This window comes from Clinocottus analis, unplaced genomic scaffold, assembly GCF_023055335.1.
Source record: "Clinocottus analis isolate CAN_PGR_092001 unplaced genomic scaffold, fCliAna1.0.p SCAF_19, whole genome shotgun sequence".
In the NCBI taxonomy this organism is placed as follows: Eukaryota; Metazoa; Chordata; class Actinopteri; order Perciformes; family Cottidae; genus Clinocottus; species Clinocottus analis.
Genome location: NW_027175920.1, coordinates 10,766,953 through 10,885,127, shown reverse-complemented (window position 1 = coordinate 10,885,127; position 118,175 = coordinate 10,766,953). Strand labels below are relative to the sequence as shown.

The 118,175-nt window shown below is 44.1% G+C and overlaps 11 protein-coding genes and 1 non-coding gene across 34 annotated transcripts; 5 read left to right on the top strand and 7 right to left on the bottom strand.

Annotated features, from left to right (window-relative positions):
- Positions 1 to 791: 791 nt before the first annotated feature.
- On the top strand, positions 792 to 2,179 carry hbae5 (hemoglobin, alpha embryonic 5). Its single transcript, XM_068583190.1, has 3 exons — positions 792 to 910; positions 1,524 to 1,731; positions 1,969 to 2,179. Exons 1-3 carry the CDS (start codon positions 816 to 818, stop codon positions 2,095 to 2,097), a joined length of 432 nt encoding a protein of 143 aa, XP_068439291.1. The 5' UTR covers positions 792 to 815; the 3' UTR covers positions 2,098 to 2,179.
- Positions 1,295 to 1,388, bottom strand: trnai-uau (transfer RNA isoleucine (anticodon UAU)). The gene is made up of 2 exons: positions 1,351 to 1,388; positions 1,295 to 1,330 (listed from the first exon to the last, which is right to left on the bottom strand). It is a non-coding gene; the product is annotated as a tRNA-Ile (tRNA).
- Positions 2,180 to 2,508: 329 nt separating the features above from the next.
- Positions 2,509 to 4,217, bottom strand: LOC137789594 (aquaporin-8-like). The gene is made up of 5 exons (XM_068583310.1): positions 3,958 to 4,217; positions 3,713 to 3,839; positions 3,358 to 3,572; positions 2,641 to 2,775; positions 2,509 to 2,554 (listed from the first exon to the last, which is right to left on the bottom strand). The coding sequence occupies exons 1-5, from the start codon at positions 4,215 to 4,217 to the stop codon at positions 2,509 to 2,511; spliced, it is 783 nt and encodes a 260-aa protein (XP_068439411.1).
- A 2,319-nt stretch (positions 4,218 to 6,536) lies between these two features.
- On the bottom strand, positions 6,537 to 9,697 carry aqp8a.1 (aquaporin 8a, tandem duplicate 1). The gene is made up of 5 exons (XM_068583336.1): positions 9,432 to 9,697; positions 9,131 to 9,257; positions 7,985 to 8,193; positions 7,011 to 7,145; positions 6,537 to 6,579 (listed from the first exon to the last, which is right to left on the bottom strand). Exons 1-5 carry the CDS (start codon positions 9,695 to 9,697, stop codon positions 6,537 to 6,539), a joined length of 780 nt encoding a protein of 259 aa, XP_068439437.1.
- Positions 9,698 to 13,048: 3,351 nt separating this feature from the next.
- On the bottom strand, positions 13,049 to 18,214 carry lcmt1 (leucine carboxyl methyltransferase 1). Its single transcript, XM_068583372.1, has 11 exons — positions 17,816 to 18,214; positions 17,350 to 17,441; positions 16,697 to 16,818; positions 16,433 to 16,509; positions 15,852 to 15,913; positions 15,610 to 15,712; positions 14,865 to 14,985; positions 14,584 to 14,685; positions 14,377 to 14,468; positions 13,763 to 13,860; positions 13,049 to 13,606 (listed from the first exon to the last, which is right to left on the bottom strand). Exons 1-11 carry the CDS (start codon positions 17,899 to 17,901, stop codon positions 13,584 to 13,586), a joined length of 978 nt encoding a protein of 325 aa, XP_068439473.1. The 5' UTR covers positions 17,902 to 18,214; the 3' UTR covers positions 13,049 to 13,583.
- Positions 18,215 to 19,882: 1,668 nt separating this feature from the next.
- arhgap17a (Rho GTPase activating protein 17a) lies at positions 19,883 to 44,164 on the top strand. 7 transcript variants are annotated; one of them, XM_068582922.1, is made up of 22 exons: positions 19,884 to 20,394; positions 26,471 to 26,510; positions 29,878 to 29,982; positions 30,205 to 30,237; positions 30,710 to 30,786; positions 31,422 to 31,533; positions 32,129 to 32,205; positions 32,397 to 32,514; positions 33,097 to 33,165; positions 33,370 to 33,451; positions 34,495 to 34,622; positions 36,094 to 36,205; positions 36,562 to 36,643; positions 36,802 to 36,882; positions 36,970 to 37,083; positions 37,255 to 37,346; positions 37,948 to 38,095; positions 38,432 to 38,695; positions 39,433 to 39,569; positions 39,757 to 40,290; positions 40,402 to 40,423; positions 42,041 to 42,129. In XM_068582922.1, exons 1-21 carry the CDS (start codon positions 20,342 to 20,344, stop codon positions 40,404 to 40,406), a joined length of 2,463 nt encoding a protein of 820 aa, XP_068439023.1. In that variant the 5' UTR covers positions 19,884 to 20,341; the 3' UTR covers positions 40,407 to 40,423; positions 42,041 to 42,129. The 7 variants fall into 7 exon arrangements, 5 of the variants coding, with proteins under 5 accessions (XP_068439024.1, XP_068439023.1, XP_068439025.1 ...); XR_011077838.1 differs by lacking the exon at positions 40,402 to 40,423 and adding an exon at positions 43,798 to 44,164 and having other exon boundaries at positions 19,885 to 20,394; positions 42,041 to 42,416; XR_011077837.1 differs by lacking the exon at positions 40,402 to 40,423 and adding an exon at positions 43,798 to 44,164 and having other exon boundaries at positions 19,885 to 20,394; positions 42,041 to 42,977.
- Positions 44,165 to 44,293: 129 nt separating this feature from the next.
- grid2ipb (glutamate receptor, ionotropic, delta 2 (Grid2) interacting protein, b) lies at positions 44,294 to 82,267 on the bottom strand. Of its 10 annotated transcripts, XM_068582911.1 has the most exons (28): positions 81,372 to 82,267; positions 79,105 to 79,203; positions 77,522 to 77,697; positions 74,197 to 74,450; positions 73,777 to 74,106; positions 73,066 to 73,220; positions 64,827 to 65,105; positions 62,861 to 62,946; positions 60,537 to 60,606; positions 58,629 to 58,781; positions 58,272 to 58,427; positions 57,276 to 57,427; positions 56,887 to 57,021; positions 56,034 to 56,119; positions 55,589 to 55,739; positions 54,760 to 55,061; positions 54,489 to 54,533; positions 53,212 to 53,985; positions 52,653 to 52,805; positions 52,228 to 52,315; positions 51,589 to 51,678; positions 48,511 to 48,707; positions 48,271 to 48,426; positions 48,097 to 48,183; positions 47,857 to 47,986; positions 47,462 to 47,580; positions 46,645 to 46,809; positions 44,294 to 45,987 (listed from the first exon to the last, which is right to left on the bottom strand). In XM_068582911.1, exons 4-28 carry the CDS (start codon positions 74,440 to 74,442, stop codon positions 45,916 to 45,918), a joined length of 4,377 nt encoding a protein of 1,458 aa, XP_068439012.1. In that variant the 5' UTR covers positions 74,443 to 74,450; positions 77,522 to 77,697; positions 79,105 to 79,203; positions 81,372 to 82,267; the 3' UTR covers positions 44,294 to 45,915. The 10 variants fall into 10 exon arrangements, 9 of the variants coding, with proteins under 9 accessions (XP_068439012.1, XP_068439011.1, XP_068439015.1 ...); XM_068582910.1 differs by lacking the exons at positions 79,105 to 79,203; positions 81,372 to 82,267 and adding an exon at positions 78,510 to 78,734; XM_068582914.1 differs by lacking the exons at positions 79,105 to 79,203; positions 81,372 to 82,267 and adding an exon at positions 78,510 to 78,734 and having other exon boundaries at positions 51,589 to 51,666.
- On the top strand, positions 78,177 to 80,804 carry zdhhc4 (zinc finger DHHC-type palmitoyltransferase 4). 6 transcript variants are annotated; one of them, XM_068582929.1, is made up of 7 exons: positions 78,177 to 78,543; positions 78,627 to 78,712; positions 78,842 to 78,915; positions 79,129 to 79,223; positions 79,809 to 79,934; positions 80,045 to 80,289; positions 80,388 to 80,804. In XM_068582929.1, the coding sequence occupies exons 4-7, from the start codon at positions 79,133 to 79,135 to the stop codon at positions 80,685 to 80,687; spliced, it is 762 nt and encodes a 253-aa protein (XP_068439030.1). In that variant the 5' UTR covers positions 78,177 to 78,543; positions 78,627 to 78,712; positions 78,842 to 78,915; positions 79,129 to 79,132; the 3' UTR covers positions 80,688 to 80,804. The 6 variants fall into 6 exon arrangements, with proteins under 6 accessions (XP_068439030.1, XP_068439029.1, XP_068439027.1 ...); XM_068582927.1 differs by having other exon boundaries at positions 78,188 to 78,224; positions 78,576 to 78,712; positions 79,045 to 79,223; XM_068582931.1 differs by having other exon boundaries at positions 78,513 to 78,543; positions 79,045 to 79,223.
- Positions 81,407 to 84,206, top strand: pgp (phosphoglycolate phosphatase). Its single transcript, XM_068582932.1, has 2 exons — positions 81,407 to 82,269; positions 83,130 to 84,206. Exons 1-2 carry the CDS (start codon positions 81,675 to 81,677, stop codon positions 83,453 to 83,455), a joined length of 921 nt encoding a protein of 306 aa, XP_068439033.1. The 5' UTR covers positions 81,407 to 81,674; the 3' UTR covers positions 83,456 to 84,206.
- A 576-nt stretch (positions 84,207 to 84,782) lies between these two features.
- On the top strand, positions 84,783 to 88,101 carry bricd5 (BRICHOS domain containing 5). The gene is made up of 6 exons (XM_068583912.1): positions 84,783 to 84,836; positions 85,127 to 85,264; positions 85,343 to 85,492; positions 85,585 to 85,692; positions 86,969 to 87,119; positions 88,007 to 88,101. Exons 1-6 carry the CDS (start codon positions 84,783 to 84,785, stop codon positions 88,099 to 88,101), a joined length of 696 nt encoding a protein of 231 aa, XP_068440013.1.
- A 497-nt stretch (positions 88,102 to 88,598) lies between these two features.
- Positions 88,599 to 92,033, bottom strand: mlst8 (MTOR associated protein, LST8 homolog (S. cerevisiae)). Its single transcript, XM_068583464.1, has 9 exons — positions 92,001 to 92,033; positions 91,522 to 91,693; positions 91,156 to 91,207; positions 90,890 to 91,052; positions 90,724 to 90,799; positions 90,418 to 90,570; positions 90,184 to 90,308; positions 89,931 to 90,094; positions 88,599 to 89,298 (listed from the first exon to the last, which is right to left on the bottom strand). The coding sequence occupies exons 2-9, from the start codon at positions 91,648 to 91,650 to the stop codon at positions 89,180 to 89,182; spliced, it is 981 nt and encodes a 326-aa protein (XP_068439565.1). The 5' UTR covers positions 91,651 to 91,693; positions 92,001 to 92,033; the 3' UTR covers positions 88,599 to 89,179.
- Positions 92,034 to 92,721: 688 nt separating this feature from the next.
- On the bottom strand, positions 92,722 to 98,195 carry meiob (meiosis specific with OB-fold). 3 transcript variants are annotated; one of them, XM_068583611.1, is made up of 14 exons: positions 98,086 to 98,195; positions 97,652 to 97,765; positions 97,422 to 97,479; positions 97,106 to 97,237; positions 96,612 to 96,684; positions 96,229 to 96,424; positions 94,932 to 95,032; positions 94,656 to 94,708; positions 94,373 to 94,468; positions 94,120 to 94,212; positions 93,688 to 93,829; positions 93,307 to 93,493; positions 93,057 to 93,143; positions 92,722 to 92,971 (listed from the first exon to the last, which is right to left on the bottom strand). In XM_068583611.1, exons 2-14 carry the CDS (start codon positions 97,706 to 97,708, stop codon positions 92,858 to 92,860), a joined length of 1,389 nt encoding a protein of 462 aa, XP_068439712.1. In that variant the 5' UTR covers positions 97,709 to 97,765; positions 98,086 to 98,195; the 3' UTR covers positions 92,722 to 92,857. The 3 variants fall into 3 exon arrangements, with proteins under 3 accessions (XP_068439712.1, XP_068439713.1, XP_068439714.1); XM_068583612.1 differs by having other exon boundaries at positions 98,124 to 98,195; XM_068583613.1 differs by lacking the exon at positions 98,086 to 98,195 and adding an exon at positions 97,866 to 97,975.
- Positions 98,196 to 118,175: the final 19,980 nt, after the last annotated feature.

The window sequence follows — 118,175 nt, the reverse complement described above, 5'->3', positions numbered from 1 at the left end:
GGTGAAAAGCGTCATGAGCGCAGTTTCCTACATGGAGTACATTCATGCAGCCTAAATGCCGAATTAAAAAGAGAATTAAATCCCGTCTGAATCTTATACGGTTGCTCTTGTAATCCTGTATTTATTTGTTAGGAAATCATTAATCAAGTTCACGTGGCATGCCGAAATGAACTCAGCGGTTGTGTTTTTTGAACAAATACAGAATGCACGCATGCGCGCTCACTACGAGTTAAATGCTCAAAATGCACTTCATGACGTAATCGTGTCAATTATTGTTTAGAACCATTTAATCTTTTTGTGTGTGTACAGATTAAATTTATACTTAGATTTATACTTTATACTGAAAATCATCACATGCCAAAAATGTATCTTTTCGTCTCTGAAATGCTTCAGGCCGCAGCAAATGAGCAAATTCAAATGTCTGGACTGGTTGATTGAAGAGGGAAATAAGTATTATATATCTTTTATAAAAATGAGAGCAACTCACTTCATATTTTATTCAGATCCAGTTTATGGATATTCACTTTACGTCGCTCACTGAGGAGTAAATGCACGTCATGACTCCTGTGACCTGAAACGCCCTGCAGACAACATGTTGGCACTTTTGCAACTAAATGTGTTTACAAACTGACGCCCACGGTGCAACCAGCTGATACCTCTCGGGCTGGCATGGGGCCAGCGAGGTTATCAGAGGAGGAGGAAGGGTCCGATATGCGTCAGGGGGACGCGGCTTGGCATCAGTGGCCATGGGTGTGTCTCTCCAGGCGACTGCATTTAAGTAGAGGTCCAAACGAGAAAGAGAGAACGAACCAACCATGAGTCTGAATGATAAAGACAAGACTGTCGTCAAGGCCCTTTGGGGCAAAATCTCCAAGTCTGCGGATGCTATTGGGGCTGACGCTCTGGGCAGGTAAGTGTCGCGTTTGACCATATATCTCGAGTTTATGCTGGAGGAACTCTGATAATGTGCTTTTTGTTCATTTCTGCAGCCGACGCTGCAATATACTATAGTATTGAGATGTATTTGTTCAGCGTTACACATGGACTTAATTTACAATTGTTTATTCTGCCATCCACAGATCCTGTCCCATTGCGTATATATATATGGACATTTTGTCGGTTTTCATTCAGATAGTTTAGTTCCTTGTGTTTCCTACTGTGAAAAGATAAAAGTCAAAATCGTCAGACATTGAAAGAAACTGGCTCTATCTGAATGTAACGCAAGGTTATTTGGTACAAAGTGACTCATCAGTGGCACCAGTATAGACCAATAATTATCATACCCTTAAAGTTTTGCTCCAGGTGAGGCTCGAACTCACAACCTCGGCATTACTCGGCTGAGTACTGTCATATAAGTACCGCGCGCTGACCGATTGCGCCACTGGAGCCTGTATATTCATACAGATACAATCCATGTCATGAGATATAGAGTTTAGCAAGTTCAATTTCATTTGCATGTTTTGCGCTGAAATGCGCCAGCTCGTAGACGAGCCCACCATTTAACGTCCTCTCCTCCTCCACAGGATGCTCATCGTCTACCCGCAGACCAAGACCTACTTCTCCCACTGGCCCGACCTGAGTCCCAACTCTGCTTCCGTTAAGAACCACGGAAAGAATGTGATGGGGGGAGTCGCTTTGGCTGTGTCCAAGATTGATGACCTGACTGCTGGCCTGCTGGACCTCAGCGAGCAGCACGCCTTCCAGCTGAGAGTGGACCCGGCCAACTTCAAGGTAACACGGGGGGCACTGACATCATGATAGAAGATTTACGCGGAGATTGCCTTCTCCTGGTTCTTTTCACGTTATACAGAGGTTAGGATGACTTGTGCGCACTTTTACGCACGGGTGGAGCTTTACGCATGAATTACGCATTTTTAGTCTAGGCTAGACCTATTTTTATTTTTTATTTTTTTACTATTAAGATGTATTTTTCACTGTATTTATAATAGTTTATTCTGCCATCCACAGATCCTGTCCCACTGCCTGCTCGTGGTTCTCGCCACCATGTTCCCAAAGGACTTTACCCCCGAGGCGCACGTCTCCATGGACAAGTTCCTGTGCGCCGTGTCCCTGGCTCTGGCAGAGAAGTACCGCTAAGCTGCAGACAGTGTGGAATGCGGTCCGCCACGACCATGTAACTCATGGTGACACAAATATGGAATAAACTGCATATCCAAAATTGATTCTACTGTGTTTTGTTATGTCTCCTGAAATGTGTTTTCACTTCATACATGCGGCATAGAACGTCTCCAGACATTTTTACTCATTTTTATGGACAGCGGAAAGAATGAACAGACACGTTTTGTTCTTTATTTCATATTGAGGAAAAAAAAATGCACAACTTGACATGGAAGACAATAAAAGTACAGCATCAAAGTGACGGCATGTCGTTATGGCATGAGTCGAGAGGATCCTGGCATAGCGAGAGAGACAATGTTTACAGGTTTATTGTCACCTGCAAGGCTATAAACACACACACACACACACACACACACACAATAGAGGCTCTTATGATTTCATAACGACTCGTATTTTATCATCACCCAGAATGAGCCTGAAACGACAAGAGGGGACAATGTGTGAGTCTTTATGCAATATTACTTATTCATCTAGTTATTTCAGTCCTAGCTGTTCTCTCACCTGAGCAACGCAGCGGCCACCAGCCCTCCCCCAATGGGACCCACCCAGTAAACCCAGTGGTAGACCCAGTAGTTGGTCATCACGGCTGGACCGAAAGCCCGAGCAGGGTTCAGACACGTCCCTGACACGTCACCCCTGCACCACGACGACAAGAAGAAGAACAAAGTTGGATAGTGGAGATACTGTAGTTTAAATGGTCACACCATTTAACACCTCTAGTGATAAAATTATTGATATATAATAAATGTAAAAAAAAAACATTTGCACTTGTATTTTAAAACAATTAATTCCATTTCCTGTCAGCATAGATTAAAGTATTATAAATAGTATAAATAATGATTTCAACATATTTTGTCCACAATTTTATTTAAAATAATGGAAAACAATTTAATTACATAAAAAAGGCCTTTCAAATAAAAATAAATACACATAATTGTTTTTGATTAAAAAAAATAGGACCACAAATGAGACATTAAACCCTATAGCCCCCCCCCCCCTCACTTTCTGCTGCTGGGAGACTACTTGCAGGAGGGTAGTGCACCCTAGCTCACTAGCAGCCTAGCACCCTAGCTGGCACCCTCTGAACATTTGAATCATGCAAGTTAAAGTAGCAACAGAGGGAGGAGTGACCTTCAGATCAAATCCCACCGTAACATTTAACACGGTGCAAAATATAACAGTTGGCACGCAGCACGGCCCCTCTGCCCTTTATCTCACCCTGCCAGGACGTTGATGATGACAGTGCAGCCCACCAGGAACGGAGCCAGCGGGGTTTTGGTCTTGCTGTTGACTGCCACCAGCAGCACCACCATGGTGATCAAGCAGGTCATGGCCACCTCCCCGAAGAGGGCTCCGCTCAGCTGGCTCTCTGACTTGAGGATATCGAACGCTGCCCCGGTGGCGTTTAAGTAGCGCTCTGTCGGAGTCATCATCTATATATATATATAAAAAAAAGGTATTATCTAGGATTTTATAAATTGGATTGCAAATGCTTAAGTGTGTGCAAAAAAAGAGCCCAAAGCAGCATCCTTTCAGAATATTGTGCAATTTGATTAGATCACTTTCAACTGACCTTAGCCATTCCAGCTCCCAGCACTCCTCCGATCAGCTGACTGGCCAGGTAGGGTCCCACCATCATCAGCTTCATGCCGCCACACAGGTAGATGGCAATGGTGAAGGGAGGGTTGAAGTGGGAGCCACTGGAGGAGGAAAAGCAGCAGAGAAATGTCAAGCTCAGATGGGAATCATTTTCTTTTTTCCCCTATCCCTTCCACTCAAAATGCCTGCACCTGACTGTACTTGACCTTACACTTTTACCTGATGTTATCCATGACCGCCACCATCACCGCCACAGCCAGTCCGTGCACCAGGGCCGGCTGCAGCCGACCGGCCGCCGACACGTTCTCGATGACGGACACGCAGCCGATGAAGACGAAGAACATGGTGCCCACCATCTCGGCCAGGCAGGGCTGGAACAGGGTCTCGTATTTGTTGGGGGGTTTGGGCGTGGGGGCCTTCTGGCCCTTCTCCATGAGAGTGAAGTCTGTGTCTTCCAGTTCCATTTTCTCAACTCCCATGGCTGCTTTGTTTGAGTTCTGCCTCTTCTTTCCAAGGAGGATTGTCACAGATACTCTGCCGCTCCAGCACACCTTGACCAAAAGCCTGCAGACGAATTCAGAGAGCACACTCCGGTTTATATATATTCACCTCCAGCAGCTGGTACACTGAACTGTTGCATCATGGGGGTCATAAAACATCAAAGCTGAGGGCTATACTATACTAAATTCATTGAATCAATACAATCCCCGCCCAAGTAAGTCCTTTGACACCTCGCCAGGTGGAGTCAGGCGAAGTCAGGCAAGGTGATCCAGTCCTCTAAGGAGTCCTCAGAGTCACCTTTTGGAAAAGAGGTCACCAGGTTCGAAACAGAACTCAAGCCGTTGGAGCTCGACCTCAGCCAGTGGGTTGAGATTAAGACCATTTTTTTGTTCCCAGGGCGTAAAATCCCGTCTGATACTTACGCACGAGAACCCTCCTGCTTCTGTGCGACATGCACCAGGATGTCAGGTAACACAATGTGGACACGAAGCCGCATCAGACAGAGGAAATGCTCCCAGAGGCGGTGGCATAGAATCAACAGGGTAGGTTTGACACATGACTAATGTCCCAATGTTACATTGGTGATGTTTCTGACCGTACTTATCTTCCGTTTCACCGAGTTTACCTGATTATTTGAAGCCCAATTACAATGTTTTTCTGAAACTTCACCCGTTTTGTTCAAATTCACAGCGTTCACCACAGGTTGCATGCGACCCCGGCGCATTGGAAAGTGACCCTAAAGGGTTCCACAAAGCGTCAGCATGTGGCCAGTTGGATTGGGAACGTGTTGCATCATTACTGTACGTTGCTACAAGTGAGCATAATATAACATTAGCCTATATCGATAAAAGAGCACATGAGTGAGTGTTTTGTGCAAATTACACTCCTCACCTATAAAAATGACCTGAGATCATATCAGGTTACATCCATGTGATACTCAAGTCACTGCACATTTACTAAGTACATTTCATAGTACTTAAGTAGCTTGACTGACTATCTCGAACATGCACTCCTCTATAGGGAAGCATTGTTCTCATATACTGCAGGAATGCACACTGTGGTCATTTTCCTGCAGAATTACTACTTTGATTGTGTCTACTTTAAGTTAATGAGAATACATGAGTGCTTCTACTTTACTTTAACATTTTGAATGCAGGACTTTTACCTGTAAGGTAGTATTTTCACGTGTTGTACAGGTACTAGTACACGAGTACAGAGACTAGTACCACATACAGAGGATGAGGATACACAATGGCGATGTCACCAGATGTCAACCTGGCAAGCCAGATTGATATCTATATTCATATTTTCAAAGTAAATCCCCTTCTTTTGAATCATTTCCAAAATAAAGTTTCTCATAGTTCTCGGGCAGAAACTTTAAAGCAAAACGCTTTGTCAAAATTCACTCCAGCTCAACCGACTACAACAGTGAATACTGGCACCAGCATTAATAACCTTATAATATAACATGTATCACATAAAACTATCCCTAGATGAATTATCCTGCATGTTACTTTCATACTTCGTACATTTGGGCTATTAACACTTTTAAAGCTTTTGCATGCAGGACTTTTACTTACAATGTGTAATGAGTACTTTATGATCTGCTACTTGTACTTAAGTAAAGTATCTGAATACTTATTCCACACCAGAGAAGAGAATGTTGTGATACTGTGTTCATCCCCTTGGAGGCCTTTTTAGTAGTATTCATATATCACAGAACTATTATAAGTTGTGTTTGTCCGTATATTATTTTCATAATCTTTGCATCACTACTTATACATATATACAGTTTCTATGTGTGAATGCTCTGGTTCTGCACCTGCACAATAAGCACAGCGCTGACAATCTAAGGACACCAATTTATGATGCTAATCTAGTGACCTGACCTTGGACCATCTTTTCCGTAATAAAGCTATCAAGGCAGCGTTTTCCATTCAGGACTTTGACCCAAACACTGAGAACAAAAAGACTGTTAATAGATAACAGAAAGTGTGATCATTTGCATGAAATTGAATCCATGAAATGTATTAGCAAGTGTCTCTGGACGTCGTCCAGCAGCCATCGAGCATAAAGTCCATGTACCTATCATACCATCAAACTTTATTGAATCTGGAAATACAAACATTTCATTTAGTAGGTGCCAACAATCGTCACCGCTTCAAGGGCGATCATATTCACACACATTTTGCCAACAAATTAAGATATTACAGTCTAATTATATGAACATTTAAATGCAAACGTTGTCATCCAGTCAGTCGGGATGTCCTCTCGCTCCTCTTTGATGGACGACGCGTTCACTTCAACACAACGCGGGTCTTCTTGTCGCCCAACAGCAACCTGCAAACGAGTGAATGACACTGAGCAAATATATAAAAAATATGCAAAACAACATAATGCAATCGATTACTTTGAGCCTGGGGCTCTTCTACATATTTGACTCATTGTCCCACTATCTTTGCATGGTCAAGAAGTTAGATAATAGCTTGAGTGAAATAAAACAGACAAGTAGGTCAGACTCTCATGACACTGAAGCTCACTGGGAGGAGGGAGGTTGCTACTGTTATCAACTCAATACTGGGAAAAATCCACCGTCATTAGATAGTCACCAATGCATCGTGACGCACTGATAAAAAAAGCATTGTTCCGTAGCGCCCACTAGTGGTCAACAAGGTAACAGTCCCAAGTGCGTACACCCAACGGATACTCGAATAAAGCATGGCCAATGGAAACAGTTGAAAAACTACCACCGTGCTCTCGACTGTAAATACCTGACGAAGCTGACGGTGAGCAGCGCGCCACAAGTGGGTCCGACCCAGTAGACCCAGTGATGGCTCCAGTGGTTTGCGGCCACCGCTGGGCCGAAGGCCCGGGCGGGGTTCATGCAGGCGCCAGACAGCATCCCCCTGAGACAACAGCCAGCAGGACAACACGTCACTCAGCTGGTGGCCAGAGGGAGGCTGCACAATCGTAAGCTTTCCATTTAGGAAGTTAGCTCAGCCACAGAGACAGGTGAAAAAGAAGTAATGCAATACTTTAACAATCGAAAGATCTGCCCCAGGATATGTTATTTTGCAGATTAAAATGTTGAAATAAAATAGCAGGGTTGCATTAAAATCCCTGGGTGTTTTATTTCATTAGATTAAACATGAATCTGCTCCAGGTGATAACCAGAACACGTGATGAACCTTGTCATCCATCTAATCAATCATAACAATAAATACATGTGTGTTGGAAGGTTCGGGCAGAAAATATGAGACACTGAGGTCATGTCATCTGTATCTTTCTATTTTACATTTTATTCATTTTTTTCTATGCAGAATTCAGTCCTTTCAGACAAGGTATATTTTAAATTATAAACATTTAGGCCAACAATATAGATATTGTTGTGTTACTCCCCCATAATTTGATCATGGCATCTTGTAAAATGTAGGGAAATAAAACATTAACTCTCTTTATGGGTCCGCTATTCCCTCGAAAGTCTCCTGGAGATAAAGACGTGTCGTGTATCAAGTCTTAAAAGACATAAACTCTGTTTTAGTTGGCTGTATGAGCAGTTATTGATTTCTAGAGGAGTAAGAACTGCGTTATATAAATACAACTTGCAGACACAGCTAGATAAATAAATAAAATAGAAGTAACATATTAGTCATGTCCTTCGTATTTAAACAATTGGGATCTGGAACACTGACAGCTGGCATAATGCTATTAATTAATAATGAATAATGCTGTCGGAGTCTCTCACCCTGCAAATATGTTGGCCGTCACAGTGAGGCCGATGCAGAGAGGAACCCCCGGGGACCGGGTCTGCTTGTTGACGGCCCCCATGCACACCACGGTGGTGAGGAACAGGGTCATGGTCGCCTCGGCCACGGTGGTTTGAACCTGATCTTTACCGACGACGCTGAAGGCTCCTCCCAGGGAATTAGCAAACACGTCAGAGGGGAACATTGCCTGAGAGGAGATCACAGTTTCATATCGATCAGCCAATGCACCATGAGCTTGTAAGGTTTTCATTTCTTTCCATCTTTTTTTTTTTTTTTCAACCCAACACAGCAAGCAAAACCGAGTGTTTCCAGGATTAAATATTAATGGTTTTGTTTATTTGCATTATCACCACCTTTCTGCACTAATATGCAAAATGAATTGTCCATTGTCATTGTTATATATATATATTGTTCAATATATATATATATATATATATATATATATATATATATATATATATATATATATATATATATATATATATATATATATATATATGTATATATATGTATATATATACATATGGGTATGTATATATATATATATTATATATACATATTAGTTTAATGTTGATGCTTTTCTAATGTCTTTATATATATATATATATACATATATATATATATATATATATATATATATATATATATATATATATATATATATATATATATATATATATGCATATAATATGTACATGTATGACGAGAGCGAAATGTAACCAGAGTTAAATTCCATGTATGTGTACACACACATGGCTAATAAAGCTGACTGATTATGTAAAAGTACAAATTAAGATATAAAGAGAAGTAAAAATATGTACTAACAAAGTCAAACTTAAACTTGAAATTACATTGTGTTTTTTTACTTTGTATTCCTGTCAGGATTTAAATCCTTTAACTGCATACATTTTATTAGACAAGAATGTTGATTAAGTCCACATTTTTAATATTATATTTCAACATTTTTAAACAATAGTTCCCTATTATCTAATATTTTAACTAATACCTTTGACGTAAGTGAAACATTCGACTATGTGAGTTCAAGTTGTGACATGAGCATTATTACATTTAGTTTGTGTATTCTTTTCTTGGCAGTTTGACTTTCCCAGTTGTTTTCCTCTCACCTTGGTCAAACCAGCACCGGCCATGCCGCCACACATCTGAGCCAGCACATACGGCAGCAGCAGGGGAAGCCCCATCCCTCCACACAGGTAGACGCTCAGGGACACCACGGGGTTAAAGTGGCCCCCACTGCAGTACACACCACAGCTTCACTCTCAAACAGTGTCGCAGACTGAAAACGTCAACTCAGACCATATACATATTCATATATAAATGCACTTTTAGGAGGCATTTAAAACATTTCTGATCAAATATTCAGCCATCTCAAAAAGCAAGCATGATCCAGCATTGAACAGCCTTTACCTAATTGGCCCCAACACCACGATGAGCACTCCCAGCGCCAGTCCGTGTGCCACGGCCGGCTGGATGACAGCGCCCGCTCCCGGGTTCCCAATGACAGAGGCACACCCCACAAACACAAACAGGCAGGTCCCAAACAGCTCCGCCAGGCAGGGCTGCACATACTGCTCAAAGATGCATCTCTTCTTGCTGGTGTCGCCTCTCGCGGCTGCCGACTCCCCCGCCTCAGACACCGCGAAGACTTCTGTCTTTAGTTCTGTCCCCGACATTGTGGCTTGAGAAATAACCGAGCGCTTCTGCCTCGTGCCACTTGTTCCACTGCCGGACCACAGCCGGGTGGTCTGGCGAGTGCACGCTTATGTATGTGAGGTCTTCTCAAGATGATCTATTGAGGACATACGCAGGTCCCCATTTATTTCCCCTCCGATGCCCCACCTTCCTGCAATTGTTTATACTCCCAAGACGGCTGGCAATCAGGAGAAGCTCATAAAATGATAGGAATGGTGTTATTGAGAGATAAGAGTGAGGGGTGTCAACGCACACACACTTGTTGTGAAACAGTTGTTTTGTTGAGGTGGTATCACATCTTTTCATTTTCTATCAATACAACAATTGTGATACATGTGTGGAGGGTTTAGACGTTGTAAAAGTATCACTATTTATGAAGTAGTAGAACAGTATGAGCATACAGATTACTGCTTACTGCTGCATTAATGTACATGACGCTTACAACACAATCCACTGCATAGTACTCGCATGACTGAACACACAAACATGCTAATCATAGTGATATCAGATTGTTCCTCCCGCAGCAGATAAACAAGTTAATAAAATAAGTATATGTAGTAAAAGGGTTGAAAAAAGACAAGAGCAACATTGGATCCAATAAAATGCCACAGTCTGACGTCTCAACTTGACCATCACGCATCAAACATAATCCATCATAAACTAATGTAATGTCCTCTTTGCTGTTTGAAAACCAGGCTCAAGAATAGAAAACATTTCACGAGCGAATGTAAATAAACTAATGTTTACATTTTATTAAATTCCTTGCAGCTTCTAACTACTTCCTTTTATAAAAAAAAAATTGTATGGACAATTGATTCATACATTAAACCAAAATGGCACACAAAAACAAGAAAAGGACATCTAAAAAACGTCAAGCTTTCAGCATTATCACACACAGGCCCAAGCCCAAGTGGCTCCATTATAGAGGCGGTAACTCTGCGCCTGTGTGTGGGACAAACTCTTGAATGTACTCATTGTGATCGCCTCTTATTTGCGACATGTATTGGTAACCAACCAACGTATTTTCACCCTGATTACGTCGGTGTTTGACGTATTACAAATGCGTCTGTGATCAACGTATTACAAATATGTTGATGATACGCACATACGTTGCTTATACACGCATTTTAGTTTTCATTGTTTATTACAAATACGTTTATAATTGCGTGCTTGTGTTATTGTTTTCTTGCTTCCCTGCTGGATTTAAGCGTGTTTGAATTTCTAAACTTTGCAGAGGAAAAGAAAAGGGCGGAGCGAAGTCGGTAACGGGGCCGGTCTGAAGACCCGTTGGCTTCGGGCGCGAGGTTGATGATGTGCCGGTAACGGCCCGGCGGAGGAAAAGAAAACGGCGGTGTTAACATATTAAAACATTTATGTATGACCTGTACAGTTAATAATCAACATATTTGTAATACGTTGATCACAGACGCATTTGTAATACGTCAAACACGGACGTAATCAGGGTGAAAATACGTTCCTATGGTCATTGAAGGTGCAGTTTAGTTCTGGGGGAACGTAACGTGCAGCAGACAGGCTTGTGGTAACACAGGACGCTCATCAAATCTCTTTCTGCTGATGTCGGGACTTTCTGCACCCGAACGGCTCCTTAAAGGGGGCTCAGCTTGGTGGAGAATACGCGCTTCCTCTTTCCAAATGTCTCCCTCCACACATCTTCTCCTGTTGTTGATTTTGGCACCGGCACGTGTAAAGCATGTCCAACAGCGGAGCAGTTTCACCCTCGAAAACGCCAACTGTGACAGACCTGAGGAAACAGAGCATGACCTGTTGCTTCAATTCCTTTAAATGATCACCAGGCAGTCAAACTGAGAGGATGGGTGGAAATATGAAAGTCCTAACACATATTAGTAACACAAAGTAAATACGATAACGGACCGCATGGCGTCACAGTGGGTGCAGATGACCCTGGAGCTGTGAGAGTTTCATATTTTATGAGGTTTATGATCGAGCTATGGGGCACATATGCTTGGTGGCTTGTTTTTAATGCAAAATAGCAAACATCAGGTCATCACAGCATCACATTCAATAATATTTTACAGACATCCTGTCATATTATCATTGCATCTTTCATTTTATTGAAACTTAATCTATCTCAATCTTAATTTAGAGAGCCTTGATCTCAACCCAATTCTTACACAGCCAGACTATTCAAAATCCATCTACTCCTGAATCATTACACAGTAATACAAAACATACAGTCACCCTCCTTTGAATAGTTACACATCTTTCATTGTAATATCCCTTGATGATTATGGTTTATTATTTAATAATTATCACTAATTATCATAACTCATATATTTTAATGTACGCATTAAACAATTCTTTATTATACATGTGCAGGTCTAATATATACACCCCGAACTATTACAATTCTACAACACCCAACAATATACAAGCAGTAGTTATTAAGGGTCACTAGTAAAGTTAAGGGAAGAGGACAGGTCAGTCATTTTTATTTTGATAGTTTTTAGTTGAATTGTGTGTTATGTAGACTTACTAGTCTTTTGGTTGTTAATTTAAGTAGTTCCTTGGCTCTGTATATTTGCAATGAGCTCACTTCCTCTTCAGTGCCGCTCTTCACAATTGCCAGTAGATGTTGCTAAAGGACATAAAATAAACCAATACACTGATTCCAATACACTTCCCGCTGAAATATGCAGCTATGCACATATGCACCTCCCTAACGTGGGTCTGTACAGGAGAGCTGCTACGATACCAAATGCATGACTGCAGGACTACCTCAGAAACGGGTCTGGAGAATATCTTGAGCGTCTGGTTTCTTTGACCACCACCTTTCTTGCTAGTCCAGCTTTACTAGAAATAACATTCACAACAACTCCCATTGGCCACCGATTTATTTTTGTTTGACTGACCTTCATGTCTCCTTCTTTGAGATTGGGGTTTCAGTGCTTGCCACTTCTGACGTTGCTGTAGCGCGCCCAAATATTCTTGCTGCCACCGAGCCCAAGATGTCTCTGCCAAAGCTTGTACCCTCCTCCACTGGTCCTAGAGCAAATCTCCTTTTGAGAACTTACTATCTAAACAAGCAGATGTGTCCGTTTTCTGTGTCAGCAACATGAACAGGGTTAGAAGGAAGGTCAGTGGATCCTGGGATTCACAATGGCACTGACAACTCTGCCATACAGGGGATGAGCACTTCATGAGTGAGTTTCAAAGGTCCAAGTGGAGGAGCAACTAGAATTCACCTTGAGACTCTCATCAAGTGCTCCCAAGCTTCGCCCATAGGAGAGGCGTGTTGAGGGTTAAAAACTCAGTCACATTTTTGTTGTGGGGACATGGAAATGAACCAGAAGTTTCAATACAATGCATTTATTGCAGCTTCAAAACTAGTTCCACAACATGCATGTATGCATGTTTTGTAAGAAAACGAGCCTGGATGTACAATTGATTCATAAATTAAACCAAAACGGCACACTAAAACAAGAAAGAGACATCTGAAAACCTCATGCTTTCATCCTTATCGAACACTGGTGAGCAGATTTTGAAATACGATTTTTGTTTGAGCACATAGACAAAAATGTCTGTAAGCAAATGAATGAACACCAACTGGATCCATTGTTCAGCGCCAGTGTGTGGGACAAACACTTAAATGTACTCATTGTGATCACCTCTTATTTGCAACATGTATTGGTAACACAGGACGCTCATCAAATCGCTTTCTGCTGATGTCGGGACTTTCTGCACCGGAACGGCTCCTTAAAGGGGGCTCAGCTTGGTGGAGAATACGCGCTTCCTCTTTCCAAATGTCTCCCTCCACACATCTTCTGCTGTTGTTGATTTTGGCACCGGCACGTGTAAAGCATGTCCAACAGCGGAGCAGTTTCACCCTCAAAACGCCAACCGTGACAGACCTGAGGAAACAGAGCATGACCTGTTGCTTCAATTCCTTTAAATGATCACCAGGCAGTCAAACTGAGAGGATGGGTGGAAATATGAAAGTCCTAACACATATTAGTAACACAAAGTAAATACGATAACGGACAGCATGGCGTCATAGTGTGCAGTACCCAGATTGAGTTTGTCCTTGGTGGCCCAGCAGATGCTGTAGTGCTGAAGCAGTTGTTGCAAAAGCTCCCGCTCATCCAGGAACTCCAGACTCTCAATTCTATAAGAAATGAAAGAATTATTTCACTATCGGCTCAAGAACGTGAGCTTCCCAATCAGCGACATTCATGGCGACAAGGCCGAGATATCCTGACTTTTAGCTTCTTTGGTTTAATCTCCAAAAACCTGGATGCCACGCGTCCCATAAGGCAACACAGTGATATGTTTCGTTGGACCCATGGCCACTTCTTTCAAACACCAGACCCCGAGTAAATAACGCAGGTTTTCAGTAAAAAAAAAAAAAGAAAAGAAAAATGTCCCCAAGCCAAAGCTGAGAAAACATCTGATGAGCACAATGTGTTCTGGCGACTGTGGACCTGCTCCTTAAATAGATATTAAGGGCTTCTTAACAAACACACTATTCGGTTTCAGGTGATGATAATGAAAACACAGTTATGAATACCCTAAACTCTACACAACGGCCTTTTGGAAGTGTACATCGGGCAAATACCGTCGGTTTTAGACAACTGGATTTACCAAAGCGTACTAAGTACGACTTGCTGGGTGCCTGCATTACCTTCTCATGTCCTCCTGGGGCAGCATACTGTAGACCGTAATCATGTCCAGGGCATCAGCATGCTCCCAGCCCGTCTTCAGAAACCGCTCCTTCTGCAGCCAACGCACATTAAAACTCATTGCTAATTGTTTGAATAATTCTCTTAAAATAAACTTTCTTTTCTGCGTCTTTGGTTGTGAAATATTGGGCTAAAGTGCTGGAGGCTACCTGAGAGTCCAGAGACTGACAGGCCTCCACTCCTGCCAGGGTGCACTGGCGGCGCTGCAGGTTCTCGATCATCACCTGGCCAAATCGATCGCTCATGTTCACCTGGACACACAGATCATGTTGAGAGGTTACATTATTCAAGGTAAGTTTGAGCACTGCTTCCGTCTATATGAATATCTTTTATATGAACAGATAAACCCAGATATCGGCATCGAGTGTTACCAGAAGAAAACCAATGTATTCTTCTACAGTGCCTGGATGAAGTCATTTCTCTCGTTTACCTGTTCGTAGTTGATGAACATGGCGGTGTGGAAGGTTTCCGCTGCCCAGTGAACTACGTTGGAGGACTGCGAGGGCGTCATGTAGACCAGCACACACTCCGACAGGAGCAATGTAGGTAGTCTGGGAGCGAGAAGAGTCGTAAGCTTTACCACACCAACGTGACAGGAGAGCACACAAAGCGATTGTCCCTCTGTTATCTGGATCCAGATATGCATCAAAGTAAACATGATTTACTGTTTTTCATTACAATGAAACTGTAATTCAACCCATCAGCCAGTCAGCCTTCAAACCAATAAGATATCTTGTCTGTTATCCTTCGTAAAATCTTTCATATATTCAGAAGATTATTGCATTTTCGCTTCAACTTTTAGTGTCGGAAGGCCGAACACAAACATCCAACTATAAAAACTAAAGTGTTTATTCACGTTCACATCTGGAAACTCCCTGATTGAGAGAGCATCGCTTTCAGTCAGACTTCCTTAGATAAATAGAGGTAACAATGTGGAAGTTACGAGCTGGGGCCACAGAAAACACCTCACGTAGAAGGAAGCACGTCTGTGCAACCAAACTCCTGAGAAACAGACGTGTGGCTCGGTCTACTGCTAAAAAGATACTCTGCTCCACCTTCAAGCAGTTAAGAATCAGGTGGCTTGAAAAGATAAGTGCTTTGCTGGAATATTGTTTGTAAACACAACATCTGCGGCATCACATACGACAATGAAAGCAAAACACATCTTCACATACTCTGGATTAAGCTGGAACTTCTTCAGTTTCTCATCCAAACCACAGATGTCTCTGAGGTCGGCCCCAATGATACAGAAGCGATCCGAGTCGAGGCTGTGGGCATCTGTGCAAACAAAACCCAACCACGCACTGTGAAGGAGTCGGAAAATGTACAAAACAGATGCACAGAAAGATGTTTCTGAGCTAATCTGCATACGGTACATTAGATATGTTATGTCATGACTGTGACCTTTGCTCATTACCTAGCAGTAAAGAATCTGTTGAGTGCGTTTCGATGATGGGTTTGGACAGCGGCGGTTTTGTCCTAGTCAAAGAAAAGTGTTTATATTAATAATATTGTTCAGCTTCCATGACAGTAAATGTGATAATATTGCATTTACTGCAGTATACAAGATGTTTATGACTTACCTATTCATAGACAAACACTTACAAAGAGCTTAGTGTGAATACTGAGTTATCATTTACACATAGTAGATGTATATATGTGTATATTACAGTATAAACATGCTGCCACTGATCCTTTGAATTCTTGCTGTAAATGCAGCTTTGTCTCCCTCTACAGACCTCGGCCCCAAATTACAATACTAAAGCCATCTTCATACATTTGTACTTCATAATGTACTTCCTTACAATGCCAGTTACACTAACGACCTAAAGCTTGCGTTCCCACATTGCATAATATATAACTAAAATAACCAGATCTTCTGATCTATAAAAGGGAAGCTTGTGGCTCATGGTTCATGTATAACATACAATATGGAGATACAACTGAACTATAACAATAATAGTTATGATACATAACATAATTGCATGGTTGTCTTACTTGATATTGTGTATTTTCCTGGCCACAACTGTTGGAAAGTCAACTTCAAAGAACTTCCGTGGCATGAGGTTTTTATCCTATAAAACACACACACAAACATACACACACACACACACACACACACACACACACACACACACACACACACACACACACACACACACACACACACACACAGTCAAATCAAACGGGATCAAAAGCCACGTCAGAATGGTGGCTCACACGTAGTCGAGAGCCCTGGCCGCGAGCTGCAATGTTGCAAACCTTAAGTCGCCAAAACGTGGTGTCCAGTCCGGCCCCCAGGTTGATTACTTGGCAGTCACACTTTGTTTTCCTTATGAACGCATCAAGGAGATGGTCAACTCCTTGAACACGGGCATAGTAACCTGTCAAGATAAGAGGGCAGTAAAATCAGCAACTGTGTGAATGCTCTCCTTGACGCGTCTGAACCCGACCAGATGTCCTCCTGCAGGCTGGAGGAGCATCCACGCAGTTATCTGCGTGGGAAATGACCACCAGGAGCCCAATGATGAACAGTGGGATGACACAGTGGGATACTTTACGTACAAAAAGACAATCCTCAGGCCATTTCTGCAATGTAGTGCTGAAAATACAATCACAGATACACGTCTTTGGAAATATTTGGACTGTATGAGTGAGAGAATTTACTGCTGACGACTCAAAGAATAAGTGGTGATCGCTGTTAGACGTCACCACGACTCAATGCACTGCACACAGTCTTTCAACTCGAATGAGAAACTTGGTGCAGATTATTTCACCTCATGTTCTGCCAATCCTGCAACTTGTACTGCAGTTTATGAATGTTCTAATTTGCACCTCATGATTCCCTTCGCTGAGAAGGCTTAAGAGTCTTTTTTGATTAAAGATAAACATGTGAAAGAGGCTGCATCACTTACCTCTGTTGATTTCAGGTGCCTTCCGCTCCCCTACAGATCTCACAAAGTTTTGGATATAGGGATCCTTCCAGTAACCTTTACTGGTAGCAAACCTGGAATATGAGTTATACATGTAATGATGAGGTGACATCCATGATTATATAGTCTGTTTAAATTCTAATAAAACGTTTTTTATTTATATAACCAATATGAAGCCAACAAATCAACCAGCTCTACAGATCTATGCAGTTTTCTGCTCTATTTTCGTTTTTTTCTGATACAGTTTGTCTAAACTATTCTCCAAGGAGAACATGTGACGAGTCGAGACAACTAGCAAAGCACAGTTTAAATGAAAACCAGTGTTTTTCAGCACCACCATGTTGCTGTGTGTGTGTGCTACGGTCCGTTATTGAGCATGACAGGACACAACAACACACACACACACACACGATGACCTGAACGTCGCTGCAGCGCTCCCTGCCGTTACCTTTTGCAAATGGTCGCGTCGTCACAGGTCGCCCTCACCGCTTCATCGGCGGTGTCCGTGTCCGTGAAGGGTCGCCGAGCTGCCATAGATGATCCCTGTGGTCACGTTTTGTTGTCCACATTAAAACTCGTCTGCGCCGCGTCACCTCGTCCACCTGCTCTCCTCCGGCGGGCTCCAACCAGCTCCAACCAGCTACCGGGCTGACTCAATGGTGACCCGTGAGAGTGTCTCACGACACGGGGAAGGAGACGGAGGACGCCGTGAGCTGCTCGAGGACTCGTGTGGAGGAAACAAACCCCGGAAAGGATGGAAACGAGCTCAATTTGACGTCGGAGCGATATTTTGCTGGCTAATAACAACGCGCCGCTCGAAACGCGGGAACACTTCCGACGACATGGGAATTACTTCCGGTTTGCATTTTTTCAGATTAAAAGCATCACTGCGCCGCAGCGGTTGTCATTGTGCACACGAATAAATTTAACCCACAACTACACCCAGCAGTATGTTTTTATATGTTCACATTGTGTGTCTAAATGATGAGCCGATGTCACCTTCTCCAATTGTTGTCTTTACTTTGTGTTGCACTGATTCTCGTCTTTTGGTAGACAGATAATAAAGAATGTCATTAAACTTACCAATAAACAAACAGGTGGTTGATTGATTCTGCTAAATAGACAACAATCTACAATATTGAAATATGCACCTGAATATAATGGACTAGAAAACCACTTTCATCTGTATTATTTTTAAGACGGCAGTGAAGTAAAGAAAAAAGAAAGGTCATGTGACAGGACATCCATCAAGTCCCATGTGAAATATGGAATTCAAAGTCATTCAGTCTCATTTCCTTACAAATTGTGTGTGGAAATCCTGCCAATACAAAGCCAGCCCCATGGACACCTTGTGTCACTCAGAAAATCAAGAATGTCTTTGTGGCATCTCAGGAATGTTGTGAGAATCCCTCAGAGAACCTGATGCAGCATGCAAGGAGTCACACGAAAGAGAGAGGAACTTGTGGGAATAACAGCTGTATTAAAAATAATAGCTTCATTAAAAATCCATGGGAAGAAACCATACAGCTGAAAAGCCTGCGGCGGAGAATTTTGGAAGACCTCAGTTCTGAACAGTGACATGCAAAATCTTATATACAGGCATATACAAAACACACGTGTGCTTCATGGACTGTTGCACATCATGGATGTACTCAAAACAAGTGTCTTAAATATTTATAAATAGCTTTCTATCAGGAAGTTGGCAACCAGTTAAAGAAAATCATCCATCTAAGGATCTATATCTTCGATCTTACAGAAGCATATAGTGCATTTGGCCTCTGCCTGTCTGAGTCCTTTTACTGCTATCAGTTACTTGAGTTGCATGCCATTAAGGGCCAGTACAGCCTTATTGCCTCAGCAAAAAGGATGTGGGTTTCTTCTAATACTAGTTTCACGTAAAACGTATGTTTTTATATATATATATATATATATATATATATATATATATATATATATATATATATATATATATATATATATATATATATAAAATAAAGGTAGGTATGAAGAAAAGTAGGTATTGCTGGAAAATGTATCAAAACATTTCTTTCAAATATAATATGAACCCAAATCTTAAAGAGCCGTACTTTTTATGCAAACAGTGCAATCATGCAGTGTGATGTGGCCTTACAAACATGTGATAAGTCAATGCACAATACACGTTATACTCTGGAGCATCCTCCTCTGTATGAGCGCTGCAGAAAAACTATTTTATGAATACATTTGCATGTAAAAGCCGTATTCTTTCTCATAGCTGCACTTTTGTTCATGTTTGTTATTGTGTAGTCCAATTATTCTTATTTTTGCTCCATCTGCGGAGCGGGTTTCCCACGTCAGTGTCCAGGGGGAGGTGGTGCTGTCTGGCAGAGGCTGCGGTACTTCCTGCTCCCTCGATCCCGTGTGTGTGTGTGTGTGTGTGTGTGTGTGTGTGTGTGTGTGTGTGTGTGTGTGTGTGTGTGTGTGTGTATGTGTGTGTGTGTGTGTGTGTGTGCGCGCGCGCGCTGGCAGTGAAGAGGTGAGCCGCTGCTGCTCAGTCCGCTCTGCTCTGGGAGAAAAACGGCCGACGGATTATCCAGCTCCGTGACGTTAGCTCGCCGGCTAACGGGTCAAGGGAAAGTGACCGAGGACGAGCCATGCAGAGCCGCCTCCGGAGCCAGTGAAAGTTGCCGCGGGACTGCTTTCATGCACGGAAACACGCGGAGGAGGAGGAGGAGGTTTCTCGGATCATGCCGTCGCCCCAACGGGAACTTTTCTCTCGATTTTTCCACTTGGGGAAAGGCTAGCTCGGCGGCTAGCGAGGCTACGAACTCTTTTTAATTGGCTTTGGGCTCAATGGCTCCTGCTCGTTTCTTCTGTCACGGCGGCAGCTCGCAGCGTTGACGCGGGGGACGAGGCCCTGTGAACTTCATGAGCAGCCGCAGCCCGGCTTTTCAACTCGCGACGTCGGCGGACGAGACTGGCGAGGCACGCGACCATGAAGAAGCAGTTCAATCGGATGAAACAGCTCGCCAATCAAACAGTTGGCAGGCAAGTATTGAAGTTCACGAGCGACACACTTTCTTTAGGGTTTTTCTCACCTGAGGCTCGTCGGTTTTTAATTGAACGTTTTAACATGACTCGTCACTAACTTTCTGCGTAGTTGTGGTGTTTAAAAGAAATAGCGAATCTACTATGTGTGGACAGACTGAGAGGACAGGCTTTCCTGAATGAATGAGTTGCTTTTTTTAATGGGTGACAACCAGCCTCCGGGATTTGACTGTGGATTAAAGTGTAGATGTGTGAATGCTCTCCTTGACGCGTCTGAACCCGACCAGATGTCCTCCTGCAGGCTGGAGGAGCATCCACGCAGTTATCTGCGTGGGAAATGACCACCAGGAGCCCAATGATGAAACCCGTGTTGGACCAGCCCCCTTCTTTCATTACAAGGTTTTACTCTGCTGTCAACATGTGTGTAGAGTACACGAAATGTCTGTTTAATTGATGAAAACACACAGTAGGGCATGTAGCCAAGGGTGGAAATGCAACACATAGTTTTCATATCTGAGAGTTCCCTACACCATCAACAGACAACTGTGACGTTAGGCATTTTTGCACAAGCCTTTTTAAAAATGTGAATTGTATGGTGATTAAGTTAGTTGTGTAATACATGCACACATGACATTACGCTACATCTGGAAAGATGTTAGTCTTCCAAAAGGCCGAACATCGTCAGTTATTGGGATTACACTGATTTAGGTTTTTAAAGCAGATATCATCTGATAACGGGCACCAGACTGTGACAGTACATTACTGGTACGTCCAGACCTTCGCTGCCCAGTACATCTCTGGTCATGCGTGCAGCTGAGTTCAGACATCGACGAAGGGGAAAAGATGTTACAGGACTAATATGCTGCTGCAGCAGGAGAGGAGCTGCTATGTACTTTCCACCACAAGGACATCTTTCTCTCTGCACTGATAAAGTGGCAGGACGAGCCTCCATTTGTGAAACACTAGACGCTCAGCTTCAACCAGACATCAAAGTTAAAACATATAAAATAGATGAATGCGTATAAGTGGTAGATAAGTGTCTGTCTGCCTCCGCTCCGAGTGTTCTCCCCAATCTGAAACTTGTAACACACCGCAGTGTCTCGGCTGTTAAGTGAATTAATCCTCTGAAGAAGAGAGTAACAATGAGAAAGCCTTCTGCAGCAGCGTTGGCTCTTGTTAACTAGTGCCACTATGCTGTGATGACACACAGGGTCCCTCTGTAACTGGATCTCTGTGGACAGGAGGGGAGTGAGGCCAGAGGATGCTCTCATGATGTGTGTGTGTGTGTGTGTGTGTGTGTGTGTGTGTGTGTGTGTGTGTGTGTGTGTGTGTGTGTGTGTGTGTGTGTGTGTGTGTGTGTGTGTTTGGGAGGGGGGGGGCAGCCAACAGTGTTTGGCACCTCAGGCGGATAGCAGGTGCACCCGAGTAGTGGATGGTTCCAGATAAAGCTACTGACAGGCTGTACACAATAATGTGTCATCAGTAAGTGGGCAGAGGCAGCGGTGCCACATCGATCGTAGTTTCCACATTTGAAAGCTTGAAATATTTCCCTGGAACATCAGTTGCCTTTTTTAAAGGTAACCTTTTTGTTTTGTGATGCTTTTCCTGCATTTATTATCATCCTAAAGGAACTCATTCTCACGCTGCTGGAATGAAATAAACTACCAGGGAGAAGAGGAAAAAAAAAAGAGGCACAGCATTTGCTTTGTAGAAAAGTCTACCTTCATTTATTAAAACACAATGTTTTGGCTAATTTTCCTTCATCAGAGCGACAAACATTTTGAAAAAACTTTTCTGCTTCTTTGGGGCGCAGCTGGAATACTCATAACTTCCTCACTGCAGTGTACCGGCAGTAAATTCAAACTGGAGAGAGTGTAATGCAGAAAACAGACATTTGTATATGTGTGTGTGCATGTGTGTGCGCACTGGTTGGTTGCTCTTTTGTATACACAAGTAGGGTCGTGCTCTCGTATACATGCCCTTCAGAATGAGTGACCTGTTGACGTTTGGATCAGGGGAAAGCGAGCGCCCTCTGCTTTGTCCATTAACTTTGGTCCCTGCTCGTGCATCTGCGTCTGAAAAAGTTTGGATCGCAAAGGCCCTCGGCCGCTGCCCCCTGGGTTCCTGTGATTGTGCAAAGCAGAACACTGTGTCCAGCAAGCAGCCGCTCTGAGGAAGTCTCTCCTTCTTCTTCTTGCAAACAGGAAACTGCCTCCCAGAGACATGCAAGTGTTTTCTAGAGAACAGGAGAGAGCTATCTGGGGAGATTGATGTGGAGACTGGAGAGAGAGAAACTGAGGTGCAGGGGAAAGCAGCATGTGACTCATGCCAGCGAACACAACAAGGATTGTAATGTCTGTGTGGAAGCATATTTTAGTTTGCTATCTTTGAACTCTCTGGCTCCACACATGCATGTTTGCTGCAGGTTAACGTGTGTGCGTGTAAATCTGTGCATATATATATTCATAGGGCACCGTGGGACTATCGCCACTACCTTTATGTTCAAGAGTTTGCATTTTCTCCGTTTTGCTTGTGATAATGACGTCACCCTGGACTGTCGGGGAATAGACGAGCTTCATGTGGCTGAGGATGCAGTTTGACTATCCCCCGTTCACATGGTGTTTACCACAGAGGAGCGTGGACAGAGGATAATGGTAAGGGAACAGTATCGAGAAAGAAGTGGCCTTTTAAATCTGTTGGACCCGAGCCATACGAGGTCAGCTCAGGGTCCTCCTAGATGATGTCCAACCTGGTTCTGTCCGACGGTAACAAAAACTGCCTCACAGAACAGGCCCTGTTCAGAGCGACAGTAGCCTTGCGTGAATAAAAAGGCTGTTTCATAGGCCTTTAAACACATCAAAGTGTTTAACTGAACTTGCATCATCGTTGACATAATCTGGGTTGACAGGTTGTTAACGTCATGAACTCCTCCAGCAAAATGTCCCTCTTGAAAAAAACAAGGAGAGGTGACACCGGGCATTCTTCTCGTGTCTCACCTGGGAGGACCTCGGTGACAACGAGGTGTGTCAGGTGCCCTGTGTGGCACGTCAATGGCATGTATTTTAATGTAATCATGTTAATCACAGCAACTCAAAAGGAAGGTTGTACGAGAGGACGGTGTTGAGGAACATCTTTTAGAAAGTCATTAGCCGTCAAAAATGTGAAAAATTCAGATTCAACTTCAGATTTGCTGCTTTTCTTCTTTCTCTTATGTGACAGTAAACTAAATATATTTTAAGCTCTGGACAAAACAAGCCATTTTTTGAGGCGTGTTGTGGAAATTGCCATTAACTTTTGAAACACTTCTCCTTCATTAGTGGTGACAACATAGTGCCAGGAAGGAAGCACCCTGCGTTGTCATGATGGGCAGCTTCAGCTCTGAGCTGCTTCATCTTCACACCACGACGCCCATGATGAAGGTCCCTCGGCGTGCATCCCTGTGCTTTGCTCGCTCTCGTCTAACGTTGGCTCGACGGCTCGCATAATCAGCCACATTGCGTAGGTTGCATGAGCCGAGTCAGCTCCTTTCATCTGCGGCCAGTATCCATTACCTTCTGCCTCAAGCTGCCAACTGTTGCAGCCGTTGGAGGCAGACCCTCCCTGCTCCTCAGCCGCTGATTGCGTTGAGCGGCCGCTAACAGCCGCTCCATTGTGCTGACGGCTGCAGTGTTCGCTTACTCCCCTGCCACTAATGGCAGGTCGCCATGGTTACCAGTGCGACGCAGCGGCCCCGGCTGTGCAGCGAGGCGCTCGTGTTGTGAAGGAGTCACATGCGGCGCTCGCTGACACACTTTCTCTAAAGGGCGGCTGCTTCGGCGAGGCACGGCGGGGTCAGCTCTGTTCGCTGCGGGTCAGCTGATGTCGGCAAAACAATTGTTTTGTTTGTTGTTGCTCGTCCTCACGGCCTCTTTTTTTTTTTTTTGCCCCCGTGACACAGTGCTTTTTGTCGGGGTCGGTCCACACAAGTGTTGCTTTTATTATGCTATAAGTGTCTTTGCGTGGGTCCTGATTATTCCATTTTAATCAGTTAAATGCAGTAATTGCAAAGGGCACGAAAACAGCCACCAGTTTATCCTGCAGAGCTGAATTCAGAGGGAAAATGTCATTGATCCGAGTTGCATTTCATGTCGTAGTCTGACAAAATCCTCCCAGACACACCTTCAGCTAGCACCTCGATAACCAAGGCTATGGGGGAAGTCACGCTCCTCGTCCATCAGTCTGCTTGATGAATACGCTGGTTTTAAAGACAGGACCACATAAAGAGCTCTTCAGCTCGTCGACAACACCAGAACATGGATTCCATATTGTGGCTTTACAGTCACGCCGTGCGTGTGCACATTGCAGTGTGTGTTTGTGTGTGCGCACGTCTCACTACTTTTGTTTTTCTGCAGCTAGCTGGATGTTTTTTCCTGTAGGTCTCTGTGCGTTATTAGGTCCTCAATCACTCACTGGCTTGGCTATAACTCTGCTCCAAAAAAAAAAAAAAAAGTATTTCCATTCATCCCCAGCTTCTAGATTAATCTGGTTTGGCACTTCTGGGAGTCTTTAAACCCCCCTCCATAACCAAGATCTCTGTATTTGTATTTCTTTCCTTCGATCCCCCAAACTATCATCCCTTCTCTGTCCGTCTCTTTCTGGTTCTCTCTGCCTGTGAGCTGTAATTGAAAGCAGCTGTGACGAGGTTACTATAGTTCAGAGAGCAGTTTTTGGAGGAGGGCCCAGGCTGCGTGAAGAGCGCCAGTCACCCAAAATGTAGGCACGCCACCGTATACACGTCACGTCGGTCAGAAGGCTGAACTTTACACTCGGAAAAGTTTACACGTTGGTTTGACACAACAATACACACACACAGTATTCATTTTGCGTCACAGTAAATGCAGAAAGTTTATTTTGTACACAAATGAATGTAATTATCTCGGGGAACACTTGATTTCCTCTCGGGGTAATTGCAAAAAATCACACACATAATTCAGTTTTAATTAAACACTTTTGTCGGATGTCGCGCACGTCTTATACGTCACCGTGACTCGTGTTTGGGAAATTATCCTGAACCACCATGAACACCATTTTTAAATCGTTGTTTTTCTACATGATTTAAAAATAAGCTGAGGAAGCCATTTTTAGGGCTGCACCGAGATACTAGACGAAGCAGATGGGTTTAGGAGAGATGTGTTGACCAAGATTAGAGGAAGTCTCCACATTAATACCATAGAAAATCACTTTCAGTTATATTCCTTAAGATATGGCTCGTTGTCAGCTCTTCATGCGTGCTTCATGTCACACTGGCAGAAGTCCTGAGTTGTAGTATCAGAGTTTGCATCAATAGAGTAAAAGTTGGATCGGTGCACCAATCCTCTGATGGAACAGGCCGATATAATAAGTGTTTGGCCTCTCGCCAATCGCATGATTGACGTCGTTGGGTGTTTTGGCTTTCTAATCCGTATTAAAGTATTTGTCTGCAATCTAAGCATTACTTATTTTTTTTTGCTAAATTGAGTCTCAAGTAAACAAGCTTGACCCACTTGACTGCAGTGCAGAAGCCGTCAGCCACTGTGTGAATGTGTTGATAAGCAGTGTGAGCTTAGCCTGTGTTTCCCAGCCTTCTCCTTTTAAGTGAATAATCTTTCTGACCTCTTCAGGTCCAACTATTAGTTTGCTATTAATAGGCTCAGGCAGAGCAGAGCTGCATGACACGCTGAGCTTTGGCTTAAAGGAATGAAAACGCTCCCGTGTGATTGAGCAAAACTAAGTTTTTTTTTGCGTTTTGTAATGTGTGCGATCTGATATAATTCCTGCGTGCCACAGTTCATGACTTGGTCTGCTCTGTATCCGTGCAGTCGGAAGAGAGGCATGTTTTTTTTCGCCTCCAGCCTGTGACATTGGTTGGGCCATGGCAACAAACTACAGAGACCCACCCATTCTTGGATGCCCATTTCAATACTGGAACCAATGCGTGGAAACCAGTCTTTAAGGGAGTGGTGGCATTTGTCTAGCAGATATTATCACAGTGACTGCACACGATGTTGATGTACAAGTACTAATCTGTGTGCTCTCTGTTGTCTTTTCTCACCCACAGAGCGGAGAAAACAGAAGTCCTCAGTGATGACCTCCTCCAGGTAAATCATTAATGTGGCTGCAGAGCTCTGACCAGCTCTTAACACGGCAATGGCGTCAGTCACTGTCCACGGATCAGTTTGTTTCAAAAATACCTCCCTAAGTATTTCTATAGATGTTGAATGAAATGATTGAAAAAGGACAACTGACTTTGTTGTGTGCTCCGGCAATTTTAAGCTGTTAGACTTTTCTTCCTTCCCAGGAAACTCTGCTGAAACTGTGCATTGAGTTGATTTATCGCGATATTGCAATATAAGCTGTATTGAATGAACAACACCAGCCAAAGCAGTGAGCACCTCTGGTGCCAAGCAACATTTAGACTCCATTTATTTGGCAGGAAAGAGTCTTATTGAAGCTTAATGAGCAGCTGGACAATGTGCTGACCAAGGCTGAAACTATGCAAGTTTCCATGCAAGCCAAACAGCAGCTGATACCACTTATTAGAGCCTCCTCTCTGCTAATCAGTGGGTGCAGCACTCGGTTGAAATTAAGACACGCAAGCTCTGGGATTGCTGACACATGGTTGCCACAAACACGTCTGTCGTAACAATAAGGGCTCGACGAGCTGCACTGAGATCAGTGACGCTGTGTTTTTATACATCCATCTCGTTCGAGGCAGACAGCTGGTTGGAACAAAACATTGGCTGCTCGGCAAAGACATTCCAGGGATGAGGACAGTCTGTGTTTGACGGGGAGGTGTCTGAGATGTTAAAACAAACTGTATTAATCCCTGAGAACAGCAAAGGACACAATGCCTGACACCCTTTGTTGTTGTTGTTCTCCCCAGCTGGTGCATGAACATACAAGATGTTTAATACCTTATTTTGTCTCTTTGAGTCAGCATGAGTTGTGTAATGCAAGTGGACGAGCGATCAGCGAGGACCCGGGATGCTACTAATAGGACTACTATTATGACTGACCATAGACTTTCATTGTTCCTCAAAGACACAATCGTTCTGTTTCTGTCTGGAAGTCTGTGAGACTCTTTGCAGTCGGCTTCACAGGAACTGATAAAGGAAAAAGGGAGGAAGGGATGGAGCGTTGGAAATCACTCGACCCCTTTATTCTCAGGATGACTTTGTCGCTCGTCGCACTTAAAACAAACACTCGGTTCGTCTTCATCCTGGCATATTTGTGCAGTGTTTGTATGCAAACTATCGACTTATTATACTTCCAGTTTGAATCTGTTGTGCTCACCCTCGCTCAGCCGCCAGCCTTCTACTTCTAAAACACTTTTTGCTTTTACCACTGTGCTCTTTTTTTTAATAACTTCCATCTGTAAAGTCTTGTGAAACCAAAATGATTCAGTCTGTCTCTTCGTTGGATCCCATGTACATCTCCAGTGTGAGTCCTTATTCTGAGCTCCTGCGTCTCAAGACTGTTTTTGCATCAGGTCCCTCAGGGTGCCAAAGAGCCACCCAGCGTTCTTGGGTCAGCTGTCCGGTGGCAACCAGCTGTTGTTATCACTGTCATATATCCCGCCGTACAAACAATGGGTATTTATTTGTTTGGCACTGCATGATTCCGCACTTACTGCGTCATGTTGTGTTATTTTTGTTCATTCTGCACTTGTCCAGACATGTTAACATCCTCTCTTAGAAACCAATAAACAAACGGAGGCAAACAGACGGACTGTTTGTGAGACTCCGTCTGTCTCCTCCCTGTCTTTCCAACTTGGTGTTGGGATTCCCTGCTCTATGACGCATCACGGGATTGACCAAGTGTTGACCTCATCACATAGCGGGAGGGAAGAAACACACCCTGCCGCCTTCCCGGGGGACTTCTTGACTCCTCCGCATATTCCATTTTTTTGGACTGTACGGTGTTGTGTGTCTAACCCCATTTTTTTATTACAATAAGAGAAAGAAGAATACTCCCAGTGCCATGTAACCCAAACATTCCCAGTACACCCACACGGGAACTTTGTCTCACTTAGAGCACAAGGAGGGGAATCCCCTGCTTGTTTTGTACCAGGTACAAACTGGGCTGAGTCTTAAGAAGTGTTCCCAGGCCTCCAGCTTATTGAAGTGTGTGTGTGCTTGCGTGTCTACTCGTGTGTTTGGCAAGTTTATATTTGACCCAGCTGTGTTGGGAATGCCGGGAGGGGAGAAGGTGGAGGGAGGAGGGGGGGACCATGGGTCGGGAATGACGTAAGAGCGCGAACACAGAGGGGAAAGGAGGGGACGGGGGCAGCAGCGTTCAGAAGGCCGATTATCGGCCGCTGAATTCCTGACATCTCACTGCCTTCTGTTTATGCAACACGATTGTCTGGTATTTGGTCGATCCTCCCAGTGCATTTCATCTCCCTCCATTTCTGATCATTTTGCCCTCTGGACCTCCATGTTCCCATTTATATTTGGAACATTGTTTGTCCCAACTCTTTAGTACATGTTTGTCCCTTTTTGAGCCACTTGTGGACTCCTCCTTTCTCCTGCCCGTTTAGCTTTCTAATCTTAAAATTAATTTAAAATTGCACCTCAAGACACACCTGTTCGGGTTGGAAGCGCCGCATGCAACATGCTATTGACTTTCTCACAAGCGCTGCCAACTGAAACCAGTTCTTTGCCCCGTCAGACTTCTAAGTAGACTTGAACGCTAACTTGCAATCATCACTTCTATTCATGGGCTAGTGACAGCCAGCCTAATGTTGACACTGACTGTCCCAGTCAGACACCTGGCATGACGAGGACAGTGAACAGTCACCCTGCAGAGTTTAAGTCGGCCTCTGTCCTTAAGCCTGAATGGCTGCGGCTCTCATCAATGACAGTATTATATCTCGTCAGGCTAAAAGCACAGAGTGGATCTGTGTAGTTCGGCGAGCAGACAGGAGACCGCCTGTGCAATCCAAAAGGACTTTTAAAACCCAAAGAGCTGCTGGTTCGCGGTCACTGACCAGTGGCCGTTGCTGCAGAGACACTTCCGATGAGTCATGTGTTGCAAAGATAACATTCCAGCATTGTTCAGCGGGGACAGGCCTCATCAATCATGCATGCACTTTGACCCCCGACTCCCACAAATCAAACGTCTGCAAGGAACTGGACCTCATCAGCCATCAACACAGACACAGTGTCATGACGCTTCATAGAGACACAGTGTGTTTATAGAGACTGTGTGTTTTGTGTACTTTTACTGGAACACAAACAGCGGGGGGTAGTTTGTCGATTCATCAGAATAGATGAAATTTAGCTTTTTTTACAAAGCTAAATGTCTACCACCAAATGCTTCACTTTTAACAACACAAACGCTTCACATGTCCTGCGTAGTTCATAAATTGTTGCACCCCGCTGTGGGAAGGGCGAGCATGACGTCGTACGACACGTGGAGACGTCTGCTAAAGATCCGCTCTCGCATCTCTTGTCTTCTGCACAGATTGAGCGGCGCATGGAGTTGGTGCGCGTGGTGTCCCACAACACACACAAGAGGATGGTGTCGTGTCTGCAGGGGCACATCGGCGCAGATGCAGAGAAGAGACATGTGAGACATCAAACTTGTTCCAATGAAACATTTGTCGCCTTTTTTAACAAAACAACAAACCAGATCATTCCACTGTCCCAGGATGATTAATGACTTTATTTTGTTATGTCGCCTCCCGCACAATTTATGAGATGTTTTCATTCAAAGTGTCCGTAGTTGGCCTCCGGTCCATGATTTCTCTTTTGTGTTCTCTACCCCACACCACCCAAAAACGCACTTCAGTCCGTACCACGCCTCTATACAGGAAATGGTCAGGTAAACATAGATTACTTCTTCCACCTCTCTGGTTCTCAGCGCCACTCGCTCCGTTTCCCATTCAGACATCTGTCATCTTTACTCACTATGCATGACACTTTTGCCTTTTGGGATTCTCTGGTTAAGAAAACAGGATGTTGCCCACTTACAGAAGTGCAACTGTAAAAAAAAAAAGAAAAAGAAACAAGCTCCAGTGTTGTCGTTTGATAGATGTCTCACTTCCCTAGTTGGTGTCTTAAATCCCTTTAACACCTGTATTTTCCTCCTGTGCTCTGAAAGCTCTCTTCCTCTTCCTGGCTGCATTTACAGCTCAATGGAAAGTCCTTGATGAATTTTCCATTGGCTTTAACGTCAAATACCGACGCTACTGTATAGGATTGGGTACCCTTTGTTATTTGTTATATTTAGTAGTGTAGTGGTTTGTGTCTCAATGGAGGTCTAAGTCTAGTCTGCATCTGTCCCTCTTCCACAGAAAAAGCTCCCTCTCACTGCACTCTCCCAGGCGATGGTGGAAGGCGGGAACCAATTGGGAGAAGACTCCTTGATAGGGTGAGTTTGCGATTGAATGACAGGCCAGATATACTATTGCTCCTCCTCGGCAACTGTTTGTAACGGAGCAGATGCACCCCAGAGCGTGTGAACTATGAGGCCACGCATCCAGGGAGCGCAACCTTCCCAGTTTTTTTTAGTTTTTTTTTAGCAGTTTCCTTATACGAGCTTCAGATCATTCATCGTAACTGAGAGCGACGCACCAAACGGGAGCAGACAGTTTTTGTAGTTGAGGATCTAGAAAGTGAATATGTCCCAAATCTACACCGCAGCCTTGTCTGTGTGGAAGTAATGAGGAAGGGAAAGTACATCAGGTGGTCTGTCAGCCTAGACTCTGTTGTTCTTTTTGTATTTCAAGCCTGAGGGATTTTACTCCTGAGTATAAAACTGTGATTCGTGACCGCAGAAGAGCTGTCACTCAGACACTGTGCTCCAGGATCTGGGCAGATGGAAATGATGACGATTACCGACTTGGAACAGAGGACGAGCTGGAGCAGATTGTCATCCTTCTGCGATAATTACTCTGGATGTCACATCGTCGCCTAATAGTAATGGTGTGACAATTAGGCATAAAAATGACTCGGCTGCGACTTCAACACTCTTCTCTGTCTTTGTGCTGAAATGTGTGTTCACAGGAAGATGATGGAAGAGTGTGGCGAGGCGGAGAATCGCCTGGCATCAGAACTGATGCAACATGAGCTGCAGATAGAGAAGGACGTTCTGGATCCTCTCAGCCAGCTCGCAGAGGTGAGACACCTCACACCTTCTGGACATGACTCAAGTTAAATATTAGATTCTTAATATATATGAATTCTCTCTTAGCTCTAGGCTTGTTTTTAGGTGCAGACACACACACTTTTGCATGAATGCGATATGGTGAGGTTGGAGAAGGAGAAGTGAAAACACAACTGATTCTCATCCTGATGAAATGAGGACGTCCGTCATTACAGACTGTGGTTTTCCAAACGTTAACTGTTGGCGATTATGTGTATGTTTGTACCCGTAAACCAAGCGTTTTGGGTTGTTTGTTGTACACCTGCACCTGCTACAGCTGTTTGGTTTGGAGCGACCAACACCTCCATTTACAGTTGTCTTGGTTTAGTAACTGTCTGCCATTTAAGTGTAAACATTAATTGTTATCACTTACTCAACAAACTGAGATGAGAGTAAATGCCCCGACAGTTGGAATCAACCTTTACAAACTTGCAAAGTATCTCCATTATTTACCATTAGAAGGCTTTTAAGGAGAGAAAATCGAATGACAATCACGATTGTCAGATATTTGTCATTCTAACTTCTTCGGCTCATCCAACCTTGTAATTGTTGTGCATGTGTTTTGTAGTTGGACATTCCCAACATCCTGAAGCAGAGGAAACAGCTGGCCAAATTGGTGCTGGACTATGATTCTGCCAGAGCAAGGTTTGTCCACCTCCAGCTCGCTGTCTGTCATCAAGTTGTCTGCATTGATCTTTGATGTTGTGTCAGCTGATGCATCCGGACCAGACTTAAAGGAAACTGGTGAACACAGCGTCAGTTTTTAAAGTCTTAAAAACTACGTCAGGTCAGTCTCATTCACATTTTCCAATGTTCCTTTGTCCTTCCAAACTCAGATGGTTGCAGGCAACCAAGTCGATAATCTCAGGAACAAACACTCAAGCACTGACGGCCAAGGCTGACCTACTCAAGGAGGAAATGGATGAGGCCATGAACAAAGTGGAGCTTTGCAAGGTAACCAGCACGAGTAAAGATGAGCCGTGGGTCTTTAGAAGGAAACCGTATTAGAGTCTTGTCTATCAATATATCAATACGAGAGTGCGTCTATGGAGTTAAAGCAACTGGGATGAGACAAACAGATGTGTAAACTGGGGAAACGGAGGACCACAGCAACCACTGCGCTTCCTGAGACCCTCGGGCCCTCTGACCCAGTTTGCCGACGCACACACTGAAAATGCCCCGTCAGCGTGCGCGTGCTCTCGCATCTATTGAACTAAATCCGCGCTGGGCTTCAGTGTGTAGAGGCTGCGTGATGCGTCAGGCTCTCTATCCAGGAAGCGCAGAGCCGTGTGTTTCCCCCTGCAAAAGTTTCCCCTCCCGGTCTCATTGAGTCCTGCCAACAGCAGCAGGATTTATGACTCACGTAGTGCACAGAGCAGCGGCTTAGCTGACCACTGACGTCTGCCCTTGCACCATTTGAAATGACATGACACCATTGACTGTTGTTGTTATTGTGAAGCACATTGTGACTTTATTAAGATGATGTCTTTCATCTTTTTAGTGTTTCACGTTTAAATGTATTCTTTCTTTCTTCAGGATCAACTCGCTGCAGACATGTACAGTTTCTTCTCAAAAGAAGGGGACTATGCCTGCTACTTTGTAACAGTGAGTACACAGCAAGCCCAAAGACGTGTGTGTGAGTTTTTTTGTGAGAGACAGCTCACAGCTGCGGAGTGACTGGGGATCGCACAGACTTGGCACAGACATTTTTATTCACTTTGCTGTCGTGTCTTTCACTGCTCGTCTCATTCGACTCATCCCCCTCCCCCCGCCCTCCTCCTCCCTCCCCTGTGGTTTCTGTTTGTGTAGCTCTTAGAAGCTCAAGCTGATTACCACAGAAAGTCTCTCACCGTCCTGGAGAATGTCCTGCCAACCATCCAGGCTCAGCAAGGTATGATACATGCAAACACGCCGTCATGCAGACACGAGCTTTGAACTCAAAATCAATGCGGCCTTGCAAAAACTAAAAGACCTACAAGGAGGCTCTGTGCAGTTCATAATGTGAAAGCTCCAAGCGCATTTCCATGAGAAGGCACCTTTTTCCAGACTACTCATGTTTCTGCTTTGGTCCCTGTGTCGTTTAATATCCCTTTAACCTTTTCCTGTTGGGCACAGGAGAAATGTGAGAAGCTTGCTCAAAGGTGAGCTGCAAAGTAAAGTGGTTGCTCAGAGCAGAGCCCCGCTCCTATTCACCCTTCACATCGGCTGGGGAAATGCAACCAGCTACTGTGCCTTTTTGATTACGTCACTGGTCTGTTCTAATGTCCAGAAGCTCATTGTTCAAGATCACAAGTGAGGCCCAGATTTGAAAGAATAGCCTTTTGTTTTCTCCGCTCTCAAAAAAATAATCTAATTTTCCATTTTACAAACATGTCTCTCTTTTTTTGGTGTGTGTGTGTGTGTGTGTGTTTTTTCTGCAGCCGTGACGATGGTCTTATACAAGGGATGTTTTTTTTGTTTCTGTGTTAAACACAACTGGTCTAAACCAAACGAGCCTGGTCTCCCAGCATGTGGCAATGACTCACACACACACGCTCACACACACACACACACCCCAACCACTTCTGCCATCACACCCACCTGGGTTTTGCAAGCTCTCCTCCCTGTTCACGCTCACATTAGCGCACATACACACACGCCTGCACACAAAGAGAGGATTGAACAGTCCCTCCCGCTGACGAGGAGCATGTGGTTATTATTTGACGGCGCCCTGTGTACTGGTTGGGAACTGGCCTGAGGCAGACGGTTTGACCCAGAAATCTGCCATCCAGACAGCAACAAGTCCTAGGCCAGTGCTGATTTTAAGAAATGTTTTTTTTTAATGTTGCATATCGGTGCACTAGATGATATAATAACTTTGCAACAGCAGAATTAATGCTAATTAATTAACAGCGTCTCTTCACTGCCACTCGTAAGTTCTCTCTTTCTATTTAGACTCGTGGACAGAGAAGCCTGCTTTCGGCACCGGGCTGGAGGAACACCTGAAAAGGAGTGGGAGGGAGATCGCTCTGCCAATAGAGGCCTGCATCATGATGCTTCTAGAGACGGGCATGAAGGAAGAGGTAAAGCAGAGAGATGATCCTGGAACAGGATGAGGAAGCCTGCCCTGTTCTGCCCTTATGCTTCAGTATGGATGGACAGATGCAAGCACTGCTCATCCTCCTCTGTTAGACGTGTGCGACAAGAGACTGGAAAAGTGAAAAGAAGTGGATCGGTCATGTGAAGGGTTAGGAGCAGCATGGGCTCTAAGGGTCAGGATGCTTCTGGACTAAATAGCTTAATTCCTGATTTCATTATTATACATTTTTTCTTGCCACATCTTCAAGTAGCTCATTGTTTTGGGTTTTATGGTCCATATATTCACTCAGTTGAATATGAGTCTCCATCACTCTTACCGAGTCTGTTTCCAACAGTCAGCGGCTCTCAGCCAGCCAGCTCTGATAAACGCTCTGCATCTTCCCTAACAAAATAAATAACAAAAGCTGCTTGGAAACGCAGGGTCTGGTCAGACTATTTCACTCAGAAGTTGGAGAGGAGGAGGAGACGAAAACAGAACTCAAAGGAAAGTGTATTTTGGACTTGGATGGATCAGCTAGTCAGAGACGCAACATCTGTTTGCTAACACCTTATACAACATAACACGCTGTGGGTCCTCTGCCCCTGAGTAGCCAAAAAGTGCTGAATGCAAATTAATGGATATATTACGGTCAGATATATTTTATCAATAGACAATCATCTTTTAGAGCTTCTTCTCTAACGTCAAGCCAGTTCCCTGTACTGAGGTTTTGTTTGCTTAACTGACATCGCCGTCATTTTGTTTTCCTTCGCCTGCCGTGTCAGTAAAATAAAAGTGCTGGCGTAGCTCATTAAAACTCACATGGAGCTGTGGCTGTGATTAGCGGCTCCGCTGGTCATTGACATAATTGAAACCAAGCTTTAAACTTGTTTGTTGAACATCTTTCGACACAAGGAAAAAGGCTGATGGCCGAACCATAAACAAGCTGTCAGCCGCGATGCTGCAGTGAAGATTCATGATATGGTTGTGATGTCCCTCCCCGATACAAATTTAGACTACAGTAGAATCTACTCGTGTCCTGTTTATGAATCAGATTCCTTTTTTTTGGCGTGTGTGCATGTCTGTGCGGGAAAAAAAAAAGGAAAGAAAAGAGCGACGGTGTGCGAGTTTCAACTGCAAAGCACATTACTTGTCGACCTACATTCATTCCCTGGTGAGTCCAGTCTGTGTCACGCTGGTGTGACGCCGGCCTTTTGTTTAAGTGTCAAAGTAAAGAGCTGTGCTGCGAGTGGCGGGTGTGTTTGTTCGCCTGCTTGAAGGTTTCATTAACTGCAGCTGGCAGGGAGAGTTTGTCGTGGATTTATAGGGACAGTCTCTGTAAATGTGTGTGAGGAAAGTCGGTGCGTAGGTTTCAGAGAAAGCACAGGGTGTCCCGTGTGTGTGTGCACACTGAAGGCCTACTTGTGTCTTTGTTACTTACCCTGGTTTATTTGTCTTTGTGTGTGTTTGTGTGTCAGGGTCTGCTCAGAATCGCAGCAGGTGCGTCCAAGCTAAAGAAGCTGAAAGCGGCGCTGGACTGTTCCACGTCACAACTGGAGGAGTTTTACTCGGACCCCCACGCTGTCGCTGGTACGTCCCAAACCATCATGGTTAAATTCATCGATTCCTGGTTTATTACTTGGACCAATTCATTTATATTTTGTTGAAATCCAGAAACAAGTAAGGTTGTACACTACGGGAAGTTCAAACTTATTTGAATGTCGGTATTTAGTTCTGTTTTCGTGTCATCTACAAGTCACTTTCTCAAACCTGCCACTTCATTTTTAATAGTGTTGGATTTCCCGGTGAAGATGTCAGAACTATATTTAATAATGAACTGAATGTATTTCACTGATCATTTTAAAAGCTATAATGAAACTTCTCCCGTCCTGTTTGCTTGGAAAAGAGGCCTAAATATTAAATCTCTATCTGCGGTCGTGTTTCAGGAGCTCTGAAGTCCTACCTGAGGGAGCTCCCTGAACCTCTCATGACGTACCAGCTTTATGACGAATGGATCCAGGCCTCCAGGCAAGGCTCATAACATTATCACTGTGACTGTCATGTGTCGATACTGGATGGCTCGATCACTGCACAGCAATGAGAAACGATAGGATGATTATTTTGGGACATTTAGCCCCCCGGACTGACCTAATAATGTGCCCTGCTTCCATTTTCTATCTCTCCAGCGTGTCAGACCCGGACAAGAGGCTCCAGGCGCTTTGGGTCGTATGTGATAAGCTACCAAAGAACAATAAAACCAACCTGAGGTTAGTCGTTTAAAGGCCATGATGGCAAGGCTATAATGTCATATTGGTTGTATGAGACGACGTTTACAGCTGTGTGTTTCCCTGCAGGTATCTGGTGAAGTTTCTAGCCAAACTGGCTCAGGACAGCGAGGTGAACAAAATGACTCCGAGCAACATCGCCATCGTCTTGGGACCCAACCTGATGTGGGCCAAGACTGAGGGGTGAGAGGGGATTATGTGTTACCGTGTAAGAAAAAGGAAATGTATGAACCTCTGAGAGGCACGGCCCCGGTCCAGAGTGGTGAAGAGGAGAGCCGGTTAATTTAGCTGATTCCAGCCCTCCATTATGCTAGAAAGCATCTAATTTCTGCTCATCTGTACGTGTGCCTCCAGGAGTCTGGCTGAAATGGCTGCAGCTACGTCTGTGCACGTGGTGGCCATCGTGGAGCCCATCATCCAGCATGCCGACTGGTTCTTTCCTGAGGGTACGTTATGTGTTCCTTCTGCACACGCTCTAATCTCACCCTTTTGTTTCTCTTCTTCTTCTTCTTCTTCTTCTTCTTCTTCATTGTAGCCATTCGGGGCCTTTTTTTTTTTACCCCAGAGATTCACGCTGGATACGATTCAACTGCCTAGAAATAAAGAGTGTCAGCGGTAATCAAGCTCCCAAGGACCAAGATTAAAATCCCTGCTGTGTCTGCCTCAAACTGTGGTTTGCACATTGGAGGTCAGCCCAAAGGCTAAAATGAAAACGTAGAAAAACAGATGTGATATATTCCCCTTAAATCAGTTAGTTAGAAGAAGTCACGTACCAGTGTGCCGAGCAGCCCTTTAATATATGTTCCTTTTAATTACATTTGTTTGTCACCACCATTATCGGATAAAGACTATTATACAAAAATGGGTGTACTCTTTGTTTCCCATGGACCGATATTCACACCTTTCTAACATTTGGCGTTCTTGCTAATCAAAGCAAGCGCTGAGATGAAGCTGCTCACGAGTGTCCGTCAAGATCGTGACTCCCTGCCCAGTTTTTGATTTCGTTGCGTTTGTAACAGTTTGTCTCGTCATGTCCGTCTCCTACAGATGTGGAGTTCAACGTGTCCGGCATGTTTGCGATGCCTACTCCAGCGTCCAACCACAACAACCACCTCGACTATGACAGCGGCACCATCGAGAGGAAGCGGCCCGGCAGCATGGTGGGACCAGAGAGCGACGCCACGCGCAAGGACAAGTAATCCACCTGCAGTGGCTTTAGTCCCCGTTACTAGACACCGCTTCTCTGGCCCTCAGCATTCCTCACTTCTCCAATTAATTGCTTTGGAAATAATTTTGCCTTTTTCTTTTATATCCAGCTGCTTTTTCTGACCCTTGTGTTTTTGCTTCTAAAACATTATGGGGTCAATTTGATACAATCCTTTTTTAAATATGCTCCTCAGCAGTTAAATCTTTTAAATTGTGCTCTGGGGGTTGTGGTAATTAACTCTCCTGTTCTAATCTAAGACTTTTTGATCAAAGCTTTGGTGTTTTTGTGTTTCTCCGACACTGTCTCCCTGCTCTCCCTGTGTAGCACCCCTAACAAGCACTCGGACCACACCCTTCGTAGAGGCAGTAACACCTTAGGTAGAAAGCAGCACACTTCGCCCGCCTTCCAGCCTCCTTTACCCCCCGTGGAGTCTCCGGGCCACACGGCCCCCCTGCCCTCGCCTGAGCCCCAGCCACAAACTCAATCAGGGGGTTCAGGGCCTGACGCTTCCCAGCAAAGCTTGGCGCAGAGTCTAGCCGCGCTCGCCGCCGCTCAGCAGCTTCTAGCCCAGCACACAGACGAGCTCAGGTAAGGGCTGCCTCTCTGCCGCAGGTAGAGAACGACACCGCATGCCGTACAGACGGCCGCGCGTGCCTTTTACACGTTCAGAGTTCATGTTACGGGAAGACATTAGTGCCTCTGAGAGCTCGCTCTGATGGGCATCTTGAAGAGCAGTGGATTTGGATCAATAATGCATGCCTCGCAGACGTCTCCTCTCTTGGTCCCTATGGTCCAGCCTGTTGTTTTTCTCTTTCAAAACCACACGTTTTTCTTCCACCATCACCAGTCCCAGCTATGCAGACTTGTCTGACTTCAGCCCACAGACGCAGCACAACAATGGCTGCTGTCATTCTGCTAGCATTCACTCTCGGGGGCCTCTCGACTTCCCATCCCTCTGCTTTCCTCCCCGAATCACTGGAATCAGCAGGAACCTCACACTAACTGGCCCAAACTGCCTCAGAAAACCCTGGACATTAGTGCCCGTTATGCAACGTCTGAAGGGTGTCTTTGATTTAGCTGCTGAAAGGACAACGTTCATGTGCAGACAGATTGGACTGTTCAGTTCAGCATTCTTTTGGTCCTACAGACGATGTTGGGCAGGCGCGTTTAGATGAGACACCCAGACTCGAGTTGTGAGGTCTGTCAATGCAGCGCCGGGAAATTTAATAGTTCTAACCTTCACTTAACAAAATAAAGTGTGTGTGTGTGTACAGAAGTAGTGTGCAGGTTTATAAGACTTTTCTTCTCCCCCTTCGTCTCTAAAGTCACCCAAAGCAACGTGACCCAACGCCTCTGCTCCAGAGGAACGGCTCTGGAGGAGGGGCCCACGCTGCAGGGCAGCTGGGCACTGGGAGCCCCGGGGCCGGATCCATGGGGCCCAGTCCGCATATGATGCGTCGAGGTGAGAGTCTGTGTGGTGATCTGGTTTGAGTCATAGGAAGCGAAAGGCTTGACTGCTAATATATCCTTCTGAGCATTATAACTTTCATCTGACAACATTTACAGAAGAGTGTAGAACATGTACTGTCGGATATTATTTTTGTTTTTCCTTTCCCCCAATAATCACAAGATATGCCGTCTCATTTCAGTTACCAAGAAGCAGGCTCCACCCCCTCCCAAACCAATGAACCCTCCACCCGGCCAGCCTTGTACTTCAGTGAGCCACGCCTCCTCCTCCTGCTCGGGCTCCTCCCAGCCCCTGAGCCCCACTCCCAGACCCTTGTCCAGCCACTCGCCCACCTCTCCCACCTTGCAGCCGTGTGCCACGCCCCGACGCCACTCCAGCAACCAGCCCCCGATCCAAGCACCCAGCCATCCGCCCCCGGAGCCCCCGTCACCGGCCAGTCCTCCGACGCAGCCCGCGTCCCTCGGCCAGCCCGGTGGCGACCAGCAGGGCTCTGACGCCTCGCCTCCAGGCACCCCGACCCCTCCAGACACCCCTCCGCCTTCCGCTAGCCAGGACGTAGCTCCTCCGTCCCCGTCTCCCTACCAGTCGGGCTCTCTTCCCCGGCCGCGCCCCGTCCCCAAACCCCGGAACAGACCCAGCATCCCGCCGCCGCCCCAGCCCACTGCCCTCGCCAGCGACTCCAACGGGATCTGCGCCGCTGCTTACAAGATGACAGGTTGGTTGGTGTCTCTCATAAAGTTCATCCGTCTCGACTTTTACCTTTTACTCACTGCTGATCTCTAATGTGCTCTCTTTCTAACAGTGTTGCATTGTATAACCTCCACAGGTTAAAGAGGCACTTTTGAGAGGTTTGTTGTAATTAACCTTTTCATGAGCAGCACATTGTTGACCTGAACGCATTGCCTGCTGCCTCCATCAGGTATCATGAACCTGCCGAAGCCCTGATGCACGACTGTCACACTGTATCACAGTGCTGGATGGCTATTTCAATAATCCTCCAGTGTTGGTCCATTAAACCTCAGAAAAAAGGGGACGCGGTGAGAAGACAAAAGCGTCTTGAAATTAGTTTTTAACACCAAGAACGGGGGCTTTGGTTGAGCCACAGTGAAAGAGCACCGTGTGCAGTGTGACATGTCTTCCAGCAGGGCCATCATGTATCGTGAGTCACTCATTGTCATTCACCGCCACTCAAATGTTGTATCATCAGTAAGGCCTCAGGGGTTTGGAGCGGAGGCCAAATCCAGGTTTCACCAGCAGAACTGAATTTACCAGCGTGTCATCTTCATCCCCCACCTGTCAGCGTGTCATCTTCATCCTCCACCTGTCAGCGTGTCATCTTCATCCTCCACCTGTCAGCGGGGAGATTCTGTTCTGTTTCATGCCTCCGGGCCGGCAGCAGCCGGACGCATTAGGTTTTGCTTTGTCCGTCCGTATGCATGCATATCTATTTATCTGCCTGCCTGCATGTCTATCTGCATGTCTGTCTGTCTATCTGCATGTCTGCATGTCTATCTGCATGTCTATCTGCATGTCTATCTGCACGTCTATCTGCATGTCTGTCTGTCGCATCAGAGCATCTGACACTAAGCTCCGTTTAGACATTGATGATGAACTGAGAAATACTCTACAGCTGTCAAAGGTGTTAACATTTACGTCCAAATAGGAGTTCATAAAAAACAGATCTGAACTATTTGAATATCTATTTATTTCTGCGAGCACAGCAACTAAATTATTACATTTTTAATGGCATAATAAACTGACATTCATTATAACATATTATACACTAAGATGTTTATGGCTCACAATGTCATAAATTATTATAATAAATACTATACTGTGGCATTACTTCACTTCCTTTACTCTGGGCACGGCGGCATACAACTACGCATCAGTCCTCCTCGTTAATGAATATTAAACCAGTGTCCATCTGCACACGTGGCTCCACACGCTCTCACTCGTCACTAACATCCCAGCTGAAGGTGACACGCATGCTCCGTACAATCAGCTCCATCTCACATGCACCAGCACCGTTTTAGCTCTCAGACACTTTTCCTCCTCAGCTGAGGAAGTGGAAAGTGCTTCACATGTCGCTGCTTTCAGTGTCTGGTGGAACAGCGCCGCCTGCTGGCTGAGAATCCGCCCCGGGCCTCTGCCGAGCCCCCGCTGCCGTCTTAAGCTATGGAAAATATGACACGGCTGCATCGACGGCATAATTGCAACCGCTTTAAATGTTTTCATACTCCGGGGACGGAGCTCCACATGTTTGCGATCATGGCCGCTGTTGGTCTGCCGTGGGCGTCAACGGTGCGTTTCTCTTTTTGAGGATGTTTATGTAACCATTAGAAGAAACGGAGACTGATCTAGTAGGTTTCATTATGTGTTTGGTATTGTGTGTTTCTTTGCACCGTAAGGTTTTCTTTCTGTCTCCCCGATGTGACTTCCTCGCCCTCTCTCTTACTCTCTAGACCCGGTGATGTCTTTCAAAGGGCTGAGTCGAGCTTTGGTCCCCGAGTTCGCTGTAGACCAGCATCCAGCGGCGGCCTCTTCCTCCTCCTCCTCTTCCTCCTCTTCTTCCGGCCTGCCTCCTCCCAAAGACTGTGACCTGGACTCTGAGAGCACGGTCCTATGAGGAGGAGACGATGACGCGCTCCGGTCCAGCCCCCCCATCACCTCCTCTTCCTCCTCCTCATCGTACACACACCTCATGTCGTCTGTTTCCGTCCCGGCCCGTATCTGCAGCCCTCCTCTGCCGTCTTGTTCTCCCAGTCCAGCCAGTATGAAGGACTTTACTGGGACGTAGTGGCCCCGTCTGGCGACCTCGGTGGAGGCCCACAGCTCCTGGTAGGCGATAGCGTTGATGGTGCATTAGCTGACGATGTCACGGTCCGTTTCATTCTCAGCTTTTTAACCGGGAACCAATTTGATCATCAATTAATACATTTTTTTTTTCAATTAATACAAATTACATTTTTCAAATTGTAATTTGTGTTTTTTGGACATTTTATAGACCAAATAATTGAAAACATGAGCAGATGAATTGCTGCTCGTCATCGGGCAAATCCCCATTACGGACCCTCCACCCTCTCCTCCACCTCCTCCTCCTTCAGGTTGCTCTCATTTTCAGTCCAACTGTTAAAGCCGTTGCCGGCCGTTCTTTACTTCCAGTTCCTCTCGACCTCCACGACGGCGCCAGATGTGGTCACGAGGAGGCCGAGTGACACAAAGCCTCGGCTGTGTAATGCAACACTTAATCTTTTTACTGCGCAATTTTACCGACAATCACACAGCAGAGGACCGCCGATTATGACGTCACGCGACTGTCAACGATGAGCAATACAAAGCGTGGGTACGGACCCGGGGAAGGTTACAAGGTGGACGGGCGAGACTCGCTTGGATATCGGTGTAAGGGTTTGTATTTTTAATGTTGGAAAAAATAATGGCCTTAGAATGAGCAATTGAAATAAAAAGAGGTATTTCTATAGCATGGGGGGGGAAGTCAGCAGGAGATGTAGAAACCAAAACTGTTTAAGTGTAGCTGGTGACTGCAGGTTTCCAGTCGTCTCAAACGCTTAATTTTTGTATGGAAACCCCCGTCCTATGTTGTTCCTTCCCCTGTATTTATTTCCCGATCTGAAAACACATTCCCTGTGGCTTGACCTAATTAATGCAGTCTCTAAATGTAAATCATGCCTTATGGGTTCCTCCCAGAACATGTACTACGCATTATATATTTACTGTATGGAGGATATACTTGGCTCCGAGTACTACAGTATTTCCAAGAAGCCGTCTTGGCGACAAGTACGTTTCAGGGACGTAAGGAAGGTAATGAGACCCTCTGCAATAGAAGTCTTGTATTGTTCCACAAAAGGTGTGTATTTAAATGTGTTTTGGTTGATTTCTTTTGAGTTTTGCGAGCAGAAGTAGCAGGATTAAACTCCCGCCCGGCCTGAACAGTCAGTATTTTGCCTTTTCTGTTAAAAGGCAACAGGCTGCGTGTGAGCGAATGTAGTGAAGGGACACGTTAGCGGCCTGTGTCGCGCAGGCCCATGAGTGGCTTCCTAGTGAACTGGTTGAGAGGATTTTTTTGTATTATTTTTACCGTCTTTCCCACTGAGCTGAGAGCATGCTGCTGTGATCAGTTATGAATTGGCGTTAGACTTTTATTTTCTTCTTTTTGCCAGGTCTAAAGATTAAAAATGCTTTGTTGTATCTTCTGTGCAAGTTTTGCTTTTAAGGCCTCGGATGTAAAGCGGAGTGAGGCTCCCAGAGAGCTGACCCGATATGGTACCGATGGAGAACGTCTTGGATGCTGCAGGCGCCCAGAAACACACGATGGTTCGGTTTCTCAGAGGCGAGCGTTTGAATCCCCTCTCTGCTCCTGAACCGCGCCGCCTTATCCGCGGTGGACGGAGGGAAGCCGGCATCCCAAAAGCTCTAAGACGAACTAATGCCGTTCAACTAGAATTGATGATGCTGCATTTTAAGCTCCATAGTTTTGTATGTATGCCGTCTGGTGAGCTTAAATATGGAATAAATACATGTCATATGTATGCTTGGTTATACACCTTTCCAAAGAAAAATAAAGTATATGAAGAAACTATTTAAATCTACGGATGGTTTATGTGTTTGTGTACAACCAATAACAGCAGTTGTTTTTTTTTTCAAGCGATATTTCTTTATAACATCCTTCATTTGAAAGCGTTGAACAAAACGTTAAACATGAGCAACTCTCTGAAAACATATGAAACTATTATAAAAGGGAAAAATAATCAACTAGATCAACAGAACTGTATTTACTTTAAATCTAAATATATCCAGGGAGGGGAAATGCTACCTGCTGCACACCTTAACACACCAACATGCAGGGGATTTGGACAAGACACACTGTTACCACACGAGAGCAGCAAGGATTGCATTTTACGAGATCAGTCTCGACTGAAGCTGCACATGAAGAATAAATAAAATGGTACATTTCCAGATGACTCTCTTGAATCAGAAAAATAAACTAAAACAAAAGAAATGACGCGCTGTGCATAGCGAAAAACTGTAAATTTACACTCAATAGTTCTTCAACATTACAACACAGCTACAGGTTTTCTGTACGTTAGATGAGTCACGGCGACCAGAAAAGCAGGAAACTACCAATGAGGGTAGGTTTTTTTTTTTTTCCACATGCACATTTGACTTTCATCCATTCAGCCCGTTGGCCATCGGCAGGAGCCCCGCCACAATAAAGCTGCTCACCGGCCTGTCCTGAAGAGAACACCTTCTACGAAACTGATGTTTTTTTTAGCCAAATTTCCCCGTGTGCTGATGTAGTTTAGTGTCGCCTCACTGTGGAAGGTGTTCAGAGTGACGTTTGGCAAATAAATATGTTATTGAATACATTTTGAAGTCCATGAAGGCAAAATCACAACTGATGACAAAGCGTTGCCCTTTGACCGGACAGATTTCAGTGGCTGATGGTCACGATGGAGTCCAGTTGGCATGTGAGCCCTGGAGTCTAAAAGGCCGACTACAAAAGGTGGATGATCTCATATGTCTAAGCCAGTGAAGCCCACTGGTTTTACTGGTTAGCAGTGCGGTGGCTAATGTTTTTGTCATTTACACTGAAAATGATGGAGGCCAACTTCAGAGAGCATTGCGAAGATGAATCAATTTGGAACTATTTCAATGACACCATCTATTTGTTTTTCACAAATTCAGATGGACATTACGTTGCTTCACGTGGAAACGTGACGGTGTAAAGTTAAACCCTCCGATATTACTGCTAGTGTACGGGAAGCAGAGCGCTCCGCTGGAGGAGCGGTCTGTCATCAGTCTACATCTACGCTTAGTCTTTACAATTTTCAAATATGATCTGATAGAAAATATAAACTTTATATTGTCATGTATTAAACATAGCAAGTAATCTAACCATCCAGACCAGTTGTTTTTATTACTTACACCTCATTCTAATGCAGCATGAAGATGCACTGGAGCCATCTAAATGTGCATGGACGGTTTCCCTATTGTGCCTTTGTTCTATATCTACTATGCAATGTTTGTATTAAAGATGTAAATAATGTAAAGACTGGTTCGAGTCATCAGTGTGCGGTTGACCTGTGGACACCTGAAATAACAGTAAAGTAGCACGCGGAGCACTCGGTAGCTGTTGTGCTTATCTACAGATAAATACAGCGTGTTCTCATCCTGTTTGCTAAAGCAGACGTGCGCTCTGTTCCCGTCGGGGTTGAGTGTCTCTGGGTGTGATCTTGGCACTTTGGTTGTGGGGAGCAGAGTGAACTCAGAGCCGACCGGCCTGTCGATTTGGCCGGACGTCTGCCCGCTTTTCTTGCCTTCACCAGGCCAGAGGGGAGGACAGTCTGGGGCTTCTGGGGTTTTCTGGAGTCTGGGTCTCAGTGAGCGCTCTCTGCAAGACACAACACAGAATCACACGGGATTTATACTCTTTTCAACATGTTATTTTTTTCAGATTTGGTGCACAGTTTGTTATTGCACAGACGGCATCACTTCACAGCTCAAGCAATTCACAGCTGGCATGTCATTCATCACTTCATAGTACGGAGGGAAAAGAAGACGTCATGATGTAGAATGCAACATAAATGTCATGACATGTTATAGTATACCATAAAGATGATAGTAGTCGTGTAAGATATAGTATGTCATATAAAATGCCACTAAAACGTAAAAAAAAGGTCATTATAGTATTATATTCTAGATCTCAGTGAAAAATAATCATATTTAGAATAAGAACAATATAAATAGTATATGAATAAATAATCTAAGTGTTGGCAAATCATAGTGTAGAATAAAAATGTCAAAAAATGTAAGATGTCATAGTTTAGTATGTCATAGAAATTCCATTAAAAAAAATGCCATAATACATTATGCCATTAAAATGATGAATAAAAGGTCGTAGCAGGCTGCTGCAGTCTGTGTGGACCACCAGCCAAACTCCTCATTGTTCTGCAGGTTTCAATCTGTCAAACACCAGCTGCATATATTAAAATATGAGTCTGATATATGTGTCACAGCTGTAAGAGAACAATGCAGTTCGTTAGCTCACCTCAAACTTGCACATGAACTCGCCAAAGAGGCCGAAGAAGGACTCCGTGTTGGCGGACTTGCTGTCCTCTCCGAAGAAAGAAGCCACCTTGGAGAACTCCTCCATCGCTTGGGTCTGCAGCGACTCCAGAGACTGGATGGCAGGATGGCTGTTCTCCAAAAAGCTCTGTGGGGGCAAAAGGTCACACAGTTAAAGAGCGCTGACTCTCACACATTAAAGTCTTTTTACTTGAGGAGCTACACTGAACACAGTATAATGTCTTTATACAAACCAGAGGTGGTGGAAAGATGTGTGCATGTACCATGCATGGAGATCTGACAAAAGATGTAACTGAACTGCACTATGGGACATGTAGTATCCAGTGTTTTGGGGCTCATACTAAGCACTAAAAGCCAGGATACATTGGTCGGAAGCTGGAGTCAAGAGACAGGAAGCTTCGCCGAACATAAAGGCTGAAATGTTCGATCTTGGTTGATTTGTTTGGACAGTTGAAGCTTTTACACTTCAGCTTTAGTAGAAAAGAAACAAACAAGATGTAACGTGTTAGTGAGCTTCAGAGGAGCTGGTTGGCAGATTTCCAGAACTTTGTACAGAGCCTCGTTTCAGTCTCTATGCTACGCTGAACGGTTTCTGCATCGAGCTTCATATTGACTGTACCGACATGAAAAAGACGTTGATCTCCTCATCTAACTCAAGAAAGCATATTTCCCAAAACTTGTCCCTTCCATGCCACAAAATGTCAGCAATCAAGTCTCTTCCATAACCCAGCTCATCTTTACATTGTATGTGTATTATATGTTGAAAGCGGTTAGCGTACGCTCATGACGGAGGCAAAGTGGTCCTCGGAGGTGGGCGGGATCTTCAGACAGGCCTTCCTGATGTCCAGGATGGTGGAGCCGAGGTCACTCAGCTCTGCAGTGATGGCCCTCTGGTTCACTGAACACAGGACACACGGGAGCCGTTACTAACACCCTACATGGTTGAAATATTGTAAAACTGCGTCCAAATGGGCAAATCAGTTTGAAGAACCTGGTTCTCATAAAGACAAACATTACACAGTCATTTGAACATGACATCGCCATGACATGATGCTTTTACTCGAGTGTGCCTGCCCTGCTGCGCACATTCGCATTTCACCGCTTTTAGCTGCTAAATGATTCTTTTGGAAGTGAAGCAGCGCGACAGAGCGCTGCAGCTGTGACGTCAGCGTACCCTTGGCTGCCAGAGGCACTGTTGTGAGGTCTCTGGAAAAGTTGAGCAGCTCAGGGAAGTGTTGGCACAGAGACTTGGCCAGAATGTGGAGGAAGGTGGATTTCCCGTCTACGGTTTTGGTTGTGCTCAGCTGCGAGATAGAAAGGAAGGAATGAGGGAGCGAATGAGTAAATGACCCCTGAAAGGAAAAAAAAAAACACAGCGAAGATGAGCGTAATGTGGCTGAAGTCACTGCTGGACCTCGGTGAGGAAGTTGATCTTAAAACTAGTGGTCTTGTGGCTCTTGGGCTGGCCGTTGTTTAGGTAGTTCCCCATAGCGAGTACAAACTGTGGGCAAAAGAAAAAACAACTTAATGACCACAATGGGTGTGAAACTGGATGACTTCACACACATTCTTCCTCCCTTCTTTTTACCTCCAGGATTTTGGCAAGTTTCTTGCTGCTCTTCAGCTCCACCGAGGCCTTGTAGATGTAATCGTACGCCACCTTCATCTCCTCCGTCCTCTCCTGCAGGGTGGTCTTGAAGTGGAGGCTTCGCAGACGGGTTTTATACTCGGGCACCATCAGCATCTGGAACCCACAAAACAATCGTTCGCTGGAGATCTTTCCGTCTGGATCGGTCCCACTCGAGCTGGGAGCTCTTTGCGCGCGCACCTGGAAGATGAACTGGTCGGGCTCGCTCAGTTTGGCCGGGTCCTGCTCAAACTGCTCGTACTGTTTGACCTCTTCGTCGTCCGGCGCGTAGAGCAGCAGCTGCTTGATGTGAGCCGGCTCCAGCCGGTCGGTGCTCATGTTCATCAAGACCTCGCGCAGCTCGCTGGCCGAGAGCTTCAGGTGGGCGATGAGGATGGCTGCAGAGGAGGAAGAGGAGGAGGTATTGTGACGAGGATCAACATTTATGTGAACAAACCTTTCATCCCTCTCGGTTGATGTGTAACTTTCCATCACGTTCTTCACTAGGTTTCTGTGGCGTCAGATTGGTTATTAAACCCCTCGATAAAGTTGGTAATTAACAGTAAAAAACTAACATGTAGGTTTATTAATAGCAGAAGAAATCCATCATCCACAGTATAATTTAGTTTAGTCTACATAAAGTAACAGGGACACATCTGCTTGTCTTCAATAGAGACTTTGATGCTTATTGTCCAAAAATAGATTTAAATTTCACTTTTTCATTTGTATAGAGTATGTTATTTCCACATGCATGCACTGCAGTTGAGATATTATCAAGATGTACCACTTTTATACAACTCACTGTTAACAGAAACCTGAGTCAATTAAAGAAAATCAGCTTCTTTTTTTTTTTTTAACCTTTTAGCTTTTTTTTACAGCGCATGTTTATTACTCAATTTTAATAATTGCTATAATTCAAAATAGAATGGTGTAATGCTGTCAATACATTTTCATCAATAGTGTCGGCTGTGGTCATTTGCTCAAAGAGGATACAAAAGGTGTAGTAGATCAAAGTTTGTTCTTTGAGCTCAGTTTAAGGATCGATTTATTAATCCTAGAAGACCTTATCTTGGATAAGCGCTCTTATTTTGAAATTTGGTTAAATGATTTGTGTTTAAACTGTCTTCAGTGTTTCTGATGAGAGCTGATCGTGTGATAATAGTACGCTCTTATTCTGAAATTACGGCAAAATGGGTGGAGCTGAGAGCATGAAGAGCATTCCTGAGTACTGTGAGACTTTACTGTGCAGTAAAATAAGGTGGGTGTGTTGGGAAGCCACCCAGCATGCATTGGGGCAATAGACTCAACGTAACACAAGTATCATTTCATGTGTTCCTGCGTTTGGTGATCTTTTGCTCTACATTGTGCTTCACAACATCCCCACACTTTCATTACGGCTTCACACCTGGAAGCTACCGGTGAAGGCTGTGAACCTGAGCGATGCTGGTGCGTGATCGTGTTCACAGAGCCCAGAACTTTTTAATGAGCTACGAAGAAACACTTCATTATTATTCATCATGAAGTGGAACCTGTTGTTTTTGGATCACCCAGGGAAGACACATTTTCATCATGAGAACACGGACATTTATTCTCTTAATCACAGGAATGAGAGGATGAATCAGTCAGTATGTCATCACCGCTCTTATTGTGGAATCAAGGAAACACGGCAGCAAGAAAGACATCTTACAGAAACTAGTACAGCAGGTCAACCAGTAACACAAAGTACAGGATTATTGACAGGGATCGTGATCAATAACTCCACAGATCAACTCATTTACAGATACAAATGTCTCTCTGTTAGATTTATGATGGAAGAGAGTTAACAATATTTGTGATTTTAGATGAGAACATGCAGGTTATTGAGAAATCATTATGATCTGATGATGAGCGGTTATTCTTTTTCACAATAAAGGGTTACTTATACATGATCAGTATATCCAGAAGAATAGTAAACAATACACAACAAAATATAGTTTGAAATAGTGTAAGAAAAAAATACATGAACTCAACTGAAAGATCATAAATAAAATTTGGCATTTGATTTTGAGAGAATGTGAATCACTTCAACGTCGCCAATGAAACTGCAGAAACATGAAGAATTGTGCAATTAAAGCCGTTTCTTGCTAAGGTGTCATGCGAGTAGCATGCTTCTCTTCATCACTAAACGTCTCTTTCATGTTCAACTGGTACCTTCAGCTCTCACGCACCAACATCACTCGCAGGTTCACTGTCCTCACTGGTAACATCGAACTGTTTAACGGCGATAAAGTGTGGAAACATTGAGCAGCACAATGGGGGAGATAGAAAGACCAATAACGACGCAGGAACACACAAAAAGTATTTATTACCCCCAGTTCATGCTGGACGTTTTCCCAACACACCGACCTCACAGTCATATTAACACCGAGCAGGTTTTCTTTTTCAAAATAAGAGCGTTTATTGAGGATAACTCTATCCGCGATGAACAAACTTCATCCTCAAAATGAGCTCAAAGAACCAAATTAGTTGTGAGAATTAAGAAGATAATTAAAGCCCCGTAACAGCATGTTAGCCTCAACTAGTTCAGACACATTTGAAGAACAACAGACTGTAATAAAAATAAAAATAAAACTCCTCAGTCAAGACAGAAAAATGACAAATAACAGTATTTTCCAACACAGTGCATCAAATTCAAACCTGCAGTCTTTTAGTCGAGATAAACATGTCTGTTTACATTAGGTCATAGATTACAACCACACCTACAATGTGTTTGCTGTACAGACACCGAGGAGAAAAGCTTTGTGGGACAAACCTTCACCACAGTCCTATCTACATGAGGGTAACCTGAACTGGAAATTGCATAGTGTTTGTAAATTTCCCCAACTGACAAAAGAAACTCTCACTTTTATTGGGTAACAGAGGCCGTTGTTGTTGTTGTTGTTGTTGTTGTTGGAAGTGCTTTGAATCTCTCCTGACATGCTGCACTACACCCTGATGTAACCTCACATCATCCAGGACGACAAGTGTTGTCCTTTTCATTCACTTTGTTGCTGTTTCTATGTGACAGTTGTGTGAAAACTTACGTGAATGCATTTCACGTCACTTGTCATGAAACACTGTGAAGTGCATCGATGGAGAAAATCAATGTCAGCGATTTGCATTTTAAGATTATATGGAGTCAGTTCGGTGATAAGGAGCGATCGTTTAAATACTGTTACACGTGTGGTTTTGCCGGCGTCTCACGGACTGGAAACGCGACCTCTCAGGTGTGGCGGTCGGCCTTGTTTTTGTGGTACTCACAGGCGTTGTAGGCTTTCTTGTGGGACAGAATCTCCACCACGTCTTTCTTTTTAAAGTTCTCTGGCAGGAAGGCTGGCTCTGGAGGAGACACTGATAATATTAACAACAGTGTGAGGATGAGTTCTCCGGGCACCGGGGGGGTCAACACACACGCACAGACTCGCACACACAGACACACACACACGCACAGACACACAGTGTGGCTAGAAGTGGCAGGTTGATGGGTTAATAACACAGCTCTGCTTTGAGTCACCGGAGGCCAAAACGTCTGGAGATCTACAGTAAGTGATAGCACGGTGAGTGTTGCCTTTGGGCAGAGCTGTGTTATTACTGTGTTATTACGGATCTCTGTCAACACGGGAGAGGAGAGGGCCGTTATGGTGCCTTATGGAGAATGGATTGGATGAACGGGTGAATGGAGCGGCTCCAAAACAGGTTATGCAGAACATCATAACTGTGAAGGTACAAACAAAACAGGAGACGTCAATAGACACGACACGTATATTTACTTTCACTGTAAACGGGTTCCTCTGCTAATCTATCGGAGTATCACTCTGACAGTAAGCGGGATGTATATCAACATATGGCGGTGACTGCGGTGTGAGAACCGGTGACCACGACGAGTGCACGACGACTTACTGGATCGCCGTTGAGTCCCGAAGTGCAGATCGAGGTCCAAGTACTTCACCATGTCAGTGAGCTTGTCGTAGTCAGAGTCCTCTCCCAGCTGAACATAGACACATGGACACAGGCGAGGCTTTATTTATTTGATTTCCCATCTGATGGGGTCGTGAAGCGAGCCCAAAGATCCGCCACGAAATGTATTCTATTTACAAATACCAGATTAGTGCTTCCTCGCTGCCGTGACTCATCAGAGACACAACAAACAGGATGAGTAGGTCTTTCCAAATATGAGAAGAGGAACGTAGGAGTGACAAAATTCACAGCCAATGTGCGAAGATTCACACGTAATCTTACTGTATTTACTGTATCTGAGCTTTCACACGGAACCAATACAAATATCTTTCCATCACACAATGTCAAAGACTCATGTAATGACTCACCTGACCCCATATTGTTCCCTCAGAGTTCTCCACCTGCTCCCAACGCAGCCTCTTCACGCTCATGTGGTTGGCGTCCGAGGCGTGGTGGTTCGGCTTGGGCAGCGGAGGCGGGTCACAGGGTGGAGGAAGGGGTGGAGGCGGGGGCGGCGGTGCCTTGGAGATTTACATTTTGACATCACAACTTACATTTTTACCGAGACATTTTTGTAGCATTTTGTTTAGACAGTGTGAAATCATCTTACACACTCTCACATTAGACATAAAAGGTGAGATCGGACTCAATGCTGCACAGTTTCCACAGAAGTTTGAGATTTATCATCTTTTTTTTTATCACATTTCTCCTTTAAAAAATGGTTTTGTGATTTTTTTGGGGGGATTTCTTGAAATGTGTGACAGAAGCAAAGAGAAGGGGATCTGCCAATGCAGTGTTGTCTTAGTTCTGTCAATCTCAAGGTCTTACATGTGCATACACATATTGTGTGACGCCAAACATTGCAGCAAAAGTTCTGTTTCTAGATGCTCACTGCTGCGGCAAAACTACTGTAAACGTATACGTTACCTGTTGTGACTGGTGTTCCTGTCGCGGGGTTTCATAGGTTTTCGTGTGACTGGGGAGGGTGGAGTGGGAGGCCGGATGCTTGGAGAGCAGCGCGGGGCCTTGGCTCGGACACTGGGACGAGCTGTGATCCTGGAGGGACGGCGGCAGCGGGCCCTGGTAGCTGTGTTGGTGGTGGAGCTGGTGGTGCCTCTGGAGGACGAGCTGGCTCGGCCTCAGCGGCTGAGGGGAGGGCTGGGTGGAGGGCTGGTGGATGATGGGCTGCAGGATGGGCTGCGGCTGGCTGAGCTGCCGGGGGAGGTAGCAGGGGCGAGACGGCTGGGAGCAGCGCAGGGTGGTGGCGCCCAAGACGGTGTGGCTGTGCGAGAGGCGGGGGGGCGTGTTGCTGGCCTGAAAGCGCTGGTGACTTTTCTCGGCTTCTTCTCTGATCGAGAGCCCTTTGTTCAGAGGAGGTCGGCTGGACAGGATGGTCCTCAGAGGCGGCGGGGGCGGAGGGATGATGGGGTGCTGCGGCTGGAAGGGCATGCGGCTGCGGGGCACGTGCTCGGGGGAGAAGCGGACCTGCGGCAGGGGGTCGGTGAATTGGACGGGAGGCGGTATCAGAGCTTGGAAAGGCGGAGGAGGCGGGGGGCTCTGGGTGGGAGGAGGCGGGATGGGTTCAGAACCGGAGGAGTAGGTGGGAGAGGAGGCCTCGTCGCTGCTACTCTGGTCCTCACTGCTGCCGCTGCTGAGCTGGCGAGGCATGAAGCCCACGTCCTGGTCCTCCTGGAAACTCATCTGCAGGGAGGAGAAGTGCACCGTCAGACCTGAACATGACAACTCTCAGCTCAACGTAGTCCAACGCAAATAAAACAAGTAACAGATGCATTGTTTGGGCCTTATTTATTCATCTTGCTTATCAATCTTTCTCTTTTTATCTACAAATGGGACAGAAAAGTCATCAAAGACGACAAAATAAAATAAGATAACCTCATTTTAAAATGCATGCACTTAATATATTACCAGTGACCCACAACCCATCTATTAAGGAACACAAGAACTGCAATCGAATAATGTGAAGTTAACTATAAAATAGGAAAAGTAATACTAAAAAAGATCAGCTTTATGAAGTCAGGTAATTGTGCACTAAACGCTGCTTTCCTCGTTTCTGACGAACACGCTGACAAAGAAGTAACACGGCGTGCGTCATGTGCGTCAGCCAGCACCTTTAGATGAAACTTATCTTAAACCTTATATTACATTAGACTCTACGGTGAAACTGAGGATCATGTTTTACTTACAGGCACCCCTCTTCTTCTGAAACCATGACAACCACCTTCATATATCTGTTCATGTGACACAAGTGTTCATTGTAGCGTACATTAGAGCCGCTCTAATGTAAGCATGCAGCACTACAACGTTATTACTTCAGTCAAACGTAAATTTGCTTAGTATTTTACATGAACAAATGCACAACAGCAAGATTGTGTGTGAAATCAAAGCGTGTACTCTGAAGCGTGTGTGCATAATTACAGCGGATGATGCAGGAGATTGGAGGCGGGTCTTCCTCACCTCCTCGTAGTCGTTCTCCCCGGGTACGAAATCATCCACCAGAGTAACCCGGTGGCCCAGCTGCTCGCTCAGAGCGTCCAGGAACTTGTCCGTGTCCCGGCTGCGAGGCGGGCGGGAAAAGGTGAAGAGCTTCTTGCGGCGGGTCAGCGTGTTGGGGCCGCCGTCCGAGTGCTGAGGGGAGGCGGGCGGGCTCTCCAGGCTGACGTAGGGGTTGGAGTCCCCGCTGCTCTGGTGGTGGATCTCATACACGGGGGTGGGGAGCGGCTCCTTCCAGGACAGCGACAGGCCGGACTTACGACTACCTGCACAGAGGTGAATCAAAGAGAGTTGGCTGTGTTCAGCTGAGCTGCATGCGGCGCTCACGCTGCAGGCGTTACAGCCAGAGGGTTTTTGAAATGACTCACATTATGTTATTAATTCCTCAAGGAAGTATGTGTGACATTCTTGGCGACACATTTGAGTGAGTCCTAACGTGGTTCTGATGCCGTGTTCACATCGGATCGGTAAAACAAACTCATTTAAAACACTGAAACACGAGGCCGCAGATGAGAGACGTCAGCATTACTGATATATGTTCACAGCAAAGTTTCCACAATCAGCAGGTCGTATTTACAGCAAATCTCGAGTGACTTGAACACGGCATCCGTCACGTGCCACTGAGGCTCGAGGTTGTACTATGTTTGAAATCAATAACTCACTCTACGAATGCATCAAACCTAAACGGCACGCGGTTGTGAACCACTGATGAAAACATGTGCCTGGAAGCATGTTCACAGCGTGTGTGTGTGTGTGTATATTGGTGTGTGTGTGTGTGTCAGCCCCAGACTACCTGTGAGAGGGGGCAGAGTGAGGGGGGAGAGAGAGCGCCCGTAGGCCTCGGTCTGTCCCGGGCCCTCTGGCTCTGCTGAGCAGCCGCCCTGCAGCGGCGACACACTCTTCCCTGCGTACACGTTCTCCAGCTCCGTGTACACCCCTGTCATCTACGGGTGGAGGCATGATCAGCTGGTTAGCACACGATCGCTCCGACACATTCGCTTTGAAGGTCTGTTGCTTTTTAAAGCGCGTTTTTTTTGTTTTTTTTTTGTTAAAGGAACAATTTGCACATCACAGGTCGACTGCAACCACAAATTAAATTTTACTGCCACGCGTTAAATTGCAGCAATTACCTGCAGACCTTCAAATGATGTGAGGCCAGAGAGCACAGATAATATAACTAGCATTCAGGATGCCAGTTGCTGGAAAGCTTGGCGCTGAAAAGCTGCAGTTATACCTACATGACTGAGGTCAGGGGACTCGGGGAAGGAGGTCCCGTCTCCTGACTGCCTCTCCTCCGGGCTCCCAGATTCATCCACATGAATTCCTAAAGCACAATAAGGCATGAAGAGGAACACATGAGCCTCCTGCTTCCATCCACCTCCAGCCAAGACAGGAGAGAGGATGAAGCAGAGAGCATGAAGCAGAGAGGAACAAAAGACAAAGGCTTGGCTCCTGGTGCAGGAGTTAGCGATGAAAAAAGGGAAAACAGTGGAAACCATGAATGAAATGTGCCGTAAAAAAAACACTGTATGTGCTCAGGGACATCGTGTAAAGCACAGATGGGATGTGTATGAGTATGAGTTAATGTATGAATGTATGATGGCCATGTATGTCTCGCGTAGCCTTCAAATATCCACAGAGGATTTGCTGAGCACGCCTCTTTTACAGTCCAACAAACACAGATTCCCACCTGGGAGCTGACCAGTAGGAGCACAGCCTGATTATGGAGCCGTTCAACTGGAGCGACTGGCGGGTTCGATGCCCAACGGAATATAAATAGACGGTAACGTATGTCCGGGGATTGTAACCCAAAACCCTCGCTATACAGTCGTTGTTAAACCTGGAAACCACTGACTAGCACAACCTTTTAAGTTGATATAGTCAGAATGTTTAACCTCAGCAGAGCGAGTCAGCTCGGTTTCAAGTCAAACAAATAATTATGAAATCACCATTCAGTTGCGAGTGTCTTAATTTATGAGCGAATTTTGTTGTGGAGTGGAGCTGGAAAGCTTTTGAAAACCTTGATTTAACCCAGTGGCGATTACACTGGTTTCTAACTCCTCGCCCTCGCTGTCGCCATGCGCAGCGTACCCATTCCCAGGTGAGTCCCGATGATGCAGTCGTCGGAGCTCCTCTGTCGAACGATGCCGCGGTACGACGTGCCCGTCACGCGCATGGAGCTGCTCCGGCGGTGGTGCTCCGGGCCGACTTCGGGCTCCAACACGGCTGCAAAACACGCACATGCACACGTTTCCCGTTGATCTCGAGCTCATTACGTACAGCTGCTCCTCTGCGGCGGTGTTAATTATGAAGAACCGGCCTCGGATCACATCGAACACCAGGTGGTGGACTTTCAATTTCATCAGCCATTTTTTTTATCATATTGTTTTCCACCTGACACGATAGGAATAATTAATCAAACAAGCAACTTATTGATCGTCGGCTGATACTGCATGTGTGTAATTTCCACGTCGGCTCACCATTGCTCTTGAACCCAAGGAAGCGCGACAGCTTGCCCTGGCAGCGCTCCTGTTCGTCGTACGTCAGCAGCTGGTAGATGAACTGCCAGATCAGCTGTTTGGCCGGAGTGTCCAACACCGGAAACACGTCTACGATCAGAGTGTCCACGTTCCTGCAAACGCACAATGCATCCTTACACATATTTATATAACCAAGCGCTTACTGATGGGTAATTTATTGCCACGTGATGTCAGGACCTGGCTTCAGATTTATATTCTTTGCATCTGTAATGGGAGTGAAATACAGGATGAAAGCAGATTATAGGTGGGAGGATAGCGGGGATGTCACTTATGGTAGGAGTTACGCCTCCGGGGGGGTTATACTGTTTACTATTTTGCTTATAATCCAGCAGAATCGCATGTTTGCATCATCTGCACAGCTCCATCCATCTCTTGTGCTCAAGCCGTCATCCTTGAGAAAATGTGATCCGTGTGTAATGGGAAGATTAAACTTCCTGCTTAGCTATGTGCATTTGTTTCCCCACTGCTTTTCTCTCGCTGTCCTGTCACCATCCTTTCTACCCATCTCTCTCTCTCTCTTTTGCCTGCATTAAGAGCAATCCTCAGCAGCCTGATATATCGGGCACACGGTCTCCCAGGCAACAGCTAAATTTCTGTCAATGTAAGCTCGCTAGTTAAGAGTCTCTTGCCACCGAGATAGTTTGAAAACCTAACTTTAAGCTGCATCATTTTCAACTGTCTCTTGCAACCATTTAGAGCTGCCAACCTAATGTACCGATGTTCCCGACTGAAGCTGCGTGACTTTAACATTTTCTTGACTCTCCAAGTTCTCTGCAACAACTCCAGCAGCTGCTTCTCTCCCCACTTCCTCCCTCAGCTCTCTTCCATCTGTTTAATATTGCATCGCTGCAGACCTCCGTGTTTCTTACTCCTCACACATCCCTCCAGGCTCCAGGTCTACGACTTCCATTCATAGACCCTCTCCATCCCACTGACCTGTGCTGGAAGAAGGTCTCCAGGGACTTGCAGACCGTGTACCTCTCCTGGATGGTCAGCAGGTGCTCCAGCTGCTGGCTGAAGGTCCGCCCGTGGACTTTGATGCTCGGTGGAAGAATCTCTGCCACCCACTGCAGCGAGCTGAGAGCTGGAGACCTGGACAGCAGACACAGAAGAAGATCCCGCTTGTGCTTTAATCCGTACATGTTAACTCACTAAAGCATAGTTTCTCCTTTCTTCTGCGTCCCTATTGAAAATAATACAGCGTAACTCGACCGAGGGGTGTGACGTGTTTGTCTCTGCAGATCGTGGTCTGCTGAATTAAAAAGGTCAGGCTTGTTGTTTGCGTTTAATGACCTGGAGCGCGGTATCGTTGTGGGAGCCAGGCTTGAAGACTCCTCTGGGTCGGTTTGGTCTGAGGAGTAGTCAGACGGACCCTCCTCCACCACCAGGGTGGGCATCGCCCCGCTGCCCTGCAGCATGGACACCACCTTCTCGTGGGAACAGTTCCTACAAAGAGAGAGAGAGATTAAGAAAGAGAGGGAGATAAGTTAATGACGGAGAGCTGATGAACTTGGAGCTATAAAGCTCATGAATTAGAGTAATGAAATCTGTTCTTACAAACTAACGATATGATGTTATTTATATAAGAAGGCTCTTAAACTTGTCTGTGACTCCTGATAATATAATGTAAAACTGTGTAATCGTGCTCAAGTTGCACACTTCACATGAGAACAGCCGAGCCGGTTGCATTTACCGATGAAGACGGTGAAGAAGAGCTAGTTTAAATAATTTGTGCTGCAATTAAGAATTATATTTGTATTCATCGGATTGAATTGATTAAAAAAAGAAGGTAAGCTTTCTCAAATATAACCCGTAAAGTAGAGAAAATAATATTTTTTCAGAGCATCTTGTAAAATAGTGCATCACTTATTAACTTTAGATTTCCGGAGAAATTTGTATCAAGCTACTAACAAGGACATATACAGAGAGTAACACTGAAATGCATTGGTTTATGGCATTGATTTTATCCTGTAACATGGTGACTCCTCTACGAGTCCTTATAGACACAGGCTTTTCTTTATGTTAAAAAAGTAAGAACATCGTATTCTTTTAAATCAGATGCTGTATTGATGAGGAAGACTTGTATGTTTTGATAAACCTGAGAGGACTGTGTCTACATTATTATTATTATAGATATTAAAGATATTGGTAGAGACCATACACTATTTGCTCCCTCTGTAAACACGAGCAGCTCCAACACATCTTGTACTTTATTTCTTTTTCTCTCTGTGGTGAACAACTCCCACTGTTTTCCTGATCACCTCCTACTGCTGCAGCACCGCGTTATCAGGGAGAGCAGGGAAATTATACAGCGCCAATCAAATCTGTACATCGGGCAGCCATGGGAACAGCTCTGCGATTCTCCTCTCACGTGACTGTCAGGGTGGCAGGATGAGTAATGCGGTTTCGTGGTTTTTTCACACAGCACCGGGTGCGTTGACTGATACGTTGATGTACGGGATTTGCTGAGCTCGTAGAGGCGCGGTTCAATTTCATCCACTTTGTTATACGCACTCCCACAGAAAGTCAAGAGGCAGGAGGTCAAGAAGTTGTAAAGTCCACACAAGTACGACGGCTGCTCCCACAAGGGAAGTTTACAGGCTGTGCTCAGGCGCATTGGTTCGCACATACATACATACTGTACCTGCTGATGTTACAGTAGCATTCATAGTTCAAAGACTAGAGAGATGGGAGGTAGATCTTCTTATCCAACTCTGAATGAGTACATTTCTTTACATGTTGAATCATAGAGTAAATGTCCAATACATCTGTCAATTTTATCCAATTTATTTCTCAATTAGGCTCATGGTATAGTTACACTTGTTTGTTGGTTCAGATCCATACTTTTACATTTTGTAAAGCTGCGTGTTTTAAGAGGGTTTTTAGTTCATCGCTGAGACGTTTAATTTTCCCCTGAGGATGACTAACCCGAAGCGAGACAGCTCCGCTCTGCAACTGTACAACATTAATGAAAGGGAAACTATAACCAAAATAAAAGCTTCATGGGTTCTGTGATGGGTTATCTGGCACAGTAAAAGATGGATTTCATAGCAGCAGATGGATTCTCCGGGAGAGAAACAAGTATCTAAATATAATGGCTGAGTTCAAGCACTTGGATAGCAGGTAAAGACAAAATACTACTACAACTACTACTGCTGCTAATAATAATAATAATAATGTCTTCCATTAAAAAAGGCAAACCTCATGTCCAGTCCATTGAGGAAGAGGATACGGTCGCCTATTTTCAGTCCACATTCCTCAGCAGGACTATCTGAGAGGGAGACAGAGATGGCAGAAAATCAAATCAGAGATTGCAAAGGGATTCTGGCACAAGCTCACCGGCTAACAAGGTGCGCCGAACAGACGGGCAGAGCAGGGAGAGATGGTGACTAATGTGATGCTGTCACTCTGACATCCAACAAAGCCCGTCAACAAGCGAGATGCTCTCCGTGCTAAATTCTCATTACGTAAGGAAACAGCGCTGTCAAAACAGTCCCTGTGGAATCTGTTCTGCCGACACTGTGCCCGTCCGCCGTCGCCTCCTCATCTGTCAACTCGCAGCTGGGTTTGCCTCACGCTGAATGCCCCAGCGTTTGCTTTCACTCCAAAGTTTGGACACAACAAAGTGGCCGTGTGATTGTGTCGTGCGCGCACACACAATCACACGGACCACGAGGCTGGAAAGAGTTTGAGATGTTTACCCTCAGTAACGGATCGGTGTTGAGATCACGATGAGAGACACGCTATCCACCCCCACCATCTCCATACCAACCTCCATGAGGCCCACTGAGTCAGTTCTCTCTGGCCGCTGCAGCACACGATGGTGGGAGGTGGTGGTGGGCGGGAACAGTGCAGTCATCATCAAACACACGCACACATAACACACACACACACACACACACCTCCCTCATCACCAAGGAACCTGGCAAATTCCCTGAACAGTAACTTCACAGCCGCTCTTGTCTGCTACTTTTGTTTGGGAAAGCAATATCAGTTCATTAGAGAACCTTTTACCGCCGGAAATTTGGAAAACAAATACGGAAATAAACAAAGTGCTTACCAAAAGGTTTTACGCAGACAAATATTTAATAGTGAGTTTCATTTTCCAACAATAATGTCTCTGTAGCATAACTGCAGGCCGTAGTAATTAAAAAGAAAAAAGCCTGCGGTCATGTTCCGATGTAAATATATTAAAGATGCTATAGAAACTATCTATAGTTAGATAATAAAACAACTTTATAACTTCAAAGGGCTAGTTTGACTTTGGGACTTTTGTGTATTTGTATCCTTCACTGGAGTTTTATAAGAAGTTAGACCACTCTTCATCTAAACTAGCCTGGCTCCATATAAAAGTAACAAAACTAAATCACATGGGTTTAAAAAAATATTTAAATGCTCACTAACAAGTTCATTACTTCATTTTTGACGTGTTGGTAGGTCTTCATGCTAAGCTAACCAGCTGCTGGCCGTAGCTTAGTATTTACCAGACTGACATGGTGTCGATCTGCTCATTTAAGGCAAGCAGGAAGGTGTATTATTAAAGTGTCATCATTCAAGCAAGCCCTGAAAACACACCTCTTCCCACTGGCCTTCACCTGTCGAACCCCTGCCCCCCCGCTACGCCGCACGCAGCCGATTCAGTTTGCTTTCCTTCCTTTGTCACCTAAAATGTTCTGTTTGTTTGTTTTGTTTGCTTTTGTCTTCCCATTTTTGTTCTGTTCTGTTTGTTATTGTCTCTTGTCCGTAATGTAAAGCGTCTTTGCGTATCTATAAAATATAAGTTGAAGTTATTATTATTTATCTTCTGTCATATCTCGGTTTGTTTGTTGTTATTAGAGTGTGTAGGTTTACTGAGCGCGTCCATGGGCATCCCTTTGATTAACTCAGGGAGTAAAAGAGTCTGTCCGAACACTAAGAAGCTTTTGTGAGACGCTGTGAAGAAAAATCACAAGTGAAAAGTATTAAAATTAACTTTGTGATGAAGCGTGTGGGAAGTGCAGGATGACGATAAGTGATGAAATGATGAAGGTATGATGTTTATATAACATCGTATTTATTTTTATGTAATTGTAAGATTGTGTCTTGACCTTTAAATCATTTCTGCAAAATAATAATACACTGTGACAATTGGTACAATTTGTGTTAAGCATTAAAAATAAACATGAATGTAACCGCGTACCACTGACTGACTCTTTAAGTGTTTGTTACAGTGCAGAACAGCCTGTTTCAAGTGCTTTACTCTCACCGATGGTGAGTCAGACTAACACGCTTCCTGGTACAGTCACAATCACACACAAACACCTCCTGGCCACCTTCAACCCCCAGCGGCTGGCGGCACAGCAGGCTCACCCACATCCAACACATCCGCCCCTCCCCTTATTCGCCTGCAAACACAGAACAATGTTTGGGCCAAACCATGCAGGCAACACACACACACAAAGTGAGAGTGAGAGAGTGAGAGAGAGAGAGAGAGAGAGAGAGAGCATCCATCAGGGCTGCACTGCTCGGGCCTTGGGAAGAAGTACCTGAGATAACGGAGTCGATGCAGACGGGGGCGTGACCTCGCAGCGTGAAGCCGAAGTTCTTCTTCCCCCGGTAGACACGAATGATCCTGAGGAACGGCAGGAAGTGAGACGTGTCAGAAAGAGTGAAAAATGACATTCGAAAGGTTTTCAAATGGTTTGATTTGTCAAACCAATAGTCCAAAAGACAATAATATTCAGTTTAGAGTAACAGAAAACACAGAGAGGTGGCAACGTGTGACATGTGAGACAGTGGAGCCAGACACTGATCTGCATTTGATGGATATAAATGATTTATGAGTAATTCCAATTGTTCTCATTGATGGTTTCAGCATTAATCATTTAATGCTGATGCCTATGAATGGACAGATGTCTCTGGATGGTGAGGACTCATCACTGCTGTCTGTAAGTCTGTTTGTGCTTCTCTTTTGTTTTCATGTGTCACATCCTGTGAGTGGGAGTCTGACGTGAGGGCAGTGACGCTCGTATTTACAGTATTTTTCTGCAATCGAACTTTGTGACTTGGCTTTTGTTAGTGCATGCCGGCGAGCGCAGCCTGGACGGGCTTTTATTCTCCAGCTTCCGGCAAAACAAAAATGATTCAGGACGTTCGGAGCGCAGAAAAAAAGCTCTGACATTTTGCTGATTGTGGGGCTTTTGCTCTCATTCAACCCAGCGGAGGAATACAACGTGGATCCTCCCGTTGCATCAAAGATGAGACGCTCGTGGTGTCTATCCACCGGTGCGTTGCCATGGAAACGACTCAAGGCAACAGTGCCTTAATACGTAAACAGGGGGAAGACAAAAAAAAAGACGGGAGGAGGGGAGAGAATAACAGACAGATCCGTTATTTTTGATAGTCGCAGTTACTGGCTGTTATGCAAGACGAGCTAAATGCAGAAGTGCGCATTGAGCATGCGTGTGTGTGTGTGTGTGTGTGTGTGTGTGTGAGAGAGAGAAGGGTGTTTGCCATCAGCTGTACTTTGTACTGATAAGTCATTGAGCCCAAAAATATTACATATAAGGACCCGAATGAATCAGTCACTTAATGAAACCACTGGGACATTAACTCATCGCTCACTGCGCAGCAGCTCCCACACCGGCCGAAGTAGACACCTACCAACCTCCAGTGATCTCATTCGAGTATCTTTAACAACGTGTCTGCTTGTGAAAACACTGTCGTAAAAGGACCGTCCACTAAAAAAACACATAAAAAGAGATTAGTCGGCTTAAAAGTTATTAGCAATGGAGAATCCATCCGTCTATCTCGTGTTTCTCTACTGGGGAAGGACAACAGTGTTGCACAACACTCTAAAGTGGTATTATTCAGCTCAGGGAAGGCGCCAGCATGCACCACTTACACCACACATGATGTAACCGCTCCCATTTAACACAATCAGTGTGCCCCCTCCTGTTGTGTGACCTGCCAATATTATAACACTTGAGATGATCAGCTGCACATCTTCACTCCCATGTGGATGGAGACGGATCTTTGGGATTTAGTTAGTTAGTGTAGGAGTGCCCCCCCCACCACCACCTGTAATCCTGCATTAAATCCACTGTGGTGTTATTAATTGGACAATCATGTGGTCAGCATGTTAGTGGGTGGAGGTTGAACGCTCAGGGGAGGATTAACATGTTGAATTGATGAGGTACGAACAAAGAAGTGGCAGTTTCAGTTTGGCAAAATTGAAACAACTTAAATTGTGGTTTTACTGTTAATATTTTTTATACCGCAGAGTAGTTTTTTTTAAGTTCAGCTTCGTGACGCGACTCAGAGGCAAACACAAGCTTTAGGAAGGACAAAACAGCGAGGACGGGAAAGAGACACTGTCCTCTGTTTCACGTACATTTTCAAGAAACCCGGCCTGTAAATGTCTAAATAATAGAGTAAATATTTGGCTGCTGCATTGTGCGTTGAGATGAAACTGTTGGCGGCCCGGTTTCCATCTCGAACGCGTGTGCTCACCTCTGATTGGGTCCAATGGGGGGATGTGGTGGGATCCCAGAGACAGACTTCCTTAAGCCCCTGTCTCTCTCCGCCTCCCCCCTCCCCCCGGGTTCTCCATCCCTGGGCACGGAGCTGGCCCGTTTGGACCCGTGGTGCCGGTCGGAGTGATCCTCGCTCCGACTGCGCCGGATCCTGCCCTGCGGCTCACTGATGCTCTTGCTGCGGCAGAGTCGGTTGATCACGTTCTGGGACACGGCCTCGTCGAAGCGCTGCCGGTGCTTCTTGGGAATGAAGATTCTGGCGAACATGGTGGCATGTGAGAGAAATAAAAAAAAAATTAAAAAAAAGGGGCCGATGTTAGTTTTTGTCCTCAGAAAAAGAGTCGGAAAGCAGATGGATCTACATCACAGATCCACCTCGATCCATTTTGAAAACACGAGAGTCCAGAAGCCGAGACCTCGGATTCAAACATCCAGCATGAGCAGAGACTAAAAAGTCATGATCAACTGAATCGTTGCTGACTCAATCTTCACAATCCAAGTCCAGACTAATTCAAATCAACAGGCTCTCTCCTCCAAGACTCAAAGAAAAAAGGCTTTTGTTGGACAGGCGAGGGGTCCCTCCCCCTGGACACGGTCGGCTGCCCCCGGAGACGAGAAGAGAGGAGAAGTTAAACTCCCGTTCAGCCAGAGGCGAGAGATCTTTCTCTGAGGAGAGAGACTGGCGAGGAAATGTTGGCGTCACTTGCTGCTTGCCGGAGTCTCACTGCAGCAGCGTGAGGCACCCGAGCCAGAATACAGCGAGAGGAAAAGGTGTGGGAGTGAGCGAGCGCGGGATTTCTCCTCTGCTCTCTCTCTCTCTCTCTCCCCATCTATGTCATCCTCTCTTTCTCTCTCTCTCTCTCTCTCTCCTACACTTCCGTCCACGCTTCACCTCTGTGACTCTGTCAGTGTGAGCACAAAGCAGGAAGCTGTCATCATCTTAATGAACCAAAACGTTTATTTTTTGGGGGTTTTATGAGGTGTAAGTAACCTAATCAAAAGCAGAAGTAATAGTAGGTTTACTCAATTTTAACTTAATTAATCACTCATTTAAATTTAGCGTCCAGTATTTTAGCGGCATTTTCATCTCTTGATAAAAGAAGAGCAGCTTCGTCACTAAGCACTAACAACAACAACAAGGGGAACAAACGTCACAAACGGCAAACTAAAAGCTCCTTTGGCGTATATTTTTTTAAAGGGATAGCCCAGAGATTTTAGTGTTATACTTCCATAATGTTCCATAAACTTGTGATTGGGAGACATGCTAGAAAACAAATGGTCGAAATCGGTACAGCAGAGATGGAGATATGCAGACTTTTTAATCCATAGTACGGATCAATCTCCAACCATGCTGGATCCTACAGTTCCCATAATGCAACTTTTTCAAAGTATCATGAGAGAAGGTGAGGTTAAAGGGAAATCGCAGCGTGCCTTCTCATCCTCTGTCTATCATCTGTCTGTGATCCCAAATGGATCACAGACGTTGTCATTTACCGTGTTGGCTTTCAGCTCGGGATTCATCTTCCCAGAATACTTTGAATCCTTCACTCAAGAATCATATCATATCTTTGTCCACAGTGCAATATTGTCTATTAAGGCCGCTGACGACGAAACTAATTACCCAGAGGAAATGCACTTAGTTACAACACTGTGTGCCCACCCAAGAAAACTTATCCTTTTGAAGCATGTGTACAATTAAGATTACTGTCGGAGGGGTAGAGTGCGAACATCCTCACAGGTCGCGTTATTAAAACGGTGTGCACACATGTGTGGGTGGCTGCCTTGTCTCCCGATAGCAGTCCTTATCACTTGAATGAAATGTTGTCTGCTGTCGTCGTGTGCGTGGGACGACTCATTTTGTTTTGTTCTCAGTCAACACTGTTGTTTGGTAAACAGCCAGCCTTCAACACGAAAAATAACGTACAGTCCACACTCAGCCCCCTTTTTGGCATTTTGCTAGCTTACTGTGGCACAAAATGCATTTTTATTTTGTATACTGGGTTTGGTGTTGAACGCAATACTTTTTTTCTCCTGACTAGTACAATTTCCTGTGAGATTTTAAGTCTTGTTTACATGTTCTTTCACCAAATGGTTTGTAATTTAGATTTTATTCCAGTAAAGGTCTCACATGGCTGCTTGTGTTGAGACAGGATTCATCATTGAAACTGTCTTCTATGGTGAAAAAACAAAAACGTTTAGCCGTCTTTAGAGGAAGGTATTATACTATACATGTACATGCATCATACACACAAATAGAGAAATATTCAGTAAATACCCAGCTTTGTTTGTTTTGTGCAATATCTTAATTTATCTCTTAAATAATTATCTGAAAAACGTGAAATCGAATACGAGAGTCTCGAAACATATTGAAACATTTCATCCAGTTCTTGGCTGAACAATCTCACAGATGTTTGTTGTAGGAATAGTTTGGCTTTTTGGGAAATAATCATATTTGCTTTCTTGCTGAGCTTTAGATGAGACGATAGATACCATTCGCCTGTATCTTCTCGTCAAACTCGAAAAGTGTATTTCAAATAATTGGTTTCAGCCCACTAAACTAGCCTCTTAAAAAAGGAAAAAATGGCCAAAATCACCTCATTTTGGAGGGTTTCTTCTCATAAAAACGGGGGAACCTACAGCATGCCCAACACATTACCAGCAGGCCTTTTTTTTTAAAAACCACGCATGAAATGTTGAAGAACTTAGACCACACTGGTTAAATATAACAAAGTAAACCATAATCCCATCTGGTGCATGAAGCCAGTCAGAAGTTAATAGTTTGATTCCGTGTTTGTTCACAGTGGCATCCAGATCAACACAGATATTCTCACAAACTGTTTTGACTCCCACCTACACCAGCCTGTTGTGTCCTGACTCTCTGATTCACCGCTGATCGGATGAATCAGCCATAAGCAGACCGGGTGTCGCGCGGCCCGTGGAAAACAGCACCGGTGGCATAATTAGCCACAAACGCGCTGATGGAGACAACTGCTACCACTGTACACGTCCTCGAGAAGCTAATTAAGCTGCAGAAAAACTATTTCGACAGCTAAATAAAGCAATTAGGACACACTCATAGCACAGAAGGATGAGATGGAGAGAGGAAACTTCACAGCCCACATGAGGCACTGTTCATTTCTTTATCCAGAATTGCATTTTAAAAAAGGATTTCTTAGTCTTACTTACATGCAGAACTTGTGGTTCCTTGTATTAAAACCCATAAAACTGAGGATGTAATAAGATTGTGATAACGGCTGAAGCAGTACACTGCAGCTGAGCTCAGGCTTTTCCACTTTCACCATTATGCTGAAGAGACACACACAGACACAGTACCTTGCAGAGAATACTGCATTACAAAACTATTGAGCACAAACTTATTCCTCATCTCAAAAGAATACAGAGAGAATTGAGACATTTCTGACTTTGGGCCCTCCAGTGGTCGAGTCACAAAATACAGCGTGGAAACAACAAGCTGCTGCCCTACAGGAGCTCTCCATTCAGCACCCCATGAGACCAACGACCAGCAACGCAGCAGTCTATTCGCTTTGACAAGTTAACTTGCATTCGTGGAGTGTGATATGGGGTTACAATTTTTTTCACAGCAGCAATCAAAGAAAAAAACTGAGTTATAATTACTCCGACAGGCCTTTTTTGAATCAATCATTGCTGTTGTCATGAGTTAACACCATTGGGCTACTTCACACTTGCCTTTTTCAAAAGTGTCTTTCCTTCAGCTAATATTACAAGTTTAGCCGCAGAGAAGACACTGATGAAAGATGAGAAGGACATCAAATTATTAAATCTCTTTTTAAAGCAAATACGATGTTCCTAAAAAAAACAAAACTATTTATAGGCTTATACTAAAATAATCCCCGCTCACTTCTGTCCCTTTAGAAGTGTGTGGCAGTTTCCTATTTTGCTGTGTTCGGGTCATTTCAAGGCATCAACCTCTACAAAACAACGTAGCAATCTAGGTAACAGATCGTAAGCATTCGTGGAGTGTGATATGGGGTTACAATTTTTTTACAGCAGCAATCAAAGAAAAAAACTGAGTTATAATTACTCTGACAGGCTTTTTTTCGTAAGCACGATCTGGTACCGAGATATGGATACACAATGTGGAAAGCCACGATAGCAAAGGGAACCGTCAAGCGGGCAAAGCTCGTTCCAATAAAGAAACGCGAGAATGAATCTTGGGTTGGCTTTCACCTGCTGGCGAGCGCCGTGACTCTCGTTGAAACCGGGCAGAAGGGGGCCGACTTTGGGTGTCTTGTTTACAAAGCGCAACCGGCAAATCCTTCTCATCATGCTTTTTAAAAAAAAAAAAGCATATGCCGTTCACCTTGATTCAATGCCAACACTGGTTTCAGAGTCGCTTTTTGTTTTAACAAATCTTTTCAGTTGAAGATATAGGTCACATATTCTTAGCGTGCTGTCACTTATGTATCATCATTCCGATCCGGTTTGAGGCGTTCATGTAGCCTGAGACGGTATTGCCTGAGCGCAGACGACTGGCGACAAAGAGCAGACTCCTGAGGTATAAATAAATGTTCTGTAGTGATGTAGGTGTAGCAACCCACACGGTCCCTCTGTTTGCTATCGCTTCCCTGCTATTTGTCATCTATTCATATCATGGTAATAATATGTCCCTGTCTCTCACACAGATACAAGGGACTACCTCTATGTGTGTGTGTGTGTGTGTGTGTGTGTGTGTGTCTGCTGCTATCAGCACCATGTTTTTATAAAGTCAGATGTTCATCCAACGGCTGTTGAAACAGCCAGCTCATCACTAAAAGTTTTTGGAAACAAAATGAGCGCTCTGATTTGACCTCATTAATGAAGAACAGAGATCTATAATTATCTGAAGGAGGAAAAAGCAAGCAGGGAGGAAGGGACGAATTTCTCATAAGGGAAACTTGACGAGACTACAAAGAGGAGACCTCATTTCATTTCAAGTGTCCAGATGCGGCTTTAAGGTGCGAGTGAGGCTCATGAGTGAGACCGATGTCGTGTCTTAGCACACATGAGGAGTGAGGAACAGCGCGTGTCCTCAAAAAAAATGGAGAACGTTGTGAAAAGAACATCTGCCTGACATGATCCGTTTGTCCTGCGTCTCTTGGGTGCCGCCAAAAGGGCACAGTGGTGGGTCATGTATTTAAAGATTAAGCCGGTGGAATTAAAAGATAATTATATGATTATCGTTGTGAGCATCACCGGGTGTCTGGTGTGTGTCCAGGAACTTGTCAAAAGTAAATGATTAAAAGTGGTGCTTGTAAACGTTGGCCATATCTGATCTACTGAATAAACACGCTGGCACTGTAATGCGAGAATGGACCGAAGTCAGTCGGTACTATTTCCTCGGTATACGTCAAAGTACTGCACGGTGTATGTGAAATACATTTAAAAAAAATGTATATCTTAATTTAAAAACACAACGGTCATGGACAATCCCTAAAATAATTGTTGTATTATAGGGTCAATAAAAAAATGGGAGTTTGATAAACTCGTTATATTAAATATTTAAAATTTTCAATTATATCATTAACTGCTGCAAACTGTCAACTACCCAAAATGTTTTGGGGCTGGTCAGTGCTTTCAAAACGAGTAAAATAAATTGGAGAACCACTGGTCTGAACCGCCGTAATGTTCCAATATGTCGGCATTGGCTTCCCTTCAGCTGTTGTTCAGCGAAAAAGCCATCCGTTCTTATTTTTTTGTTCTTCCTGAACAATCTAGTCGCGTTAAGCAGCTCCAAAACCTGCCCAGCAACTATAAAAAGACAACTTCCGAATGTTCCGACTTTTCCACCGTTCGTATGTGTTTGTCACCGCTTTTCTAAATACAGTTTATTTGGCACTTGTGCAACACTAATGTTTCTCATCTTGTGCGGTGGAGCGGCGCAGCGGTAGTCGCAAGCGAGCTCCACTGACTCAAGCAGTTAAGAGTAAACACCATCATTATCAGCACTAGTGAAGGAGAACGCTTTCTCAGGCACAGCATGCACTGAGGGGTCAAGAGGAGCAGATGAAAGCAGACGTGTTGAGCATTCTCACCCGTGATCATCCAATAAGCGCTCCTATTATATTAAAGCGCTCAACTACCACTGTACACACATTTCAGTTGATTTCTACACAGCTAAAAAAAGGTAGACCTGCACCAGTTACTAGTAGACATCTTGTGTTGCACAAAAGCTAAAATGTGCCCGCTATATGAAGGAAAGACACACACATTCAGTATAATACAGGCAGATATTGTTTTTAGCGAGAGATTACAGCCTAAAAGCAGAGCATCACTCAAACTAATGACTTCACCCACATAAGGCAGGCACAATATAATGCCTTTGTAGTGCCGACTGTTACAACCAGCTGCGTCCATCTGAATGTGGTCCCATCACATCAAACTACCAGAACACCCCGTTGACGGCTCACTTGGCTTCATGAATTATAGATTTAAAGCCCGGAAATTGCCTTGAAGAAGGCTTAGAAAGCCACAAGGGGAATAGAGGATTTCAGAGCTAAAAACATCAGACATCCAACATCAACAGCAGCCATGGTCTTGTTCTGTATCAGGCTGCATTAAATATTCACTCACCTCCCACTTCACACACGCAATTACACCGGTGGCAAAGACAATTCTATTGGAAACGATCGGAAAGGTATACTCACCCCAGACAATTCATCGCTTTAGCGGTCACCCATAGCTCAACTACAAACTAAGTTGCACCATGTGATCGTGAGCAGAATGGCAGACACACCTAAGCAGTGCTGCCTCTCTGAGGGGGATGAAAGATACGGCGGGACATGGGTGTAAGCGGGAGGCTCTTTACCAAGTGTTAGGGGGAAACTGTCACCACACAGAGAGTGTGAGTGAGAGAGAGAGAGAGAGAGAGAGAGAGAGAGAGAGAGAGAGAGAGAGAGAGAGAGAGAGAGAGAGAGAGAGAGAGAGAGCACTCTGAGCAGAATAATGAAAAAAATCCATCAGATGAAAAACACATAAACCCCTCCCAAGAGAGAGGGAGAGAGAGGGGAGGTAAGAGAGTTGTGAGATGGGTGGGGGATGGAAAACCACAAAGAGATGATATTCAAATTATTGTTATTGGTGCTCGTTCTGCTTTATTGAACAAATACCAATGAGGAGTTCTCAATGTTTTAATTATTCACGACCAATTTAAGGGACAAAAATCCAGTCGCCTAAACTCCTTTCCGGTTGCTAAAGTAGCCCAACACTGACCTCAAACTGCTGGAAACCCTTCTGACGGTATATTAATACCGCTAAAGAGAGTTTCCGAGTGGTGTAGTAGTGGAGGGGAGCCAGCGTAGTAAGAGAATAAAAGGCCTGATTGGCTCTGCTTGTGGAAGAAGTGCAATCTGTGGACAAACTGTCTGGGGAGTTAGAGAAAGGCAGGAGTGCTGGTCATTTTGGCGTGTAGACAACCACATAACTCTGGCTACCTGAGTGAGTTTTCACGTTTAGGTATCTGGCTTTACTCCGACTCATGGACACCATCACCTTCAAAAAACTTGTTGGGTGGAGATCCAGTTTTTTTTTTTAATGAACTGGAGATACAGAGCAGCATGGCCTACAATAAATGATGTTTTCACAAAGCTAGTACTCCACTAAATCTGTCTGTGACTCATTATCCTAGTCACCGCCATGCTGTGAATTTCGGCTCTCATTGCCAATCCTCATTTACAGCTAAATACTCTGAGTCCGGGCCGCTTCATGTTCATTTAGTCTCTGAGTTTCACTGACACTGATGACGCTTTAAGCGACGTGGAGGGGTCACTGTGGATTTACCCCGGGAAGCAGATGGAGCCCACCTAAACCTAAAGCGTAGCTCTGCAATGTCTGCAGCGGTCGAGACCCCCTCTAATCCAACCTGCAGAATGAGCAACAGGAAATGCCTGTTCACGTGCTCATTATGACTCAAATCTCTGCAGAGTATTTTACTTTTTTACTGGGACTTTAAGTTCAAATGTGTGTGGGATTCAAAGAAATGTGAGAAGGAATTGAACAACACTGGAAGCTTTGCAGAAGCACAAACTGTCCTTGGGCTTAATGGTTTCAAGGGTGGATTAAACAGGAAACAGAACGCATTGCTCGCCCCTGAATTGGCAGCCATCTCGCCAATTTTTCCTCCCCTTTTTTTCCAGCAGTTTATTCTATCCTATGTTCAGCTATCCGTTGTTACGGGAGCTGAAGAGCCGGGCTCCTACCTGATACTGGAGATGAGCTGCCGATGCTCATCGGTGGCGAGTATGTCGGGCAGGACCGAGGCCAACCACTCGACTCTCTTCTCGGCTGCGTAGTGCTTCAGCACGGTGAAGAGTTTCTCTTTCACCTCGGGTTCGTCTCCTAAAATCTGGTCGACCTGATGGTGAAAGGACAATGAGGTTAGAGGCTGGGAAGAGTTTGAGGATAAGTCAGTGCCATTGAGAAAAAGAATATGGCCTTATTGTCGTGGTCTTATTTTATATTTTTATATTTTTTATCCAAAGTCTCAATTTTGGGGATCTTTGCTGTTTTCTTTATGGAATAGAAACTCTCTAAAAGGTTTACAGCTGTGCATTGTATCTGCACTATGCACAGACATTTTTGGCTGTTGAAGGATTGAGCAGAGCTACTGTATGCCCGGTTATAAAGAGTAAAACATTGCAATAACCTTTCTGTTGAGATTAGATTTATATTTTGCTCTTGAAGCCTGTGAACACCTGTTCAACAAAAGTACTTATCTAGCATTAAAATACCCATGACTAAATAAACAATAATAATAACCCACGGAGCCCCGCCCACTAAGAAGAGCACAATGCAGAATAACCAAACTGATCTAACTAGTTTGTGTTGATGAAGGACTCCATTGTTCACAGTAAGAAAGTGATTTAACCAAATGAACATAGACTCAGCGGTTACTGTGTATTTACACGTACCCTCCTGTTGAACTCCAGAGCTTTATATTTGCGGTCCACTCTCGCTCCCTCTCCACCCATCTGACTGTCCTCGATGCTGATGCTGCGTTTCTGCCGCGGGCCGAGACACAGCACCCCGAGACAGAGCGTCCTCCCCTGGGACGCCTTGATCAGCGCGGCGGCCGTCTCGTGCTGCCTGACGGGAATGCCGTTGACCTCCATGACGTAATCCCCGGCCCTCAGACCTGCGCGGCCGGCTGGAGAGCAAGGCGAGCAGTCCTCCACCAGCAGGGGGCAGTCTCCCACGATGGTGAACCCAAAACGACCGTCCGGACCCGGTATGATGTCCATCTGTAATGAAGAAATTACATTATTTTTCACCGAAAAGGCTCGGTATCAGTCTGGAAGTAAAGTAACGACACTATACTATAAAGTAACGACCTGCTGTATGCGGGACACCACTCCGATACTGGGAGGGATGTTCTTCTGAGTTTGGGCGATGGCGGCAACAGCTTGGGGACCCAGCGTCGACACATTGTGGCCCTCGATCTCCAGGACCTGGTCCCCTGCCTGCAACCCCGCCAGGTGGGCACTGCTGCCCTCCTCCACAGACAGGATGTAACTGGGTCCATTGCCGCCCAGCTGGAAGCCAAACTCATCAGGCCAGCCCTGGTTGGACGACGGCATGCTGAGGACTTTAGGGACGAGAGGATGGGACACGATAGGTGAGGATGGGAGAAAATAAAGTAACTACTCATAATCCAAGTACTTCACAGAGTCCTCCTCTTTGGAGCTGCAGACAAACATCTGTGAGGTTATGAGACCGCATTGCTAATAAATAAATAAATGCATACAAACATAAGCACTTACCAAATGTGGCTAATATATTCAAGTCTATCGACATTGAAAAAACACCGTTGGATCAAATAATCCTCTGCAGGTTTGAAAAGAGATCCAATTCGTGCCCCGTCTCTTCTCCCGCCTGCTATCTCCAGTGTCTCAAGTTGTACTATCGAGTGCGGCTCTGTAACCCTCTACCCTGAACCGTGACACACTCAGCGGTCCCTGACCTGGTTCACAAACGCAAACGCAGCCAATCAAATAAAGGCATCGCAGAGATTGTGACCTTAATTAGCTTGAGACAAAAGTTCCTCCAGCTCTTTTTTTTTTTTTTTTACTCTGTGCACATGCAAGTCTATCCTGTTGAATGGTAATTATGCAATAGAGAGCACACCACTGGCTGCACTGATCATTTCTAAGCCGGGAGGACATACAAAGTGTCATTTAATAACAAACATATGAGGTACATTTGCAAATAGAGGCACTTGTAGGCCAGACGTTGGAGTGAAATATTAAAGTGAGAATAAGATAATCTACATGTAACAGTTCTAAAAAACATTTATGCTATAAAAAAAAAACACAGAATTACAAAATGGACTTGTTGACTTTTGCTAAATATAATAAAGTATAAACCCTCTGGCTCAGCTGGGAGCTAATGATGTGCTCAACAGCCTCCAAAGCAGCAGCATTAACATGCATGGACAACACTGATAACACTTACAGAAATCCTTAGATGGATACCGAGAGCCCCGCCGGAAAGAGTATCTGCCTTTTTTGTTTTGCAAAAACTTCTTCATCTTGATTGTTAAATAGCAGGCGGCCTGCTAGCGGCCTGATATCCAATCGGTCCTCTCGGATGTAATGTTAAAAAAATAGAAAAAAAAAGGACCAACCCAAAGTCAAACAGGAAGGGAGACAACCTCAAGACATTGACCCTTTCATCCACCCTGAAACCACCGCGGTGTCCTCATGAGCAAAAGGGTGAGTGTGCATGAGAAGCGAGCGCAGTCTCTCTGCGAGTGTGTCAAGGAGTTAGTCCTGCGTCTCATCCCTGATTCATCCTTGGGCCGGCCCGCTCGCACAGTGTTAATCAGAAAACTGGGACGCATGCACCCGGGCACCTCTGTTCCTTAATAATTCTCTCTCCAAAAAGGGTATTGTGAGGCCTCATTTTTCTATAAATACACCAATGTGTCTTTTTCCTCCTCCTCTTCTCTCGGCTAGGTGGCTCTCAGAGGGACCGCTCGTGGCCCAGAATCACTCTGCGTCGATGTACGGGAGCCTAATGAGTACTAATTGGAGCGTCTGCATGCCTGGGATTCTGTGTGACCATGTGTGATGCGAGAAACAGTGGGGGCAATTTAAGACTTTAGCCTGTTGGATTAGTAGGATTATGAGCTGAATCTTCAGTGCTCCTCCACCCCCTGTCATTAATACTGAAGAAACACATGGTCCCCTTCCTTAATGAACACATACACTGAATATATTGTAACCACACTGGAATTGTGCAAGTGACATGTATTATTATTATTATTGTGATAAGTCAGTGTGAGATAGAACACTCACAGTGTGAATACAGTCTGTATCGGAGGCTGAGTGTCGGTCAAAGCTGGAGTGAAAACATTCAAATGGTCTACTTATCTGTTTAAGCCCAGGGTTGAATTGGTGGGTAGCTAGCAGTGTGCATTGCTGTCTGCAAAATATGTGAAATCCGTCTGGCTTTATTGTTGTAAATGACCAAATAGTACACTGATCTAAATATAAAGATTAAAAGGGTTAAAGCTGTACAGTCCTCGCTATGTCCACGTGGCTGTGAAATCATCATGTAATTGAAAAAGGAATGAGTTCAAATGGGATGTGGGGGTGTGGTGGAACATTGTTATACTCAAGCAGAATGTTTTAACCTCACTGATATTATACTTGAAGCTGCACGTATCAATATTTTTGAGAATAATAGCATCGGGTTAAATGAATATGTACAACAGCACAGAGAATTCCACGTGTTTACTTCAACTTTGTGGGGAACTTTTTTGATTTTATAACATTAACAACAAATTCCAAAGTTAGTAACAAGCTGGTGACCATGGTGAAAGGTTTAGCAGTCAATGACGCAGATGCATTTCTTACCAGTTGGTGAAGACCATAACATATGCACTTGTTGCTGTAAAAATAACTCCCACCTTTATTACTCTTATTAGGTCATAAATGAATTGCGGTGAGTGGGATGTAAATCTCAAACCCCACTGACACTGCAAACAGCTGTGAGTATTGAGTTCCCACCAGATTGTTTTAAATTGACAATTAACAAAAACCGAACAATAAAAATACACAAAACCTACTCAATAACAAGAGTAAATGTACCTAGTGACTTCCCGTCTTGAATATCAGCGATTATATAGAGGGGGAAGATATTTATAAAAAAAACTGGACCTTATCAATTTGAATTCAAATACATTGAAGCTGAAGAGAAAGTACTAAGGATGCCTGCAGGTTAACTGTCATGAAATCAATAACGAACAGGCAGTCCAGTACCAACTAAATAATTAACCACAAATGGCTGTTTCTCCTGACAGTTAGCCAATCAAACTCTCTTCTTACACTACAGCAAAGACAGTGACTCGTGTGTGACAAGATGAGGCATAAAGCTGACATTTCACAGACCACCAAGTCTGTTAAAGCGGTCTCAACCTTTTCACTCAGTCAGTAAATCCTTTCTCATCTATACATCTATACATTTGAGGATTAATATGTTCTCAGATGTGTTTTTAAATTAAAAAACAATGGAGCTGGAATAATGTGTCTTTGTAAAAATCAAAACTGTGACATTATTAGGATGAAAACTGGAACAGCAAATACACTCCATGCATGACCTACGACATATCTGACATAAGAAACACATGGCACAGCACATCCACACATCATGTACCTGTTTAAACAGCATCCACAAATGTCCATGCAGAGCTCCAGAGTAATGCTCCCCTCTCCAGGACTGTGAGCTGTAACATGAGTGTTGGGCCATGTCGGCAACCAGATCCAGCAGGTGTCCTGTGATGCCTCGTGGTATTGTGTGGAGCACTGGATGGCAGCGACAGAGAGACAACACTAACAGGAGAGGAAATGTTCAAAATAAGGGGTCTTCATCAGGATAAAGACATACTCCCAAATAGGAGTTGATGTTTCTTGTTGATTTGATTTTTTTAATGTCTATTGTTATGTGCATCTTTATTTATATATATATATATATATATATATATATATATATATATATATATATATATATATATATATATATATATATATATATATGTGTGTGTGTGTGTGTGTGTGTGTGTGTGTGTGTGTGTGTGTGTGCCTGTCCTTCACGGTAACTTGTTGATTTTTAATGCATATCTATAAAATCAATACAAATGTGATCACAAAGACAATAATGTATAACATTACAATATGATTATTCATTGTGAAAACGTGTTTATAAAGTTCAAAATATGAATGTTTTAGCATTATATAAATGCATGAAGCTTTATATTGACACCCCGCCCCCATCGATGCTAAGGAAGTAGCATTGTTTACAGACCAGGACCAAAAGTGACGCCGGGTGGCTAACGCGCTAGCATAACAGCTATGTTGACGTGAGAGAAAACACTGAAAGGCAGCTATGTGTGACCTCTAATAGAAGAATGTATGAGTAGTTAAGTTAAATGGCATTACGGTGGAAAGTAAGCGGGAATAGATGTGCAGGTTTGCTAGCGAACTGTAGGTTACGCTAGCATAATGCTAACGTAGATTTGTTCACCTGAGATTAAGATTGAGAAGGCGCTCCGCACATTATTTCATTTAAAAGTGTTCCTCGTCGTGTTCAAACAAACGGAGAAGATTAACAGCAACCCAGCTGTATCTTTTGCCGAGTTTTCTACCTGTACGTGAGGAGTTTGTGCCAGGAAACACCAGGTAACACCTGTTGCCTTTGTGTTACTCTGAAGTCGCCAGGAGAGAGATGGATTTCCTAATTCTGTTCGCGATTTACGTCGTAGTGGTGCTGACGTGTATAGTCCTCGTTTGCAAGTACTCCGGCCAGCAGCAAACCCCGTTTAGTGTCCTCTTCAACTGGGTAGGAAAGGTAAGAATTAAGTATTTTTGGGCTGCACTTCCACAAATGGACACTGCGTGGCGCCGTTTGGCTACTTTGGCCAGAATACAGAGGAAACATGTTCGCTGACATCAAAGATGCCGACAATTCTCATCACAGGTCGTTGCACCGTTTACGCCAAAATGCCTCATAAAGCTTTCACAGTGGACCCTGCACAGGCTGTTTCATCAAAGGTTTGTAGTTTCAGTTTCCCCAGAAATACATGTCCCAGACTTATGTGTTTATATGGGCTCTTTTCGTATTTTTAAATTGCAGAGCTAAACTATTGCACCACTATATTTACAATGTGCTTTTCATTGCAGGAGCAACACGTTCATCTATGTGCATATCCTGCTTGAGGCTGCTGTGTATGCAGAGTTCACCTATGAGGTGTTTGGCTTCTGCAGGGAGATGGACACCACTGTGACCAGTCTGTCAGTGCCATACGTCCTACTGGCCGTCAAGTCCTTCTTCTTCTACCGCTGCATCAAAAGAGATCCAGGTTAGTATGTTAGCCAAAGTACATTCAGGCATACTTGTTGTTCGAACTCCGACACGATTGAAGGGCAAGCTATGCAACACTTGTACACTTCGTTTTAAAAATTTTGTCTTTGCTAGTACACCAGCATATAGGTAATTCCATGTCACCCATGCACATCAGTATTTTCATCTTATCACCTGGAGGGTAAAACTATTAATTCTGGGGGAGTCTTGTAATCAAGGGACAGGCTTCACAACATCAACTATGGTACAGTTAAACAGGCCTCACGCGAGTCCATGTCTTGGGAATGGCAGATACAGTGTTGTTTTTATTTCCACGAGAATGTTAAATGTGGTGCTAATTTCAAAACAAGGATCATTAAATTGAGTCTCAAAGAGGGATGCTGCTCTACCTTACTGCTGGTGTTAAGGCCCTTGTAGACTGTGGGCATGCAGAAAATCTGTTTTAAGTATCAAATGGTACAGACTTTGTATAAAGTAAATTAAAAATAATAATCACCAGACCTCTCCTTGTGTAAACAAGGTCTGAAGTATTACTATGCATTTTGTTTTATTACACTGTAATAATTTTTCTCTCCTCTGGCAGGCACAGTGACAAAGAAGAAAATCGCTGGCCAGCTCAGCATCTATCCTTATGACAGGAAGCTGTTTCACCCAGGAGTCTCTTGTGAAACCTGCCAGCTCATCAAACCAGCTCGCTCCAAACACTGCAGTGAGTAAATAGTATTAAATATGTACCAGAACATATTGTCTTATTTTATCAAATACATTGGAACACAGACTCATACTCAGTGCTCACTGTAAACACTGTCTGTATTTCAGGGGTCTGCAACAGGTGTGTCCAACGCTTTGACCACCACTGCATCTGGGTGAACAACTGCATCGGTGCTCAGAACACGCGTTACTTCCTGCTTTACCTGTTTAGTGTGTGCGCCATGGCAGGCGACATTGCCGTCCTAACAGGGGACATGCTGTTTCATGCCGTACTGCGGTCAGGGCTTCTGAGGGCCAGTTATGTTGACGAGTACGGCCAGCAGCAGCCAGCAGGCCCTCTGTTTATTGTACAGGTGAGCCTGAGCACATGCTGCGTTTCATAATGCTACATTCCCAATTCAATACCACGTGTTGACCTGAAATTATTTTATTTTTCTCTCCGTCTCGCCAGCATCTGTTCCTGACCTTCCCCCGGATCGTCTTCATGCTGGGATTTGTGGTCTTCGTCTTCTTCCTCCTGGCGGGTTATGCTCTTTTCCATTCCTACCTGGCTCTCGTCAACCAGACCTCCAACGAGTGGTACAAAAGTCGAGGTTACGTGTGCCAGCACTGCCACCCAACTTCAACAGCAGACCGTCTCTGTAGCCCAGCGCCAGACCACTCTAAAAGATACTACTACAGCAGAGGTCTACTCCGAAACCTGCAAGAGATTTTCTTCCCCCGACAACCTGTTCAGAAGAAAGACAACTGAAAAAAAGATACTGCCGAATGTCTTTATGCTGCATTTAATGTACATTGGCTGTGGTTAGCTGGCCGTAAGAACTGCTGTTGACTCAAGAAATAAAGTTTGCGTTTAGGAATTTCTTTAAAGTCTCTGGTGTTTATTTATCTCCCATAATGTGTCACATATTGGAAACCTCTGAAAACATTGTCAGCAAACACAAAAGTAAACCATGCTGTATGAAGTCATTGTTAATAAAAATCAAACCATCAGCCTCAAGCTTCCAAAGCTGGAACATTATGTCCTGCCGCTGTAGTTTGTTCAGTACATGATCATGGCAATGGCACTCAGCTTTTGCAAATGTTGTACTTTTTGTTTTTATGTCAGACATTGGAATATTTTAATGGTAGGTGGATGATTAAATTATATATTTTCATAAGGTAAAACTCATGTCAGGGGTAAATGAAGCCAGCAGTAGGAGTTGCGAACATTTACCCTAAAGACTCATGGGAGGTGTAGTTTGATGCCAAGAAGAATATTTTAAAGAAGACCGTTCGTATTTAAAAAAAACAACAAAAAAAACACCTAAGCAGTATACGTTTTGGAAAGACAAATACAGGTTGTGAACATGGTTAGTGACTGAAGTTTGACCTGGTGGGACTTGACTTGAACTAGTGTGTCGCCATGGATTAAATACAACGTTATAATACATACGTCCCCGGTGGCTCCTGTCTCTTTAAGCCGGTACGGAAGTAACGGCAGAATTGACGCAACACTCAGTGGAAGGTCAGAGTTTTCCTCTCCCGTGAATTACAACACTTAGCTTTGCTTGTTTAGCAAAACAACTGCGGCAAAAGAAGGCACCGCTTGTTTCCACTGGACTTTATGACAGCACTAACGCCGGTGACTTCCTGCAGTGTCGGTAACACAGTTACTTAACCGCTGCTGGCCGTGGACAAGTCTTCATTTCTTTGCGTCTGACAGCGCGTCACGGCTCGGTTCAACCGTCGTCTCGTGATGTCTGGGTCTAAATGCACGCGGCTGAGCGGCGCGCGGGTGAAGCCGTTGCTGGACTCGGTGGACAGCGTCCTGTTTGACTGCGACGGGGTCATCTGGCGCGGGGACCAGGCCGTCCCCGGGGCCGCGCAGGTCGTCAACCTGCTCAAGGAAAGAGGGAAACGGGTCTTCTTCGTCACCAACAACAGCACCAAGACGAGGAAGATGTACGTCGACAAAATGTCCACGTTGGGGTTCAACGCGAGCGAGGACGAGGTGTTCGGCACGGCGTACTGCTCCGCGATGTACCTGAAGACTGTGTGCGAGCTGCAGGGGAAAGTGTACCTGATAGGAAGCGACGCGATGAGAGAAGAGCTGGAGGCGGTGGGGATCCAGCAGACCGGCGTGGGACCGGACCACGTCCTCGGGAAGCAGAACGACTGGGCCAACGTGCCCCTGGACCCCGACGTGAAGGCGGTGGTGGTCGGTTTCGATCAACACTTCAGCTACATGAAAATGAACAGAGCCATGCAGTACCTGACCCAGCCGGGCTGTCTGTTCGTGGGGACCAACAGGGACTCCAGGCTGCCCCTGGAGGGCGGCAAGGCCGTCCCAGGTACGGATACTCACTCTGCGCGCGCACACACATGCAGGTGGCTCATTAGTGTAGATTCTACACTTCTTTAGGCTGGCTACACCACTCAAATGAGTATTGTTTGGTGAACTGTAAGGCCTCATTGTTGGACTCAAGAAAAGCATGCTGAAAACTATAACAGTGTCAAAAGCAGGAACTATCAAGGCTTCTTCTTGGAGACAGTTTTTCTCCACCTACCTGTTGCAAGCTCCACCCATGCAAAATAGTCTCAAAGTTGACACATCATTCTAGCTTTGATTGTAAAACCAGACAAGGCCTCATCGTATCCACAAACATTGTGCTTTCAAGGAGTATGGGGGATTGTTATTGTTACGTTTGGAGCTTTCATAGTTGAGACGAATGTCTACACCATAATCCAAATTGGTTTCAAAGCTTGCATCTTGAAGCTTTTATCTGCCGAACCTGATGAAGATGCTTAAATGTTAAGGCGAAGTAAGCATTACATCTTTCATCTATTATGTTATAATAACCTTCAAGCCCCACGATAACTTTTATGAAATTTGTATCTGAGTGAAATGCTTTCCTCCACGAGTGTAAATGGAACCATCTGAAGGCCCTTTACACAGGAGTCATTTTGACATGTCATTGCGGGTAAGCACAGGTGTAACTAATCAAGTTAATTATGTTCCAATTCAATTGAGTCATTTCATTGGGTCAGCTCGAACAACACTAGGGCCCTGAACAACCTAAAGGCTGCATTAAAAAGGGCCTATTAATAACACAAGAAGGTGAAACCACTGGAAAGTAAAACAGCCGACGGCTGCAGGGAAACTGAGTTCAAAATGGTCTCCTAACCTTTTGTCCTTCACTCCTGCTCCCAGGTACCGGCTGCCTGCTGCAGGCCGTAGAGGCCGCAGCTCAGCGGCAGGCCCAGACGGTGGGCAAACCCAACCGATTCATGTTCGACTGCGTGGCCTCCAAGTTCGGCGTGGACCCCGACCGCTGCCTCATGGTGGGCGACCGCTTGGACACGGACATCATGCTGGGCTTCAACTGCGGCCTTAAGACCCTCCTCACCCTCACGGGGGTCAGCACTGTGGCGGACGCCGAGGCCCATCAGAAGAGCGGCTGTGCGGAGAGGCAGGGGATGGTGCCGGATTATTACGTGGACAGCATCGCAGACCTTCTTCCAGCTCTGCAGGGATGAAACCGCAGCAAGTCCGTCAGGAATGGAGTGTAGCGACGTGATAGCCGAGCAGTGTTAAACCCGCTGAATCTGGCTCGCCTGTCACATGCCAGACATTGTCTTCTAAAAAGGAATATGTGTCATTGAATTAAAATGATGAATCATCTCTTTAACAGTCAGCGCAGAGCAGCTTGCTGATGCGTGACAGAGGAGACAAAGACTCCAATATTTAACATGATATTAACGATTGATTTATTAATAATAACGTAAGAACAAGGATTTATCAGTATTGTTTAAATGTGTATATGTTACTTTTTGGGGAAGGGAGTAAGGAGTGTATTTTAAAAGACCCAGCCTGTGATGCAATCCCCTCTACTTTATGCAACTGCAAGTCAAACTCGAGAAAGGAAATGAGCACACAAAATGTGTCCACAGTTTTGTAGTGTGTGCGTCTAGGTTTACAGCTGTTTCAGAGTCTATGAATAAAAATGCACAGATGGGGGGTAAAAGGCACTAAGCAGGTCCATCCTGAGCTTTCAGTTTAAAAAAAAATGTATTTTCACTCCTCAGCAGAAAATGCAAGCATTCATAGTATACATGGTATGGTGTAGTGCTACCCAGCTCTGTCATGTCAGTTAGTAGAATGGCATACATGTTTAAAAGGTACCTCAATCTTCCTTTTTCTTTCTGTTTTCTCTGATTTGTCCTTGACTCCCTGACTCACTAAAAGCAATGCTTCATTATACAAATAAAACAAACTATCTTTACTAAATCAGCGTCTGCTCTCTGTGCCTTAAGTTCTACGTGAACAAACTAAACGTCTCTCTCGGTCCTGTGCCTAAAGTCACCTTGGATTGTCATCGGCTGGATGCTACAACGGTCAGAACTGCGTATCACCTCTCAGCTGATGAGAGAGGCTTTCCAAGCTGCACCTGCCTCACCCTCTTTGTCCATTGTCTGGGCTGGGGAGGGCGGCCAATTCCCCTCATCTAAGTGTGTGTTTGAGTGAGGGGGAACACGTGCATCGTAACGATGGGTAATGTTGGAGACGCATAATAAGTCACAGTAGACGTAAAAAGAAAAGAGGAAAGAAGGAAATTGCAGGAAGACAAGACCTCGGAAATTGAGTTTGGCAAGATTCAAAGTCGTGGATGACTGTTTTGGGAGGTAGACTGTAAGACCACAGGAGGAGGAAGAGGAGGAGAAGAAAGGGAAGGTGGGTGGAGGGGGGGTTGCTGGGACAAAGAGAAGCTGGCCAGGTGTATTGCCTCTCAGTCATGACCACAGCTCCAGGCCGGTAGCTACGAGAAGGGAGCAGACCGAGTGAGGAGCCGTCAAGGGACACAGGATGGTGAGGTGCTGGAAACATTCAGAAGCCCGTTTGGAGGAAGCCCAGTGCACGGTAAGCAGACGGCTCTCAGTGTAAACCGCAGCTCACTAAGGACAGAAATGCATTTCAGGTGGCAGCGGGATGAAGGCAGGACATGTCTGTTTTTTATGCTTGTTTGCAAAATCCAGTTTTGCTCCATAACAAGTGATAGTTGCATGACGGGTTGGGACTTCCAGGTTTTGATCTATGTAAATAAAACAAAGTCTCAGCAGCCAGACAGTATCCCAGCCTGCTCCAGGTGGATGTTTAGCTTGAGTACGATAATTTGTCACTGGTTCTTATGTGTGGAAACACCTCTCCAGGATGGGGGCTCTGCTGCGTCCACCCAGTCCCGCTTCCCACACAAGGCCTTCTGGGTCAGCCTCTCGGCCTCCCTGCTCCTGGTCGTCATTGTGCTGGGTTTGACGGGGCACCTTGGGCTTCCTCAGCCTCACTCTGAGGTAAGCACCCACCTCCATTAACACCTATAATTTGACCTGAGCGCTTCATCGCTGACATTGACCGGTCTGCTTTTGTAGTCTCTACAGATTGTCCGAATCACAGTCCCAGATCAGACTGGAGCTCTGATCAACCAGTCAGCCGTTGTGGACCAGCAGAAGGACCTGGTGACCTTTTTGGTGACCTCCTCTGCAAATCAGACGTCCACCGTGCTCTTTGACATCAAACATGTGCGTCCAGGTGATACGCACGTGACATGGTCATGTGTTTTATCTGTACTGTTGGCGGTGGGATGTCTGATTGTCTGCTGTGGTCGTTGCAGGGTGTGATATGTTACAAGCCCGTCGAGCAGGAGAGCTGCTTCCTGCGAAAGATGGAGAAGTCCGACTACGACAACGTGCACTCCCTCCTCCACGAGTCAACGCCTAAGGTAACGGGGGGGAGGGGGGGGGAGCGGGTGGGCTGCAACATTTCAACGGGTGAGAACCGGGCTCGCGTAACGTGATAGGTTCCCCCTGGTCGCGTTCAGGATATGCGTGACTTCAGATGAAAACGAAGCGGGGCAAATGAAGAAAAGGAAAGTTTGCCCTTTTACCTCTGCCAGGTGTTTTCTAAAGTCGCCGCCTTGCTAATGTGTGAGCTGGCATCCCTGACCTTGACTCGCATCTTAATCCCAGAAGACCCCGCTGAGCCAGGACCTGCTGGGTTTCATATAGGTTTTGCATGACTTCCCCGCCGTTCTGCACAGATCGGGGGGGTGAGGGGTGAGGTAGGCAGGGCGGCGCACGGAAGAGGCGTCTAGTCTCCCTCTCTCGCCTCCACGGCTGAATTCCTCAGCACATCTGATCCCTCCGGGCCCCCACGCCGTGCCCAGGATCCTCTTACAGGAGGCCACTGCAGCGAGCCTGAGCCCCGGAGCGGGCACAATGGCCACACTGTGTGAGGGCTTTTTAGCTTTTAAGACTGGATTTAAACAGCCTGGTGTATTGGTTGGTGAGGGAAGTACAGGGTGTGTGTGTGTGTGTGTGTTTTTTTTACCTGGATCTCTAATATTGATGTCCATTGTCGGCTCTGAATCGATCCCTGTGGCCTTCAGATATGATTGGTGTCGGTCTGATTCTTAATTGTGATTTGACAACATGAGAATGTGAATGTGGGACCTCCCAGGTAATCTGAGATGAGACTTGTTTTCTTCGCCTTATCTTTTTTTTTTTTTTTTTTGCACAATAGGACCATTTCTACCTTTTCAGTTGAGTCCCCGAGTGTCGTCTCGTGGTGTCACGTATCTCTCACACAGCTCCTCGGTTTTGACTGTGGGTCATTTAATCTACGATAGGAGGGGAAAGGGTCCCTCGCGGATGAGAGTAAATGTGCTCCGTCCCTCTGTTCCACGGCACAATGGTCTTCTTGGTCTTTTCGCGGCTAAGAGGGGAAACAAATGGTTGTTACACTCAAGCACAATGGCACATTAAATGGTTCATAGGTGTAAGTGGTGCAATGACCTCATCAGCAAAGATATCAGGTGAAAAGCAGCTCCAGCTGCAATCTTGGGGTTTTCTCCCTTGCTTTGACCCCAATGTTACTGTGACCCCAATATGACTCCTCACACTTCTTCAATGACACTGCACAGCTCTGCACGAGGACAGAAACTCTTCGCCCGTTGTGGATCTTCCCGTTTTGAATAATTGCGTTACTGTCCTCCGCAGAGTCAGTTCCAGCTGTCCGGGAATGAGACCCGGAGGCAGACGGAGTTCCTGGGAGTGCTGGCGGCCAGTCAGGTGGACGCGTCCACGCTGGAGGAGCCTCTCCAGGCTCTGTGTCAGGACAGCTCCATCCACTGGACCCGCAGGGTCGATGGTGAGAACTTGTGTTTTCGAGAGAAAAAAAACAAACTCAATTGTTACGTTGTTAAAAACCTTTATGAAATGCGATAGGAAGAGGTTTTTGGGGGAAGTGTTGATCACCACCCTGGATATAAAGAGTCTCTGTGGCACATCGGTGTCTCAGTGACATGTCACTTCATTACCACCAACACGGACACTGTGCTTTAGTTTGGCTTGCTGCTGTACTGTAAATACTCACGAGCAAACCAAATGTGTACTAAACAGTCTGCTGAAAGCTTTTCCTTTTGCCTTGGTTAATACTATTATTTATATATAAATATGTTAAAGATGTGTGTATTTAGTAGAAACACATTGGCTTCGAGCTGACTGCTAGAGACAAGGTAGAGAAGTCAGAAAATACTTACTCATAATGTTGCTTTTGGTCTTTCCTTGGCATTTGCTGACAATAAGATAAATAGACTAATGCCAACCTTCTCTTTTACTGGGTACACAAACACCAGAAGGGACATGTAGTTGTATACTGACATTTGGATAAGTGTCTAATGACATGTTATCTTAGATATTAGTAAAGTATGCACGGTCATATCACACACTGCAGAAGTTGGGGATTCATTTGTGAGTACCCACAGGGAGCTTTTGAAATGAGCCAGCTGGCAACTCCATAAAGAACCAACGTGTCAGGCTGAAACCTAAAACTAATCTATGACGGCCAGCAGTGACCTTTCCAAAGAAAACATTATACTTATACTCAGTCAGTCTGCGCGTGGTGCTGTCTTTAATCAGGCTGCTTTCAGACCATGAACTCTTGTAAATATTGCCAATTAATAATTCAATATGTGACTATGCCGCACTGTTTGCACTATGAGGATCTTGTCACCGAGGTCTGTGTCTTGTGTTCAGGTCCAGGGAAACAGAGGCTGGTCTACTTCTGCATCGACATCTGCTTTCCCAGCAACATCTGCGTGTCTGTGTGCTTCTACTACCTGCCAGAGTGACTGTGTGTTCTCTTCCTCCTCTCCTCCCAGCGAAAGATCAGGGAAACAAAGTTGTCTTTTTAGCTCCCGCTCCAAGAAGAAGAAAAAAACAAAAAAAACAGAACAAAAGCCAGCCTTTGACTGTTTCCTTTGTGCCATACAGCCGTTAGCAAACCAGTGAAGCAGCCAACCCTCCCAGTCCACTTCCATCCTTCCGAGAGAAAAGAGATGGAGACAGGCTGTCGCGGTTATCGCCAAAGCCCCATCGTCACTCTCTTCATGTATAATATCCTCTCTGGTGAGACTCTGAAGAGATTACAAGTGGAAAGATCCCCCTTTTTTTTACATGCCCCGAACTCTACTTCCTGTAACCCACTGCAGCAGTATAATTATATGTAACCGTGCCAGACGCAATATGATTTTTTTGTTAAATAAAAGACTGTTGTGTATTTGTGGTCCACTTTTTTTCATAAGACTGAAAAAAAAAAGAATGAGACAACTCTTCTTTGAACGACGTCTTTACGGTAGAATCATTTTCTGTACATCGTTGCTTGACACTTTCTAATCCATGTGATTATTAAGGGCAACTTAACTTTGAATAAAGAGCATCAAATGGATTATACATGCCACAGGTGAGAAATAAAATCACGCTGACGTGAAACGTCTGGTCCTGATACAATAAATACGATTAAAAACAAAAAGTTGGAAAGGATCTACTTTTTGTGCACAGAGTGATGCAGTTCGTTAATGAGAGCTGACACGTTTCGATCAGACGTACCAGTTTCTACACTGTTGGTGCGCACAACTGATTGAATTCGGTGCAAAATAGTGTTCTTGGCCGTTGAAGATTGATTTTTCGACTTCAAGAATTGATATTTTGGCCGGCCTTGCTGCCATGCTGAATACTTACTTGCGTTTGGCATGAAGAGCACTGTAGATATCCTGGAACACACAGCTGAGATTCATTGTAATGTTCAAACACAAGCCTCAACTTGATCAAGAAGATCATTTCTGGGAACAGTTTTCAGAATTCCCAATTGAGACACATCTTCCAAAGAGTCCATTGCTTGTATGTCCTTCCTTCTCCTCCTCTTCCTCTTCAGCCCAGCACGCTGTCATTGAAGGCCAGACACACCACGGCCTTCTGGTGGCCGCTGTATTCCCTCTTGATCTCCCCCGTCTCCACGCACCACAGACGGGCGAGGTTATCTGAGGAGGCTACAGGGGGAAGAAGAGAAGAGTCAGACCCTGAAATTCACCCGTAGGTATATCCACACTAAAGCTACCAAACCTTTACCTGCTTCTCTCTAAAAGGATCTTAATCTGTGCTTGAATAACAGTATTTAAGAGGGAAACAATAACTTGATTGATGAATATATAGGAAAGTCATTTTCACATTGCTTCTGTTCATTTTAAGCTTTTCTGTGCCAATATTATAATATCTACATACAGCTATATATTCAACTCCCACAGCATTCGTAAACCATATTATCCTGACAAAACCAGAACATCTTAGTTGGTGCATTCTTTGATTGTCAATTAATGGCAGCCAAGTGTGCATCTTGAAAAAGGTCTTTCTCACGCACATCTGCATCACTAGCTTGCACCTTTAAGGGCAGTTAATGCATGGAACATCAAATACGAGGAATTGTCTGCTGTTTTTTTATTTTTTTTATTTTGTTTCTGCAGTGTTTGACTTTGGGATCTTTGTGTTCAGGTCTAACTGCAAGTAACACTTCTCTATTCTGGAGATGATAGTTTAGGATCTCATGATAGAACGGTTATGATGCAAGTATATAAACATTGCAATGTTGGGACGACCACCCCTTTGCCAGGGCTCATGTACTGACCAGTGACGATGTACTGGGAGTCTCCAGAGAAAGCACAGTCCCACATCCAGCCTCTAGATGTCTCTCCAGGATTGTTACTCTTGATGCTCAGCTCCGTCATCAGGGAGAAATTGGACGTCCTCCAGATCTTACAAGTCTGGTCTGCTGAGCAGGTGGCCAACAGACTGCCGGCGAAGGGCAAAACACAAAAAAACTTTGCATCAACAGCATCAGAAAGAAAGCTCTCTAGTATGTAGAGGAGAAGGGCACTCACGTGGAATCGGGGCTAAACTTGCAGCGGAGAGAGTAGCGTTTGTGTGCGGGGATCTTGGTCTTTGGGATGAGCTGAGTCACCTCATCTCCGATGCCTCCAGCAAGGTTCCACACGTAACAGTTTCCCTGCAAAGAAAAAACAATAAAAAACTCCTAAAAAGGATGCTTTGATAATTTTGTATGATTTACCGTGTGTCAACGAGCAAGACATTTTTTAGACGTTTTGGGTACCGACCGAGCTGTTGACCGCTGCCATGTAACTGGCATCTGGGTCAATGTGAACCGAGTTGACTGAGACCTCCGGCTCGGGAATCAGCTGTTCGTTGTGGTCAGTCTTCAAATCCCAGATATGAATCACTCCACTCTGGTCTCCAACAATGAGCTCTGCCTGAAATACATACCACACTGAGTGTTGACTGAAATGTTTGGGCACGAGGCATATATTTAAACTGACTTATAATAAAACAGTCACATATAAACTGCTAAAATAAAAAGTAAACAGTCGTATTATCACCAGTCAATGACTCAGTGCGTGGCTCACCTGGTTGGGATGCAGGCATACGCAGTTGATCGGAGCATTGACCTGGAATATCCTCTGACACTGTAGATTTCTTGACCTGGGAGGAGCAGCGGGGATCAAAGTTAGGCTCGTCCAACGCAGAGTGAAAGTGAGTGAGAGTGAGCGCCGCAAGCTTCCTTCGCGGTACCTGAGGTCCCATATGCGAGCCATGCAGTCCTCTCCTCCCGTGTACATCCAGCGTCCATCTTCATGGAAGCCCACAGACGTGATGTTCTTGCTAACACCGTCGTAGTTGATTACCGGGTTGGGATTGTTGGAGTTCAGGTCGTACATGCGGATGTGCTGATAACCTAAAAAGCAAGCGTGGAAATGACTGAAAGACACGTGGTCGCTATGAATTCAATCATGCAAACCGGGAAAAGGAAAAACATTTAAGGGATATTCTGAACCAACCTGCAGCTGCAATCATACTCCTGTCAGGTGTAACCTCAAGTGAGTTTACTTGCTGGGAGCAAAACATTAAGGAATTGATTTGTTATGGAACAGCTTGGGTTCAATTAGTGAGCTTGAAACAAGTCTCTCCTACTAAAAAGCTGCAGGACACACTCGAGCGATGAGGTCATCCACAGGACAGACCAATCCTTTTCTAATTCAGGATCAGTTATATTTCACACTAAACTATTTTTGACAGAATAACACAAATTAGAAGAGCATATCAATTGATCAGCTCCATATTGTGTCATTTGAATGTTGAATATGTGCACATGTTCCAGGTTTCATTGGTCAGAGCGCACTGTTTGGTATTCAGAGCAAGGATACAGAGTCCTGGTGCTGGACTGTCCTGGTGCAGATCCCGCTGTGGGCCTGCCAGAACCGGACAGTGTGGTCGTATCCAGCCGTGGCCAGAATGACCGGGTCGCTGCCCACCGTCCCCTGGTTCACGTTCATGCTGGACTGGTGTCCGTCAGCGAGGACGTAACGTGAGGAGTGACTGCACGGGCACAGAGGAGACAGCGGCTGCGAGTTTTATCGACAGTTAAATGTAGTATTTTAACAGGAACGTGGGTTAAAGTGTAGTTATTGTTTATTGTGGAAATATAACAGTCAACGTGGACGTTAACGTGCAGGCTAACGTTAGCAAAGCAGCCTCGTTATTCAAGGGCCCTGCAGACCGTTAACTAGCTGACGTTTCTACTTCAAACGCGGAGAAAATGTGACTGTAAAGATTTGTATTTATAGGATGCTATGCGTGAGCATTTCAACTTTTTAGAAGAATAAATCTGACAACTTTGGATTACCTTGAGTTGTTGTGTTGACGACAATTCTGTACGTCCCCGTAAAGTGTCCCGTAGAAACATACGATGTGTCAAATGTTCCGCTTTGACAACCAGCGCTTTGCCGCCACCTAGTGGCGTGTTTCATCACAGCAGGACCAATGGACCACGGCCATGTCGCCTTAAAATGACCATTAATTAAACTCATAGACTCCATGAACTATTCAGAAAATATTGTAGTTAGTTGTGCTTTCCCAAATGATACTGTGATATGATCCTATTGATAAAATAAATACATTTACCAACTAAAGTCCTGAAAAAAATGAACCATTGCTTTATTGTCGTTTTCATTTAGAATTGGTGACATGTATGGTTTAAAATTGAATTCAGCAAATGTCGTCAATCTATATTAACACCAACAAGACTATACTAAAAATGTTGTCAATATGTAATTGGGCAAATGTGACAACATTTAAAAACGTACCATAAACTGAATTGGTAAAAATGTAGTATGTGTTAAAACCTGGTTGTTCATCAACACATCTTATCATGGAAAAATAAAGATTGATTGAAGCATTTGACACATGAAATAATAAACGCATAAGTTAGTTTATTCAACAGTTTTAAAAAGCAGTCAAGTCAACAGTACACATTTTATATATTTATTTATACACATTATATATAAATATATATTTAACATTCAATAAATAAATAAATAATACAGAAAATGTATCTATTCACCAAACACAAATCCTGCACATGTAACACCCGTGTTAACATCTCAATCAGAACAGTACCACGCAGCAAGTAAATCACAACATATTAGATTATTAGATTAGATTTTCTTTTCTGCCTTCCTGCTCCGTCAGTGTGCTTTGCGATCACAGACGCTGCAGCAGAGCAGACATGTGCTGCTTCACCTCTCCTGGGTCGGCCACTGAGCAGGCCAGGACCACCCCCCGGGTCCCAGACCTCAGTTTGGTGGAAGAGCTTATCTACAACGTATCATAAGAATCTTTCAGTTTATGATTAGCTTTTGTAGCCAACGCACATACGACATTATTTTAAACTCCACTGCACCTTCACATATATTTTGCATCTCTCCAAAAGAAATTTCCACTTCATCGCGGTCCTCTCGGCATCCCTTAAACTGGTAAACTCTTCGGTCTACGACAGATGGAACATAGTGTAGCGTAGTGTTACTCTTATTACTTTCAACATGCATTGGTCATTCATATCGCTTCTGTTGTGTTCTTTAATCCCGACACACAGCAGCTACTACGCATAGAATTGAGGCTGATTGATCGGCCTCCTGTGAAGCGGTACTGACCGTACAGCCAAGTATCTTTTCTGCCACTGGGCTCCGGAGGCTGCAGGCCTGCAGGGTGCCGGTGTGGTCTGTGAAGTCCACCGGCAGGTCGAAGCCCGTGGTGGCTAAAAGAGCCTGATCCCTCCCTGAACACAACAGGTTGGTGCAGCTCTGTGCGTCCTCAGTCACCAGAAACTTGCACCTGGAGCTGAAATGATGAGAAAACACACAGATCAAGGAACTGTTTATCCGCTGTAGCTCATCATGAGTAGAAGACAAAATAAACGATGTTATTCAGCGTGTTCAAATGTTTGAAGTAGCATGTCAGAGTTGTGAGTGAAAACAACTATAAAAAGCAGCAACTGTGTAATGCATCAACTCTGTGCACCTGTGTGAACTTACCACCGCATCTTGACGACTTTTGAAACAGAGTCGAGGTCCAGCCTGGACATGAAGCTGTATGTGATGCCAAAGAAAGCTTCAGGGTTCTCCTGGGCCTTCTGCTTCAGCTGGCTCACTGTGTACACGTCAGTGATGGAGTCCACTGCGGACACAGAAGCAGCAGCACACTTAGTATGCACGCCGGCAGTCTTTTCACACAGGCCTTTGTCATATTGTCCTCTGATAATTTAGTGTGTTATAAAAGGAACAAGTAAGTGACAGGCTGGTGATACATGTTTTTTTTTTATTGTCAACAAATACCATGAAAAGACACATTGTGATTCATGAGAAACATTTTAAAGAGAGTTAGAAAAGTCAAACGTAAGAGAAATAAGCGCTGAGTTTCCCCCTAACGCTTCTACCCGGTGAGGAGAATTCTCCGCTCTCACCTACCTGGCACGTCTTCTGGCTTCTCATCTTGATCCAGAGCCCCAGACTCGGATACTTCTTTAGCATAGCTGAACAGCAGACTGGCCTCTCTGGTGTCTGAGGGAAGATGATGAATGACTTGCCCAGCAGTAAGAGGATACTCTTGTTTCCTCCGAAACTGTACACACTGTGACTGAAAACCTTGTTTTTGATTAATTGCGCCCACATAGTTATATCAGATCCCATGCTTTCTGCATGCGTTGCTGTGATATCTTACCAGGATTGACGGTGATAATGGTCTTCGAGTTAACGCTGGCTGTCATGCCGTCGCGAAAACTGTCAAAACTAATCTTTGCATCAGCTATGAAGAGCACTTTGAATGAAGAATAAAAGTTAAAACAACAGTAAGCCATCTTAAACATAAACACACAGTTACGTCTCAGATGTACATCTGTGTGGTTCTCTTCGATACAGTGTGTTAACGGGACCTGACAGGCAGGAATAACAGTTAAATAAAGATGTTTTTCTGTGGCTGAGAATGAGCAGCAGCTGTTACCTACCAGTCTCCTTGGGAATCATAGTTTGCACAAGCTGAATGGCTTCTCTGTCCCAGCTGTGAGAGAAACAGAGGTTGGGGAGTCACTCGGGGAAAATCAAACACACATGGAGGTCAGCAGGTTAATCTAAGGTTTCACGACACCAAAGTCAATTTGTGGAAACCTAAAGATACACAACAGTGAGCCAAAGGGCCAATAAGATGGAATAGAAAGTATGGAAAAACATAATCAAAAGTAATTCATTAAAATGTTCCGCATGAACGAAGCAGCGCGACGCACCAGACGAGAGGGAAGGAAGAGACCGAGTCATCGAAGAGCTTCACTTCCAGCCTCTGCCCTGTGCGGCTGTCTGAAGTGGTGAACTGCTTCGGCTCTCCAATCTGAAAGTGTAAACAGAATCATATGAAGTTCCTATCACAATATCTACCCTCCCTGAAAAAAAACCTGCAGTGGCAGTAAGTGCAGCGTCTGGCCTCTGTCTGAACACTGAGGTGTGTCTTCAGAGCCGTTAGGGTGCGTCTGTCTGTCCCGGGCCGACCGTCCACGAGGCAATTCATGTGAATTCAGTACATTTTGAAAGCCAAATAAATATTTGCTGTGCATCCACACTCGCTTGGCTCGTAAGAAATAAGCCAGGCCTGTGCAGAAGTGATCGCACAATGCATGATGGTTAGATTTGGCAACCACAACTTCACAAGATCAAGGCAGCCCTAGTTTGTAGAGCTTGTTTGGTAGTAAATCATAATTATCTGTGCAATTGTAATATTTAATGCTAGATTGTAGGCCATAAGTCTCATGTCATATCTGTTAGTAACACATCTTATGTGGTTGACAATACTAACAATACATGTTATTTATAGCACTTATCAAAACAAGCAGCAATTGCAAAGTGCTTTACACGGCAGACATAAAAAAGATAGAATACAATGATCTAACAGGTTGTAAATATTTCTGTGTATTCTGTGAAGACAACTCTGTTACCGGCCCCTGATCTTGTCTATTTTACAGGCCAGGTGCAGTTCATCTACAGCAACATCCCCTCCATGGCTAACAGGCTTCCCATGCAAGTCCCAGTGACAGGTCCCATGATATTTTCCAGACCGACTTACGTACGACCACTTTTTGACAAGCCTTTCCCTCTTGTTTATGTCGTTTTAAAGCTCAGGAAACTTCGACGGCCTACTTTCCACCATAGTTTCTGAAACCACCATCTAATGAAACCAGTGTGTGAAAATACATTTTGGTTTCTCAATGAGATCATACATTTTTTTACTGATTCCCTGTTTGCAAATTACCTCTCGAAAATCAATGATGTGCCAAATATTTAATCACAAGTGTGAACAATATGAATGATTCAACGAGCAATATTATTTGATTGTAAATCAGAAACTAGTCTGCAGAGAAAAGAATTCTGGGAAATGTAAGAACTAAACAACCCAATTAAAAGTAGATGTGGCAGATTAATGGAGATGTGGTCACACTAAACAAGTAAAAACATACCTCATACATGAAAGCATGAAAGGCAAACCTCTCAAAGTATTAAATACTGAAAGACTCTGAAATTAAGGCGGCCTACCGATCTCACTGCAGCCAGTATATTTATCACTGTGCCATCCAGCTTCTGCCCGTTGGCCACAATGTCTGCCAGAGAGTAGAAATCTCCAGAGTCCTTCGCTGGCAGGTGGATCAGTGGCAGCAGCCTGTCAATGGTGCTCATGTCGGCACACAGACAGACCTGGGAATGAGCCTCCGACACCAGCAGCCTGTAGAGGCTGAGACAGCAGATTCAGGCCTTTGAACCAGTAAGGCCAAAGACTTTGGCATTACTGTGTTATATTATATTTCACGAAGTATTACATTGTGCTAACCTCATTATCCTTCAGCCTTCAGCTATTTAAAGCACAACAGGGCGAGCACGACGAATCCTTTTACTATATATGTATTGAAAGTGTTGATTACCTTGGTGTTGTGGGACAGAATCGGTCCCCTTTCTCTCGGTCTTTGTTGGTAACTAAAGGATTGTCAATGATAACTGGAAAAATAAGAAATGGTTTTGTGTGTCAGCATTAAGGGAAACATTTTTTGCTATGAATCGAAAGTCATTCAACATAAAAAAAATATTATTATTGCGACCTATAGTTAAGCTTGATTTTTATTCTACAAGTAAAGAAATACGTCACGAGTTGGACATGGCTCAAGCTTTATTTTGTTTCCCTTAATGTTACTCATCAGTTACTCAACTGATATTGATGAGTAACATACATATGAGTAACATACATTTATATATATATATATATATATATATATATATATATATATATATATATATATATATATATATATATATATATATATATATATATATACACACACACACACATATATATACATATATTTATAATTTCAAAAATGTATAAGGCTTCGAGGGTGGGCTTTGAGAGTGATTTCCTCACCACAGTCTCCGGTGTGGAAGCTGTTGGACAGCCCGTTGATGTATCCATCGTTTCCCCAGGCCGCCACATTAATGAAGAAGTCAGGTGAGTCCTTAATGGTGAAGCTAAAAGTGAATCTGTCTACACCAATATCTGAAATTCAGATGGATGGGATCAATTAAAGTGTCATTACAATAATAAAGAGAGGGGAAAGCTTGTGCATGTATTCGTCTGTTCTCCAGAAGAGGGCGCTGGTGGACAAGACACTAGCGCAGCGCTGTGAAGGATGTAGCGTTTACTAACATTTTAGGTGTACAATTGTAAAAAGATTACTTACTTTTCCTGTCAGGAAAGCTTTTGACATCAGTTTTGCCGATGATGATACCTGCCACTGTCTGCAAAACATTACAGGGGCAATGACAGTGTGTAGCTGTTTTTACAGCTCATCTCTGTTACAATACATCCTGTTGCACAATTGCAGAAAATTGTTCCTGGCTATTAGGTTAGATATTGATTTTGTTTTAGGGCTGCAGCAGGAACAAAAAGGCTGAAATCATCTGAACTCACTGGGTGAGAGAAGTTGGGGTGAAGCTCAGAGATGGCAATGAAGGTGTGAGCAGCCATTTTTTTAATGAATACCTTTCACCCTATTTAGTCCAGTTCTTGTTGCATTTACTGACTCTGTCCAAAGAGGAAAGACAAATACAACGTGAGTTAACAGTTGGGGTTTAATTCCACCTGGATAAAAGGTTTTGAAGCATTTATCAGTTTTTCACATTACCTAATAGTCAACACCTCAGGTTAAAACAAATACACAGTTCTGTCATTATTAGTAGCTAACGCTAATTAAGTTGTTATTAGCATTAATGTTAACGTTAGCTTTCTAATAGTGAAACTCAGGTTAGTTTTAGCTAGCTGGTTTTCTCACTGCTATCATACCTCTAACTGACAACATGGTGGGAGTATTATAATTATATTTATATAATTAAATTAATGACTACCTTATATGTGTCCTGTTTTAATCTGTTGTGTCTTTTACCGGCGTCAGTTTTCCTCACTTTGTTGGGTTTATCGCGGCAAAACTGTACCTGCACGCGACACATCGATGCTGCCTTCAAATGCAGTCGGAAAAAAAACATCACAAATCCAAGTAGTGGCTGATAAGAAGCGTTGTATTAAAATGTCGTCGATAGAGCATGATGGACATGATGCAATATGTTTTATAAAATGCTGTGTATGTTATATACTATATGTTGTGTCCTTACTATCAGCGATCAGATTACATTACATTCTAACAGACATAATGTTAAAACCCATTCAAAAGCCTGAGTTGTCCTTATTGAACCACTACTGTAACTTATGTTTGTTTTTTTTATTTCAATGGTAAAAATCGTTATGATTCGTTTGTCTTTTATTGGGAGCTAGTAGCCTAAATGTTGCCAATATTTTACAGGTAGAAATTAAAACTCCATAACACAGGATACAGTCATTTGCATCTCAGCTTTCTTTTTTCTGTAAAATAAAACCACATCTACAAAATTATCATTATTGACTTTCTAAACCATTACCGTTACAAATATTCAGTCTCTTAAACTTGCGCTATTTAGGTTTACATACACTAATGTAAACCTAAATAACAATGTATAATTTGCCCAAGGCAAATAGACCCTACTCTAATTAAACATCCACAATATTGATTACTGACTTTTTTTTAGAATATTTATTTTGCACTGAAAAGAGATCCAATGTTTGGAAGACTTTATGAAGATCTCAAGTATTAATTCTACAATTTCAATACACATTCAGTAAAATAAAATAAACATATTCACGGCTGAACAAACGTGCATGAAACAGGACTGAACAATACAACTGCCATCACTGATGGGCCCATTGGCTGGAAGCTGGAATTAAACACAAATATTCACCTCACAGACACACATATTGTATTTGTACGCCGCGCGACTCATCTTTTAAAAAGTCTCGCCTGTGAAAGGCATCCCTTGATAATCCCTCCCAGCCATCATCCACAGCATGGGATTTGTTCTCAGACGGCTTTGTTGAGATGAATTTGACAGTTTCCTGGTTTGTTTTGAAAGCACTCAGCTGCATTTGATGTGTGAAACCGTCTCATACATCTAAGCAGGAATCAAAAGGTGTAACAGTAAACCCTTATTCAGCTTCACACCGCCTTGTTCCTTTTTCGACAGTGACTAATCCCCACGGTGGGGATATCTCATCCCTGTGACTAATGTTGATTTTTTTGGGGGGGCAGTAATATGTCTGTTGATGTGATTCCACGGTCAATGTGTTCCTAATCGCCGAGAGAAAACAGTGCGGTGGCAGCCATGAATGCATTTTTCTACACAATAACAAAACACTGTGAGCTTATTCCCCGTGCAGACGGCCTGCTGTGTAATGTCCCATCAATGTATTGATGGGCTGTGTATAATGTTGTATAATGTGAACTGATTAAATGCATCGAACACGGAGCCACGCAGAGGAATCCATTTGCTATTTGCACCAGTGCCTGGCTATTCAAATGAAACCAAATTTCAAATTCTAATTTCATTAGATTTTCCTGACTACAGCTTGTGAGTCCATTAATCACAGCAGCACTGTAAAGCATCATCAGATAAATCAAGTTAAACTTACTTTTGCTTTAATGATTTAGCCGTAATGAATTCATGGCCTCCAGTCATCAATCATACGCTCTCCCGATACTCCGCTGGTCCTTTTGAAGTGGTTTGAACAAGCTGTTTGGATTTCTTTATGATAAGCAGCAACATAAGGTCTTGCTTGTCACCTCTGATGCCGCGACTTGATTCAGAGACAAGCAGGATGTACCTGCAGGTTGGCGTATCAGCAGGGCTGCAAACACACTGCAGGAATGTGTTGTGATTGGGTGGCCTCCCTGCCGCAGGTCGGCTCCCTGGAGGGCCTGCAGCCGTCTGACCACTTCTCGGCTATTAATCCATCATCTCACTGTGTGTGTGTGTGTGTGTGTGTTCCTTTCTGTATGCATGTCAGTACATCCACACAGTATAACCGCAATCACAGCCACAAAGACACTGTTTGTGATGGTAACGTTAAATATTTGTAGGCCTTCATGTGTAGCGTAGCACGCCTTCAGGCAGACACTTCTATGCGACTTATCCATCTCAACTAAGTAGCAGATTTTTGTGCTGTTCTGCTGTGGAAATTCAATTTCGTGCCACTGATACATCGATCAACGTCTTTTCAGGAACATATTTGCTGCATTTCTGCATTGCGCACTTGATATGATAAGACTTCTTCTGGAAACATAGGCGTCACCAGACATTCAAACACCACATTCACAACACGTCTACTGAAGAATGTGACGGTTTTAAATAGTCACACTCGCTTATTTACACTTCATTGCATTATGACTCAATACCCAACAATTCAATAATATAAATTATATTATATATAACACTGACAGGAGTCATCCTGTATCGGCCACTTGTGCTTTTTAAGACTTTCTTTTTGTTCATCATACTTAAATTCTTGTTCTTTATATGATCAGATCTTTATATTTTTACATTGTGGTATTGCTAGTAAAAACTCTGAATACTTCCTCCACCACTGTTCATATTTAGCAACTGCCCACGAGACCTCCACGATGGCACCAGACAGGAGATTTGCGGTCCAGCTGCACACCCGGTGTAAAACACGAGAAGAGAAGAGGAAGCAAAGACACCGGCGACCGCTCAGCGGCATGGCGACACAAAGACAACGCAGAGAAACGTCCTTTGAGAGCTGCAGGGACTGTGAGGATGTGACACATGCAGCGTTCCCTTTTTAGGCTTCTGCGCATTCAATCTTCGTCAAACAGCAGAGCTGCACATACTTATGGTGTGGTACGTCAAAGTACGAGTGTTGACGCTACATCCACATGTGATGTACCCAAAACCCCACACAGGAAGTGGGCAGTCACGTTGTAGTATTCGGCTTGATGAACCAAAGTGTTTTAGTTCACATGCAAGCACACACATAGACAATAGAGCTATTGATAGATAATTAAATGTTTTCTTTCAGTGCACAAACTCCTGAAAGAGACATCCTGTTAGGATCTAATGGGACCAATCATTATTTTATTGAGTGGGATCATTAAAACATATTGTTCTGAACGGTGAGCAATATCTTGGCAGGGCCTGAACGTAAAACAAAAGTACAGCTTTTGCATTCGCTGGCGGCAGCCTATGCCGTCTTTATTGGCTTCCAGAAGTGGAAGAAGTCCAAACTACAAGTATGTGTACACTGTAATTTCCCTGCCACCTGTGTGACTAACCATACTGTAGCTGCTGCTCCGCCGGGTCTGCTCACAGCCATTGAATCCAGCTGGGCTCTGGCAGAACAATGCAGTCTGTCTCCTCACCCCCGTGTCCAGCGAGGGAGGGAGAGACTACGGCGGCTGAGGAAACCTTAAATGATGTTAATAATGTGCTGTTGAAAAGCAGCACGGAGACAGAAATCAGTGGCATGCATGACGTCAGCTGCCATTATTACCGTGTGCCACCTTATTGAGGTAATGGTAGGAACTCTGTGGCGTGGCTCATGTTATTGCTATGAGTCCTAACCTATGAGGCTCGAATGAGACTGGAAACATGACATAAAATTGAAAAAATGAACGAGGCGAATGGGACATTTCTGTCGCATGTCATGCAGCTGGTAGTTTAGGCGCTAAGGAGTCACCGTCTACACAAAACAGGTACTTCCGTCTACACACCCAGCTCAGGCATGCTTTGCTTTTATCTTTCTGTTGTCTGGCTGCACAGTTATGGCCGTAATCCAAATTTGCGGTGTCCTTGTACACAAGTTAGCATGCATGGGGGATGGGTGGTGACATTCAGTCTTTGGCATTGGTTCACATACCTCTCAGCAACCACAGCTGTGTTTAGATGATGGCAAAACATTTTAATTAAAAATGACTATTGAACTCAATATGATTGAATTTGGTTAACTTTAAGACAATTGACTAATTCTAAGCCAGTAGTTTATTCATACTGTGATAAAAAACAGACTGCTAAATACGATTGTTTTCACATATTGATGGATGCAATTCTCCCACAATGCAATGCCCGAAGGGAATGGAGGCTGGGAAGAATTTTCTATTCGGGGTCAGCTCCAGAAAAGATCTTAAAAAACAAAAACACAAAAAAACTTTGCCGTCCGTTTTTAAATGCCAACTGGCATTTCATTTTGACGTTTCAGAGTTTCACTGTTCGTAAAAATCTGTAAAGAATGTTTACTTTTGTTGTAAACTAACTATAAAAACAGTATACTATCATAGTAGGTATGTCGCACATACTTTATAGTATGATTATGTGTGGATTTGGGACATTGAGTAAGACTCTGTCCTAAAGTGCTGAGCTAAGCGCTAAAGCTAAAACGCTGACGTTGAGCGGATATAATGTTTGACATGTTCCTCATCTTAGTTGCGAGTTTGCTGTCATTTGCTAATTTGCAATCCTAAACAAAAAGTACAGCGAAGGCTTAGTGTTGCAGCCATGTGGTCATAAAACAAAGCATTGTGATCTGACAATGGTGCAGCAGAAGATGTTAAGGACTCACCAGAGTTGTTACAATTCATCCCATGAGCATGAACATAAACGGTGGCGCTAAAGGAAAAGTATGAGTATCACTAAAGTCATCAGGATTACTGTGGATTATGAATATCAATTCACCCATTAGATGTTAAGATGGACCAGCATACTTCCATCCTTCGAGACATGTTATGGTACAACAGCGGGGTATTGTTTTACTCACCCCGAATCTCATTTTCGGGAAGTGTGAGTGAGTGATGGCTTTTGTGACATGTATGTTTAAATGTGCGTGTGTGCATGCGTATAGTTTTCAGTATCGAGTCGCAGTGCATCACATAATTCAAGCTCTTTATCCTCTTGGACAAAAATCCTACCTGATATACTGCCACTGTCAATTTAATGTTACCCGGAGAAGTTTTCACCCATTCATCATTTTAACTGTGTTAGGGCCCAGAGCTGTATTTCAGAGACATCAAAGCCCGTCCCGCTGTCCCAGTCCATCACAAACGTCTTCACAACATACACTGTTTAGGTAGTTCCCCTCTGACAAGCCCTGACAAAAATATCTCGCTCCACATTTGACCCCAAGAGTCTTCTTTTTTTTATACAAAAAAATCTTTGAAGTGTTTTTTTCTTCTTCAAATAAGTGGAGAAACACATTTCTTGAATTATTACGGAGTGATATATGAAACAGAAGCTTTCATTTCTTTGCCGCATGTGCTCCTCTGAACAAAGAAATCATTATATTCCGCAGCATTGCCCCTAAAAATGGTACAAAGCAGGACACAGTTTCACGCTATAATGACATTTATGAGCTGATTGTTAAATGATTTCAGTGTTGCTTTGTTTAGGTGCTGATGTTATGGTATGTGGGACTGTGGTTCTGTGTAAAGCATCATATGTATGGCTTCAACATATGCAGACAAACGGCTTTTCTATTATCCCTAATGGAATATTGTCTTTGGGGAGTTTCATTAGAGAGTGAAATTATGCAATGTTTGAATAACAGTGACATCAAGTCGAGTCAAGGGCTTACTGGTTGGAAAATATAACTCATTATGCTGTATTATTGGACTTATTGTGAGACTTGGGCATATTGTTGTCCTCTAATTGATTGGTGCCATGGTTAGAGGTTCGATAATCTCATCCTAACAGCACGAAACAAAAATATGATTTAATTAGATCGGTATTTGAAGCATATCCATTGATGCGGTCATTGCGTGGAAAAGAAGTGTTCTCAGTGTTTCTCTCCCTCGGTCTATTCCTTTCATCTGTTGACTGAAGTATTTAATATGCAGAACATAATGCATTATGTACGACAGAGACAACGAGATCTATATTGCTATTGTTGTTTCTCAAAAAGTAAAGGTTATTCCCCTTAACAAGAGATCTCTGCTGTCTGTGCTGTGCAGCTTATGCTGCACTTGATACCTCTGTTCGTTAAATATGAAGCTGTAGCCAGCAGCCCGAACCATTATACTGGATATATAATGTCAATAAGTGACCTTTAGAAGTGCAGGTAGGCGGACTTTTGGGACACAGCCAAGCGAGCCGTTTCCAGTCCAAGCTAGGCTAGGCTAACCCTCTCCGAGCTCTGGCTTCAACACAGATGGTACCGGTCCGTGGGTCCAAAGAATGAAAATCAGAATGAGCTTTATTGGCCATGTGTGTGTACACGTACATGTTATTTGACTCTTTGCTCTCGTCGTACATGTTATATATAAATAAACAAGAGAAATATAAAAACAGACATTAAAGACAACTCAGTAGAACACAGACACTAAGCATCAACATTAATATTTAACTTTGTACAATACAAATATATATCTAATAATATATATGAACAATGACAAAACAATGAATTTGGGATGATTGATGATTTAAATGGATCATCAAGGTCTGAAAGACAGTTTATTTTGACCCAGACTGATACATCGGTCTGGGTCACGTGATAAGTTACCCTAAAAATTAAGAACTAGCAAAAAATAGTAAAAAACAGAAATCTTTGTAAAGGGTAAACGGCTCAATGAGGAGACAGAAGAAGAGCCGATGACGTCCAAGAAAAAGAAAGCTGCATTTAAAAGACAATATCAGGGATAAATGCGGGTTTATTTTAAACCCGCTCTGCATAGTATGGCAATAATTTGGCGTAATGATGAGTCCTATTTTTTATGCACTTTTTATTTGCTGATCTGTCATTTTTTTAACCTTTAGTCATCTGTATTTATTGTTTGTCTATCTCTCAGCAAAAAGACCTCTTCGAAATAGAACCGGATTACTGCAAATGTAAAACAGGAACATAAATATCGATGCTAATTAAAAAAAGAGTATATAACTTTTGCTTGTTTCCTTTTTTCCACCCACAAGAGATAAAAGGGAATTTTCATGTTCTTTATTTCTCAGAGACCAGACGTTATCTGAGAGGCATCGCGGCTCTCAGCAAATACAGAAACACAAATTGTATTAAAGACGGTACAGCAGATATTCTCCCCTGCCACTGCAGAAACGTCCACAATGAGTCTTGCATTGCAGTGCTTCTCTGATCCATTAGACGACTGAACGAGCCAGCCGTGCCACTCTGAACCCATATCCCGTTGGATGTCCGGCCTTCCTCAAGCCTACTCTAAACTCTGCCATTAGAGGGAAAAGCCTCCGTCTCATCTGTCTCTTCCAGTCCCCTCTCCGCGGGATGGTACGAACATCACATATGGAAGACATCATGCTGTTACAGAGCAGCTCTCCTCGCCGAGCACTAATAACAGTGTGGCTGTGGGTTTAATAAAAAGGAATGGAACGAATTATGGCCCCGTCCCAGCCGGAGCCATCATGTACTGCAGCGCATTAGCGTGGCCTCAGCAACCAGTCCAGACCAGCAGAGACTGGGAGGGATGACAAAGAGAGAGAGAGAGAGAGCGAGAGAGAGAGAGAGAGCGAGAGAGAGAGAGAGAGAGAGAGAGAGAGAGAGAATGTGACTGGGAAGGGCCAAGCTCTTCAGCAATAACCAGTCAGGCTCTGAGGGTTCGGAGCTGCGGTGGAAAGGGGGAACACACAGGGAGATATATAGAGGGAGTAAGCCTGTGGGCAGCACAGAGACAGGCTCCGCCAGGGGTAATGGAACGTCAACTGTAGTTTCACAAAGGATGTTAAGTCGAGTCTTGATTCAAATGGAAGCCAGAGTATGTCATGCTCAGCTTAATAAGTGAATAAATAGGAACGCATGCAGGGAGTCTCTGGGGCTCGAACAGTGAAGAACCCACTGAGCATGGGAGGAAGATGTAGAGCAGCAGGAATGTAAAACTGGAGACAAGAGAAATTTAGCTCAAGGGGAGTTTTAATGACTTGCTGAATGAGTTGATTTACTTAGGGACTCAAAAAGAAGGAGAGAATGGACTCTACGTGTTGCTTTTATTTAGAAAGCTCCTCAAGTCCTGAGGACAGCTCCCAAAGCGGCTGCAGGAAATATTAAAGGGGATCAAATGGGAAAGAAAACAACAACAATATGTTTCTATAACTTTTGCTATTTGTTTGAAATTGATAGTTTTAACTTTTCATGCCACTAAAATTATTCAAATTGAACTGATTTTAATTTAAAAAAAAGCCCGCTTCCAGGTGCCCTGGGGAGATTTTTTAGTAAACGTACAACATTTTCCAGTCAGTGATACTCACCATGTCGTGTGGACTGGCAGACGTGTGGAGGGCATTTCATCTGCCGTGAAACATTTGCAAACAAAATACTCCAACTATGTTTACATCCACATTGAGCTACTAGTGGTGAAAAGCATACCTTTATGTATATATTTATATATATGTATATACATATATATATTAACACTCTGTTCTTTAAGAGGATACAAGCTTAACAGCTGCTGTACGAGTCGTGGGTTAAGAACCACTAAGTTTGTGTATAAGCGGGGCGAGGGCTTACAAATTGCTTGCACTTTTCTTTTGACACTTTGACACACAAATGGAACAGAAGCACACATAATAAATTATTTTACTGTATTATTTTAAGTCACAAGTATGCAGTAAAGCACTCACAAGATATTATTCTTGGTTTGTTCTTTTTTTTAATTAAATCACGAGCAACGGTCCAGAGATGTTTCACGCTGCGTCTTCAATAATATATTAATATATAATAAGAAAGATGATGAATGCACAAAAGAAAATTAAAATAATATTGAAGACATCTGAATATGTTTTCTGCACATTTCTGTCAGTTTGGCATCTCACACGTGAGGCAGAGCAAATAACAAAACAAACACCTCACAACGACACAATGACAGTGAATACCAGTTAAATGAACGTAGTTTGTGGCGTTAAAAATAGGTATTTTATTTGGTCAAATGACTCTTTATTCTATTGTATCCATGTCTTTGCCACATGCGGGGACACCGTGACATTTCACCTCTCACCTCAGGGTGTCACCCCAGAAATCCCCACTTCGATGAGCGCATTGCGTCTTGTTTAAAAGCCAATCAAGTTTGATTAATGAAAACAATGACAGAGTGGATGAAGACACCAGTGGAGCAGTTGCCAGTGAAAGTGGGTGCTGCTGCTTCCTGGGTGGGCCGGCGGGGCCGCGTGACGCGACTGTCCTTACATCAGCTGCCAGCGCTGGAGATGACAGGTTAGTTCAGACCTACAGCAATGCAGGGAATCCGAATAGCTCCATCAGGACAAGTGCACTATATTTCCTCTGAGTTTGACCTGTATGTCAGCGTTTCAGCCGCCGCCTGAGATTAAGTCTGTGAGGGCAGCAGGCTTACGTTTGACCGGTGACTGTCTGGATTATTTTAGAGGTTAAAGTCAACAATTTTGCTTCACCCTTCTATGTGTTTGGTCACTTGATACGGACCTCCATGCCAGCTCACCGTCTCTGTCTGTCTTTAAAACTGCTCTGTTTCATTGAACACAGGCGTCTGTTATATTTGGATTAGCAGACACCAGCTCGCCTGGTTTGCTCTCCCATTTTGACCTCTAAGTCGTTTTCCCCTTCACTGTCAGTGACGTTATATACTTTGGACCACCAGAGTTGGATTTCTGGTATTTCACTCTGGCCTCGGGATGACATACCTACAGGATAGGAACAATCACATCGACCATGATTTTCAGTAAAAGCTCTCAGTGCTGCTCAGTCCCGCTACTGCCGAGTGCTGCAATGACAAAAGGATACACGAGAATAGTCACAGATTGTCACATAAAACTGAATATTAGGGATGGAAAAGATAACCCACCTCTAAAAGATCCATTCGCTGCTTGTTTAATTTTCAATAACAGCTGATATATGTGTGAATAGAAGTGATTCATGAGTAAGTGCCAATGCAGTCCTGATAATAACATAGCAGAGTCGCTGAGTAATTGATTTCCTCTCGTGACTCCAGTGTGTCAGTTGGCCAAAGATACATTTGTGTTGTAAAAATATTAACTCTGACACACATGCATGCACGAGCGGTTGCAGAGATGCCGCACAGGCGTCTCACACGTCTGCTCGCCATCCTCGTAATTGTGGCTGCATCAATATCATATTACCTGTTCCTTTAGCTGCCTATTGATCACGGCTGCAGCGGCTTTTTCGTGCGCTGGTTACGATGTGCTCTATTACCTGTGTTAGTGTCAGCCTCTCAGCTCGGGGTGATGGAATTGAGTGTGCATCATGTGAGAGGAGGAGGAGGAGGAGGAGGAGGAGGGGGAGGAAGAGGAGGAGGAGGATTACGGTTCGTCCTGTCCAGGCTGCACGTTCGTATCTGGGAATGTGAAGAGTCCGTGGTGCAGATGGATGCCTTATGGCACATGGAGGCTGTTATGGTGGCCTGCATAGGATGTATGGATTAGGTTTTGACCAGTATGGATTTCCAAAGGCTCGCAGTAAAAGTGATGGTTTCGTATTAAAATGTAGCATTCAATTCTAACAATTATTACTTTTTAAACCGGCCACTACAATAATGAAATCAATGCTGTGTGTGAAACGACTCCCTTGTTCACTGACTCACCGTTCACTGACTCACCGTTCACTGACAGGTGCAGTTTTGTGCCTATTTGGTGCAAATATATTATACACATTATGTATCCATTACGTATATATCGTGTTATGCGCCAAGTTCAATAATGAAGTATAAACTAGTGTATTGCACACTTTTATTTTAAAGTAATTTTATCAGAACAATATAACAGCACTCTGGAGCAACAGCAAGTTAACAAGAGTTTATAAATCAGTTTTCTTTTCCTCATGAACAGGTACCAGAGGAAACATTTGTCTTTTATCAAGGAACATAAACAGTCTGCTCAGTATTATGGGTCCCTGTTAGAGACAAGCCACTCCTTCTTTTGTCCATGTTCATATATCTATATATATATGTATATATAGACTAGCACTCGATAGCAAGCAGGAAGTGACTTTGGTTAGAGCCTGGAATAATCTCTGAAAATGATGTTTGACTAAACCGAAACTAAACTCTATAATTCTGTATTTGACATGACTTTTCCCATGCGGATGAACAATAAAAATCTTAAAGGGGACTTGCCAATATCAGATATTTAATAAAATGTCAAATATAGGGCCTGGTATTTCAATTTATCCTTGTAAAGTCTATTTGTTTTGGTTTCCAGACCAGACTTCAAGCTCTATGAAATATCTTTGCGATTAAAATGTCAGCCTTCACTGCAGAACATCCACAGCTGTACCACCACGTTACCCCTATTTAAAAAAATAGTCTGAGCTGCGCTAACAGTAACATCAGAGTTGTCATCCATATGAATGAAATGATATCAGGACGTTTGTCTTTCCAACCTCTTCTCACCTGTTGAGTGCTACTTCAAGTCATTGAGATTAACGGCAGGAATAACGGCTACGTAGTTCTGTTGTTCATTGGTTCGTCTTATTCCTCAAACCAAAAGAGTGAGTGACAAACTGCAGTGTGCGGGCTTCATGGCTGGAAAACAATGGGATATTTTGGAGGAGATGCAGAGTCTTTCTGTCTTCAGTATTGTCATATTACATCTAACTTCATTTGATTCACTTTGTGACTGATGAACACATCTGTTTGTCGTTATATTTGGTAATCTTCTATCTCAGCTTGTGTGTTTCTTACTGTGAGGGGAATGGAAAAGAAAGATGGAAAGTGGGTCTGCGTGTGTGTGTGCGTGCATGCGTGTGTGCGTGTGTGTGTGTGTGTGTGTGTGTGTGTGTGTGTGTGTGTGTGTGTGTGTGTGGCCAATGATTTCTATTTTTCTTGGGTTCTTTCATCTCATTTCTCTCCCCAGTGTTGAAGGCCTGACCTGGACACTGGACTCATTCCCTCGTCTGCATCCTTGTCTAATCGTCCTCATCCCATCTTATTGCTTTCCTTCTCGTTCTCAGTCACCCTGTTTGTGCGGTCTGAATCTGAATCTGCATCAATCTCTCTCTATCTGTCTCTCTCTGTGTCTGTTTGCCATCTCTGCAGGGAAACTGGTGTCTGTAAATCGTGGGCCGGTGTGTTTCTTGTGTGTGTGTGTGTGTGTGTGTGTGTGTGTGTGTGTGTGTGTGTGTGTGTGTGTGTGTGAGTGTGTGAGACATGCTTCTCATTGAACACTGACCATAAATCTCTGACCTCCTTGTGGCCTCTGAGTAAAGCGCTTTAATATTAAATAATGAGAAGGGGAGGTGATCTGGTCCCCTGTCGGGCCCCCGAGGGATGAGATGTGATATTGTTCCCATCTCTGGCTCAAAAGTGGGAATTAACTGTATGTGCTCTCGGCAGAGCACGGGAAGAGGACGCTGTCTCCAACGTGCTCGGGTGATCACTGGAGACAATGAAGCTTGATTTCATACCGATGGATAATATTTGTCCTGAATGAACTGATTCAGTGACTAGTTAGTGTAAGTAAACTTTATTTATACTAAATATGTTTTTTAAAAGAAAAATAAATATTGTTTGTGTAACAAGAAGCACTAATAGACCGTTTTAGACATATTACCAGCGTAGTCTCCTACTATATTGATTATTTAATACTATATTTAGGTCAAACAAAGTCGAAAATAAATAGGTTATAACTCAACCGTTAACATATGTTCGACATTAAAAAAATGGACACGTGGGTTGGACTGCCTCACACTCTGCTTCATAACGTGCAGACAAAGTTACAAATCACAGACCACCGTTCAAATGAACTGAAAGGATGAAAGGAACATCACAACAATAATAGCAACAGCACATTTTCCATTTGGGCAGAAGTTCTTTTTCAAAACTTTTCTGTCTCCCGAGCTGCTGAAAGGCGATCGGGGTCCTTGAGGACAACTCTTTCTCCTCAGCGAGAGCGAGAGGAAACTCCATCTGACCTGAGAGAGCCTCCAGAGACAGACTCCAGCGTACAAGAGGAGACCCGACTCCCCAGACATCTGTTATGTGGAACGGCATCTAATTTACCTTTTGGTGCAGAGGGAAAAACAAAAGCCGGGAAGGAGGTGCAGGAAAGTGTAAGATTGGGAATGGGAAATAGTGTGTGTGTGTGTGTGTGTGTGTGTGTGTGTGTGTGTGTGTGTTAAAGTACATTTTCACGAGTGCCTAATACGTACAATCACATCTGTCTGTGACTTGTAAATTCATGCCGCATGAATAGCAATTCAACCTTCATAAGGAAGAGATGCTTTTTGACTGGAATGAGTAATAGAGACACCATAACTGTGCAGAGAGAGGAAAGAAACTTTGGCAACGGATAATCCAATGAACAGTACATCACAGACATCACAGACATCACAGCCCACACACGGCAGCGAGCACCCGGCACCGAGGATTAATGCATTTTGCAGTGCGAACGAAGAACTCTGAGTAAACTGAAGGGAAGAAGAAGAGTGAGCCGGCGCTGTGGGGGGTCGCTCAGGGTTTTTATCTGAACTGGAAAAAGCTCACGAAATAGTAAAAGCTCCTCTGCTAAGAACATTATAATGACGTCACAGTTATTTTAGATCAAATTAAACAAAATAAATGATTGAATCAAATCTTTCTTAAAGAAATTCTAACAATTACATGAGTTTAATTATCAATTCTTTCATTAACTTTTATGAAAGTTCAGCTTTCTGCTGTTTTGTTTAGAGGTTTTAGTTTATGTGTCTAGCTTAACATGTAAAATATGTTCTTTTTATGAGGACATATTAAAGAGATTAACTGTATTATCTTCTAAGGCTCCGCTGAAATTCTGAGCTCACCGAGAACATCTTTGAATCATTTTCACCAGGCACAACATTGTGCTGTTTCAATTATTTTATTCTTTGGACGAATATTCTTGACTTTCAGCAGTGATCACTCATGAATAATTTAAAGCAGTAGTATCAAAAATAACATCATATCCCCAGTAGGACAACCAGTGGCCTCTCTCTTAAAAGGCGCCTGTTTCAGGAGTTTGACAAGCACTTTAAGGGTCAAAGGTCATCCATAGATACCCTGTGGGGTCAGCTTCATTAGGCGTTAATGACCCTCCCTGAGGGCAAGTTGTCAGCTGTGCTTTTATACCTTTTTGTTATTAACCCAGCTTCTTCGTGCGCGTATGAAAAGACGACCTGAGATCTGCTCATCCGGCCGTTTCTCCACCGTCTCCGTCTCCTTCTTTTCCCGAAACGCTAAATGACTGAACCCGACATCTTGGACCCGGAACGACACGAAACCTCATTGAACCGGCTCTGCTGAACATATGGTGGGATCAATGAGAGAGCCCATTCATTACGCAAACTGTCATCAGGAGGCCGTTCAAATGGAAAGTAGCAAGCGTGCAACACAGGAACTTGGATGTACTCCCAGTGATTTGTAATTAATGTATGTTACGTGTCTTTGTTCCTCCCTTCATCTGCTAATTAGAGAGGAAACACGGGTGCAAATCCTCTCTTCGCTGGAGGAATGCGGCTCTTGCAGCCAGAACCGAGTGTTTTCCCGTAATTTTAAGCTTGCTTGTCAAAGTACAGAAGGCCTCATATTAAACCAATCACAGGCTTTATGATTTGGCGTGGTTTCAGGCAGTTCTGACAAACAGACACCAGCAGGACCGAGAGGCTGAAGGACATCATTTTTAAGTTCAAGGCTTTGATTTCAAGCTCCTTTTTGAGCAAGTTCTTGTTCGCAGGGTACGAGCGAGGTTCACCAGTCCTCTGCCACGGAAGAACACAGTTCAATCACTTTACCGCCAGATGCCGTCCCTCTCGTGGGTGTTGAATAACTTTTTAACGAAGGGGCCACGCGGTACAGTTTGACGGAGGGGCACACATTTCTAAAAAGATTCATACGTGAGATTAATACTTCAATTGAAATCGCTGGTTTTTTAATTTACTTTTTAACTGGAAATGTTAACATTGACTGTACATGTGTTCTGGTCCAGCCCCATTGAAGTAATCCATCCATCATACTAACACACCAATGGCCCATCACCTCTTAACTCTGGGACAATGTGTTTTCTACAACGGAGAAGCATGTTCTGATGCCAAGAGTCCTTCATTTTGACATAGACATAATAATTATCTCACAATTGTTTCCGCCTGTGGCCAGTCCTGAACATTCAGTGTCCCCTTGTATGAAAGATCCTTTAGTAACCTAAAAAAAAGGAACTGGATACTTAGTGTGAGAGAAGATGAGTTACATGTTAATAAAACATCTTTTGTGGTGAGAAGGTGTCAGACTCATCTGGCTGCCAGCAGACTCTCCCTCTTCTTCACACTTCCATACTTTGAGCTCAAATGGCAGCAGATGACTCGTCGATCGAATGAGCAGCAGGAAACACTCCACCCGTAAAGAAATCCCTCTTGGGAGGCAGTTGTTTCATTAAATCTCCGCTTCCTTTCCATGTATGTTTCATTAAGATTTTCACTTCGGATTGATGTATTATTTTGTAGCCAATTGAAATCCCACCACAGTCACACTCAGCTGCAATCTGGCAACACGTAAGGGATCACACATAATAATGTCAATGAAAGGGTTTCTCCCTGAACCATTTCCTCAATAATGAGCAATTTAGCTCTGTCATTCACAGTAAATGAGTCCATTACACATGCAGGGACGGTAGCAGATTGTAATCGCTCTCTCAGTCTGAGAATAACCCTGTGCACATGAGGGTCAAATGACCACATGAACCTGGTGGTGGAATGCTCTTTGAACTCTGACCTCTGGCCACACCAGAGGGTTCATCCTGACCTCCACAGAGAAGAGCAAGCGGTGGAGCGAAGCGGCGACCAGTTGCTCGAGTCGCTTCAGGAGTGAGAGGAGATGTTGTTTGGGTCATTAAAGGGGAATGTGGAGGCTCAACAAAACAAGCTTGTTTTCAGATTGGTTACTTAAAACACGTACGGGCATTTTAGTGCTTATTCAGTGGGATTTTAGAGTACAACGCTGGCATGGTTTGGTCAACCTATTGTCGAGCGTGAAGTCCTCCAGCAAAATTTTCTGGACTTGGAGTTGCAAATTTTTAAAAAACACAGCTGCCACTCTAATTATTCAGTGCTTTATCTTAATTAAAACTCATCACATCGATCTGTCGGTCCACTTTTGTCCCAACTGAAATATCTAAAACACTATTAAATTTCTTACCATGAAATTTGGTACAGATATCAATAGTTCTCACATGATGTATCTTTCTGGCTTTGATGATTAGTATTTTCAAATAACATGTCACCAAATAAAATAGGGCTTGATTTGCAGCATGCAGCAGCCACTGAGGTACGCTGTGTGTGATGTGCTGTGGTTTCTACAAACCTTTCCTCCAGCTGCCAGACTGAACCCATGCAGTGCCCTGCAAGCAGGCTGGCAGACTGGCGGGCCGTCCTCAAGCAGCCATTCCTCTCACTTGACCCCCCCCCTCAACAGGGGTCACTGATCACTTTCATGAGGAGTGTGAAGATCTGAAGGGCTGGCATTCGCCCATCCATCCCCATATCCGGGTTTGGTCTAATCCATGCGTGTTTGGATCCTTTGCACCCTCAGTGGAGCCCGACGCCCACACGGGCCATTGACAGGGAGGTCATTGTGTGAGGGACAGAGAAATGCATCAGGAATGGAGCCAGGGCTTTCTGGATAAAGGTCCGCTCTGCAGACCTGCAGCTGAACCATCCTGTTTGCATATCAATACCTTCGGGCCTGAATAACTTCAGTCAGCTGATGAATGAGAGATTTGCTGCTATCTCAAGTCTCAGGGCTCTTTGGTGCAGAGAGCGACATAAAGGAAACTTTTCACCCGCGGGTAACTCAACGACGTAGCGGCCGGGTCCCTTTATGCATCGCTCACGCATGAATGGGGTTGTGTGACTTGAAGATATTCTATAACTGCAGAGGATGCAGAGTGGAAAATGAACACCATCCACCTGTCAAACACTAGCAGGTTTTTAGTGAAAAGGTAACTGATCGTCACCAAAAGTCTCTTCTGAGAAAAGCTGCTGAGTTTTCAAATAAAAAGCTACTTTTTTTTGACCTGAAGCTATGTTGATGTAGGTTTTATAATCCTGTTTTCAGATTTTTTGCTCTTTGCAGGAACAAAAAATAAAATAAGAAAGCAAAATTATTAATTTGGAGCCGAGTTTATGGACATTTGGCAAATGCAAGTCAATTATTCACCCTCCCCTGAGCTCTGTTTTAGGTGTCTATACTGAAATAGATATCTGGAAATATCTGGCTCTTTTTCTTCCATTACGTTATAGTTGCTAGCCTGCTGTTTGGTGCTGGACAGGTAGTGTGCAGTGCGTTCATCAGTGTGTTTTTTCCATATGTGCGTGCCGCAGCCAAAAACAGTGAAAGCAATAAATCAGTCCATCGTAACTGCCAACAAGCTGAAACTTGCTATAAAGTTCTGTGGTGCTGAACTGCAGAGTTGGATGATAATTATGAAACAAAAAACAAAGGGACAACTGATACCACCGCGGATTTGTAATGAAATAAAATATCAACATAAACAACCACAGATAGATAGTAGACATATGGAGCAGAAACCACCAGACTGTGCGGCCCTGGAAAGACTGCAGTCATTCCCTGGTCCAGGAGCCGTGCTCCCTTGTGTATGTGTGTTTCGGTCCTGCATTGATCACAGATGTATGGAAGATATATCAGATGTTAAATAATATTTTACAAATGTATGATAGCGACCCATGTTCGACCCTGAGTTAAATCAAAGTGACAGTGGGACATCGTATAAGCACACATCCCGGCCGGCTATAAACTAAACAGGCAGTTATTGATCTGGACCATCTCCCTTCAGAGGAGGTCTCAGAGGTTGAGAATGCAATATTAATGGATCGGTCAAGAGGTGGGGGGGGGGAGTTGTTGTAGGCATGTGTGTGCGTGCGTGTGCGTGCGTGTGTGTGCGAGCATGCATCCACCCTCATAGCTCATGCACGGCAACTCCATTAACCAGCGTGCCGGTGGCGGGTGAGCAGTTTATGGCGGCCAGGCTCACAGGTCAAGGGGGACTAAAGAGGTCAAAGATTGCCCATTCCCTGAAGGTCTCCAATCACCCCAGTGAATTGATTGCTTACACATCGGAAAAGCCACTGTCCTGTGTTAACGTCAAATTTAGACCCCTGCAGTCATATCACCCCTCCTTCCCTCTCTAACCACCAACTTCTGCAACTGGGAAGCGTTTGCCAGAGAATGACCACTCGCTTATGCTTTCAGGAATATCTCCACCCATTTGGGAACTAAGCGTATTTGTTTTCTTGTCAATACGACCAGATGAGGTCGTAATTTTATGTTCAATAAGGCTACAGCCAGCTAGCCTGTTAGCTTCGCTCAGCATACAGACTGAAAAGCAGGGGGGAGCTAGCATAGCGCTGTCTGAGGGTAACAAAATGTGGTCTAAACAAACAAGATTTAACATGTTCATTAGTGAGCTTTCGAGGTTTATAGGTAATTTGTTGCAAAGCAAGCAGTCTGCTTTCAGTCTAAGCTAAGCTAAGCGGCTGTTGGCTGTATTCAATACAATTTCTATGTTCTATTTATTTTGTGTAGTCCAAAATCACAAATTTGCCTCAAAGGGCTTTACAATCTGGACACATACGACATTTTCTGTTCCAGGACTCACATCGGTTCAGGAAAAACTACGCCCAAAAAAACATTTAAGGGGGAGAGTTAGCTCATTATATTTAGCGTACAGACTGAAGCGTCAATATTCTCATCTGCCTCCAGCAAGAAAGGAAGTGTATTTCTTAAAAATGTCAAATTATTACCTGGACCATGGTGCCAAGGTTTGCAATCAATTTTCCAACATGGCTTCCGGTTGAGCGTTGACAACAGCTTTGTCAACTGTGGATCGCCGTCTTGCGGGTTTAATTGCTTTACTGGCACTCTGATTTCATACGCTGATTGTGTTATGGTACAGGGAATATTAAACCTAAAGGCAGAGTTGAGCAAGAAGCAGGATTAGGCAAATTTGTGTGATTTATTAAAAAGATTCTGCAGATGGCAAGAGTCCAAATAGGCAGAGGGTACAGCTGGCAAAGAGGCGCCAGGAAAACAGGAAGCAGAACATCACATCACAACGAGGAAGAACGAACAAAGAACAAAGGAACTGTGCTGGTACACGTAGTAAATGACTGATGGGGAACATTTGGGACAGGTGAGCAAGAGGTCACGCGACTGCGCCGCTAAGGAGAGACAGGTGAAACTAATCAGGGCGAAGGCAGACCGTCAAAACCGGCGGGAAAACACACAAAGGAAGAAAGTGAAGTGATCTGAAATGAGAGGAGAGTAACAGAACAAAACACTAAACATGGTTAATGTCAGAAACAGAAGGAAAGGTTTTTAAAAACTCAATTCACTTTGACTTTTCGGTGGTTGGCAGACTTTGTTTCCTTTGGACAGAGATTTCCACACTTGGTATTATAAATAAGCAAAGTCGAAATATTAAACAACCTAAAGCATTTTCATACGCTGCTTTCCTACTTCATCATCCCGTCACAAAAAAATCACAAAACAGTGATTAATTGCGATTTTTTTTTTTTTTTCTTCTAAACATCCAGTTTCTCTTCAAGGGAGAAGAAAAAAAATCATCTGCTAAACAGATGTACTTTAGATTCCCGGCAGCAGCAACATCGGTTTGTTTGGGATAAATAGAAAGACCATGAACGGAGTGCTTCAAAGCAAAAATGAGCCCAAAACACATTTTTGAATAAAAGTTTTAGTCAGAACTTCCTGCAGAATGTCATATACAAAAGTCTCACAGAAAACATTTCAACAATAGTTTGTCATATTATAAATTAAGCTTTTAGAAATATAGAGTTGCATGTAAGTACCGTTTGCGGAGGTGAGTGTTGATTAAATGAAATAGAAAACAACCACAGATTCACGTGTTGTCTGCGGAGAACCTCTTATACAAGCGCTGTATTGGCGACATAAATAACAGCAAATATACAGCACATAGTGGCTCTGTTTTACATCACTGGGGCATTTTGGTACCAGGTATCCTTTTGCGTATGCGATATCTTTATTTTTTAATCAAGGCAGTCCAGAAGGCTTCCTTTAACTTCATACACAGAATAAGCGGGAAAGAGGCAGACACAACAATGCTAATCGGATATAAATGAT

Excerpts from the sequence above, each read along its gene's own strand:
- hbae5 (XM_068583190.1), top strand. The coding sequence starts at position 816 with ATGAGTCTGAATGATAAAGACAAGACTGTCGTCAAGGCCCTTTGGGGC. Across the intron at positions 911-1,523 it reads GGGGCTGACGCTCTGGGCAG|GATGCTCATCGTCTACCCGC; the intron begins GTAAGTGTCGCG and ends CCTCCTCCACAG. Across the intron at positions 1,732-1,968 it reads TGGACCCGGCCAACTTCAAG|ATCCTGTCCCACTGCCTGCT; the intron begins GTAACACGGGGG and ends TGCCATCCACAG.
- LOC137789594 (XM_068583310.1), bottom strand. The coding sequence starts at position 4,217 with ATGGGAGTTGAGAAAATGGAACTGGAAGACACAGACTTCACTCTCATG. Across the intron at positions 3,840-3,957 it reads GCGGTCATGGATAACATCAG|TGGCTCCCACTTCAACCCTC; the intron begins GTAAAAGTGTAA and ends TTCCTCCTCCAG. Across the intron at positions 3,573-3,712 it reads TGGGAGCTGGAATGGCTAAG|ATGATGACTCCGACAGAGCG; the intron begins GTCAGTTGAAAG and ends ATATATATATAG.
- aqp8a.1 (XM_068583336.1), bottom strand. The coding sequence starts at position 9,697 with ATGTCGGGGACAGAACTAAAGACAGAAGTCTTCGCGGTGTCTGAGGCG. Across the intron at positions 8,194-9,130 it reads CCGGTGCTGGTTTGACCAAG|GCAATGTTCCCCTCTGACGT; the intron begins GTGAGAGGAAAA and ends ATCTCCTCTCAG. Across the intron at positions 6,580-7,010 it reads CTCACCGTCAGCTTCGTCAG|GTTGCTGTTGGGCGACAAGA; the intron begins GTATTTACAGTC and ends ACTCGTTTGCAG.
- lcmt1 (XM_068583372.1), bottom strand. The coding sequence starts at position 17,901 with ATGGCAGCTCGGCGACCCTTCACGGACACGGACACCGCCGATGAAGCG. Across the intron at positions 14,686-14,864 it reads TGTTCATCAACTACGAACAG|GTGAACATGAGCGATCGATT; the intron begins GTAAACGAGAGA and ends CTGTGTGTCCAG. Across the intron at positions 13,861-14,376 it reads CCCCAGGAGGACATGAGAAG|AATTGAGAGTCTGGAGTTCC; the intron begins GTAATGCAGGCA and ends CATTTCTTATAG.
- arhgap17a (XM_068582920.1), top strand. The coding sequence starts at position 20,342 with ATGAAGAAGCAGTTCAATCGGATGAAACAGCTCGCCAATCAAACAGTT. Across the intron at positions 30,787-31,421 it reads GGAGAAGACTCCTTGATAGG|GAAGATGATGGAAGAGTGTG; the intron begins GTGAGTTTGCGA and ends GTGTGTTCACAG. Across the intron at positions 40,291-42,040 it reads CGCTGCTTACAAGATGACAG|ACCCGGTGATGTCTTTCAAA; the intron begins GTTGGTTGGTGT and ends CTTACTCTCTAG.
- grid2ipb (XM_068582911.1), bottom strand. The coding sequence starts at position 74,442 with ATGCCGTCGTCCAACCAGGGCTGGCCTGATGAGTTTGGCTTCCAGCTG. Across the intron at positions 51,679-52,227 it reads CGGGACTCAACGGCGATCCA|TGTCTCCTCCAGAGCCAGCC; the intron begins GTAAGTCGTCGT and ends TAATATTATCAG. Across the intron at positions 48,184-48,270 it reads AACTTGCCAAAATCCTGGAG|TTTGTACTCGCTATGGGGAA; the intron begins GTAAAAAGAAGG and ends TTTTGCCCACAG.
- zdhhc4 (XM_068582926.1), top strand. The coding sequence starts at position 78,590 with ATGGATTTCCTAATTCTGTTCGCGATTTACGTCGTAGTGGTGCTGACG. Across the intron at positions 78,916-79,044 it reads CACAGGCTGTTTCATCAAAG|GAGCAACACGTTCATCTATG; the intron begins GTTTGTAGTTTC and ends TTTTCATTGCAG. Across the intron at positions 80,290-80,387 it reads GCCCTCTGTTTATTGTACAG|CATCTGTTCCTGACCTTCCC; the intron begins GTGAGCCTGAGC and ends CCGTCTCGCCAG.
- pgp (XM_068582932.1), top strand. The coding sequence starts at position 81,675 with ATGTCTGGGTCTAAATGCACGCGGCTGAGCGGCGCGCGGGTGAAGCCG. Across the intron at positions 82,270-83,129 it reads GGGCGGCAAGGCCGTCCCAG|GTACCGGCTGCCTGCTGCAG; the intron begins GTACGGATACTC and ends TCCTGCTCCCAG.
- bricd5 (XM_068583912.1), top strand. The coding sequence starts at position 84,783 with ATGGTGAGGTGCTGGAAACATTCAGAAGCCCGTTTGGAGGAAGCCCAG. Across the intron at positions 84,837-85,126 it reads TGGAGGAAGCCCAGTGCACG|GATGGGGGCTCTGCTGCGTC; the intron begins GTAAGCAGACGG and ends ACACCTCTCCAG. Across the intron at positions 85,265-85,342 it reads TTCCTCAGCCTCACTCTGAG|TCTCTACAGATTGTCCGAAT; the intron begins GTAAGCACCCAC and ends CTGCTTTTGTAG.
- mlst8 (XM_068583464.1), bottom strand. The coding sequence starts at position 91,650 with ATGAACGTGAACCAGGGGACGGTGGGCAGCGACCCGGTCATTCTGGCC. Across the intron at positions 91,053-91,155 it reads GAGTATGATTGCAGCTGCAG|GTTATCAGCACATCCGCATG; the intron begins GTTGGTTCAGAA and ends CTTGCTTTTTAG. Across the intron at positions 90,800-90,889 it reads GCTCGCATATGGGACCTCAG|GTCAAGAAATCTACAGTGTC; the intron begins GTACCGCGAAGG and ends TGCTCCTCCCAG.
- meiob (XM_068583611.1), bottom strand. The coding sequence starts at position 97,708 with ATGGCTGCTCACACCTTCATTGCCATCTCTGAGCTTCACCCCAACTTC. Across the intron at positions 96,425-96,611 it reads TTCTGTCCCACAACACCAAG|CCTCTACAGGCTGCTGGTGT; the intron begins GTAATCAACACT and ends CTGCTGTCTCAG. Across the intron at positions 94,213-94,372 it reads CATTATCACCGTCAATCCTG|ACACCAGAGAGGCCAGTCTG; the intron begins GTAAGATATCAC and ends ATCTTCCCTCAG.